This window comes from Schistocerca piceifrons, chromosome 5 (genome assembly GCF_021461385.2).
Source record: "Schistocerca piceifrons isolate TAMUIC-IGC-003096 chromosome 5, iqSchPice1.1, whole genome shotgun sequence".
Classification (NCBI taxonomy): domain Eukaryota; kingdom Metazoa; phylum Arthropoda; class Insecta; order Orthoptera; family Acrididae; genus Schistocerca; species Schistocerca piceifrons.
In genome coordinates, this window is record NC_060142.1 from 358,517,370 (window position 1) to 358,661,548 (window position 144,179).

Consider the following 144,179-nt stretch of genomic DNA (forward strand, 5'->3'; position numbering starts at 1 on the left):
ACCTGCGACCGTAGCAGCCCCGCGGTTCCGGACTGCAGCGCCAGAACCGCACGGCCACCGCGGCCGGCAGCTGTATAAATTTTGCTATCTTTATGATTTACATGTAGCGTAATGTGGTTTGCACCTTTTAAAAGAACAGTTACCATGTGTTTCTCTCCTTCTTCCGTATTGACTCGCCTGGGAAAGAGTCTGATCGACTGATGGCGTACCTTTGCTCATGTTTATGGTTTCAAATAAACCGGATTTATTTTCTTCTACTCCAGGTAGATCAATAGTATTTCTAATTTCAAAAGCTGCTGCTAAGTCGGAATTACTTTCACAAATTTCTGGAATTTTTTGTTTTCTAGAATGACGATTTTTTCGTCATTCGGCTGTGCTGATCTTTCTCTTCAGTGTGTTTTTTCCTGTTGAACGTCTTTCCTTATTGCTTCATCTGTTGCTTGCTAACAGCAAGCTATTGAGCTCAAATTCTAATACTACAATTTTATTCCTAGAAGTGTTCTGACTGGACGTTGATTTAGGTATTGTCTGAATTAATTAACTGCATATTAATATCCTTAGTTTCTTCTGATACTTCCTGTTTAGTTTCTTCCTGTAATTAAAAGTAAATATGTAAAACGTTGAATATGGGCATTTCTCACAATATGTATATTAAATTACCTTGAAGAATCCAGCTACAAGATAGTGAGAACTGTATTGAAATCGAGAATACCTCGAACAGACAGACAGAATGATGAAGTTGCCAACTTTGCTTTGTAAGTAGTGAACAACAAGTTAACTGACTGGGTTGTTCCGTTTTTCAATTTGTTACGGAACACTTAATATATTTTTAGCGATGGAGAAAGTTATCTATCAAAATAATATAAAACTTGAACCTACTTTTGCGCCCACGGGCTCTAGTTGTTCTTGTGGTTTTGACAAAGAAGGAATTTTTGAAAAAAAAATCTGTAGCTGTCATTTCCTTTCTCGTCAGTTTTATTTACAATTATTTCATTTTCTAATCTACTTGACCTTCAGCGTCGTTACTACTTTTCAAATTTCGCCATAAAGTGTTAACTTCATCTTGTATATTTTCTTTATTTTCATCAGCATAAGCTCCACTGTACACTTAATATAGTTTGTGGTGAAAATGGCTAAATCTTTTTTTCCTCATTTTTAATTTCTTAGATAAATTGAAAATCACAAAACTGTACAACTAAGGAAAACACGTCCATCATTCAGCGGTAGTGAAGCGTCGACTGAACGACAGGAACAATGAAACATAGACGAAAAAGGGGCAGCAGCGGTATTTGTCAAAGCCTCAAAGACGGTATTGGCCTCTAGGCTTATCTCAAAGGTGGCCGACATGCGACAGCATAGGTACAGCGAGCGTATACTCGCACGACCGCCACGTGCCAAAAAGTGATACAAACAATTCCAACACTAGAACCGCGGCTGGGTCACACGTGATCTCTTCCGTAATTCTTTCGTTGTTCATTATTTTGTGTTATTGTCGCGTCTGCTGAATTTCTATGAGTTTGTTTCAAATATGTTACTTAACGATCGGCCGGCCGGAATGGTCGTGCGGTTCTAGGCACTACAGTCTGGAACCGAGCGACCGCTACGGTCGCAGGTTCGAATCCTGCCTCGGGCATGGATGTGTGTGATGTCCTTAGGTTAGTTAGGTTTAATTAGTTCTATGTTCTAGGCGACTAATGACCTCAGAAGTTAAGTCGCATAGTGCTCAGAGCCATTTGAACCAACTTAACGATCAGACCTAATTTTACGTTTTACGGGGAAACCGTAAAAGAGAAAAATCCAAATTCACCTAGAGCCACGGGCAGGTCAGTTCTGATCCCACTGCTGCAGCCATTATAGTAACTTCATAACATGTCGCTTCATGGTTTTTTTTTTTCATTCTGTTTGCTCAACACTCTCAAAACTCATTTTATGTCATTTTCTGATGACGCTGCAGTTCTCCAGTCGTGGAGGCGAAGGAAATCCGATTGAAACACGTCTGGGAGTGTACACACATGCCGCACATTCAGTGCTTTGGTGCATGAATCACAGAGTTATTAGTGGATTCTAACTGTACAAATAATGCTTGCAGCAAACACATTTATTATGGCCAAACGTCTAAGAACAGAAGAGGGCATTGTAAATGCCATAAATGAGATTTTGGCTCGTGAATATGAGGGTCAGCCTCTGGAGTTTTCATCTGAGGAAGAGTTAACATGACATGTAGTTTCACATTTCTCATCAGAAGATGACTTTGAACCATATGATGAAGAAGGTAGCATTTTTATTTGTTTGCTATGTAATTGTTTGTCCGTGTGCTGCATAGACACAATTTTGAATTACAACAATTTTGTCTAAACGTTGGTGCAGTCTTACTTGAATAGGGGAAGAGATGTCACACGTGACAATTTTTCCACCTCCTTGGCTGTCTCTGAAATCTTGAAAGCAAATGCTATAAGTACTATGGATGTGGGCACTGTGAATCGATCTCGCAGGGAAAGACCAGCCTCAGTCAAGAAAGCAAAAGAAGCGTTGTGTAGCACAGTGTTGTTGTAAACAACGATACGACATTGACTGTTTATCATGGAAAGAGCAGCAAGAATGACCCGATTCTCAGCATTATGCATCCTTATGTGAAAATTGGGACTGGACGTAAAAAGAAGCCAGATACACTTACATTTTATAACTGGTGTAAATATGAAGTGGCTCGCAAATACTCAATCAAAGCCTCACCACCCAGAGTTTGCCTTTTTCTCACATTTTACAACTCGCTGGATTTGGCTGGGATAAATGCCTGGGTATTGTACAATGCTCTAATCGAGGGAAAGTTGAAACGCAAGGACTTCATACTGCAGCTGAGAGAGAAGCTTGATGAGAATTATATAGCAGCCAGGAAGACCAGTAGCCGCACAACTCCCCAAGATATTCCTGAGAGACAAGAAAAGTGAACACGTTGCCTTGTGAAATCTGACTGCGTTGGAAACAAATAATTTGTTAAGTGCCATACGTGTAAGAAAACTGTCTGTAATAAATGCACGTTATTTGTGCTCGTTATGTGATGTTGGCCAGTAGAGACACCCAGTTTTCTAAACAATAATTGATAATTTCTGAAAAATTACTTTATTTTTGTTGATTTTATAATAAAATATCCAACAATTCAAAGAACAGGTTCGTTAGTAGCCACAATAGCCCAGTGCTACAGGATACTAAAAGGGGAAGATATCTGGGTCATAAGTGACCCACCATCTGTTCTAGGTATGGCCAAATATCAGCGGTTTTACTGTAAACCCCTATTTAATAATGTTGATGGAATTGGTAACATTTTAAAGTTTTTCGACAGTCACACTATCGGTGTAGTCAAATGAATTTTGTCCTGTATACTCTGATAACAGATCAACGCATTTCATTGCCTCGATCTGCATGATAACGAATTCCTCAATCGCATCACCTTCGTTCTCTTCGTCTACCTAATACACTTTGTCCACTACATACATCAGTTATCTGCTGAAATCCCAGTTCACAAGCATCCTATCCACTAGCAATCACAACTGAAAATTTGTTTCACAAGATCGTAACAATATTATGCAAAGGAAAGTTGCTATTCATCATATAGCAGAGATGCAGACTAGCAGATAGGCACAACAAAAAGACGCCACAAATAAAGCTTTCGGCCAGTAAGGCCTTAGTCAAAAACTATTTTTTCGCTTTTCTTAAGTGAAATGTCCCTTTCAGCACGAACACAAAGTTTCCCTGTCGAGAACACAGAAATAACACATGCTGTTGCTACACATACGAGTACTCACCTGAACTCCGCGTGAACCCCGATACTCGAGGGCTGGCTGTGTTTTGCAGTGGAGTGAGCACGTGTTGTGGGCGCAGGTACCGGCCGGAGAAGCACGGCGGCGGCCGCTACGTGGACGACCCCCGGCGCTGGGAGCTGCGCGAGTCCGTGCCCGGCGAGCCCGGCACCGACTACCCCGTCTACAGCGCCATCCCGAGCACCGCCTTCTCCTGCCAGGGGCGCTCCGAAGGTGAGTCACGTCGCCTCTTCTGCGTGCAGATTCAACTCGGAGAGCGACGGGGATGAAATCCGATCTTTAACGAAACTCGGTGTATCGGAGATTTTATTTTCGCGGGCAAAGCGCCTGATTCATGAGGTACTCTGCACGCACGTCTCAATTTCCAACACACAGGTCACTCTGGCAGCAGCATCTCCCATACTTCCTGAATTCCAAACAGACTTCCAACATTCATCACCGGAGTAGCACCCCTAGGGTTCTACAGCTACATCTACATTGCGTAAATAGTATTGTGGTGCGTGGCTTTGGGTACATCGGATACCACTACTGTTTGCTAGTTTTCCTGTTCTGGTCGCGAATGATGCCCAGGAACAAATACTGTCGATGAGCCTCAAATTTTCCGTCTACGTCATTTCGCGAGATACACGAAAGATCAAGTTACTCGACTCTTTTGGAATTTAAATAGTAAAATATAAGATAACGCTTAGAACAAAGAGAAAGCACTCGATGGTATATGACTACCACACTGGTCACGAACATTTGTTGGAAGAGTTCCAGGAAAATGCAGTCCGTTTGTCAAGGAAATCACATACTCTAACTTCTCACTGTTGGGCAACACTCTAGAATGGATCACATGTGTGTTTTATAAGCAATATTCTTTATTGACTGGCTGGATTTTCCCTGTATACTACCAATGAACTCAAGTCTGCCACATGCTTTACCTACGTTTGAACTTACGTGATCATTCCACGACACAGTCCTACAAACTGGTACACCCAGGTATTTTATGAGTTGAAATTGTGATTCATTGTTATAGTAGTCATAGCATACAATCATTTCGATATTCGAAGGAAAAATATACACATGTGCAGACGTTCAAATCATAACTCAGTAGTAACGAACAGTCAACTGAAATTCTAAAGATAAAAAATAAGGAAAACAGAATGTTTGAGAAAGTCAGATGCTAAACATGTCAAACAAAATGAGCCATGCTGGTAGTCCTCCCAAATTCCAAGTCAAATCGGCGACTGTACTCTAATAGAACAGGAATGCAACCTAACCAAGAGGACAATATTTACACCAAAATAGGCTAGAGTTAACACAGCGAAAGCACTGACGGAAAACACTCCTAAATGGTTCAAATGGCTCTGAGCACTATGGGACTTAACATCTATGGTCATCAGTCCCCTAGAACTTAGAACTACTTAAACCTAACTAACCTAAGGACATCACACAACACCCAGTCATCACGAGGCAGAGAAAATCCCTGACCCCGCCGGGAATCGAACCCGAGAACCCGGGTGTGGGAAGCGAAAACACTCCTACAAGAGTGGAATTATTACACTGTTGAGGAAAATTCGACTAGATAGATGTTGAGATTGTCGAATACTTCGTTTCACATGTCGCATTTGCCTGTTGCTGACTTAGATCAATATACAGAAGCAGAGAAACGAAAACAGGAAATGAGTATGGTTTAATGAAACTAAACCTACCTGCCAAACCACCTGATCTTGCATCTGCTCTCAGGTGGATTCTGCAGTTTTTGCGGACCTATAGGACGTATTCAACAGTGTAAGATAAACAGAATGATCTAAACTTAAAGGTGATTTTGATATAGTGGCGAAATAGAGGAATACTGTACAGATATCAAGTGGGAGGAATGAAAGTACAAAATACGACGGAAAACTGTTGTCAACGCAGGACAGCTGCATACGCCACTGTTGCTTTACTCGCGTATATTTGAAACAAAGAAGGTGAAAGTAAATAAGCACAAGGGAAAACATGTGTGTTCTAAGATGAGCTGACGATATAGTCACTTAGACTGCGTTCACAATGACACGGAAGCCGCAGCCAGAGGTCGCCCGACACCATCGGCCGACGGCTCGGTCACGGTGATTCCGATCACCTTCGTCAGTGTTTGGCGGAGTCAAAAAAATGGTTCAAATGGCTCTGAGCACAAAGGGACTTAACTGCTGTGGTCATCAGTCCACTAGAACTTAGAACTACTTAAACCTAACTAACCTAAGGACATCAAACACTTCCATGCCCGAGGCAGGATTCGAACCTTCGACCGTAGCGGTCGCTTGATTCCAGACTGAAGCGCCTAGAACCGCGTGGCCACCCCGGCCGGCGTTTGACTCTAAAAAGATGCAGAATGCATATAAATGAGCCATATCTGTCTCGAGAAGAACGTGGTGAGTACTGCACGCTGTGTAAGCAGTTATTGAAATTACCAGACAACTCTTACGGATATATGAGATGAAAAGGAAAACATCATGTCACGAAAGTTAAAAACTCTTTAAATCTTTGGAGCTAAAATGCCGTACTTGATGTTTTTTGTATTTATACGTCTGTATTACGTAAATACGTAGTTTCATTGATACATTACATTACCTCTCAAAAACGCTCTGTTCAGAGTGTGGTTTATGTTTTAGGATGTACAAAGGTTTTGGCAATGAGGTTACAAGAACATAATAGTTAAGTTATGTCGTGACAGTAGATGATGTTTCTGTTATATGATGCATGGATAAAATTTGTATGTCAGTAATTATTATTTAATTAATGAAAGGTAGGTTTGTGGTTTCACAGCAGCTCACTTTGTTCTAAAAATGGTGAAAAGTAAAGCAGTATTCAGATATTCAGCTTCTGGAACTGGAAACTTCAATGGTCTTTAGACATTTGCATAGCAGATTTGAGAAAGGAAGTAACAAGATTTCTAGTGGCAGTATTATTTCAGATAACGTGCAGCTTTTAATAAAGGAAATCAACTATTCTACACTGTCTTTTAGTGCATTTGCAGAAAGCGTAACTCTAAAATTCGTTATAGAGCAAATTCAATATTTCGTTGTATTTCGGGTGCAAAAGTGAAGATATTAGTTTTTAAATTAGTCTTTAGGAATGGCCACCATATCTTTAGGAATGACCACCCTGCTGACATAAAAATGACAGTAAGCGTAATAATAATTTGTAGACATTTAATGTCCACCTACCACAGCGCAAACAAGAGCCACTGCAATAACTTTAAGAGTAAGATCCTTCTCACTTTAACAAATTATTTTTTGAAATTATAATTTACACTAAAAATCGCGGTTTCCAATAAACCTGCTATATCAGTCCTGCTATATCCCAATTCTATTTTATCCTCTGAATGCCACAAATTTGCCCTTTCTTGGAGTAAACTTATCATTTGCTCACAGGCCGTATTTCGTGTATGAGAATGTCGGTCGACGTGACAGAAGAAAACAAAATGAGTTGAATTTCACCTATTGTCATCCCAAGTCTATACGATCGAACGATGAGATCGGCTGTAGCGTGACCGCGCTCATATTGGCGTACTGATCTGAAAAGATATGCCGTCTTCGGCCAATGTCGATCGCCGGCAGAATCCACCGATATAGGTGCCACTGCGACCGCAGCCTTAGCCGAAAGTAACGGTGCTCTTTAGTCCCTGTTAAGTGAAATGGGCAGCATACGTAGCACAAAATATAACTTAAGGATAGATAAGGCCAAGGCGAAAGTAGTGAACAGTAGTGCGAATAGCAAAATTCTTAAAATCGAAGTCAGGGGAAATGTAGCAGTAGAAGTGTTTCTTAAGTATGCAACTGTTTGTGTTGCCTGACAAGACTACACACTAAAGAAGATCTACGGTATTTCTGGAAGGTTGTATAGGGATTGAGAGCCCAGGTTAGCCACTGCTACACATTGTACTGTACGACTGATGACTTAAGAGTCATCCTGAAAACAGATACTGGTGTGATGTTAATAGATAAATAAAACTACAATCACACAGTACGTGTTTGTTGAGCTTATAAGGAGATTTGTGTGTGTGTGTGTGTGTGTGTGTGTGTGTGTGTGTGTGTGTGAATTCCTAAGGGACCAAACTTTTGAGGTTAGCGGTCCCTAAACTTACACAACTATGCTAACTATGCTAAGAACAACACACACACACACACACACACACACACACACACACACACATGCCCGAGGGAGGACTCGAACCTCCACCGGGACCAGCCGCACAGTCCCTGACTGCAGCGCCTAAGACCGCTCGGCCGATCCCGCGCTGCGGATTTTGGAATATATATTGTGTTCGAACATTATGAATTACCTCGAAGAAAACTGTCTATTGACACACAGTCAACATGGGTTTAGAAAACATCGTTCCTGTGAAACACAACCAGCTCTTTATTCACATGAAGTGTTGAGTGCTATTGACATGGGATTTCAGATCGATTCCGTATTTCTGGATTTCCGTAACGCTTTTGACACTGTACCACACAAGCGGCTCGTAGTGAAATTGCGTGCTTATGGAATATCGTCTCAGTTATGCGACTGGATTTGTGATTTCCTGTCAGAGAGGTCACAGTTTGTAGTAATTGACGGAAAGTCATCGAGTAAAACAGAAGTAATTTCTGGCGTTCCACAAGGTAGTGTTATAGGCCCTATGCTGTTCCTTATCTATATAAACGGTTTGGGAGACAATCTGAGCAGACCTCCTCGGTTGTTTGCAGATGACGCTGTCGTTTATCGACTAATAAAGTCATCAGAAGATCAAAACAATTTGCAAAACGATTTAGAAAAAATATCTGAATGGTGCGAAAAGTGGCAGTTGACCCTATGTAACGAAAAGTGCTAAAAGGAACTCGTTAAACTTCGGTTACACGATAAATCAGTCTAATCTAAAAGCCGTAAATTCAACTAAATACCTAGGTATTACAGTTACGAATAACTTAAATTCAAAGGAACACATAGAATATTTTGTGGGGAAGGCTAACCAAAGACTGCGTTTTATTGGTAGGACATTTAGAAAATGCAACAGACCTACTAAGGAGACTGCCCACACTACGCTTGTCTGTCCTCTTTTAGAATACTGCTGCGTGGCGTGGGATCCTTAGCAAATAGGACTGACGAAGTACATCGGAAAAGTTCAAAGAAAGGCAGCACGTTTTGTACTATCGCGAAATATGGGAGAGAGTGTCACAGAAATGATATAAGATTTGGGCTGGACATCATTAAAAGAAAGGCGTTTTTCGTTGCGACGGAATCTTCTCACGAAATTCCAGTCACCTACTTTCTCCTCCGAATGCGAAAATATTTTTTTGACACCGAGCTACATACGGAGGAACGATCACCACGATAAAATAAGGGAAATCAGAGGTCGTATGGAAAGATAAAGATGTTCATTATTTCCGTACGCTGTACTAGATTGGAATAATAGAGAACAGTGAACGTGGTTCGTTGAACTCTCTGCCAGGCACTTAAATGTGATTTGCAGAGTATCCACGTAGATGAAGATAATCCTGATGCTGAAGGGCCTACAGAAGAAAACGCAGAGGACGGGGCAGATCTAATAGATTTGACAGAATTAAAACAGGTATTCAGGGAAAAGAAGGAGAAGCCCCTTGTGCTGGTTGCACGCACATTTCAAATTCGCCGCGTTGCCGATCGTCCGTTGGAAGCGCACGTCCGCAAAAGGCCAGCTTGTTGGGTCGTGAGATCGGAGCCGCGCTGGCGGAAACAGAGCCGGTGGGCGGTAGACCGGTTTGGTATCGCTCTAAGACGGTAACGAACGCTGTCGCCGTGGAGAGGAGGAACTGCACTCAAAACTAATAACCGGTGCCGTGGGACGGCTGGTGGAGCTTTGTTGCCGCACTGGATACACGGCGGAGCGAACCAGAATGTGAGGGACACGTGATTACTGTTTCTTAAAGAGTCGTGTGCGATGTGGAGTGTTTGGTGCAGTAAGAAGTGAGGTATTGTAGTGTGTCTACACCCTTAATTTGGGGAGAACTGTGAACTCATCTATACTATGGATACGGATGCCGGCTCCAGCGGTATTTATGTTACGGTAGTCAAATGTTGGAATCGGTTATCGTGCGCTCGGTACCTCGAAGTACCGCACCGCCCCTTTACATAAATCGCAGAATGCAAGAGATGTGGCCGCGTGGTTAGAGGCGCCATGTCACTGACTGCGCGGCCCCTCCAGCCGGAGGTTTGAGTCCTCCCTCGGGCATGAGTGTGCGTGTTGTTCTTAGCATAAGTTAGTTTAAGTAGTGTGTAAGTCCAGGGACCGATGACCTCAGCAGTTTGGTACTTTAAGAACTCACACACATTTTTGAAAGAGCTGTGACTGCACGGCAGAAATTCCACGTTAAAGTTTTCTAAATCTGGGTAGCCCACCAATGGTATTTATTATATGGATGCCTCCAGTTGGTGATGCGTAATGAATTTGTTTGCTGGATCGAGTTTGGCTGTTTGTAACCTTACTGGTTCGTCACACGTGGTCAAGTCCTCGGGTCAATGGGAAAACAAGTAACTTATCGGTGCGTTAACTTGTAAATTACGTTTTGGGGGAACCTGACAAAGCGCTGTTGTTTGAGAATTGTCTGTTGCAAGCATCACAGGCGATTCCTTTGGGGAGTCTCTGTTATTCAAAAATGGCTCTGAGCACTATGGGACTTAACATCTGAGGTCATTAGTCCCCTAGAACTTAGAACTACTTAAACCTAACTAATCTACGAACATCACACACATCCATGACTGACGCAGGATTCGAACCTACGACCGTAGCAGTCGCGGGGTTCCGGACTGAAGCGCCTAGAACCGCTCGGCCACCACGCCCTGCTGGAGTCCCTGTTATTGCATGATATTTATTCATGTCTCATCTTTTGATAAAATCTTAATTAAAAGTTTTCATTTGGATTAAGAAGAAATTGAGAATAAATCAACTGGTTCCTTTGAGAAAGATCTTAAGATTCAATTTAATGTGTTACCTTTTGGATAAGAGAGATATTAAGATCAAATGAACTTCCCTGCTTTGATAAGAGAAAGATCAAGATCTGATGGATTTCTTGTTTTCTTGCTTAGCTAATAGTAATATTTTATTAATTGTTTACGTTTAAACTTCAACTTGTCCTTTTAAACGATTTAAGAAATTTTAATGTAAGACTGTATTTCCTTATCTGAAGCAAATTCTCGGTATTGCTCTCATTAAGGTATTTCATTTACCGTTGTTGTGTTACGAAGAATTTTGCCTTCTAAGATGAGAATTCAATATGAAGTATACATAATATTTGTCGACTATGAACAGGATTTTGACCACATTCACAGAAAAAAACTCTGGTCAATAATGAAAAAAGAGGTTTCCCCATGCACCTGATAAAAGTGTGATAACGTTTATATGAAAAAACCGACATAAGAATGGATACTAGCAAGGAGCTGACACCAAAAATAGAAATAAATCAAAGAATAAAGCAAGGCTATAATATTTCACCAACAACGTTTATCAACTACGACCTGGTCAGGGGATGTGTGAAGGACAGAATACCTCCACATACAAGAACGGAACCAGGAAAATTTCTAAATACGATGGTTTTTGCCGACGGCCAGGTAATCATACAGGACAGTGAAGTCAAACAACAAATTGCGGAACGTAGATTAAAAAATGTTAGCCTGAATTATAGTCTGAAGATACAGACAACAAAAAAAGAAAACAATGGCCTTTTTGGGAAAATGCCCCATAAGGAATAAGATAATCATCAGCAATACAATAGTAGAACAGGTATCCAGTTTCCAGTATCTAGGATGTGGCATAACTTCTGAAGAAGAGAAAGACATAAATAAGAAAATTAACACCCGTCAACTTATGTGGCACGATAAGAACAACGTTAAAGGGTAAAGCGTTGAGAAACCCAAATGAAATTTTATAACGTCATGGCACTACCACAGTACTACATAGAGCGGAAAGTTGAACAATAAGAACAAAAGACCTAAGGCAGCTTGAAACATTAGAAATGACTGAAACGCTTCACAGGAGAAGGCACAATAAGAATTTAAGGAAAAAAGTAAAGAACTGGGGGTACACCCGTTGAGTGAAACCGTAATCCATCTAAAGTAGAATTAGATAGAGCATGTATTGCGCCTGTCCCCTAAGAGAATCCCGCGACAAGCTATGGAATACAATCCTATCGGAAGGAGTTTGGGAGGGTCAAGGAAGAGATGATAGGGCCGGAAAAGACCATAACACCTTATCCTGGTTTTTCAGAAGAAGAAGAAAAAATATGTTGAAGGAGAAGAATATACAAGCGATGACCGTTTCTTCGTCAGGTTTGTATACATATATCGCTACTCATGACAACACATTTCAAATTATAGATGACGTATTTTTAGCAGATCGTCACACTGTTTGGCAAACCATTTCATTAATTGCTTCTTCATAATGCGGTACACGGCTTTCACCCACAAAGCTAGTTTGGATTGTTTGAGGGAAGAGACCAAACAGCAAGGTCATCGGTCTCATCGGATTAGGGAAGGATGGGGAAGGAAGAGTCGACCGTGCCCTTTCAAAGGAACCATCCTGGCATTTGCCTGGAGCGGTTTAGGGAAATCACGGAAAACCTAAATCAGGATGGCTGGACGCAGTATTGAACCGTCGTCCTCCCGAATGCGAGTCCAGTGTGCTAACCACTGCGCCACCTCGCTCGGTCACAAAGCTGATGCCAAAGCTTAATACAAATGAAGCACGTCAATCAAAAGTACCGTATAAGGAAAGAAAATCTGTAAACAGTTAATGACTTTAGTTGCTTGAGTTGTGATATTTAAAACAAGTGGAAAAATGATATACTGAAGAACCTGTCAGGGCTGCGGAATACACGCAAAACAAGTATTCATAAGACAAAACAAAGCAACGGAATATTTCATACCATAATGCCTATGTATTTGTGTGACAAATGAGCAAATACTTAATACCACTCAGTTTTTAGTTTTGTTAGAATGGTGCAGGAGGTACAGCGATGAAATAAGAGTCAGAAACATCGACATTACAGGCGTGATGTTAATTCTGTAAATTTGGAAATAAAACAAAAATTCTAGACAACAGAAGAAATTGGAATAAGCACAATATAAAAATGAATAGCGATAGACTTATCCAGTGAATACCTATGTTCATTAGTGAGTGTGGTGACAGAGGGGATATTCCATACTCCATTGATGAGGCTCTAGTGAAGGTGATTCTGTCTTGGTTCCGCCCACCCAGTGCATTTGTGGCAATTGTGTAAGACTGCCGTATGAAAGAATGCGTTGACTTCAGAGCAGTGTTCTGCTAGTGTTTTCATAGATGATTATGTAAATGAAAAGAAAGAACACAGGACAACTTGTTGCTGACATAAAACTCATTCCTCTCGACTTACACCAATGGCCACAGACCTAAGTGTATTCCTACAGGCAGCTCACAGTCAACATTGTGGCATATCCTCGCTCCATGACACTGTGGGGACAGCTTTGTGATTTAATCCTCATCATTGGCACAGTCCGTCTCCTTAGCGCTGCAGTAGCGTTACCGCCTACCACGCAAGGAGGCCCGAGTTCGATACCTGGCAGGGAACTGTGTGTTGTGTGTCTCTCAACATCATTGACACGCAAATCGCCGAAGTGGCGTCAGCTAAAAAGACTTGCAATATAGCGGCCGAACCCAGAAGGGGATATCCAGCCCAATAAATGCAATACGATCATTTCATTTCATTGGCACACGCTATTGTAATTCGTAATTTTACATCTTTCTAGCATAATGTTCTCGAAATTTTCTTCCGCAAGCGGGATTCGAACAGGCTATCTCCTTGACGAAATTTACTGCACTAGTACGTAATTTGCGCCCACAGCAACAAAGGGATGTAAATATAGACAATTTCTGAAAACTAAAAGCTGTAGACCAAGGAGATGGAGAAGTGAGGACAGATCAAGAAAGTGAAGAAAGAGAAAGTGAGTTGAAGACATTAAAAATACTACAACAGGTTTTATAACTATAAGCCTGATTGAAAAAATTGATTATGATGATCTTGATGACGATGGATGGATAGATTGTGATGATGAAAATATCACGCTGTAGGTCTAAACCTGAAGCCTTCTATGGAACTCAATGTGCAGATCAGTAAATGCTTGTAAATAAGCAGATTTTCGTTACATACGATATCGGTCCAGTATGTTCCAAAAAGCCTGCACGAAAATGCGATTTTTAGAGGGTCGTATCTCGAGTTCTATTGATCACAGAGATAAGCCCTTGACTTAGCAACCATTTACATACTTATCGCAAGAACAGGCATGCTGTAGCTATCCTAGTGTCAAAATATAAACACTATATACTTCCTCCAGCCCAGGCAAATAGAAAAAAATCGCTTACTTCTTTTGTATCTGGTGACGTCCAGAGTGGACATTAGGCGGCTTATAAAAGCAGCTTTTTCTTATTTATTTTATTTATTTATTTAACCTGATCAGATTAGGGCCATCAGGCCTTCTCTTACATCGGTCCAGTGTTCCACATATGCAGCATTTCACACATCAGAGTTACCTCATGACAATAGTTTAAATGAGAAAATTAGATTACTCTAGTGACAATATGAATAAAGAGTAGTGACTAAGACCTAATAAAGTAAATGCGGCAGTATTTTTACAACAGGTGCTATACATACAGATCATGATAAAAGCAATAATAATAACAGTAAAAAAAGTCAAATAATAATGATAAACATGACTAAGACCTAATAAAGTAAATGCTGGCAGTATTTTACAACAGGTGCTATACATACAGATCATGATAAAAGTAATAATAATAACAGCAAAAAATCAAATAATAATGATAAACATGAGAAAAATTGGCAATAGTAATGAAGATTTGTGCAGATGTACATTAATATCTTGGTGTGTAAAGTAGATGTTTACTAGTGTAGCGAGTTTTGGGGAAGGGAGATTTAAGGAGGGGGAAAGAGGGAAGTAATGAGGTGAAGTGCATTCACGTACAGAGGAAAGCATTACTGTTGCTTATGTAGATGCGTCATTAACTGTTTTTTGAAGCTGGACATGTTTTTAAGTTCTCTAACATAACGAGGGAGGTTATTCCATAGTCGGGTTCCTGCCACTGTAAAGGACTTGGAGAAGGTGACTGAGCGATGCAGTGGAACAGAGAGGATTTTATTATAATGGGAACGTGTGTTTCTGTCATGTTGTTTCGACATGAGCGTTAGAAACGAGGAGAGATATGAGGGACAGTGTACGTTTATAAGGCAGTAGATGACACAGAGTGTATGGTAATTTCTGCGTTTGTCTGCACGCAGCCAGGACAATTTTGCTTATGCTGGTGAAATGTGATCAAAAAGTCGAACGTCACAGATATATCGGACGCAGGCATTCATGACCAGTTCTAGACGTCGCGAATTTTCCTGAGAGAGGCCTTGTAGGATAATATCACTGTAGTCAATGATTGGGAGTATAAGCGTTTGTACTAATTTCTTTTTCAGATCGAAAGGGAAGAGTTTTTTTATATTTTTGTAGGACATGAAGGGATGCTGATACTTTTTTGCACACTGCAGTTACGTGCTCTGTCCAATTTAGATTTTCATCTATTATAACTCCCAAACTCTTTGCTGAGGGAGAGAAGTTAATATTTGTTCCATTTAGGATAAGAGATGGTACGGATTCCCGATGTTTTGGGCTAATGAGCTTAGAGTGATCAACAAGTACCGCTTGGGTTTTAGATGGGTTTAGTTTTAGACCTATGTCCTGTGCCCATTTTGACAGTGCATCGAGGTCAGTATTGAAATTTTCAATAGCTTTCTTGAGGTTGCTTGGTTTCGCACTTAGACACAACTGAAGGTCATCAGCATACATATGATATTTGCAATAGGTCAGAACCGATGACACATCATTGACATACAGAGAGAAGAGTATAGGACCTAATACTGAGCCTTGGGGAACGCCTGACACTACCTGCCGCCATTGTGATTTTGTATTCCCAGACGGGACGCGTTGCTGACGAGACGTCATGTATGACCGAAACCATTGCACTGCACTTGGTGAGAAGTTTAGACCGCTAAGTTTGGCTAGTAAGATGTCGAAGTCGACAGTATCAAATGCTTTGCTGAAATCTAAGAAGCAAATGATAGTCGCTTCTTGTCTGTCCATGGCAAGTTGCAGGTCATCTGTCACCTTTATCAGTGCGGATGTTGTGCTTCGATGTTTACGGAAACCAGATTGGTATTCGTCTAGTAGGTTGTTAGTAGTTAGGTAGTTGGTGAGCTGGTCATGAACTATATATTCTAAGGCCTTTGATAGTGCAGGAAGAAGGCAGATGGGGCGGTAGTCAGAGGGTGCTGTGGCGATGTCTTTTTGGGCAGTGGCTTAATTTGTCCCAGTTTCCAGGCCTCAGGGAAAACACTTGTGATTAATAAATCGTTGAAAATGTCTGTCATAGAGGGCAGTAGTTGGTCAATAATAAGTTTTACCATCTGGATAGTGATGCCATCATGTCCAGTAGATGCTGATCTAATCCACATTATGGCTTTCTTGACAGTACTGCAAGTGACGTGCTGTAGATAGAATTTTTCTTTGCTACAGTCATTCATCCCCATGAAGTAATCAATGATTCTCTGTTTTTTTTGCGGTTCAATTGAAGTTGTAGGTAATGTGAAGAAACTGTTTAGTTCTTTAGCTGGGACCATGGGATTTTCTGTAACTTTTATTTTGCCTAAACCGAGACTGTGGAGATTTTTCCACAGGATAGCTGGTCTACATCTATTGTCAGCTAATGTACGGGCATGCCTGAGCTTAGCGTTTCTCACCGCTTGACTGAATTTGTTTCGTTTCTGCTTGTAAACAGTATGATTTTCAGGTGTAGGGTGTATCTTGTATGCTCGATGTACAGCGTCTCTGAGATTCATGAGCTCTTTTAGCTCTTCAGTCAGCCAAGGTGCAGGTTGCCTTTTTACTTTTCTGGTCTTTATTGGAGCATATTTGTCATATAGTTGAGTAATTTTTTTAGTGAAATCCTGGAGTTTGTCGTTTATGTCCGTGAGGGGAGTAGAGGTCATCGCCCAAACTATTTCTTGTGCCTCACTTTCGAGTTCAGGCAAATTTATGCGTTTGAGGTCTCGGTATGTAGACAGTTTTTGTTTCTTTCTAGGACATTCTAGTGAATACGTCATGAAAATGATGTCATGGGCAGACATGCCGGGCGCAGATATTTGAGAGGTGCGGATTATTCTGTTTGGAGATTTCGTTGCGAATATATCTATGAAAGTGTGGCTGGTAGTCGTGTGATGAGTAGGTGCCAGCTGAAGCAGCGTCATATTTGAGGAAGAAAGCATTCTCTTGAATTTCCCAGTGGAAGGACTATTGCGCAGAAAATTAATGTTAGTGTCACCTGCTATAATTACATGTTCATATGACGATTCGAGACTAGAGAGGGCAGTCTCGAAGCAGGCGAACCCGCCCACTTTAGGAGGTTTGTAAAGGACACATATTAAGCACTTTCTGTTAAGGGATTTGATCTCAATGAACATATATTCCTCTTGTTTATCTACATTGTTGTCGGATGTGTGTAGTACTGTAGGTGACAAATCAGAGCGTATGTACGCCCCTACTCCGCCCCCTCGTCTGTTGCATCTGTCGTGCCTGAGAAAGATATAGCCATCTAGGTTTACGGAAGTTGTAGGAATACTTGGTTTGAGCCAAGTCTCTGACAAAAGTATTACGTGTATATCAGCAGTTTGAAATATATATTTGAACTCGTCGAAGTGAGCTGGCAGAGACTGGACATTTGCATGTGCAATATGCAGCTTGGTGCGTTCGGGTGTTGATTGCCCGAGGAGGCTGCCGACCGATGTTTGCGGGTCGTGGTTAGCGGTGACAAGAGGGCATGAGAAATGCGGAATGCGTGTGAAGGGAGGGGGGGGGGGGGGGGGTGAGGGAGTGTCCTCCCAGTTTTGTGCAATGAAAGCGGCCGGGAGGGGGAGGGGGTGGGTCCCCAGGAAGGCAACGGGATCTGCGGCCAAGGTCAGTGAGGTCTGCAACGGTTCTGGAAGTAGCCGTGGGTTGGCAGGGGAAGGAATTACGCTAAACACAACGGGAGTAATCTGCACGGAACGGCAGAGCGTGATATTAATTACACTTATGAGGATAACAACCAAAGTATGATGGTGGGTTGCCAATTAAGGATGGAAATGAGACCACCTTATGTAGTAATTAACAAAACTACATGAGAAAAATAATTAAAGATGAAAACAGTTATGTGGAGAAACGAAAAGTTGATAATACAAATAATAACAAAACTACACGAGAAAAAATAATTAGAGACAAAAAAAAATAGTTATGTAGAGAAACGAACAATTTGATAATACAATCGTTAAGCTATAGTTGACAGTGTAAACAATATAAACATACAGATTAGTGGCAGCAAGATTAGACGTGATTTAGCTTCTAAAGCACAGGCTTTCGAGTTCATTTACACTGCAAATTGTTTTCTTTCCGTTTTCGGTCTTAACCATTATCCTGCCGTCATTTGTCCATTCGTTCTGCAACCCAAATTTCGAAATCGCGCTCTTCAGAATGTTTAGTCTTTCAGAGGCCAGATCCTCGCGTACTGTCAGACCCGACTTCGCGAGATTCTTCTTTGCTCTGAAGACTTCAGATCTTTTCCTATACGACATAAATTTCACTATTATAGGTCTTGGTTTTGTAGAACCTGGCGACTTACGACCCACTCTATGACTTCTGTCAATGTCACTCAGAGTCACCTGCACGCCTAGCTTTTCTTGGACAAGGTTTATCACAAGTTCATCTGTGTTCTCTCTGCTGCTCTCTGGAATGCCGAACAGTCTGAGATTATTGCGTCTCTGATATTGTTCGAGCTCGTCCGTCTTCTCGATCAATTTCTGTTCGAGCAGTCGTGCTTTCTGCTCACTTGCTTTTAACGATGTCTCCAGTGCACGGATCTCGCTCGCATTCGCCTCCAGAGTTTTCTGTATTTTGTCCGTCACAGCTGCAGTGACAGCATCAGTCATGGTTTAGACAACAAGCCCGAGCGTCTCCTTAGCCTGCAGCGCGGCACTCACCTCACCTCAGCCTTCACGAGTGCGGCGACGCCAGCGATGCCGGGCGGAGCGGCCGCAGCTCCCGGGGTAGACTCCACGCCTGCGCTGTCGCCGGCCTGGCGGTTGGCCGCACTGCGCGATGTTCGGCGATTTTCCATTTTTAGTGCGATTCCGTGTAATTGGTGCTCAGTATGTGATGTAAAATACGACACTCGGCATTAGATATACGGCTTTAGTATATGTAGACTAGCCTAACTGCTTAAAACACCTCCAGATTTCACGTAAACTTGCGAGCCAAGCTAACGTACGTCAGTCACTCGCCGCCATGTTAGTCTTATATGGGCGGTTCTTGAGAAAATCCCGAAAAACCATGCTTTTTGGGTACCAACAGTATCAATTGTCGGGATGGCCACATCTATAACGTCTGTTCATGGCAAAGTTTTACCTTATACTCCCATGACGATGTTGTTGGGTGACCTTGAAACTCTTTCCGATGTCATTATCCGTTACAGATATCCAGAGGTTCAAAGTTACAGTACGTATGCGCTTAATATCCAACCTGAGGTATAAATGTAATTTTAACTGACGTGGTGAACATATGGAAAGGCTCTGAGGTAGCCAAATTAGTTTTTAGTCAGCATTTTTTCATCAGCAAAACTTTATAATGCTCTATCTCTGTAGAAAGGGCACTTCACACCTACACAAATATGCCAAAGTGGTACTGCAGCGACAAAAAAATGGGCTAAAATAGATCTTAACAAGCCTGAAAAGAAATTGGAAATGACTGCCAAAAATTATGTAAAACTGGAAAAACTGCAAATTCTCTAAAATATTTCTAATAACATTTTTACTTTTTAAAGATACAAATCATAAGCCGTCAGTTTTCGATAAATGGCGATCGATGAGCGAAGCATCCAGAAAAAATATAAAGAAAATGATTTAATCTTATGTTATGCGTACTTACTTGTTGTTCTTATGTGTCAAAGTATATTACTGTACCTGAGTACATAAATAATCTGTCAAAAATTTACTACGTATGGAATCCGTTTTCTACAAATAGCGCTATCGGCTGTAGCAGGAAAACAGCGAAAAAATGCTCCTGGCGGAGCAAAAAAAGGCGAATACGTTCGTCTTTTAAAAACTGTAAAGGAAATTGGAGGACAAGCTGCATCAATCTTCTTTCCGCCTTCCTCACCAAAAATTTCGGCATGCAAACATATTTGCGCTTTTTGTCCTGAACTAGAGTAACAAAGAGACACTGGAGATGGAAAAGAGAGGAGACAGTTGCAGTGGGAGAGATAGAGAGAGGAGACAGTGATGCAGGGAGAGAGAGAGTTGCAGTGAAAGAGAGATAAATGAAGACAACGGCAGTGGGAGCCAAAGAGAGAAGAGATATTGATGGTCAATGAGAGACTGTGGCCATAAAAGAGAAAGAGGGATTGAGGGAGAGTGAAGACGGAGATGAAGACATTATACATTATGGGGAATATTGTCAATGATTCAGAGCTGCAGTATGCGCTCTCCATTGTCTGCCTTCGACATCAACAACACAAACAGTTATACTTCACGTGCTCCCATCAGTCACACACACACACACACACACACACACACACACACACACACATACACACACACACACTGACCCACACACGTACTTTGAAGACAGAACATACACAGTCACATATAAACGAATACAGTACAATCATTGTAAATTCAAATGCAATAGAACACTTCTGTACAGTCTATTATCTGTGATAGGTAGACATGATCTATTATGACCTTCCATGTGCCAGACTCTAACAGAAGATCGGGATGCCATATCCCGAGAGGAATAATAGACTTCCATTACGCTGATTAATGCAACGATAAAACTAAAATGTAAAGGCAGTGCCACAATTTTATCAAAATACGATCTGGTTCCATTAGAATTAACGTATGCTCTGCACTTACCCAGAACTGTGAATACGGCTCACAGTAACAACGTTAACAGATGTTTACTGCATGCTGCATCCACGGACAATAACAGAGAAATGTGCCCTCATTTGTTTCCCACATTCTGTAGATCTTTCGTAACAGCAAATAGCTTGCAGTAGAAGAGATGTGTTTCACAGCAGGAAGATAAACAAGTGATCATACTTTTTAAGGTACGCATCTTAGAACGCAACCTCTCAAAATACAGAATTCTTTTTTTTTCAACACCCTGTATAGGTTTACTGGGCGCTTATTCGTAGGCTGGGCGTTGTTGCTCCTACTCATACTGTCTACCACTGCAGGATGACTGCCACTAGGATCTGTCATTGTATCCGCCTGTCGTGTATCCCTCATAGGATGAATGATGGCACCGATATACCTACAAGTTTAGTGGCCTTGATGAGAGCAGCTGTTGGTCCTCCACCCCCCCTTCTCCCCCCCCCCCCCAACCATACTAGCCACTGTCCATCCCGTACCTGTGGCAAGTTGAAAAGATCACTTTGTTAGATGTGCACTATGCAGACGCAGAGCCACATGTGAAAATGGCTCACACTTTATTCACTCTTTGTAATGTGCAATTCTGTCACCAGAAAAACATACACTATCAAGCAGGAACAAATGCGCTAGCGGACGGTGCTCGTCAACGATGCTTATCCGAGCACTGAGATGGGATGTTGTTACATGCTGCAGGGTACCACGCCGACCCGGAGACGCGCTGCCAGGTGTTCCACGTGTGTGCGGGTCCGTCGCCGGTGCCCAAGTCGTCAGCGCTGTGCCCCAACGGGTCGGTGTTCAACCAGGACATCGGCACCTGCGACTGGTGGAACAACGTCGACTGCCCAGGCTCCGCCGTCTTCCGCGCTGGCAGCCCGCACCTGCCCATACCGGAGTACTCGGGCAACCTCGTCCTGCCGCAGGTACGACACCGCGCTCTCATCTCACCTGCAACGTTTGAGCAAGCTGTCTCTTGACAGAACGCAGCTATCAAGATGGAGTCTCACTTGCAGGTCCTTTCCGTTAGACATCGTTTACACTAGCTCAAATATCAAAATCATTTGCTTGTAAGTCTCTATCAGCAGTTTATTACGTAAGGGAACAAAAGTACACATTCGTGACCAATTCCAGCAGAGGCAGTTGCTAAGTAGTAGAGGACGACACAGAAATTGTAACAGTTCGGAGTGTAATGTGATTGGATAAGGTAGTCGAGGTCAGGATGGGCAATAAGCGTGTTATCAGGGCATTTCATCGCTTCCAGATCGTTGATGCCCGTCACACGCGATACACTACCTCTAAAGTTGTCCTATGGAGTACAGAAGTAACTGTCCAACAGATGTAAGGATGTACTAAGCGTTGGAAAAGGCCGTCTGGACTACTAAGCCGCGGTACGCGATGGTAGCCGCCAATGACTTGAGCGATTGGGTAAAAAACACCAAATGAAGCGATAGGTCCCACGTACGTTCATGCGCATGTGTTTGCTCGTGGGCGACCTATACCTTCAGCAACATAGTGTATCAGCCATCCCTTCGAAATAGTGTAACTGGATCAGAAAGCTCTGAGAGATTTTCTTCGGACATGGAATGTTTGTAAGTCCCCCTCCCCTCCCCCACTTTCACCTGAAAGTCACCAGAACTCTGTCCTACTTAGCACATCTAGGATGTCAGCAAGAAAGACATACCAAACTGTCATCCAAACAGTAGTGGTAAGATTATTGAACAAGGAAACAAACACATTTATCTAGGAACTAACGTTAAAAACCAATGAGATAACTAGAGCTGCGTTTCGTAAAATAAGTGTGTTCAGCAACCACAAGCTTCCAATCGAAGATGTTTACGTTGTTACATGTTTCCCATCCTTTTCTATGGAGCTGAGAGCTGGATTTTGACCTAGAGGGGAGAGGCGGGGGAGGACGAATTGAAGCATTTCAGGAAGTATCATGGGCAGATAAAATTATTAAAACGACATGCTCCGAAAAAACAAGCAAAAAGGAATCCTCGGCGCAGTAAAATGCAACATCTCTGCCACCTAATGAGGAATGGAAACAGCGATAAATTGCTGTAGAAGATTCTTCAATGAAATATACCTGATAAAAGAAACCAAGCAGAAGAAGAACGTCTTTGCTAGGAAGCTTAAGAACAACAGTTCACAAACCAGCGAGAAACTTTTTCGAACAACGAAAAGTGATGTAGCTATGATGGTCACAGCATCCGAAATGGATAGCTATTAGAACAAAAAGAAGAAGGGACGTCATCGAGCTTACCTTGAATTCTGCTCCAGCCAACGTTCCTGAGTTATGGGCATTGGCTGAGCTGTCATCGATTACGATTGCTCCCCAATGTTTCGGTGTCAACAGGAGTGTATATGCTGCGTCACTGCTGTCATCAGGGTGGCATGCAGTCCTACACACTCATAGGTACCAGTAGACGCAGCACCACATTCCTGCAGTAAAAGTATTAGTTGAGTGGTAAACAGTAAATGGAATGGACAAAAGTCACTCGAAGAGTTCATTTATTTAAAGAAGTTTAGTGCATCAAGCCCGAACATCAGAACTAGATGAAGTGTACCTGTGAGAGTAGGCACGAAATCTGAGCAGGCTGTTGCAGGTAGATGTGCACTGAATATGGCAGTACGTCACAAGTTAACTGACTTTGAAAGTGGGACGATAATCGATGGAAGACGCACGGGAGAGTCCATAACAATTCGGGTTTCCGAGGTAATTTGTGTTTAGGAGGATTTTTCGTGTCGTAGAGACAATGTTTCCACGCTTAAACTGCTCCACAGGACGACCACAAGTGCTTGACAGACAGAATGTTTCATCTGCAAATCCATACGGGGTCATCCGCGGTGAGTACCATTGCGCCGATTGAATGTGGCGCATCACGAAACTGTTTCTACCGAGACTGTAGGGAGACAGATTCACTGCATTGGTTTCAGTGGCGGAGGAGCTACTTGCTGTTAACGTCACAGCTAGTGCCTTCCTGTAATTTTGGCTGCCCAGTGAAATTTCGGCGTGGCTGTGTAGAGCTCTGTACTGCATGCGGATTGTATTTGTCGGGGTGACTGGAAAGTAATGTAGTTTATGCGCATATTGATATTGGCTTTTCATTTATCACCACACATTGTAGTTCAAAGACATACCAGAGACATTCTAACGTCATATTGAAACTGTCGGCCAAATGCCAGAAGAGGTACATATCCGGCATCGTATGCTTTTTGGGTTTTGCAAGGATAATAACGCAACAGTTGCTACCAAAAGCATTTGCGATGTTTATACACGTGCATTAGACATTCGTAAATGGCTCTTCTAAGTCCAAATCCGGTAATTCTGATCTTTCCGACTCTTATCCGTCACGATGACCGACAGCTTTAGACAATGGCATGTTAAAGGCCGGAAGTGGAAACAATTACGTACCAAACAATCGAGGAACTGTCAAACACTCTTAACCAATCTTGGCTGAACATCCAAGAATATTTGCAACAGATTAGTAAAGACAAACAAAGCTAACCAATCTACCACATGCGACTTATTGCTTCAGGACACAACACAGAAGCTTTTTGTGATCTCTTGATCGCTGGCGGTGACAAATGTGTCCTGTGATAATCCAAAACGCAAAAGGTAGTGGCTCTCTCCGAATCAATTTCCACGAAGTACCGATAGGTCGGGTTTACACCACAAAACTGCGTTTTTGTGTGTTTGGTGGAGTACTAACGGGGTCGTTCATTTTCAAATGCCGTAACCTAGACAAACTGTGAACGTAGACTTTTACTGCGAACAGTTGAATCGAGTAAATCAGTCTTTGACTGAAAAACACCCAACGATTGTCAACAGGCGTTATTCTACTACAAGATAAAGCAAAACAGCACAGTAGAAGACGAATTTTGGAAAAAATTAATGTGTTGGGGTGGGAGGTATTGCCTCACCCATCATACTCGCCCTATATTGCGCCATAGGATTGCCATTTATATCGATCACTACAACATTTTGTAATGGCAAGAAATGCGAAAATGTGAAAATTTGGACTACACTGTATGCTCAAAAGTATCCGGACGTCGCCAAAAACATACGTTTTTCATATTAGGTGCATTTTGCTGCCACCTACTGCCAGGTACTCCATATCAACGACCTCAGTAGTCAGTGAGAGAGCAGAATGGGGCGCTCCGCGTAACTCACGGACTTCGAAATTGGTCAGGTGATTGGGTGTCACTTGTGTCGTACGTCTGTACGCGAGATTTCCACACTCCTCAAAGTCCCTAGGTCCATTGTTTCCATTGTGATAGTGAAGTGGACATGTGAAGGGACACTTACGGCACAAAAGCATACAGGCCGACCTCGTCTGTTGACTGACAAGAGACCGACGACAGTTGAAGATGGTCTTAATATCTAGACCATCACACAGGAGCTCCAAACTGCATCAGGATCCACTGAAACTACTGTGACAGTTAGGCGGGAGGTGAGAAAACTTGGATTTCATGATCGAGCGGCTGCTCACAAGCCACACATCAAGCCGGTAAATGCCAAACGACGCCTGGCTTGATGTAAGGAGCGTAAACATCGGACGATTGAACAGTGGAAAAACGTTGTGTGGAGTGACGAATCACGTTACAGAATGTGTCGATTCGATGGCAGGGTGTGGGTATGGCGAATGCCCGGTGAACGTCATCTGCCAGCGTGTGTAGTGCCAACAGTAAAATTCGGAGGCGGTGGTGTTATGGCGTGGTCGTGTTTTTCATGGAGAGGCTTGCACCCCCTGGTGTTTTGCGTGGCACTATCATAGCACAGGCCTACACTGATGTTTTAAGCACCTTCTTGCTTCCCTTTGTTGAAGAGCAATTCGGGGATGGCGACTGGATCTTTCAACACGATCGAGCACCTGTTCATAATGCAAAGCCTGTGGCGGAATAGTTACACGACATTAACATCCCTGTAATGGACTGGTCTGCACAGAGTCCTGACCTGAATCCTGAAGAACAGCTTTGGGATGTGTTGGAATTCCGACTTCGTGCCAGGCCTCACTGAAGGACATCGATACCTCTCCTCAGTGCAGCACCCTGTGAAGAATGGGCTACCGTTCCCCAAGAAACCTTCCAGCACCTGATTGAACGTATGCCTACGAGAGTGAAAGCTGTCATCAAGGCTAAGGGTGGGCCAACACGATAATGAATTCCAGCATTGCCGATGGAGGGCGCGCCACGAACTTGTAAGTCATTTTCAGCCAGGTGTCCTGATACTTTTGATCACATAGTGTATATCCAAACTGCTGTCTCCTGATATTTTCTCAAAAACCAATTGATTTTTAGCATCCGGGATTGAAAATGTAGACGGATAAAGGTTGTTGATAACTAGGGTAATTACATCACTAATTAAACATAGAGACTTATTAACAGTTTATCTATTTGATAAAAACTTTCTAAAGCCAAGATCGCATAATTATTTCTTTATTTAAAACAATCTGTTTCGACAGGCTTTGCTGTCGTCTTCAGGTCTTAAAAAATCTTTTTAGGACCTCACGCCAAGTTGTCGTGTGGATAAAAACAGCACATTATAAAAGGTTCGACATAACTGAACTATAAAAATGTTTCATAACAAAAAGATTTTTTAAGACCTGAAGATGACAGCGAAGTTTGTCGTAATTGTTTGTTTTAAATAAAGAAATATCTATGCAACCTTGACTTTAGAAAGTTTGTAGCAAGTAAAAGAGATCGCTTCTTTTGTTTTCTCCAAATGAGAAAATTCAAATTATCTGTATGACTCTAACGTAAAAGAGAACACTAATTTCCGGTCTCCCTAATACATCCGTCCACGCACAACTGCAACCCCTTCGTCCTCCTGCCCTTCCCAGATGACGACGTTTGTTTCTGTATGTTTAGTTCCAGACTTACAGCGACAGGTTAAAAATATTTACTGAAAGTGTTTCGTAAAAAGAATATTCCAGTCTTGACAGCGAACCAGTATTACGTCATTCAGCAAAGAGTTCTCTTGGTAGGTCGCAGATCAACTTACTCTACTTCACGCTGTTACCGTTCCTGACATTTGGCGAAGTTTATCTTTACGTTCCCAGAATTAATTTTCACTTCGCAATTGAGTGGGCGATGATTTGAAACTTCCTGGTAGATTAAAACTGTGTGACGGACTGAGACTCAAACCTGAGACCCTTGCCTTTCGTCATCAACTGCCCTACCGACTGAGCTATTCAGAGACGACTCACAACCCTCGGGACAGGTTTACTTCCGCCAGTGGCTCATCTGTTGCCTTCCAGACCTCACAGTTCTCCTGCACACCTTGCAGGACTAGCATTCCTGGAAGAAAGCATATTGCGGGGATGTAGCTTAGCCGCATACTGGAGGACTGTTTCCAAATGACTTTCCACTCTGCAGTCGACTGTGTGCTGATTTGAAACTTCCTTACGTTCGTTTCTTAGCGTTTAGGTGTTGAAGCGTGAACTTCAGTTCAGCCAATGAAGAAAGAGCGGCAGTGAAAGAAGTATCTGATTTATTTTTCTCCATCAGCAGCACCTGGCACAGCATACTATTCTCACATAGAGGACAGTCTCGCTTTACCGGCGCAATGGAATTTGCACACACTCATCTCAGAATGAGATTTCCACTCTGCAGCGGAGTGTGCGTTGACATGAAACTTCCTGGCAGATTAAAACTGTGTGCCCGACCGAGACTCGAACTCGGGACCTTTGCCTTTCGCAGGCAAGTGCTCTACCATCTGAGCTACCCAAGCACGACTCACGCCCCGTCCTCACAACTTTACTTCTGCCAGTATCTCGTCTCCTTCCTTGCAAACTTTACAGAAGCTCTACTGCGAACCTTGCAGAACTAGCACTCCTGAAAGAACAGATATTGCGGGGAAAAAATGGCTCTGAGCACTATGGGACTTAACTTCTGAGGTCATCAATCCCCTAGATCTGAGAACTACGTAAACCTAACTAACGCCGGCCAGTGTGGCCGAGCGGTTCTAGGCGCTTCAGTCTGGAACCACGCGACCGCTATGTGTGTGATGTCCTTAGGTTAGTTAGGTTTAAGTAGTTCTAAGTTCTAGGGGACTGATGACCTCAGATGTTGAGTCCCATAGTACTCAGAGCCATTTGAACCATTTAAACCTAACTAACCTAAGGACATCACACACACCCATGCCCGAGGCAGGATTCGAACCTGCGACCGTAGCGGTCGCGCGGTTCCAGACTATAGCGCCTAGAACCGCTCGGCCACTCCGGCCGGCGATATTGCGGAGACATGGCTAAGCCGCAGCCTTGGGGATGTTTCCAGAATGAGATTTTCACTCTGCAGCGGAGTGTGCGCTGATATGAAACTTCCTGGCAGATAAAAACTGTGTGCCGGACCGAGACTGATCTCAGTTTGAATCTTGACGGAGAGCTGATGCGCCGAATAGCATCACACTTTAAGCATTCAATATAACGAACAGTTTCAGGTGGTAGAGTGTGGGAAGCCTTACTATAAATATTAAGCAGAGCCTATATAAAAACTTCTAATTAAAAAAAAAGTGAAACGAAAGGGCCCATTGGAGTCAGTGAAGATAAGTTAGGCGGAGACTGCCGATTGTATTAGTGGTCTTTAATAATCGGCTAATAATTAGTTAGCCCTTTTCTGTCCGTCATATGATAGCAATGGTTTTATCTTTATAACTGGTTTGTGGTATTGAATCCAGAAAATGCGTTGCGTTTCCACCACATATTTAGTGACAAAATAATCAGTTAGAAGCAAGCTTAAATATGGTAGTTACTTATTGACTTCGGATTAAATTAAATGACAAGTAAATCATTTACTGGGATGACCGACATCGTCCATAAAAATTTATCTTACTGAGTATATGAGACATATTTCACAAGAATTAAAATAGAGAGGAGCAGTATGTAATAAATAATAACAAAGATGTAGAATAGTTACAAACATTTATACAGGTTTGCCTGTACGAGGGTGAAGCACACTGAGAGGTGCTTCCAGTATAGGAACAGTATGATGTAGTCTGGAAATTCAGCTCAGCTGTGCCAGTGCGCACATAGTTCTTTTCACCAAAGTCGGTCTGGCATACTTTGTGTCGACTAAAACCGAGCAGTTTACTGATGGAGTTGGGCAGCAAGACTTGTGGCGTGGAGCGCTGGCGAGAATTTGGCGGCCGTTCTACGTAGCGACTTCACACATGCCGTCCCATGCTAAGATCACGGCGCAACAAGAGTGGCGCGTGGAGTAGAGAGTTGTGGCTATAGAATAACTGGACCGACGTTGTCACAGAGTAAGTACGCATGCCCCAAAAACGACCAATAGCTGTGACGCGGGCAGCCTTCTCAGTCGAGTGCGGCATCTCTGGTGTCTGTTCACAAATGACTGAGGCCGCGGCCTTCGTTTGCGTACGAGCTGTTTTTTGTTTTGTTGGAAAAATTATAAGAGTAATAATAGAACAACGAATTGTCGTGAAGTGTCACATGAAACTTGAAAAACTTCTACTGAAACCTGTATTTTACAAAAGAAGTGTATGGCGAAGACTGTTTATCAAGTACGCGAGTTTTTGAGTGATGTTACAAGCGTTTCAAAGATGGCCGAGAAGACGCTGAGGATGACTCACGTCTGGGACACCATTCAATATCAAAAATGGATGGAAATATCGAAAAAGTAGACAATCTGACCGTCCGTTAAGTATGCGATCGATTGCTGAAACTGTAGGAATTAACAAATTTTACATAACCAAGTTAACATGAGAAAAGTGTGTGCGAAAGTGGTGCCGAAAATTGTCACTCTCGAACAAAAAGAAGCTCGTGAAAATGTTTGTATTGACAATTTGGATACCACTGAAAATTATCTTTATATTGTTGAAAGAGTGATAACATCTTACGATCCAGAAACGAAGCGCTGTTTGATACGTTGGATAGGCCCAACTTCACCGAGAGCTAAAAAAAGCTCGAATGAGGAAATAAAGACTGAAAACGATGATAATTTTTTTCGGTATTCATGGAATTGTGGACCTTCACTAGGTTCCTGGAGGTCAAATTATTGAGCAACACTACTATCCTGAGGTTCTTGCTTAACTCCGTGAGTAAATTGAAAAAAAAAAAAGGAAATCGATCCGAAATGAGGAAGAACAAGTCAAGAGTTATGCTCATACCGTGTGGTTATCTTAAGAACTTTCTAGCGAAGCGCAGCATCCCAGAGTTAGACCACCCACATTATTCACCTGACCTGGCATTATGTGACTTTTATCTATTTCTCAAGGTCAAATCTGCATTCAAAGGAACAAAGCTTCATTCCGCTGAAACAGCGAAAGAAAAAGCGGCACGTCTCTTCAAGGAGCTCACAGAGGCTGTTTCCATCAATGGAAAATTCGCGTGGAGAGTTGTAGAAATAGAAGAGGGTATTATACTGAGGACGACAGTAAGTAAATATGTATGTTTTTGAAATAAAATGTTTTACAGCAATAATCCCGTTATTTTATAGCCACATCTCTTATAACAGTACATCGCAGTGTGGGAGTGAGAAGACGCGACAGCTGAAAACGTACTCCAAAGTACGTGGCACAGAACAATTCTTATGGGCAAAACGTTTTAATTGCACAAATATTTATTCTGAATTCTGGCGGTATGCAGTGTCGCGTCTAGCGGTAGCGAAATGGTGCCGCACAGAGGTGGATAATACTGATTGGGAAGTGCATATCATAAACCATGTGATTTTCATCTTTTTGGCAAGCTAAAAGCGCGTCCACGGTAAAGAGATTTTCCAACGATGAGAACGTTCACACAGCGGCTTTCGAGCGAATCCATAACCAACGAGCGGATTTCTGTCGTTGGGGACTGGTTGGACTGGTAGGACGTTCTGACCGTTCTTTACAGATACTTGGTTACTATGCTAAACAATAGTCTCATGTAACCGTGCCACTTTGAAGCCTAGTGAGGTATACTTTAAAAATGTTTTAATACTCGTGTTATTGCGAAGTCACACGGCAAAATATGCAAAGATGAGCAATTGAGAAACGTTGAATGAAAATATCTCAAGACTAAAATAGAAATAATTGAAGCTCAAGGTACACGATGTGAAATCCAGAGTAAACGGACGACCGAACAATACGACTGCGAGACTGTATTCAATAAATTTTACGCACGCTATCTGACTGTGACAAAATGACTTTGTGTTACATGTTGGCCTTGAAAGTTACGAATCTTTGTTAGTTTAGAAAACAATTTCTGTACTAGAATTATTATTGTAATTACAGAACAAATGATCACAGAATATAGCGCATCTGACTTTATTTGTTAAACCTGTCTGAAATCACAATGTAGCACTTTCTTAAGGTATTTTACTCTCATTAAACTCTGAACTTATATTATCCTCGTAAATGCACTCTGACAATAAATGTGCCTGACTCTGAATATGAACTACAATGATCATGAAATTTATGGGTTATGTGGGCTCAGTGGTCCGCTCATCTGCTCTGTGGCCTTGTCGTTTTATAAAATAGTGATCTGACTGTCAAAATTAAGTTTCACTCACCGAACCTGCGATGTGCAGTGATAGGTGGGATTTCCTCAGTATCCAAAAATGTGACTCAGCACACAACTCGCTTTGTGCAGTGCGAGTTTGCGGTCAAATAAAACCATGAATGCAAATGAATAATCGGTTCTCGCATGTCGAGGCACAAACTAGGACTACATTGTTGACGTTTCGAAATGACATTTGCGGTACGCGCATGAGCGTGCTTTCCGCTTGAAGAAAGCGTGTATCCTGCACATTATGTGTCTCGCTTGCTTCTGAAGAGTGTATTACTCACCACCACTATCAGCGATGACAACTCGCAACAAATGGAACACAAATTCACTAAAGTACTCGCTACAATCAAGTTTAATGCTCACATAACCCTGCGGCGGGCGCATGGCGGCATACAGTGCCGCCAATCCAGTTTTCTTTCCGTAATTAAGTTAGCGCGCAAAGCACACAACAACGGTGCTAGATATGCTTCGATGACATTGCAAGGCGACAAGCTGCACTGCTGTCACATTGTTAAGACCCTTCATAACAGCTGCGACTTCTCTGTGAAATGGACAACTACACTGAGACGGCACTGCGTAAGTAAATGTGGCATAAAATCTACTGAACGTTTTGAAGATCAGAAACTATCTTTTACACTTCGAGTGAATGATTATTTAGTTACTGAATATTAGTATTGCACTGTTCCTATTGTCTTCAAGGTTTGCACACGGAAAATGATTGACGACAGACTAAATTGAGCGCCGTCGTTTGGAATCATCTGACGAAGAAGATTATGCTGATTTCTTTGACAGCGGTGATGAAGCAGAAACAGTCGAGGCTGCTGATTATTCTAGTGAATTAACAATCGTATGATGGCGGGAATGAAGTGAATGAATTACCAAGTGATGAGTGCCATTTTTGTATTGGAAGGACCAGGAAACTTTATGGATAAATAATCCGTTAGTGGTGCCGGGTAAAGCAAAACGAAAGAATATAATCAAGGTCTTACTTAGTCCGAAACGCAATGCTACAGAAACTAAAACAGAAATCGAAAGTTTTTTTTCAAATTTAATGACTGTGTTGCTGCGAACATCAACAGATAAGTAAATGACTGTTATAACCAGGAATAATACAATAACTATATCGACGTTCCATAGTTCATTGACACATCACTGATTCAAAATAATTCTGTTACCAAGGGCCAAGTTGTAAATTAACACCTTATGGAAATGATGGTGGTTATACCATTGCCCAGGAAGTGCAAGTGAAATCCAGAATTCCGGCGGAAATCACAAGTCCGTTGACGTGAACGATGAAGTCCAAGTTCCAATACAGCAATCGGATTCTAAGTCCAGAGCGCAGCCAAATCAACATCGGACAACAGGTCCACCGCAGCGTAGCACTTCCTAGTTCTGGAGTATAACATAGCACGATGAGAACTGGCTTGTAAATGTCAGTAGCGGCGTTAAATAAGGCGCCATAGTTAAAGGCGTTAAAGGCGCCGGCGGCTGGCGTCGCTGCATACTCCGAGCAGACAATCGCTGAATGTTAATGGGTGGTCAGTCGTTGTGGTTTGAAGCACGCGCGAGCGCGAAGGCTGCCTGCGATTTTAGCAACGGGCCGCGCACGGCGAAATGCGGCCAACAATGCGTTTCTCGGCCGCGTGTAATGGAGCGAGCCGCTGCTCTGTGCGGAACTTTAATAGTCGTAGATACCACACCTCTTCCCTCTTGGGGAAGCGAGCAAGTTGATTGGCATGTCGCAGAACATCTCGGTGCGGAAGCTGCACCTGGAAAACCTTCAGACCCCAGTGCTGGACGATTGTTCCTCGAATCCAGCTGGTTGCCAGCCAAATCCTTCCGCCCACAGGTACCAGGGCAGAACTTGGAGCAAGCAAAGGTAGGCCTTGGTGTCTGCATGAGCGGGATCAAGAGGGTCCGAGGCTGCCGTCCGTGGAGAAGTCCCGCTGGTCTTTTGTCTCCAATGGGTGTGGACCTGTTAACTGCTAAAAAAAGTTAGTGATTCATCGGTGGAGTAGTGTTCGAGGTATTTCTTCATCTGAGTTTTGTAGGTGCGGAACATCCTCTTGGCTTCTCTATTAGATTATGGATGGAAGGAAGACACAGGAATGTGGTGAATCCCTTGCTGGGCACACAACGTACAAAACTCATAGTCACGGACTTGTGGACCATTGTACGTTACGAGCACTTCCGGCAGACCTTCAATCGCAAAATTTTTTTTCTAACGCTGAGATGGTGTTGGTGGTTGACGTGGCATCGCATCGGACAATGTACTGAAATCTGGAGTAAGCATCAGCCACTGTCAAGAAAATGGCGTTAAACACTGGCCCAGCAAAATCAATGTGTACCTGCTCCCAAGGGCGAGCAACATGGTGGCCAAGAAGCAAATGAATATCGCGGGGCTGCCTGCTCGTTATGGCAGGATGGACACGTTTGGGTGAGCTGTTCAGTCTCTTGGTTCATGGCTAGCCAGTAAGTGAACCTACAAGTCAGGAGTTTAGTTCAGGATACCCTCCACTGATCTTGGTGCAGTAGTTGCAGGATGTGCTGACGTAAAGAATAAGGGATGACTACTTTGGGGGTGTCTCTCGTCGGAAACGAGTAGAATTACTCCGTCAGTCAGTATGAGCTGATGGCGGGCATTAAAGAACTGACGGGATGCCGTGGAAGCCTTGGGAGGTTGTCGTTCAGGCCATCCGTGAAGTATGTCACTTCGGACTTATTGGATTACCTCATCGTTACCGATTGCGTCTGCGACCCGTGAGCTGGTAATGGTAAAAGAATTTATGGCGGTTTCTGCTTCTTCATCGACGTGAAAACACAGAATTTCTTCTTTCTCGAACTCTGGATCTGGTCCCCATGGAAGGCGGGAGAGGGCATCCGCGTTGGCATGCTCATTCGTGTTGCAGAAGTGAATCTCACACTGGCAGCGCGCCAAAAATAAAGCCTAGCGCTGTAGTCGGTGAGCAGTCGGGTCTGGAATCTTTGCTGTTGGATTGAATAAGGAGATCAGCAGTTTATGGTCTGTGACGAGATGAAACTTCGTGCCATAAACAAAAACGTCGAATTTCTTTAGTGTGAAGATGATGGTCAGCGCTTCTCTTTCTATTTGGGAGTACCTGAGTTGCGTGTCAGTCAATGTTTTCGATGCATAGGCTACAGAGCGCTCAGAGCCATCCCCCTCTCTGTGTTCCAGGACCACTCCAACGCCTGTATCAGATGCGTCCGGTGTAGTAACTATCTGCTTTATTGGATCAAAAGGTGTGAGGCATGGGGCTATCAACAACTTGGATTTCAAAGTTTGAAAGGCGCGCTCGCAATCTGGGGTCTACTGGAAATGCACCCCTTTTGCATTGCTGGGACAAGTAGATGGTTTCTGTATCTGCTGCGCGTAAGCTGAAGAAATGAACGAAGTTACTTAAGTGTCGTTGGCCTGGGAAGTATGATTATGGCTTTGACATGTTTATTGAGTGGACGAATGACTTAGCTGGAAATGATGTGACCGAGGTACTCAATCCCTGGCTGGAAAAAACAACATTTTTCTTTTGTGCATTTTAGGCCAAGACACTGAATAAATTCAGATTGCGAAGGTGTCCCTCCGTAGTTCTCCCTGTTACAATGATGTCGTCTAAATAGTTAATGCTCCCATCCTAAAGCCTTTGCGGAGTTTTAAGTATAAGAAACTGTTGGGATCTGCATCAAGGGGAAGTTGGAGGTATGCATGCGTTAGGTCTATTGTAGAGGAGAAGAGTCCACCTTTTAATTTTGATGACAGTAATTTTTCCGGCTTAGGAATAGGCTGTGTCTCAATTTCTGACAGAGCATTGACAGTTGCTTTAAAATCACCTCACAGACGGATCTCCTCCAATGGCTTTCGCACTGTGACTAATAGGTTAGCCTATTGATTAGAATAAAAAGGTTCCAGAACTCCAATTGCAGTTATCCAATTCTTGTTTTACGTGTACTCTGAGAGCTAACGGAATGGTGCGGGCTCATAAGTACCGAGGCCGTGCATTATGTTTCAGTGTGATGTGTGCCTCAAAATCCTCTGCGGTGCCGAGTTCGGGGGAACATGTCCTCATAATCCTCTAGGTCAGAGTACGGAACATCTTCGGATATCAAATTCACAGAATCGTCTATGGAAAATCCAAATTTCTGAAAAGAATCCAGTCCAAACAAGTTCTCAGCGGAATCACTGCTAATGACTAAGAAGGTAATGTGGCGGGTAACATTATGATATGTCATTGACAGTTCGACTTGACTGCATACTGGGATGGTACGTTTATTATATGCCATTAGATGTCTCTTTGCTTCTTGCAAGGGAGGAGCTCCAAGTTTCAAATAGGTACTGTAATTCGGAATGCTCACGGTTGCGCCGGTGACTACTTGTAACTGAACTGGTTTCTCTGCAATCTGCACTCCAACGAAAATGTTATTGGCAGTCTCTTGATGGCCGATAGTGGCTACCAGATTAACGTCCATCTGTTGAGCAGGAGCCTGTCTTGCCTGACGAGACTTACGACGGACAGAAGCTACATGGCTGTTGGAAGAACAGTGTTGGGACAGGTCTATCTTTGAGGACAGTCTTCACGTCGATGTTTTTTAAAACAATCCGGACAAGACAGCAATCGTTTCGGTACCCAAGACCGGATCGATCGGCTTGAGTGGGGTAGAGGACGCTGTTAGCTAAAGCTACGGCGTCCCGCCTGCACTGTTGCTACGTCCAAATCGCCACTATTGTGGTCACTGGCTGCTGGCTCGGATATGTTTACGTTAACGACTGATATGTCAATCCATGACTCTAATTTATTGCCTGCTGCTCGGGTGACTTCGAAGCTTTGTGCTAAGTCCAAAACTTCGTCTGATGACGGGTCTTCGAGTTGGAGCGCCTCATGCTGGAAATCCTTGTTGAGAGTACTTGTAAATCGTTGCTGGCCCGTCGCCATTTTTATCGTGTTATGACCAGGAATAACACAATAAATATATCATCGTTCTATTGTTTATTGACACAAAATTGATACAAAATAATTCTGTTACCAAGCGCCAAGCTGTAGACGAACACTTTATGGAAATAATATAAATTGATGGTAGTTATACCACTGTCCAAGAAGTGCAAGTGAAATGCAGAATTCCGGCGGAAATAAAAAAAAAATGGTTCAAATGGCTCTGAGCACTATGTGACTTAACTTCTGAGGTCATCAGTCCCCTAGAGCTTAGAACTACTTAAAGCTAACTAACCTAAGGACATCACACACATCCATGCCCGAGGCAGGATTCGAATCTGCGACCGTAGCAGTCGCGCGGTTCAGACTGTAGCGCCTAAAACCGCTCAGCCACCCCGGCCGGCGGAAATCAAAAGTCCGTTGACGTACTAAGCCTAGTGAACGTTGAAGCCCAAGTTCCAGTATAGCAATCGGATTGTAAGTCCAGAAAGCAGCCAGATCGGAATCGAACAGCAGGTCCACCGTAGCGTGGCCGTTCCTAATTGTGGAGTAAAACATAGCACGATGATAATTGGCTTGTAGACATCAGTAGCGGCTTTAACTAAGGTTCCATAATTAATGTAGCCGGCAGCAGGGACGCTGTATATTCTGGGCGGCCAGTCGCTGAGTGTGGGTGGCCAGTCGCTGTAGTTTGAAGAGAGCACTCGCAAAGGCGGCCTGCGGTGTTAGCAGCGGGCCGCGAACGGAGAATGCGCCCAACGATGCGTTTCTCGTCCGCGCCTAATGGAGGGCGCCGCTGCTCGGTGCGGAGCTTCAATAGTAGTGGATACCCCAATACCAAGAGATCATCTGTGAATTAAGCGAGGGACAGAGACTGTGGAAATACTTCTGCTTCCAAAATATTACTCTCTTAGGAGTACTGTTTCTCATTGCTGTGCAAAAAGGACACACAAACGTATGAGCTGTGGGCATCGAATGGCAGAGGAATGAATACTCTCAGGGCAGCATTTAGCTACAAGCGCTTTCTGTTCTCGCTCTGGTTACTGAGGTTTGAAGATACTTCAACGGGAAAAGAGCGACTTGTAATCGACAAACTTGCTGTTATCCGTGATCTCCACTCCGCAGTTTGTAACAACTGCAGAAATAACTACAACCCAGGGGAGTTCACAACCACAGACTAAATGCTTGTTCGTTTTAATGGATGTTGCGGTTTTGTGCAGTACGTCCCCAATAAACCTGCGAAGTATGGTTTGAAGTTGTACGCATTGTCCGATAACAAGACATTGTGCACATGTAACTTTGTACTATACTGCGGCAGAGAGAATCTTGGACCATATCTTGTATCGAACCAGCCTATGGATATTGTGAAAAGATTAGTTGAGCCAATCAATGGTACTCACAGCAATGTAACTATGCATAACTATTATAGTAGTTATCCTTTAGCACAGTATCTTGCAGAAAACTGGGTAACCTTTATAGGGACACTGAAAAAGGACAAGAAGGGAATTCCTCCGGGATTTTTTGCCAAACAGGTCCCGAGAAACTCGAAACTGTTTTTTCGGATTTCAAGATGACTTCTGTCTTGTTCCGTGCCAAACGAAAAGAATGAGCTTTTTCTTTCGCCAATGCATGAAACTGATGAAATAGGCACATCTACAGGGAAGTCTGTTGTAAATCTGGACTACAATGCAACCAAAGATGACGTAGGTACTGCTGGTTACATGTGTACATCCTACTCCAGTTAGAGGACATCAAGAAGATGGCCCTTGGCCTTGTTTTTCCTGTACCTGGATATTGTAGGAATTAACTCCCAAATTCTGTTATTCGCAAATAATCCAGACAAAAGTTTCAGAAGAAGAACGCACCTCACAAACCTGACCTTGGATCTAATGGAGAGGCAGGACTCAATTCTTTACTTTACCAAGGGTCATCTAAGGATTCCTGTCATCTATCGATCTATCCCCGCAAGTAACGAAGAAGTTGTTGGAATGTATGGGAGGAGCTATCTTTGTGGTGGTAAAAAAAAATTACAAACGTACTGTGACTTGCAACAGTTGCAAAGATTTGTTTGCAAGGAACAAAAAATGTGTGTGAATTCCTAAGGGTCCAAACTGCTGAGGTCATCGATCCCTAGGCTTACACACTACTTAAACTAACTTACACTAACTTATGCTATAGCAACACACACATCCATGCCCGAGGGAGGACTCGAACTTCCGTCGGGAGGGGCCGCGCAATCCGTGACATGGCGCCTCAAGCCGCGCGGCAGCTCGCGCGGCTTCGCAAGGAACACAGCCACATTATTATGATTTGTAATGACTGTAAAACTTCTCCAGAGGAACAAAGTGTGTGATTCTTGATAAGTGTTCACGACATTTTTTTTTCTTAATTGGACGAATTGTTCTTTGTTATGAGTTTATGACTATACACTATTTCCGTTTTTCCTCACTACACATTTTTGTTAACACTGGCTGTAATAAAGGCCTATAATAGCACTGAAATCTGTGGCTATAACTATCTTATTTGTAGCTCAAAACCACTTTTATAAATTCTACCAGGAAACTAAAAAAATTGTTAGTTAAATGGTATCCGATGTTAGGCGGCACAGTGTGCCGCACGCGCCCGCTGGCCTAATTATCGTCAGCACGCTTGCCGCAAGTCTAACCACGGCATTTACAGAAGAGCGCTCACAATGCTACTGAACGCTCGGTGGCTTTCGTAGAATGCATGACGTCGGTGTGCAGAACGAGCCTAAACTCGACAGCCTTCTTCGTGACTTCGAGTATGATCTCACCGATTAAGAAATAACTGAATCGACAGATACTTCTTACACATGAAGACAGAACCACATAACCTCATTACACAAAGCTTATAGAGAATCTAAACCATAAGCACAGTTAAATAATCAGTGTCCTAAGTAATTACAAATTTAACAAACCACGTTACCTTTAATTGTTACGTTTTCTGATCCAAACAACGTTATAATCATTCAGCTTAATATTTCTCTTTAAAAATCATATTACACAAATTTCTCCAAATATGCTGCTTGCACTCCAGAGCACGCCACCTTCCGTCCATTTCAAACTAAGTCTACTACCACGTAGTTGCTACCAGCACACATTGACTCTATTCTGACAAGGTAAAGCTAACCTCTCTGTCAACATCTCTCGTCTCGAACATAGTTCCAAAACGTATAATCATAGTGGCAATGATAGGGCGATATCACATGGCTTGAGAACATTTATCAGATTTACGAATCAACTAATCTTTATGGCCCATGACATACTAAGAATTATCACAGTACATGGGACATCCACCTTTCACATTCAACAAAAATTGTTCGGCCTGCCGTAATAATGTGTAGCTTTCTGTCTGATGAGCCGTCGTACCTCTACATGTAGAAAGAGTAGCATTCCAGCCCGAGACGTTGGAATTGGCGATCGTGTGCGCATTTCTACATCTACATATACATTTATACTCCGCAAGCCACCCAACGGTATGTGGCGGAGTTCACTTTACGTGCCACTGTCATTACCTCCCTTTCCTGTTCCAGTCGCGTATGGTTCGCGGCAAGACGACTGCCGGAAAGCCTCCGTGCGCGCTCGAAACTCTCTAATTTTACACTCGTGATCTCCTCGGGAGGTATAAGTAGGGGGAAGCTATATATTCGACACCTCATCCAGAAACGTACCCTCTCGAAACCTGGACAGCAAGCTACACCACGATGCAGAGCGCCTCTCTTTCAGAGTCTGCCACTTGAGTTTGCTAAACATCTCCGTAACGCTATCACGCTTGCCAAATAACCCTGTGACGAAACGCGCCGCTCGTCTTTGGATCTTCTCTGTCTCCCCCGTCAACCCGACCTGATACGGATCCCACACTGATGAGCAATACTCAAGTATATGTCGAACGAGTGTTTTGTAAGCCACCTCCTTTGTTGATGGACTACATTTTCTAAGGACTCTCCCAATGAATCTCAACCTGGTACCCGCCTTACCAACAATTAATTTTATATGATCATTCCACTTCAAATCGTTCAGAAGCAACTGCTACCAGTTTTTGTTCCGCTATTATATAATCATACAATAAACGATCCTTCTTTCTATGTATTTGCAATACATTATATTTGTCTATGTTAAGGGTCAGTTGCCACTCCCTGCACCAAGTGCCTATCCGCTGCAGATCTTCCTGCATTTCGCTGCAATTTTCTAATGCTGCAACTTCTCTGTATACTACAGCATCATCCGCGAAAAGCCGCATGGAACTTCGGACACTATCTACTAGGTCATTTATATATAGGGTGTTAACAAAAAGGTACGGCCAAACTTTCAGGAAACATTCCTCACACACAAAGAAAGAAAATATGTTATGTGGACATGTGTCCGGAAACGCTTACTTTCCATGTCAGAGCTCATTTTATTACTTCTCTTTAAATCACATTAATCATGGAATGGAAACACATAGCAGCAGAACGTACCAGCGTGACTTCAAACACTTTGCTACAGGAAATGTTCAAAATGTCCTCCGTTAGCGAGGATACATGCATCCACCCTCCGTCGCATGGAATCCCTGATGCGCTGATGCAGCCCTGGAGAATGGCGTATTGTATCACAGCCGTCCACAATACGAGTACGAACAATCTCTACATTTGGTACCGGGGTTGCGTAGACAAGAGCTTTCAAATGCCCCCATAAATGAAAGTCAAGAGGGTTGAGGTCAGGAGAGCGTGGAGGCCATGAAATTGGTCCGCCTCTACCAATCCACCGGTCACCGAATCTGTTGTTGAGAAGCGTACGAACACTTCGACTGAAATGTGCAGGAGCTCCATCGTGCATGAACCACATGTGTCATACTTGTAAAGGCACATGTTCTAGCACCACAGGTAGAGTATCCCGTATGAAATCATGATAACGTGCTCCATTGAGCGTAGGTGGAAGAACATGGGGCCCAATCAAGACATCACCAACAATGCCTGCCCAAACGTTCACAGAAAATCTGTGTTGATGACGTGATTGTACAATTGCGTGCGGATTCTCGTCAGCCCACACATGTTGATTGTGAAAATTTACAATTTGATCACGTTGGAATGAAGCCTCATCCGTAAAGAGAACATTTGCACTGAAATGAAGATTGACACATTGTTGGATGAATCATTCGCAGAAGTGTACCCGTGGAGGCCAGTCAGCTGCTGATAGTGCCTGCACGCGCTGTACATGGTACGGAAACAACTGGCTCTCCCGTAGCACTCTCCAACGTTAACTTGTACAACAGCAACTTCTCTGACGCTGACATTAGGGTTATCGTCAACTGCACGAAGAATTGCCTCGTCAATTGCAGGTGTCCTCATCGTTCTAGGTCTTCCCCAGTCGCGAGTCATAGGCTCGAATGTTCCGTGCTCCCTAAGACGCCGATCAATTGTTTCGAACGTCTTCCTGTCGGGACACCTTCGTTCTGGAAATCTGTCTCGATACAAACGTACCGCGCCACGGCTATTGCCCCGTGCTAATCCATACATCAAATGGGCATCTGCCAACTCCGCATTTGTAAACATTGCACTGACTGCAAAACCACGTTTGTGATGAACACCAACCAGTTGATGCTACGTACTGATGTGCTTGATGCTAGTACTGTAGAGCAATGAGTCGCATGTCAACGCAAGCACCGAAGTCAACATTACCTTCCTGCAATTGGGCCAACTGGCGGTGAATCGAAGTACAGTACATACTGACGAAACTAAAATGAGCTCTAACATGGAAATGAAGCGTTTCCGGACACATGTCCGCACAACATCTTTTCTTTATTTGTGTGTGAGGTATGTTTCCTGAAAGTTTGGCCGTACCTTTTTGGAACACCCTGTATATTGTGAAAAGCAATGGTCTCATAACACTCCCCTGTGGCACGCCAGAGGTTATTTTAACGTCTGTAGACGTCTCTCCATTGAGAACAACATGCTGTGTTCTGTTTGCTAAAAACTCTTCAATCCAGCCACACAGCTGGTCTGATATTCCGTAGGCTCTTACTTTGTTTATCAGGCGACAATGCGGAACTGTATCGAACGCCTTCCGGAAGTCAAGGAAAATAGCATCTACCTGGGAGCCTGTATCTAATATTTTCTGGGTCTCATGAACAAATAAAGCGAGTTGGGTCTCACACGATCGCTGTTTCTGGAATCCATGTTGATTCCTACAGAGTAGATTCTGGGTTTCCAGAAACGGCATGATACGCGAGCAAAAAACATGTTCTAAAATTCTACAACAGATCGACGTCAGAGATATAGGTCTATAGTTTTGCTTGTATGTATATGTGAACGGTGTGTGTGTGTGTGTGTGTGTGTGTGTGTGTGTGTGTGTGTGTGTGTTTGCCTGGCGAAGGCTGTGGCCGAAAGCTATATTCAATTGTCTTTTAATTGTGCCTATCTGAAATTTGACGTGTCTCTTTTATCGTAAGTAGCAATCTGTCTTTTCTTGCATTGTTGATATTCCTACCTGGAGTTTCCATTGTTTAATTGTAGACAGATATATACAGGGTGTATGAAAAAGTCATCCGATGTGGCACATCTATATTTCTGAAACTAATAAACATATACAATGAATTTTGTTTTTTTATGAACGGGATACTCAAAGTTTTTTTCAGACCTTTTCATAGATGTTTAATATGCCCCCTTTAGATGCACGGCAGATGTCAATGCGGTCTTACAGCTTCCACAGCCGCTGTTATGCGATGACTCAGTTTATTCATTGATGTTGGTAACGGAGGCACATAAACAGAGTCTTTTATAAACCCCCAAAAGAGGTAATCACGTACAGTCAGGTCCGGTGACCATGGAGGCCAGTAATATAAGGCTTAATCATTTCGTCCAGTGCTACCGATCCATCTTTCGGTAATCCTTTGATTTAATAATTCCCGCGTTTCCAGATGCAGTGTGGCGGTGCCCCATCTTGTTGGTAAACGAAGTCGTTCGATTCTGTCTCCACCAGTGGGGAAAGAAAATTCTGAAGCATATCGAGATATGTGCTTCCTGTAACAGTGTTCTCGGCAAAGAAAAATGGACCATACACCTTTTCCCGTGAAACTGCACTAAACACATTACATTTTGGACAGTCCCTCTCATGTTGTACAACCTCATGTAGTTGTTCCGTACCCCATATTCTCACGTTATGACGGTTAACCTTTCCTTTTAAATGGAATGTTGCATCCTCACCAAACACTATGCGTGGAAGAAAACTGTCATCCTCAATCTTGCTAAGAACGAAATTAGAGAACACACGTTATTCTTTGTCACCTTCACGAAGAGCTTGCAGCAGCTGAATTTTATACGGTTTCGAGTGTAAACGTCGACGCATCACACGCCAGACTGACATCGGCGGCACGTTGGGCCGTCGAGCTGCACAGCGAACGGATTTCTGCGGACTCCTTCTGAAACTATGGCGGATGCGTCCACCGTCTGTGCCAGACACTCGAGGACGGGCAGGCGATTTGGCTTTATGCAAACAATCTGTTCCCCGGAATTGTTCATGCCATCGTCTAATGCTCTGTGCTGTAGGAGGATCCACGCCGTACCTAGTACGAAAGTCACGCTGAACAGTTATTACTGACCCGCACTGCGTAAAACGTAGCACACAAATCACTTTCGTTATCCCGACACCATTTTTAAAAGAACTGAACCGGGCCTATACTGATGCTACCTAGCGGGAACCAAGAAAAACTCGAGAGTTTGCTCTTCCCAACAGTGCGTTGTTCACGCACATATTTCAAATAACATAATACACTACTGGCCATTAAAATTGCTACACCACTAAGATTACGTGCTACAGTCGCGAAATTTAACCGACAGGAAGAAGATGCTGTGATATGCAAATGATTAGCTTTTCAGAGCATTCACACAAGGTTGGCGCCGGTGGCGACACCTACAACGTGCTGACATGAGGAAAGTTTCCAACCGATTTCTCATACACAAACATCAGTTGCCTGGTGAAACGTTGTTGTGATGCCTCGTGTAAGGAGGAGAAATGCGTACCATCACGTTTCCGACTTTGATAAAGGTCGGATTGTAGCCTATCGCGATTGCGGTTGATCGTATCGCGACATTGCTGCTCGCGTTGGTCGAGATCAATGACTGTTAGCAGAATATGGAATCGGTGGGTTCAGGAGGGTAATACGGAACGTCGTGCTGGATCCCAACGACCTCGTATCACTAGCAGTCGAGATGACAGGCATCTTATCCGCATGGCTGTAACGGATCGTGCAGCCAGTCTCGATCCCTGAGTCAACAGATAGGGACGTTTGCAAGACAACAACCATCTGCACGAACAGTTCGACGACGTTTGCAGCAACATGGACTATGAGCTCGGAGACCTTGGCTGCGATTACCCTTGACGCTGCATCACAGACAGGAGCGCCTGCGATGGTGTACTCAACGACGAACCTCGGTGCACGAATGGCAAAACGTCATTTTTTCGGATGAATCCAGGTTCTGTTTACAGCATCCTGATGGTCGCATCCGTGTTTGGTGACATCGCGGTGAACGCACATTGGAAGCGTGTATTCGTCATCGCAACACTGGCGTATCACCCGGCGTGATGGTATGAGGTGCCATTGGTTACACGTCTAGTTCACCTCTTGTTCGCAATGACGGCACTTTGAACAGTGGACGTTACGTTTCGGATGTGTTCTGACCCGTGGCTCTACCCTTCAAAATGGGTATGAGCACTATGCGACTTAACTTCTGAGGTCATCAGTCGCCTAGAACTTAGAACTAATTAAACCTAACTAACCTAAGGACATCACACATATCCATGCCCAAGGCAGGATTCGAACCTGCGACCGTAGTGGTCGCTCGGTTCCAGACTGTAGCGCCTAGAACCGCACGCCCACTCCGGCCTGCGCTCTACCCTTCATTCGATCCCTGCGAAACCCTACATTTCAGCAGGATAATGGACGACCGCATGTTGCAGGTGCTGTACGGGCCTTTCGGGATACAGAAAATGTTCGACTGCTGCCCGGCCAGCACATTCTCCAGATCTACCACGAATTGAAAACGTCTGGTCAATAGCGGCCGTGCAACTGGCTCGTCAAAATACGCCAGTCACTACTCTTGATGAACTGTGGTATAGTGTTAAAGCTGCATGGGCAGCTGTACCTGTACACGCCATCAAAGCTCTGTTTGACTTAATGCCCAGGGGTATCAAGGCCGTTATTAAGGTCAGAGGTGGTTGTTCTGGGTATTGATTTCTCAGGATCTATGCACCCAAATTGCGTGCAAATGTAATCACATGTCCGTTCTAGTATAATATATTTGTCCAATGAATACACGTTTATCATCTGCATTTCTTCTTGGTGTAGCAATTTTAATGACGAGTAGAGTAGTTACGATTTTTTGAAATCGGATGATTCTTTTTGATACACCCTGTATTTTGTCCCAGAGACGTTTTGTGCTTGAAACTACGTGTTACGTAAGTACAAACTCAACTTCAGACGTTTTACCTTCATTAGTCATTCTCAAGCTAGAAACATAGCTCGCTTAGACTAGTGTTTCTGTAACCACTGGAAGGCTGCTAGATCTTCGAGTTGACAAGCTACACAGGCTGTTGCGATGTTAATTCCTTAGAGTTACAGAATGTTTCTTTACGCAGGCCGAGCTGCTGGTCGGCCGCCCCCTGGCCAAGCTGAGCACATCCGCGGCGTCGTCGAGTCGCGCCACCACAGAGGCCGCAGCCTCCGACTTCCCTCCTCCAGCACAGGACACTTCCGCAGCTGAGGTAACGCTTCTCGGTTCCGCCGTGTGTTCGTTTTCGCTTCTTGGCAGGCATCTTTTCGTCATTTTCGAAACTAATCTCGTTAAGGATGGGGCCAACGTCATCTCTGATGTTTTGCATTACCGCTTCAAAGTTCTGGTTGTCTTGCTTTGCTGTGGTCGGTTTGCTTTCTTCTTCTGAAGCTGATTAAAAATTAAGTATGCATGAGGCATTATCTTATAGAAAAATGACAGCCAGAAAATGAATTCGTTATCTTGCAGTCTTTGTTTGTATGACCCAGCTCTTTCAACTGTAGAAGTTAGTTTTATGTTCTCACTTGTTTCAGTGAATTCCATATCAGTAACAAGATTTTTCCCTGTTTTCAAAAACACATTTTACTACTAGCGAATGGTAATTCCATCTCGTCACACACACGGGGCAAGCTTTTTTGAATAATGCTATGCAACACTTTTGATCTCAATGGTGACTTATAAAAAGAGGGAAGAATTACCTGAAAGATGTGCAAAAAAGATGTGGGCTTTGCGATTAACAGAGGCTGCCGTAGACATAATGTCGAACTGAAGCGCCTACCAACGGATGTAGTTTGCATTTGGATATTTGTCTTTAATTAATTTCTGAACCCTGTTCGACTTGCCACCATCGTAACTCTGAGCTATTAGTTTTGCTCGATCACTGCCAATTAATGGTTCAATTTCTCTCAGAATACTCTCGGTTATAGTATGAGCATTCTGACTTTTTGGATAAACAAAGTTCCAAAATTTTTCAACACGTTTACTCTCAACAATATAACCAATAGAAATTTGCAAGACGAACCTGTGCTGTCATCCGCGATTATTGCAACATAATCAGTACATTTTATTTTTTTTATGAACTTCATCATGGTACACTTCCAACATGCATTGCAGTAGTTCGTCCTGAACAGTCTTGGAAATGCCTTTGAACACTGATGCTTGAATGAGACGAACTTGAAGATCTTTATCCAGTTCCGCGCTGAACTGAATTAGCTTGCGAAAAACCCTCTTATTTTGAGAGGCATCAGATTCAAAGTGGCCCCGGAGAGCCAGTTCTAAAGCATCACAGAACCGAATGCAGTTTGCAGTTAAATTCCGTATATATCTATTCTTTTCTACACGTTTGTTGTGGCTGTCAATTTTTTGTCTATATTGCGAATCTAATTTCTGCTGAATGTTGGTTTTGCCTAGAAATGAAAGACTAAGCACATTATTCATGTGTCGCTTTTACATGTCATGTACTTTCATTTTAGACCATGTATGTCAAATATCAGTTACTCCGGTCTTAGACCAATGAACATCTCCCCCAAATGAAACAAAAGGAAAGCAAAAAACAGCGTTGCTTTCTTCACACCCACAAATCCATTTCATCTTTTGGTAAATTTCTGGGCTGAAGTTACGGCATCGATTTTTTGTTTTCTGCTACAGAGTCAGATTTGAGAGTGGTCTACCTAGTGTTTTTTATCTGTGACTCCTGTCGCTAAATGGCGTTTTTAATAACTCATTTACCCTGTTCATGTTTGCTATTTCCACACTCAACTGAATTTTCCCTTGCAGAGAACACTGTGCAGACAGCTATATAGGTCAATTACCTGACCTCGCAATAACTACAATGTGTTTGTACAGAACTGTATTACACGAACATAACGAGTATAAACAGAAATATTACAACTTTGTTTGGATAACAGATGCTCAGCAGGTGGTGAATACGTTACCATTTTAGTTCCGTTGCAGTAGTCCTCCTGTTGTGAAACATACCAATATTGAAATAATGCCTCTTAGCTACAAAATGTAAGGGCATAATTATATTCAAATTACATAAAGCTATTTATAACAATATTTAAGTGTATTATTCCTGTATTTGATTTAAATTAAGCATTAATTAGCGTTTATGGATTGTAAATCTGGATTGCAGGAAATCTGAGCACCGATGTATTCTAACGTGATCGCTAGATGGCAGATCGAGCTTCAATAGGTCCTGCACTGTACTACTCTCTGGCGGCCATAAGAAACGTGTAGAAACCAACGGCCGAGCCTTTCACACAGTGTTTAGAACAGATGGTGCCAATCTGCAGTTGGCTCAAAGCTTCAGAAAACTACCGCGAGAACGAGCGCGACAAAACGCGCCTCTTCAAATCAAAAATACATACTCCGAACAATATCTTAAGCGCAGTTCGCATAGATTTCTCTTCCTTTCTTTTTTATAAAAGTGGTGTCACGGCACAGTGGCACTACCTCAGAAGCCGCCCCTGTTCATATTTCAAAGTTAAGTAGCAAGTTATTACACATGGGTGTCGGTGTTGGTAGTGAAAAGGTGAAAAAAATGATGTCGTTGGAAAAGACGTCTCGTTAACCATAATAGGCACCATTTCATCTTCTACCTTCCTATAGAGAAGGTACCAGTACACTAATTTTATTTTTGTAGAAATCTGCTTTTACCGCGTAAGACTTTTCTCAGAAACAACCGATACAACAGCGAAATTTTTCCCACAATAATAATCTTGTAAACTACACAATAAAACGTAATGCTGATTGTTGAGAGAAGTTATACGGCGAACCATGAAAAAACAAGTTTCCCGTAGAGCGCCTTGAATTACTTCTAAACTGTTTATATTGTCACAAGGCGCTCTCGATTGCCGACAAATAGTGAAACTGAGTTTATGTTATTAGTAAAGGTCACTTTAGCGTACTTGTTGATGCAATTTATTAAGAATGGTTGATTATTTCTCAAATTCATTGATTTACCTGTTTTAAAGATGAATTGCTGATAGGAAACCAATACAAAATCAATTACCATTTTGTGTCTATAACGAGTAATCTGTTTCGGCACCTAACCACAATGCACACTGGTGTCGTAAACATCTTATTGACAGGTCATTACTTTGTGAAAACATGCGATGGTTTGTTTATGAGTTAACAGAGAAAGAAACACTTCTAAGCAACATAACGCTATAAATATGTTTCCAGAATGAAATTTTCACTCTGCAGGAGAGTGTGCGCCGATATGAAACTTCCTGGCGTATTTAAACTATGTGCTGGACTGAGACTCGAAGTTAGGACCTTTACCTTTTGTAGATAAGTGCTGTATCAACTGAGCTAACCCAGCACGTCTCCTGACGCTTCCTCACACCTTAGCCGGCCGCTGTGGCCGACCTATTCTAGGCGTTTCAGTCCGGAACAGCGCTGCTGCTACGGTCGCAGGTTCGAATCCTGCCTCGGGCATGGATGTATGTGATCATGGATGTGTATGATGTCCTTAGGTTAGTTAGGTTTCAGTAGTTCTAAGTCTAGGGGACTGATGTAAGTCCCATAGAGCTTAGAGCCATTTGAACCATTTGAGCCTCACAGCTTAACTTCAGTGAGTACCTCACCTCCTACTCTCCAAACTTTACAGAAGCCCTCCTGCGAAACTTGCAAGACTAGCACTACTGGAAGGAAGTATATCTCAGAAACATGGCTTAGCCACGGCCTGGGGGATGTTTCCAGAAAGAATTTTCACTCTACAGCAGGGTGTGCGCTGATATGAAACTTCCTGGCAGATTAAAACTCTGTGCCGGACCGAGACTCGAACTCGGGACACTTTCGCGGGCAACTGATCTACCAAATGAGGTGCTCAAGAAAATAGGACTGAGGTGTTGGTGGAAGTAAATCTGTCAGGATGGATCGTAAGTCATGCTTGAGTAGCTCAGTTATAATATTTGCAAAGACAGATGGTGACTGCCGGCCGCGGTGACCGAGCGGTTGTAGGCGCTTCAGTCTGGAACAGCGCGACTGCTACGGTCGCAGGTTCGAATCCTGCCTCGGGCTTGGATGTCTGTGATGTCCTTAGGTTGGTTAGGTTTAAGTAGTTCTAAGTTCTACGGGACTAATGACCTAAGATGTTAAGTCCCATAGTGCTCAGAGCCATTTGAACCATTTTTGAACAGATCGTGACTGCTTAGCACGATCTGGATACTCTTTAGCATAAAACCGCACCGAGCTCTAATAGTTTGGTGATATTCGCCATAAACAATATCCACTTTTTCGGCTACCGTATACATTGTGAATGTCTCAGTATGTTTACGAGGAAGTTGTGTGATTGCTATAACAGCAGAACAGAGACTGATGGGCTTCAAGCGTACAGTTAAACCCAAGAATCATACTTGAGTTACGTATTTCCTTACATTTGGTATAATGGGGCACACGTTTGTCGAACTTCTTCTCCTGACGGTGGGACAGTGGTTTGCGACGCTGTTGTATTGATATTATTTGATAAAGTCTCACACATATTATGTCGTTGAAGTTCTCATAGAAGCTTCGTTCAAATGCCAAAGAAAAAATGTATAGTTCAGTTAGAAAAAAAAAAAACAAAGTCGTTATCGTAATGCGGCGACTACAAACGATAAAAATTACTTGCGAATATTAGACAATTCGCCATGTTCTTCGCTACAACTTTTGGCGAAAACCGCACCTAGATATACTTATTCATTCCAGTTGTATTTCGGGTTGGCCTGTTTTTTCTGCCTCACCCTTTACATACAGGATGGTGGAAACGACCTGATAAAAAGGTCAGAGCAGAGTGATGACCTTGAATTGTGCACAATTTTCCAAATAACCATCGACCGGAATCTCACCCCCGTAACACGACAGCCAATCAGCTGACAGCGGGCGCACTTTGAGGCTGCGACAGTCTTTCGCAACAGCCCAATATTTTTGCGGCGATGTTGGAGGCAAGAATTTCAACAATATGCTTTAAAAACGTGATTTGAAAAAAGTGTTTAACATCTATTTTTTTCCACCACTGTGTTGCTTCACTTATTGGTCTACTGTACTTCTTACAATAAAAGTCATTTCATGCTCTCCGTACATTAGCAAAATTTAGAATCTGTTGCCTTAATATTTCATTATTAATACCATTGCGCCTTATAGTACGACATTTCGACTATCTTGCTGCACAGCTATTTTTGACGCACAGCTTGTTATCTCAGCAAATTAAAGGCATTACGGATCTTTTAGCGTAGTAAGCGCCACAGAAAATTCGCGTCTAACGCAGCCAGCCATGGATAGTAATTTAAAGTTTACATAACTCTGACTGTTCAGTTAATTCAATTAATAAGTGTGCTCTATAGCGTAAGAAATTTTAGCTGGGTAAATTAGTTTCAATGCACGCACTTCTGCGCGTTTGTCGCTAATTGGCTATCGTTTTATGGGCGTATCTCCTCAACAGTGCTTTTCCGACGTAAGATTATTTGGTAAATTTCGCTCGATTTGATGTACTGTAGAACTGACTGGCCTGAAACTATGGAGTCATTTTTCTCCATCATCTATTCCAATACGAGGTTTGTCCGGAAAATATGTATAAAAGTTGAATAACAACTTTATCTTACAATTATTCAGGTATTACAATATGGTCTCCTTCAAAGTACTCGCCCTGAGACGCGATACACTTCTGCCAACGCCGTTGCCACTGTTAATAACAATGCTGAAAGTCTTCAGTTGTGATGTTGTTCAGTTGCCGTGTCGTTTCCACCTTGATGGCTTCCACATCTCCCAAGTGCCGCCCCCGAAGCACCATTTTGCATTTCGGGAACATGAAGAAGTCACACGGGGCTAAATCGGGTAAATAAGGCGGGTGGTCTGTCACGCTGATTGAGCTTCGGGCAAAAACTCGCGCACAACGAGCGACGTGTGAGCGGACGCATTGTCGTGATGAAGGATCCACCTGCCCCCTTTTGCCAACTCCGGTCGAACTCGGGCCACACGAGCTCTGAGACGTGTCAGAACTTCAACGTAAAAATTTCCGTTCACACTTTGGCCGGGAGGGAAAAATTTCTTGTGAACAATGCCCCTAGAATCAAAGAAAACAATCAACATTGTCTTCACATTGGACCTTGATTTTCGCGACTTTTTTGTTCTCGGTTCTCCTGCTAGTTTCCATTCCTTGCTTTGAGATTTGAGCTCCACATCGAATTATTAAAACTAGGACTCGTCTCCAGTGATGACTCGGTTGAGAAAGCTCCTCGTTCCTCTGCTTCCAACCAATCCTCACAGCACTCAACCCTCTTTGCTTTCTGTTCTGGCGTCAAGAGCTTCGGTACGATTTTCGCACACAATTTCTTCATTTCAAGTTTTTGTGTCAGGATTTCGTGAACGATTGTTTTGGGGATTGACAGCTCGTCAGCAATCATTGTGACTGTCAATTTACGGTCTTTAAGAACACAAGCCCGAATTCATTCAACATTTGCATCGGAACTCGATGTCGACGGGCGTCCTGGGCGAGGGTCATCGTTCACTTCTTCTCGGCCATCCCGGAACCTTTTTAACCACTTGTTCACGGTTGGTTCCTTCAAAGAATTGTCTCCGGAAAACCTGTTTCAAACACTCAAAAATCTCACGGCCATTCTTTCCTAGCTTTGCAAGAAACTTGATGTTGACGCGTTGTTCCTCAATCACAGAGAGTTCCATGCCGACGGCAGGTGAAAAAGGGTAACTGTGAACAAGCTGCCACATACTCCCACCTTCACGAAGAGTGCTCTGACTCGAACTGAGCGTTGCTGGGATTGATTACAGCAGTAGTCCCACCTGCCGGTGACTGCAACTTGTAACATAAAGACATTATTCAACTTTTATACGTATTTTCCGGACAAACCTCGTATACAAACTTATTTCTAAAAGTTCATCCCCCTGCATAAGACGTCAGAGTGAATAAAATTCTTAATTTAATACAGTGTTTGTTATATCGTCTGATCACTATTTCGACAGTTGTAACGGTTTTCGATTTCTTGTATATCCTTTTGTTGAAGCAGATTTTCGTTTCAGTGGTGCAGTGACCGATGTTGATTGGTATTGTTTGCGTAAGAAAAAACTTTCTTTGCAGCAGGACAAAGAAGGAAGCCTGGCGCTGTCGACGGGTCTGGAGCCGCCGCTGGAAAGTGACCCGAGCCTCCAGAAGCTGGATGCGCCGCCTCCGGCGATCAAGTTGAAGGCCTTCTCCAGTAGCTTCAGCCACGCTGACGGATATTTGCCTCCAGGTAATCTGCCTTACCACGTACACTGCTGCCAACACCATGAAGACGGCATTCAGCTACGTCAATTTGGCACTAGTTTAGAAATGCAGATGATCAGCATTTCAGTGCAACCTTCGAAGTAGGTAACAGTAACGCCATCTACATTATTTATATAATGAAAAATTACGCAGTACGTTAATCATTCTGATATCACATTTGAATGTTGGTTGTTGTTTGCGAAGCGCGTGTTATGCTTCGTGTAAGAAGGAGTAAAGTCTACCAGCATGAGTGTGATTACTTAAGTTAATAAATACGTCAAGAAGGCCAGGAGAGTGTTCATGCTAGAAAAAGCAGACAAGTAGTTCTTAGAATCCCACGTAGACAATAAATTGACGTCGCCTAGCTCTGGAGACGTATGTGCCGAATAAGTGGATTAAGGATGGAAAAGACCATCTGTGTTTTAATAATCAGATTCGTAAAATGTTGAGGAAACAGAGACTGTTCATTTTCGGTTCATAAAAGAGCGCGCAAATGTTGCCATACAGAAGTCTGTAAGGAGATCAATGCGCTAAGCTTGCAACAACTCCTACGGTCACGCATTAGCGAAAGATCTTGCCGAGAACGCGAGAAAATTCTTGTCATACGTAAAATCACTAAGCGGGTAGAAAGGCTTCTACCCAGCCACTCGTCGACCAGTCTGGGGTGGCAAAAGGAAAGCTGAAGTTTCAAATTTCACGTTTAAGAAATCATTCACGCAGGAGGATCGTACAAACATACTGTCGTTTGCCTATCGTAGAGACTACCGCAAGGATGACATGAAAATCGGCATATGTGGCGTACAGAAGCAACTGAAAGAGTTAAAAACAAGTAAGTCGCCAGGTCCGGCTGCAATCCCGTTTCTGCTTTACTGAAAACTGTGTAGCTCTGGCCCCTTACTTAGTTTGCATTTATCGCGAATTTCTTGCCCAGTGGAAAGTCCCAAGCGACTGGAAAAAAGTGCAGTTCACTTCTGCATTTAAGAACGGTAAAAGAACTGACCCGCATAATTACAAAGAAATATCCTTAACATCGACATCGTGCAGAATTCTTGAACACATTCTGAGTTCGAATATAATAAATTTCCTTGAGACAGAAAAGTTTCTGACAACAAATCAGCACGGAATTAGGAAACATCACTCGTGCGAAACTCAGCTTGCCCTTTTCTCACACGATGGAAAGCAATTGGCAGATTCCATATTCATCGATTTCCAGAAATCATTTTACATGGTACCCCACTGCAGACTGTTGACGAATGTCCGAGCATACGGTTTAGGTTCCCAAATGAGTGAGTGGCTCGAAGACTTAGTAACAGAACCCACTACGTGGTCCTCGACGGCGAGCGTCCATCAAAGACAAGGACTTCGTGAGAAATCATGGAGGTGGGTTTCACTCTAAATAAAATCGTTTCTTGAGAAATCAGTCTTTGATTATTGACAAAAAGACTGCACAACACAGGAATACTCTAACAATTACAAAATTCTTTCATTACAAAGAAACTAAAAACATAACTGTAAAATTCCTCCAAAATCTTGTCCAGGAATAAAAAGAACAAACAAGTATTACTGGACTCGCATTCGGGAGGACGACGGTTCAATCCCGCGTCCGGCCATCCTGATTTAGGTTTTCCGTGATTTCCCTAAATCACTCCAGGCAAATGCCGGGATGGTTCCTCTGAAAGGGCACGGCCGACTTCCTTCCCCATCCTTCCCTAATCCGATGAGACCGATGACCACGCTGTCTGGTCTCCTTCCCCAAAAACCAACCAACCAAACAAGTATTATAAATGAGTTTTCATCTCTACAATAAAGTATTCCAAATAGCTTCTCCCAGATTCACAGAAAACCCATCTCATTCTCTGAAGAACGCCACTGCTCGCTACTATGTCTCAAATTGGAATTCGCCAACGCTGCACAACTGACTGACTAGCAAGTCAGCCACAGAGTCAAGAATTTTATTCACAACTCATGCAGTACGCTCATTCATCTTTGTCCCAGTACAGTAAACGTGAATTATTTACAGTAGCAGAAAATATATGAGAACCTTAAAACGTGGGGCGAAGAGGAGATAGAGAGGGTAGGAAGGAGGAGGTGCCCAGAGGCAGGAGGGATGGATAGGGAGAGGGGGAGGAGGAGAGAGGTAGAAAGAGGAGGAGGAGAGATGGACAGAGATAGAGGGAGGAGGAAAAGGACTAATAGAATGTTGGAACGAAGAAATACCCGAGCAATACATGAATAAATTATTCCTTCCTCGCCGAAATGAGGCGTTTAAAAAGACCAGGGGCAATGTTACACGTCATTAGCGAGCTGTGTCCTGGGGTTGGCAACATCTTTACGAACCGCTTTTGTTTCCAGGTGCGGCTCGTGGCACCGAAGTGATCATCCCGACACCCGGAAGCAGTGCGGGCAGTACTGTGAGACTGAGCGCAACCGTTCCGCAGAAGGTTGGCGCCCCTGCCCTTTCGTTTGGACCTGTATCGACGTCCACCACGCCGCGCCCTGTGACTCTGACAGAGGGGCCATCACCGCTGTTGGAATCAGGCTCTAGTACCGCCTCTCCACAGCCAGACAACTCCGTCTCTTCGACACCGAGCCCAGTTTCGTCGGAATCACCACGCCCCACGCAGGACTACACTGCTTACCCGCCGTCTACAGCGTTCTCAGTGAGCTCATCTGGGGACGTGGCACTCGTTTCGTCCACACCAAGCCCACTGCCAGTTACGAACGCCATCACTGTGGAAACATTTGTACCATCATCCACCCCAGCACCGGGCTTCTACACAGCAACGGTTCCTCCTCTGGCGCTGACCACAGTTTCTGGCGGGGCACCAGGATTCACACAGACTGTCGTCTCTTCTACACCATACCCCTTATCTAATGAATCTCCAGAATCCCCACAAGAATTACGCATTTCCTCTCCCGCGCAGAGACTCGGTGATATACTGCTGTCTTCAACTCCAGCTCCCCCTGCAGCAATATACTACACAGAGACTGGAACAGCTGGTGGCGAAACCGTAGACGGTGGACGTGTAGTACTCTCGGCAAAGCCGACGACAGCCAGTGATATTATCTTGGGTGATTTGCAGCTGTCTTCAACTCCGGCTCCACCTTTATCAAAATACTTCTCAAGGGCTGGTACAACTGGGACTGGAATCCTAGACAGCACTCCTACAGTTGGCGATGCAGCATTCAATGTGGCGCCTATCACACACGGGGAGCCATCTACTGTTCTGACTGATTTACTAGCGATCAACGGCGCGACACAGTCGACGGCAGCTCCGAAACAGTACTCGAGCCCCTTGCCGCCACCACTCGCTATACTAGGCCGTGACAGAGTATCTCCACTAAACCGCTTCGTGTCATTCCGGCCATCGCCATCCGTCAGTGACCTCCTTCTACCTGCTAATTTCGTCTCCTCATCGCCGTCTCCATTTTCGCTAGAAGCGACATCTGCAGCTTTCTCTGGGAGCAACGAGCAGCCCGTGACGACCCCCGCTACATTGATCTACACCGAACACTCGGTGCCTATACCCTCGCCTAGCTCGTCGCCACAAACGGACCGGCTTCCACCTTTGCCTGTAGCGTCAGAGCTCAAATTCTCACCCTCCCTGCCGGATACATCTGGACCGAATAGTTTACCCTCAGCACTGTCTAGATTCAGGTACGGAGAGAAACTTTCTAGCAAGTACTCATCCTCCATACCAGTACAAAGTCTCTCTCGTAGTCCCTCCGTGGTCTCTATGTCTAAACCGCTGACTGATAGCAGCAGTACCACAATTTCTCCATACTCATCCCTTTCTGCTTACAACCAACACTCCAACCAGCAGGGCGACGCGTTACCGGAGCTGTCACTGTCACCAGTACAATCAACGAGTCTTACAATTCAGGACGGAAGCCGTACCCAGTCGCCTGCTACGTCTGTATATTTTGCCCTCTCAGAGCAGTCGCCGATTTCGAAACAGCAAGGAAAAGTGTCTGTACAAGTACTGTCATCCCCAGTCAGTGCGTCCCAGTCACCTGTCGGCGCCTCTTACGCGCCTACTGAAAGTCTGACAGGCGAATTATTTGCCGGAGGTGTGGTGTCCGGTGGCTCGCAGGCCGGTGCCGCCGTGCAGCAGGGAAGCTACGGCCTGGCAGGTCCCTCGCAACAGCTGGATCTGGCGCAGCGAGCACAGGTGTCGGTGGAGGTGGTGCCGTCGTTGTCCACGGACCTGGGTCGACCCGGGGTGGGAGCGGCCAGCAGCGAGGAACCGCGGCCGTCGACGCCGTCGCCTTTCCGGCAGGCGGGCGGTCTGCGCGTCATCGTGCCGGAGCCGGAAACGCTGTACGGCGAACCCGTGGCCGGTCGTCCGGCCCAGCCGTCGCCCGACGTCGACCAGCCTCCCCTGCTGGTGCCGTCCATCTCCTTCAGCTTCGACACTCCCGAAGGACGCCAGGAGTTCGAGGCTGCCGTCGCCGCTGGCCTGCTGGATTCGTCGAGGCGATAACGGCTGCTTCCTTTCGATTCGCTTTTATTCGTGCGCTTTTCTATATTTCTTTCATCCGCTTATTTCCTTCACCTCCAACTCTCCCTCGTTTGAGGCACTCTCTGTCTTGTCTTAAAGCGCACCCAGTGACCTTTTCTAGTAAAGTTGCTGTTATCCGCCCAGATAACAGATTCTTGCCGTCGGCAATCTTTTCAGTTTTTATCTTCCTTCCTTATGCTTTTTGCCAAGCAAATTTGAAGAAAGATTCCCAAGACTGTCACTATACAATGATAATAGCAGTCGGAAATTGGAAATTTGTGGTAAGGTTCTAAGGGACCAAACTGCTGAGGTCATCGGTCTGTAGACTTACACACTACTGAATCTAGCTTAAATTAACTTACGATAAAGACAACACACACCCCCATGCCCGAGGGAGGACTCGAACCACGAACCTGAGGAGCCGCGTGAACCGTGACAAAGCGCCTAGACCGCGCGGCTACAACGCGCGGCTAATAGCAATTACTACGAGGCTCATTCCAAAACTAATGCCTTCCATTTATTTTCATGGAAACTACGGCAGCTATCCGAAGAACAATAAAACAGTGTAACAGAGAAGGATGTAAGAGATATAAGGTCGTCTTCGGGTTCCGTATATCAATCGTTAAAAACGAAGCCGTTATAAGATCACCTTCTGTCCGTCAGAAACGGGTGGAGGTATCATTTTGAAATGTATGTCAAATGCTAAGGTCTACGATCCCTTGGCGGTGTGAAAAATTTAAGCTACTAAGTCAATGCAGTCATAAGGTACAGCCATTTACGACACATATTTTGACACTTGCAAACTAACTAATCAAGACCTATAGTGTACTTTCATTTGACATAGAATCACGAAATTTCGTAAGAGGCAAAGTTTCATATTATAAGTTGAAAAAATCCTAACATTGTTAATTCATAATTATAGCATACAAAATTTTTTTATTTGTTTTCCGTCTTCATCTTGGGTATTAATAAACCGCTTCAGCTGTATTTACTCGTTTATTTTTATATCACTGCCGGTTTCATGGCACTAAAAGCCACATCTTCAGGTGAACATAAAACAAAAACTAAAACTATTCACCTGAAGATGTGGCCTTTAGTGCCATGAAACCTCTAGTGATCTAAAAATAAAGGAGTAAATACAACTGAAGCGTTTTATTAATATCCATGATGACTACTGATAGCTGTGGTTGCCTTATTTGCATGGTTGTTGTTGATCTGTCTGCCTGTCTGTTAAGACCCATTTTTCAGAAGAGCCAGTGGAGGTAACAAGTTGAAATTTATGTCAAATACCGAGGTCCATGTTGCCTTCGTGGTGTAAAAGATTTAAGCTTCTGAGTCAATGCAGTCGAAAGATAAGAACATTTCTGTCACGTATTTTAATCATAGCGCAAATCCCACTCGCACTTGTCCCGTTTTCCACATAGTCGCCACTTCTGCTAGCAATTGAGAGAAGCCTCTACCCCGTACTCGTAAAGACCTAAACCATTTGAGTCTTACAGCTTTAACGGCAGTCTCTCAGCCTGGAAAACGTTCTCTCCACTTTCTCACGCTCAAAGAGATGAGAGATTGAAGGTAATAAATCAGAACCCTAAGGTGGATGTCGTAGGACATTACAGCAAAATTTGGCACTGCGTTCCAGGGTCGCTAAACAGTGTGGTGCCTGACGTCATCGTGTTGTAAGCGGAATTTTTTGTCTTATTCCCAGAGTTCATTCTTGAAATTCGTGCTCTCAGCTAGTCGGTATCGTCTTATGGGGTTCTGAATTGAAAATGGCTTTAAACTTGAAAAGATGAAAAAGAACTGCACTGTGCGTACCCCAGTAGACTGCGAACATCAATTTTCCTGTAGGTGGTTGGAAGAAGAACATGATAAGTGTGGACCGAAAGTAAATTTTGAAATGACTGAATACCTGTGCAGTGGAGAAATTGTAGGCAGCATAATACTAGAAGGCCAGCACATCAACGCAGATTAAAGAAAATAATAAATATCTGGGAAGAACAGGAATCCAGGAGCTAAACCCTCTGTTATGGTCCTCTAAGATAAGATGGAAAGTAAAGAAGGTGCTCTATAGAAATACCGTAGAGCTCATAAAAACTTATGGATGTGAGTCCTGAGAGTTCACTGGAAAAAATGAAAACAAATTGAGAGTTCTAGAACTGCGTTATATTAGAAGATCGTCTAGAATATCTCGGCAAGACCACGTAAGAAACACAACGATTAGGGAAATGACCAAGACTCAAGAAAGCATCAGAGACAGAATAGAAGAACGGAAGCTCTTAGGGTATGGATATGTAATGCGAATGACAGATGACGTGTGGCCAAAGAAGACCTTGATATACCATCCTCACCGTAGAAAGAGAAGTGGAGGACTGAAGGATGGCAGGTTAAATGGGGTAAAGATGGCCATGAAAGAAAAAAGAGAAATAGAAGAAGACAAAGAAATACAGGAAGACAGAAACCGATGGCGACAGATTTGAGGGATGTGGCGACAGCTGTAGAAACCCCACAGGAACTACTTCCTTGTTGGAAATTTTGTATATCGTCACTCCAAGGACAACCTTTGGGATTTTGGCTTTTATTGCTGATACCACTTTTCATCTCTGATGCTGATGGTGTTCAGAAAACTCTCACCTCCAGCCTCTTATTGATCCACCAACAAGTCGTGGCAAATTTCGATTCGATGGTTCTTTTTTCTTTTTTAAAAAAGAATCTGCAAGGTCCAGCTCATACAAACTTAGCGACAGTTGATGTTGTGAGATATTGTCTCAGGTATTATAGTCGACATTCATCTGTATACACAATTCCTTGGTCTTAATTCGCCGCTTATCACCGATGAGTTAATCGAAACGCTGCTTGTGACGAAGTATGGCAACTGAACAGAGTCGACCAGAGCACACCCTTTCCACCGCTATAGAAACGCAGTAGCCACCGCCGCACGTTACTAAAGTCTACTGTATCGTATCCACACACCTTTAGCAAGCGCCTGCAGATTTAAATTGGCACAATTTTCTCGGCGCGAGTAATTCAACGACACATCTGTTTTATATGCACCTCGATGGCAGCTACCACTCTGGAACGCTTCTCTGCTTCCCCCAATTGTCGCAGAACAACGATATGAAAAGAACGTTAGCAGGGAGATAAAAAAATTATAACTGTCGTACTCATAACATGGCTCGGCCACTCAAGTCAACATAAAAAGCAGGATACGTTAGTTTCGGAATGATCCTCGTTATTTGTTCCTTATGGGAAATCTATCTTTCATTTACAAAAGTTGCTCTCATCTATTGCACTACATTATATGTTCTTGCCAAGATAAGACGACGAAACGTTTTGACAATTGTTCGTCTTCGTGAGACCTTAAGCATGGCACAGAGTTATCCTTTATCACTTCTCTTCAGAAGTTACGTTAGTGAGTATTCATATACATCACCTTTGTTTACAAACAGTGTCACTAATCTTCATATTCATTTCCCAACATTACATGTTAGTTTGTACAACGACCCACTTTATCATCCCATTATCACGTTCGATTAACTGTAATGAGCCAGTGTACAGCCTTCCTTTCAGGCTGGTCCATATCATCTTCCCTTCAACCAGGACCATAATAATGTAATTAGTTTTTACGTACTTGTAGCGTTTAACGTAGGCTAGGTATAGCAACTGTTGACATGTACAGTTTACTTTTACCTCTCACAGTAAGAAAGTGAAGATGACTAATATTCTGTATCATTTATATGCTTAGAAAACTCAGTTCACATCTTAACGAATTAATAAGATTACCTTACGTTTGTTTTGTACTATTCCTACAGTGATTTGTTATGAATTCATACGCTTTTCGTTGCTCATTTATTTCTAAAAATGTTTGCTTATATTCCTCAGCAACAATGTGGCGAATATTTCTCACATGCCATTTCATTTCAGCAACGTTTAATTGGACATATTAACAATCGGTGTTGAGAATACAATTACATTTGATACCATCAGTATCAATTGTTTTTTGTAGCCTTATTTTTACAGTCAAAATATATTTTATGCTCTTGGTAGAAACTGAAAATAAACCATCTTGAGCCCGTAATTTAAACGTAAGAAATTCATTTCGAAATAACAAATACAGAATCTCTGTCACGACTTAAATTGTGAAATTCGTTCAGAAATTACATATAAATGATCTCTGTTCCCTCTTAACCCCCAAAAATTACCACTAATTAAATGCCATCTTGGAGTCTTTTTCTGGCGTGAAACAGCTTTCAAGTAGGAGATTTCGGACGAGTCATCAAGTCTGATTTCACTTCCTAAATGATGTAATGTCTGAGTGTACAGCTACATCCGCGTATGATGCCCCAGTTTGCAGCGGCAACAGTATTTTGCCACACCAACCACGTTTCTCTTTTGGTCATCTTTCTCAGTGTTTTAAATATTCTCTGTGTTATTGGAAGCAGAAACCATATGTTCGACATATCAGTTAAGTAATTCATCTGCCAGTATCAGGTCGAAGTGAGACCTTAATGTACTTCGAAAACTATAGCATATACACAGTGTGCTTCAAATGAACCAACAAACTCTGATGTGTGATTAGCTGCTAGGTAGTACCGTCATGTCTGTGACTAGTGTAGCAATATTTTTAAAATATTGCTTCTCTTACATATAGAAAAAAGTATTGGTTCCTCGATTGCCAAAAATTTGAATATTGTACAGAATGCATTTAATAAAACTGATTTTTTATACTATGAGTGTTTTATTTTCCCTACTTCTATCGACTACAGGTTAATGAATTTTCGCAACCACCATAATACACCATTAACGACAGAAAAATCGATTCGTATTGCAACGTATGTGGTGCGAAGATCTATAGATTCAGTAGAGTTTGTTCTTCGAGAGAAACCTTCGCAAGAGCATTTTGTGTGATTCCAAATATACTAAACAATTTAAAGGAAAGAGCTGTAATGTGTGGTTAAATTCCTTGAAAATAAATGTTAACTGCATACTCAATTGTTGGTGGAGCAATAATACAATAAACAGTACCAGTAATCATTGTAGATTATGGTGGAGAATGTGTAACGTTCGATTGATTATTTTATCTAATATGGACTTCCACTTTCTGATACGCACACTACCAAAAAACTGCCGCCCAGCAGGGTCACTTTCTGACAGAACAGAATAGGTGCTCTGAGAGAACCTTTATACTCCTTAGAAAACCAGTTCGAGTGTGAAAATTTCAAATGAAGTTCACCGATTCGCCCTGGAAAAGAGACAGGTAAGCTGTTACAGGTTATAGGCTATTTCTCAAATTGAGCACTGCACAACTCCTAAATATCTAATAGAGACTGCAGACTGAGTGGGTGTAAGGACACAGATGTAAGAATTCAGTGGAGATTCGAGACCAAATGTGCACCAAAATTACCTTGAAAAGTTCAAGAGTTTTAGCAGGTTGTCTACATATGGGGGCAATCTTGTCAGTGACATTATCATCCTTATTAGAGACAAGCTACACACCCTTTCGCCTTCCCTCCGTCCCCCCCCCCCCCCCACTCACCCCTCTCTTCCCCCATTATCCAGTCATAGTGCAGTATAACAAATGAAAGAAATAAAAAAAAAAATTTACGTGTATACAAGGAAAAGGGTGAGGGTGACATATATGATGATTTGCCAAAGTCTTTATTTGCATTTTCACAAACGTGGAATGTGCGGTAGGCTATGACGTCACGGTCGACGAAGCTTTCCAGTCCTGATACATTGGGTACGCCTGTACCACCTCGTACAACAGCAACAGTTAGCCAGCCATTACCATGCGAAAATGTATCATTCAGATCAATACTGAAGTTCAGCCTACATCCACAGAAGACAGCGGGTCCATCTAGTAGTGAATGTGCAGCGACAGATTTTATAGTATTCTTCTTCTTGTCAGCAGCAGATGTTGTCATTTCAACGTCTTCAATTGTTTTATATATTGTCTGGTGCTGGTGAGAAGTTAACAACCGACTCCCCCTTATCTCCCCTCCCAATATCTTCCACAATCACAGCAAAGTATGAAAACTGAAAGACCCAATCAAAAAATTCAGGAGGCAGAAATATACCAGTTGCGATAGTGAGAAATTAAAAACACCCTTCCTATCTCCTTGCCCCCCCTGATCACCAGTCATCACAGTGAAGTATTAAAAATAAGTTAATCGCTGTCAAATTATAGCTGCCTCTATATTTAGATCAACCTTGTTTTATTTAGTGTGAGTTCTGATTAAGAAATGACTTCAGACACTTTGAGACTAAGGTGCTGTTTACAGTTTTAGGGAAGTTGTCGAATATTTCATCGATATTTTCCTCATTTTCAAGACCATCATCCTAAGACACACAAAAGTACGAGAGTTGTTAAACAATTAGCACCGATATCCCACATTAAACAATTAGCATAGTGTGATGGTTTTAGGAAATACGCCAATATCACATCTTAAACAACTAGAACGCTACAACAAATACGTACCAAGTCTAGAAGGAATTCACTCCTGCGCTATTAGTGTGTCAAAAGACAATGACATCATTATAAGGTCCTCTTACAGGGAAACGTCACTATCTAGACCTCATATTTTAAGGAGAAAAAAACACATGTGAAAAACGTCAGCGCTAGCAAGCGATGCCGCTAGAAAATTTGGAACATTATTCTCACAGCACGCAGTTTTGACCCTGTGAAAGAACAGCTTTCATATTTTTGTGCAGCCTGGTTGTTTGCCACTCAGTCCATCCCACTGCCACTGCCTAATGCCTGGGTGCGAAGTCCTGTACAGCGGAGTAACAAGAAGCGCCTTCCTATTTGCGAGATGTTGGAGGTGAGGGAATAGGACAAATCCAACCAATGTTATGTCGTCACATCAACTTCACTATCATGAGCATCGAAGGTAGTCTCTCCCATCGAAGCTTTGCGATAATCCAGTAGGTCTTCGGTTTCCTTGAAACCGATCTTTGCCGAGGATTGTAGTAGGGCTTCATATGGAGGAAATGGACGACGTCTGCAGTTTTTTTCTTTATGAAGGGTCATTATCCTCGACTTCATATGTCACACCCGACGAAATATGAAAGACACGACACAGCCAAAAGTAGAACTTTAGTAACAAAAGTAGAACTTTAGTGCTGCTTTTCCCACAGGTGTAAAAATCCATACCAAATCTCCCAAGCTATATCTCACTGAGAGGTGCCTGGCCTTGTAGGGCTTCTGTCGTTATATTTCTTACAGCAGCTCACAGAATGTCCAACGAATCGGTAGAAACCTACGTCTAATTATATCTAGAGTCTTCACGATTCCCAGATGACCAGATGTTGGAGCGTCGTGGAAATACACCATAGTAGCTCGCTCATTTCTGCCCCATTGGGCCACGGTTCCTCTAATGCAGTGTTCCATTTATTGGCTGGGATTCTCCTTTGTCCTTACTTCCTTCTTCAAGGCTTCTACGGTTTTCAGCAGTGTCAGATGTATCGTCCGTTCAGCAGCAATGTCATTTAATACAGCAGTAACTGAGATTTCATTCGTGCTGCTGTTTTCTGCCAAAGAATTGCTTGAAAGGCAGTCGGCGTCCTTGAGTTTGTGTCCACTTTGGTATTGCTGAAGCCTCAGTGCCCATCTCTCCAGTCAGCCCGGCAGATCCGTCATGCTACTCAGTCAGCATAGAGAATGGTGGTCTATCACAATGGTGAATTGCCAAATAAATACGATTGGAACTTGTTGCTCGCCCAAACCACTGCAAGTCACTCTTACCTGGTTGCAGAGTAGTTCGTATTGGACTTGGAGAGTAATGTGAAAGTATAAGCTATCATATTTTAAGCACCTTCCTGAATCTGCACTAGAACTGTTACAGTCCCGTAACAGCTAGTGTCGGTGCGAAGTTCTGTCTCAGCGTTCTCGTCATATGTCGCTAGGAATGGAAAAGATGTTAGCACATCCTTAAGATGCACCAGGAAAATTTGGCGTCTCCCTCTAGTATTTCTTGCAAGGCATGTGCCTTGCTACGGAAGTCTTTGATGAGACGCTGGTAGATATGACCAGTTTCAGACAAAACCTCTCACATCACAAATGTGCTCCATAGCTGGAAAATCTATGACCGCTCTTATTTCTCTGCATCTGGACAAACTCCACCGCTACTGACTAGGTGCCCCAAAATTTCTGTTTCTTTTGTGTGACGAAGACGCACTTTTCTGGATTCAGGTGGAGGCCTGCACTCTAAATACACTTCAACGCAGTTGTCAGTTCCATACCTGCCAGTGGAGTTCTCTCTGCATTCTCGTCATATGACACTAACAGGGGAAAGGCCTCAGACACGGCCAACCGATTCGCCTCAAATTTGGCAGGTCGCTTGTGTACAACCTAAAACGAAGGAATCTAAGATATTTTGGGTCAACACCCCCGCGGTTTTGAGAAAATCAGCCCTATATCTTATGACGAGCAATCGACTCAAAATTGGCGGGATCGATAGATAATTGTAAATAGAGCATTTTTCATCATCAGGTATGAAGTCCGAAAACGCATACTTTTCCAGAAATCGAAGTAAGAAACTTTTACACCTAAGCTTCTGTATCCACATGGCAAACGCTTCTCGCCGACGGCACCGATAGCGCTACGGCCAAGGTAACTGGCTGGGAATCGGAGAACCCGGGTTCGAATTTCGAAGAAACCTAGTATATGTTCTTCTTTTCGTTTTTATTTTCCCATATCTCAATTGCTAGGGATAGGAGGGTTAATAAGGTAAGTAAATCACTAAGGAATGATAATAATAAGGTAGGCAAATAACCCTTCCATCCCTATCAATTGAGATATGGAAAAATACAAATGAAGAGAATAACATCCGCTAGGTTTCTTCGAGATTCGAACCCGGGTTTTCCGATTCCCAGACAGTTACGTATTTCTTTTTCTTTTTTCTTCATTTTGTTCGTTGTTGATCGTTGGATTTGGTCGTTGCAGAAGTCACATGACACCCGTTCAGGTTCGTTTATTGATCCTTCCACTCAGTTTTTTTTTTTTTGTTACAGAGGCCAACCAGCTCTCTGAGCGAGCACACTGAGCTACCGTGCCGGCTTTACCTTGGCCGTAGCGCTATCGGTGCTGTCGGCGATAAGCGTTTGCCATGTGGGTACAGAAGCGGCAGTTGTAAAAGTTTCTTTCCTCGATTTCTGGAAAAGTTTGCGTTTGCGGACCCCATACCTGATGATGAAAAACGCTCTATTTACAATTATCTATCGATCCCTCCAATTTTAAGTCGATTGATCGTCATAACCTTCAGGGGTGATTTTCTCAAAACCGTGGGGGTTTTGACCCAAAATATCTTAGAGTCTTTCGTTTTAGGTTTTACAGAAGCGACCTGCCAAATTAGAGCCGAATCGGTTGGCCGTGTCTGAGGCCTTCCCCTTGTAAGACTGGAAAAGATGTTACCACATCCTTAAAATGTACCAGAAAAATGTCTTCGACAAAACGATCCACATAGCAATGGCACCTCATCAGCTTAAGGCGTCAATGCAGGTTGTCCATCATATGTTCAAAAATGGCTGGGGCGGTAAACAGTCCAAAGGGCGAAACTTTAAACTTACAGGAGCCATCAGCCGTTATGGACGCAGTCTTTTCCAGTCGGTCTCACTGACTTTCATTTTCCTGCATGTCCACAGCTGAGGAATACTTTACTTCTTCCGAGTAGTCTACAGTGTCATCAACGAGTGGCAAATGGTTAGACATCTTTCTTCGAGGTTTTGTTCCGTGGTTGGTAGCTGAAGAAGAAATGCCATGTGCTGTCCCTCACAAGGATCGCAGGGGAGTATCATGTACTTTCTGAAAGTTCAGTCGTGTAATCTTGGAGCACCTTCTCAAATTCCTCCTGGGTTTTCTGTCACTCAGGAGGTGACACTATATGAGCAGTCGTTTGTTCATGGCTGGTCTCCACTGTTGATATGGTGTTATACCATGGGCCAAATGGTCTGTCTTCTCTCCACTCCTGATTTGAAATCACTCAAAAGTTGACGCAGAATGGGTATCACTCGCCGAAATGGTTCCTTGATCATGCCAGATCCTATTGGCAGTTAGATAGTAGCTTCCTCCCCTATTTTGCATGTAGTGGTAGCGGAGTTCGTTGCTGACACGAAGCTGCCCTACCCGAAGTGGTTCAGTTATCACTGAGCAAATACCTTTAAGGATGAGTTGTGGTTGCTCATGACAGTTACTGATTTAAAGTTCTTTTTGACCACCTACAATGCTTATGAACGCCGCTGGCGTGTAGATTTCTTTTGTGAACCTGAGTAGCCTTCTACAATCGATAAAAGCTTCACAGTTTAACAAAGCTTCTCATCTGCGCCAACGTGATTACTCTTCTATTCACAATAAAGTGCTTGGTAGAGGGTTCAATGAACACCTTCAAGCTGTCTCTCTACCGTTCCACTCTCGAACGGCGCGCATGAAAAAAGAACACTAACATTTTTGTGTGCGAGCCCTGATTTCTCTTATTTTATCGTGATGATCATTTCTCCCTATGTAAGTGGGTGCCAACAGAATGTTTTCGCAATTGGAAGAGAAAACTGGTGATTGAAATTTCATGAGAAGATTCCGTCGCAACGAAAAACGGCATTGTTTTAATGACTGCCACTCCAATTCACATATCATGTCTGTGGCACTATCTCCCCTATTTCGCGATAATACACAAAGAGCCGTCTTCTTTGTACTTTTTCGATGTCATCCGTCAGTCCCACCTGATGCGGATCCCACACCGCACAGCAATACTCCAGAATAGGGCGGACAAGCGTTGTGTTAGCAGTCTCTGTAGTACAACTGTTGCATCTTCTTAGTGTTCTGCCAATGAATCGCAGTCTTTGGTTTGCTGTACCCACAGCATTATCTACGTGATCGTTCCAATTTAGGTTATTTGTAATTATAATCCCTAAGCACTGAGCTGAATTTAGAGGCTTCAGATTTGTGTGACTTAACGCGTAATCGAAATTTAGTGGATTTCTTTTACTACTCATATGAATAACTTCACACTTTTCTTTATTCATGGTCAATTGCCACTTTTCGCATCATCTCGACTGATAACTGGAACTAGTCTTCCTGCTGATGGCGAGATAACAACGTCTTCATTGGCAAAAACAGCCCATAGCAATCTTTGTTACGCCTGGTTATTGGAATAGCTTCATCAGTCTGGGGCTCTGATCTTCTACAGTCTATGACTGCTTGTGATGCCTGCAAGAAGTCGTATCCGAGAATAACATTTTGACTACATTCTGTTAACATGACAAATTAGAAGGGTTGTGTTCCGTTACTGACCTTTATCTTGCAATACATATCCCTATCAGCTGGACGTACTTCCGATAAGCGACTTTCAGCACAATCGCTGTCATATCACAGACCATAGTCTTCTTTAACTGACGATATAAGCATCCGAAATTACAGAAGAGGAATCCCATGAGTCGACCAACACCTTGACAGGTTTAGCCACTGATGATGATATTCATGAGGTTTCCTCACATCTTGGAGACCATCATTAATGGAGAATACTCATCTGTGGCGGCCTCACCTTGCTTAGTTTTCTACATCTACATCTACATCTACATTTATACTCCGCAAGCCACCCAACGGTGTGTGGTGGAGGGCACTTTACGTGCCACTGTCATTACCTTCCTTTCCCGTTCCAGTCGCGTAGGGTTCGCGGGAAGAACGACTGCGGGAAAGCCTCCGTGCGCGCTCGAATCTCTCTAATTTTACATTCGTGATCTCCTCGGGATGTATAAGTAGGGGGAAGCAATATATTCCTGATCCAGAAACGCACCCTCTCGAAATCTGGACAGCAAGCTACACCGCGATGCAGAGCGCCTCTCTTGTAGAGTGTGCCACTTGAGTTTACTAAACATCTCCGTAACGCTATCACACTTACCAAATAACCCTGTGACGAAACGCGCCGCTCTTCTTTGGATCTTCTCTATCTCCTCTGTCAACCCGATCTGGTATGGATCCCACACTGATGAGCAATACTCAAGTATAGGTCGAACGAGTGTTTTGTAAGCCACCTCCTTTCTTGATGGACTGAAGTCGACGGCAGACGAGAAATTCTTCCGGTGTAATAGTCATCGAACATTCATCTTCTCTCTCAGCAGTAGAGTACAGCATTTCCAGATCATCCACAGTGAAAACATACCACTGTTATGCTCTCCATCCACCAAATGTCCCTTTTTCTGTGTGCATTGTACTTGGCATAGAAGTTGGTTGCACGTGATGTTGCTCAAATGCTGGGTTGTTGTTTGGTGGTTATGACATAAGTCTGACTTGACTGAGTCCATTCTTCATGATTCCTTTGACTAGTGGCAGAGATTGGTGCAAAAGATCGTACATTTCATTCTCAACATTCTGTATTACCTCCTGGCATATGATGTAGACTTCCAGAGTATGTAGGCGAGGAAGGCTCTGGGACAGAGTGCATTATTGCCAGATTTCTGATGTTATCATCAATGATGGCACTGATTATATCATGCACTGTTGCCAAGTTTTTGACAAATTCTAATTTCTCTACGTATAAAATGCCAGGAAATTCAAATTTTTGTGCGAAATTCAAAAAGAGCCTCGTTGTGCTAGTGTGTTATCCCCAGTCCCGTGACGTCGCTGTGGAAATTTTAATTGGTGGATAGTTCAAAAGTCCAAGCTGGCACATTCTCATTCTGGAATACAATATGGCTGATCTAAAATATGCAGATAAAGTACATTGTTGCCACATTTATGGCCTGAGATACAGGATGTTGGTTTCGTTAGTATTAATTGGCAGGAAATTAAAAAAATACAAGATGGTGCACTGTCATACTGGGATTCAAGTTGGCTGACCCGGATCATTTCTGCAGGGTCTATGATGTCAGATTCCAAGATGCTGATCTTAGATGTCTGATCTGTAATTGTGGCACAGGCTGTATGACATTAGATTTCCTGGGTTTTATCCACTGAGACAAAGGATGTTTGTGTTCCCTTACAGGTCCAAGCCTGTGGTTCTAGAACAAACGGGAAGTTTAACCCCTTCATCCTTGTACTGGTTCTAGGACAAAAGGTGCTTCTTCCTCCTTCAGGTCCAGATCTGACAGTTAGACAAAGGATGTCAGTTAGCCGACCTGTTTAACATGTTTACCCTAGCTACTGTTCACTCAGAGATGTATTGGTACTAATAGAATTCCAGCATATCGCTACTCCTAAGGCCTGTTCCTCTATGTTTGGATCTTTCGACTTGTGCTGTGTTCATATCTTTTGCACCACACCAGGAGGAAAAGGGCACACAGGACTGCCACCCGCAAAACCCCCACCATCTCGCACTACCCCTCCTATCTGAAGGGCTTACTTGCCAGGGAGGCTATCGTACCATCACCCAACATAGCTGACCCAGGGCAGGCAGCAGCTTCTCTGGCTGCTGCCAGCTTGGACACAGAACTGTCACTAAGTGCATCTGATGATTAAGTGTAAGTGTTCTTACTTCAACACTATTTTAAGGAAGTGTAAATGCATCCCTGTTTATAGAAAGGGCGCATGCAATGCAGATGTTCTGCCTATTGTAAGACGTTAAATACTTTATGAAGATGTGTGCATGTGCCTACAGTAAAAAAAATTAAATGTAAATGAGTCTATTCTTATAAATGAAGATGTAAATACACAATTTAAACAATTATATATACATATGACAGGGTAGAATGGAAGAAAAATTACTACAGCTTAATAAACTAGATTTATTTGTTCATCAAAATAGACATGTAATAATATGTTTCTTCCTTACAAAAACTATGTCCCACATGTTGTACTACTTCACTTTTCACAAAACAATTAATTGCATGGGACTTTGCCTGTCATGCTGTGTGTAGTTGTCCACTACTTGTTCATAGTCACTTCCATGCTCATATTGAAGACATGCAAAATTATGTCACCTGTACTGGCCGAGTGCCATAGAAGTCATATACAGAGCAAATTTTATGAAAAGGATTTTTCAGAGATGCTATATCCCAGAACAAAGATGTTTTAATTACAGCAAGAAACGTAACTAATATTAAACTTCAGCAATCTGTAATGGCTGTTAGTTCTAAAGCACTAGGTGCATTGTCTGAACATCTTGTGACTGTGAAGGCTATAAATGTACCAAGTCTCTTTGATGTAGCAACAACAGAACAGTAAAGTCTCTCTGACACAACAAATGCATGAACTACTACAGCTATCAGCCCAAAATCTTAACTGTTAAGTCTCATGGTATAAGCATATGATGGAATAAAACAGATTACAACTCGTCAAACAAAAATATTATTTATTATCATGAATTTTGATACAATGTTTATATATTCTTAATACACATTTTGTGCTTCATGAACTGTGGAAAATAAATTACTGTCATTAGAAAAAAAAGTCTTTCTCTTTTTTTCTGTACCAATCCTATTCATCACATTCCAATGATATCCAAAAACCTATTTCTAATATGCTTTAAATTCAGCGCATATTTAATGTGAGGAGGAGGCCGCGGACACAGTAAAACGGCGAAAACGGAAGACGTTACAACTCGAGGCCACCAGTGAGGAGGAAGTTCGGGTCGGTTACACCAAATAACACTCCCATTTTACAGTAGTTCATTTATTCACCTCTTTACACAAGCAAGGCTTACACAGAACTAACATGGCGATTTCGCCCAAAGATAATCTTAGTTTAGTTCGAAGACGATACTCAATTCGATGCTGGTGTTGACCTCATCGGCGCCACAAATGCAAAACAAATGGAGCACTAATAGATTGAAGATCTGCTTGTATGGAATTTCTGTTCATAGGAGGAATACTAGCAGATTGAAGTATAGCACACACACACACACACACACACACACACACACACACACACACACACACCTATTAACACATTTAATTTCCCACCCCACTTTGAACATCATGTTCCAATAGATACTTGATAATATTGAAGAGGGTTTCAACAAGAACCCGGCCGTTACAGCTTTCACTATGACGTTCTGCAAGCTCTCTTTCCTGGCTAAGGATGGTGTGTCAGAGAATTTGTTCATACATAATCAAAACGATAATAGCGAGATATCACAGGGCACCTCAAATGCTGAGTGGTTTGATGATTTTATACTGAATTCAATACAGACCTGGCTCTCTGGATTCCATCAAAGAGATTTGAGTAAAGCTCCCTGTAGAGTTCTGTATTCAGACTTTCACATTCTTGTGTATGATCCAGTATATCGAGGGTCCTTACATATACATTTTCCAAAGGGTATAGCTGATAAAAAAGCGATTGTTAACGTGCAAAATAAAGGCCAGTACTGCTTTATGTGTACACTTCTGGCTTGCAAAGGAATTGTAAGAAAAAAGCATATTTACACATACCATGTGAGTATTAGTGGACATTATATGCATGATCGTATTAGGAGATCGGTAAACCTGAAAGGCAGAACCCACATACATCTAATCACAAATATAGTGCGAGGGAAGGCAAGTCAGATAACGGTGTTGTTACACACACGATCATTGGACCCCTTTAGTTTTCCAAAGTCGCTGGTCGGCCTGCGAAAAATGCGGTTTTGTTGTCAGTCTTCATGTGTGAGAAACAGTACACTGCTGGATCAAACGCATATCCTGCTTTCTCTCCTCCCATAATGGTAAATAGCTTTTTTTGTCCTAGGTACGTGAACTCTTTTCAAATGAGTGAGCTGTTGGCGAAGCATCAGATGGATTGCTCTACCAAGGACCTGGTATGTGTCATAAAGCCTACTGAGGAGAGTAACTTCGAGAACCAATTTCATATACTGTAGCGATTTGTGATGCTACCAATGTGGCGCAGGGGTTAGCGCTGCCGTTTGGAATACTGTAGCTCGCATTTTCAAACTCGACAAACAGCAACTATTTATTGTTTAGTAATTATCGTTTCTGGAAGGTTCTGTAAATATGTTTGTAATGTTTGTATATATTGGTATGTTCTATGTTTGTATAAACTGCAACAGTCTGGGATACTCGATATTTGTTTTCAATTATCAGCAATCTCTGCCCAGGAATTCAGTCTGTTTTGGCTGTACTTCGGTATTGGTAATAAACAAGCTTTCAGTGTGAAGTGCTACACTTTGCTGTTGACAGATGAGGACTTGATTGTGGTTTCGACTTGTGGAGACGCTGGATACTTGAATACATCTACATCACCGTGATTCCAAATACACACCATAAGAGCCATCACCTACACAGACAGGAACCAGAATACCAACAGTATATGGTTCCTAAAATGAGTATATTTAGACGACAGATGGATTCCAATACAGCAGTAAGTCAACTGCATGTCAAATCTCCGTCAGTGTTTTCTGAACACACTGGTCAGGACCCAATGAAACGGATGGAAGGATTAGAACGAGTTGCCAAATACAACAGGTGGGGCGCCATGATGTGTTTGGCAAATACGTAGTTTTACCTGGTGGGCGCTGAAAATGTTCCAAACTTGGTAAAACTTAATATTTGCTATATGGTTTTCAGAGGTTAACAAGTATTTTAATAATGGGATGTGAGTTATCTGAGAGAATGCATACTTTCTGCATCTGCGTTCCGTTGTTGTAGGAAGTAGGCAGCGTAGTAAGACATAACTTATGCGTTTAATGCAGTTTTTGTATCTCATTAAGTTCGTAGTAAAGTGATAACATAAAAAAGTAAGAACGCAACAAAGGGCACAGCCCAGTAGTGGTCTGAGAATAACAAAGAGAAGCTCAATAGCTGGGACAGATTCTAGGTCGAACTGAAGAAAATGTCTGGTGACAATTAACAGCAAGTCCATTTACGAGAACACGATAGGTGCCACAGCCCGATTCCCCAGAAACTATGCTCAGTGGAAAAGGGGTGGAAATAAAGGAACGCCTGTCTCGGTTTATCCGTAGATTACTGTTTCTGAGACGTATTTTCCAGGCACTTCATGTGCCTTTCAGCGCGCTATCTCTTCTTACAAAGTTGTGGCACAGTGTTTAGCGTAGTGGTTTCTTGATTTTGCACCTCATGTTCTAAATCCGATTATTGTTTTTGTTTTGGTTTTTCATTTATGTAGCCATACCTGTAAATGATTACTACTCGAATGTTTTTCACTGTATATTAATATAACGTTGTCATTATTCGAATACTAATTGTATGTCAGATGAATGAATTTAAAAAAAGGAATGAGACAATTATTTGAAATTATTTTCGGTGAGATTCCTGCGCCTTTGTGCAATGCTCGTGATGTTCGGAATATCTGTGTTTCAATTGTCTCTAAGATCTGTATCACCAAATCTTCCTCAAGAGTAAACATATGAATAAAAAATCAGAATTAATGTAAGAGGTCGGATGGGACTGAAATACCAGAACATGAGAATTTAAACCATACACACATAGATTATATAGTAAATGTTTGACACTTATTCTGAAATCCAGCTGTCATTTTGCAATTAATATAACGTCCTCGTATCCCATAATTTGATAAGAAGCATTCACGTAGTAACCTCCTATTGAAATTGGTAAATAAATAAAAAATAAAAAAATAAAGGAAATACAAAAAGTAATCGGATTTAGAACACTGATTGCAAAATTAAGAAGCTGCAACGCTAACCACTAAACCACGATTTCGTCTGGGAAGTCTATGCGATAAAAGGCAGATAAAGTACCTCAAAAATACCTCAAGATATTGACCATCCTTTTTTCAGAAACTGACAACTATCTATGGATAAGCTGAGAAACGTGATCGCTTATTTTGACTGTTTTTTCACTGAGCGACGCTACTAGGAAATCGGGTACTGGCGCTTGCCGTGTTCTCCTCGTTAGTGGAAGAACAACTGTAGAACAGGGTTCAACGTCATGTGGAAGCGACACAGTTCTGTATAGAGAATGTTGTAGCCCTTGCTACATCATGAATTCGAATGACAGAAGCCGACATAATTTCACATCTCATGGGAGGAATCACAGAAGACATGTACCAAGTTCTTCTGGTAACAGATGTCACAAGGGTAGAGGAATTCATCAGGCAGTGCCAGCGAACCAAAGAAATGCAACAGAAAAAGAGTTAGAGGAAAGAGATGTGACCGACTGCCTAATGTGGTCCCTATTTCAGCTGTGGAAGGCAACCATGGGTTTGCCTCTCTCATACATCACACAATCAGAGAAGAGACAGAGCAAAGTATGCCAGTCGGAAAGTTTGGACTGCATACAAAAGACACAGCAGCCATGAGTAGTAGGTAAGTAGGGCGAGTTCTGGGACAGAGAACAGTGTTGCCAGATCTCCAATTACATCATAGATGATGGATGCCATGTGGTGTTACCAGATATCCAACAAACGCCAATCGCCCTATGTATAAAATGATGAGAAATTAAAAAAAAAAAAATAGTTCGAAAATCAAAAAGAATCAATTGAGCTCGTGGGTTTTCCCCTAGCCCTATTGCATCACTGAAGAAGTAGGACTGTTGTCCTAAGTATAATTTGTTGGGGAATTCAGAGATCCAAGATGGCGCCTTGTTGCGCTGGAATAGCTCCATATTTAGCAGTTATATACAACCGCTCGCTCACAGAAAGATCCATAACTAAAGACTGGAAAATTGCTCAAGTGACACCAGTACCCACAAAGTGGAGTAGGAATAATCCGTTGCATTACAGGCCCATATCACTAACATCGATTTGCAGTAGGGGTTTGGAACATATACTGTATTCGAACATTATGAAGTACCTCGAAGAAAACGATTTATTGACACATATCAGCATAGATGCAGAATATATCGTTCTTGCGAAACACAACTAGCTCTTTACACTCATGAAGTAATGAGTGCTATCGACAGGGAATGTCAAATTGATTCCATAATTTTAGATTTCTAGAAGGCTTTCGACACTGTTCCTCACAAGCGTCTTCTAATCAAACTGCGTTCTATGGAATATCGCCTCAGTTGTGCAACTGGATTCGTGATTTCCTGTCAGAAAGATCACAGTTCGCAGTAATAGATATAAAGTCATCGAGTAAAACAGAAGCAGTACCCAGAGTTCCCTAAGCAATTATTGTAGATCAATATTAACGATATAGGAGACAATCTTAGTAGCCGTCTTAGATTGTTTGCAGATGAGGCTGTCATTTACCGTCTTGTAAAGACATCAGATGATCAAACCGAATTGCAAAATGATTTAGATAAGATACCTGCATGGTGCAAAAAGTGGCAACTGCCCTTGAATGAAGAAAAGTGTGAAGCTATTCGCGTGAGTACTAAAGGAAATCCACTAAGTTTCGATTACATGATAAGTCACACAAATCTGAAGGCTCTAAATTCAACTAAATGTTTAGGGATTACAATTACAAATAACCTAAATTGGAACGATCACATATATAATGTTGTGGTTAGAGCAAACCAAAGACTGTGATTCATTGGCAGTACACTTAGAAGGTGCAACAGTTGTACTAAAGAGACAGCTTACACCATGCTTGTCCGCCCTATTCTGGAGTATTGCTGTGCGGTGTGGGATCCGCATCAGGTGGGACTGACAGATGACATCGAAAAAATACAAAGAAGGATGGCTAGTTTTGTACTATTGCGAAATAGGGAAGATAGTGCCACACACATGATATGTAAATTGGAGTGGGAATCATTAAAACAAGGCGTTTTTCGTTGCGATGGGATCTTCTCATGAAATTTCAGTCACCAGTTTTCTCCTCTGGTTGCGAAAACATTCTGTTGACACCCACCTATATAGGGAGAAATGATCATCACGATAAAATAAAAGGAATGGGGGCTCGCACAGAAAAATTTAAGTCCTCATTTTTCCCTCACGCCATTCGAGAGTGGAACAGTAGAGAGACAGCTTGAAGGTGGTTCATTGAACCCTCTGCCAGGCGCTTTATTGTGAATAGCAGAGTAGTCACGCAGATGTAGATGTAGATGAATCCAATATGGCTGACCTATAATACGAGGACAGAGTGAATGGTTGCCAGATTTCCCCCCGAGACAAAGAATGTTTGTTTTCTTAGTATAAATTAGAATTTGCAGGAAATTGAAACATTCGAGATGGCACATTGTCATACTGGAATCCAAGATGGCTGACCTGGAATACTAGTGCAGGCACTATAACATAAGAATCCAAGATGCGAGATGGCGATCCGAAATGTCTGACCTGTAATATTGGCACAGGTTCTATGATGTCAGAAACCAAGATGGTTATCTGAGATGTTCGACCTGGAATACTGGTACAGTTTCTATGGCGTCAAATTTCTTGGGTTTTCTGCCCCTGAGACAAAGAACGTTTGTTTTCCTCTACAGGCCAAGTCTGTGGTTCTGGAACAAAGAGCAAGGTCTACCCCCTCCCCCTTGTACCAGTTCTAGGACAAAATGTGTTTGTTCCCTCTGCAAGCCCAGGCCTGTCTGTTACACAAAGGATGCCAATCTGCTAACCGTAATGAGCATGTTTCCCCAAGCTACTATCCATTTCAGAGGCACTGGCTACTTCAATTTCCCTAAGCTTGGATCTTTCCACTTGTACTATGTTCATATCTTTAACACCACACCGAAAGGGATAAGACCCTCCATGCTGCCGCCCCCATAACTCCCCCACATCACAAACTCCATCCATCCCACACTTCAGCCCATGAGCTTAAGCACTGGGAAGCAGGGCCAGGCCACTGTACCATCAGACGTCGTGGCTGTCCCAGGCCAGGCAGCAGCTGCTCTGGCCACCACCAACTCAAAGGAATAGTTGCTGCTAAGTGCGCCTTATGTTTGGGTGTAGGTGTTACATGCTTTTAATGAAATGTAAATCTGTCTCTGCTTATAGAAAGTGTGTGTGCACTGCAGGTGTCTCTACCTATTGTAAAAAATTGAATACTATATGCAGATGTGTGTGTCTGCCTGCAGTAAAAAAATAAGTGTAAATTTATCCAAGCTTATAGAAACACATATGCAGTTCAGATAAAACTGCACATTGTAAACAATTATGCATACATATGACAGGACAGAATGAAAGAAAACAAATGACTAGCATTTATTAAAGTAGATTTATTTGTTCATTAGAATAGATTCCTGATAATGTTTGTTTCTTGTTGCACTCTTTAACAGCTTGAAATACTCACAGCACAGTTGACACACTTATACGTTTTAATTACGTATGACATGAAATAATTACTTACAACTTCCCTGTCCAACAGCTTGGAATAGTCGTAGCACAGCTGAAAGACTTACACATTCTAGCTGCAGCTGATATGAGATATGTATTTACAGTTCACCTGTGGGAAACAGCACTAAATTCATTCAAACATTCATGTACTGGTTTCCTATTCTCTCATTAAACATAGCCGGACTAATGTAATGTTGGCACAGTTGTATGTAAGCCAGAAGCAGAGCGTCACTTCTCCTTATCTCATTAACAACAAAAGCACAAATATAACCTCACATAGTTCCATAAAAAATCTTCAAGCACAACTGGCTACTTCTAAACAAATACACTCCATAAAGTATACCCAATAAATATCAACACTTCAACACATCTCAACCAATACATCATAGTTTCTCTGTTCTGTTCACACACAGGTAGACAATATGAAGACATCACTGCCAATATCATAGCTGTTCATTCACTGTACACCCTTTGCCATACTCTACAAAACTAACTATTCCCCAGGATTTTATCGTTTCACACTACATTCCACACTTACCTTAATATATTTTCGATATAGGTCATAAAATGTTTCGCACACAGACTGAATTGCAGGAATATTTATCATATCTCACAAATGTACGAAAATCTCACAAAGTTAGCCCAGAAATAGAAAGGTGTATGTCTCATGTTCTCAGTTCAATATAATCAGACAAGTGTAATATGTGTTATGACATAAATAAACAATAACTGTTCAAGTAAATGCTTAACATGTGAAAGGTTATGCAAGCCTTCCGATTTTTAAGTGCATAACGTTTCTACCTCTATTGCATTTTCATGTGGGATTCGTTTGATCCTATATGGTCCTCTGTACAACAGGAAGAATTTTTTGGTTTATGAATTACCCTAGCTAGAGATGTGATGTGCTCTGATTAGTACCTTGTATCCTACTTCAATCTTTTTTATTCTAGCTTTAGCATTGTGGAATTGTTGACGTTTTTCTGCTGTGTCCTTAATGTGACAGCCATTTCAGTAACATCCTTGTGTCTTAATTTTCTCACATGAGGAAACTGCACTAGTTCCCTTATTTTATCAGGGCGTTCCTTGTTTTTAAGACCAAATTGGGTGAGAAAGACGCAAAGTCATGAGCTAAATCATTTAATATTGTTCGAAATAGGAAATGTACGGGTCCCAGTTCTTATGTTGTTTATGGCTGTACAATCGACAGAGCTTATTAATCTCTCTGACAACGCTCTCAGATGGATTTGAGTGAGGCGAAAGTAAAGATATAAACACTGGTGGGATTCTGTGAGCCTTTATTGCGTTTACCATATTTTGGAACGGAATTGTACTCCATTATCTGAGATCACTTTAAGGAAATCCTTGTGAAAACTTGTGACACTGTCCTCGCCATGGCTTTATGTAAAAGTGTTAAAGTTACGAATTTTGAAGAAAACTTCACTGCTACAAAGATGCATGTATATCCATTTCTTGATCTGACTGGGGGTCAACTGCTGCAAAATCTTTAAGCTTGGACGGTATACTCGGAAATAAGGTTCAGAGTAAGATAAGGTGGAAAGTTTGGATTTTTGACATAGCTTGAAAGCCGCTAAAACTTTGCGTATTCTCTTCTCCATATTGTTGAAATAGCGCGACATCTTTAATTTCTTAAAGCATTTTTGTTGTCCACAATAAGCGTGACAGTGGTGGATGTGCCAGATCAACTCGTTGATAAAATCCTCAGGAATACAGACTACCCAGTTTGTACCATTTACAGTGCTATATATAGATAGAATGCCATTTCTGACTAAATAATAATGACGAATTGCAATATTTTCCGTATTGTGCCATTTTTTGATTATGTCACTCCAAATAATGTCTTTCAGTTGTTCTGTACTAAGTGATGCAATGATCCTGTGATGAAATTTTCAAATGCTTCCTTTCTCAAATATAAGAGACTGAAGTTGGTATCTAAAGTGTTCTCCAAATTTTCTTTAAGGCCAATAAGTGATCGAGAAAGTATTTCAGCAATAAAGTTTCCTTTTCCTGGAATGCAAATAATGCTAAAGTTATACTCTGGAAGCGTCAACGCCCAATGACACAAACGCTCGTCATGCTTAGAATTCGAAGTAAATGCCATCAACTTTTTAGGTGTACGTATCGACGAAAATTTAGAGTGGAAACCCCAGATCCTCTATCTCACACACAACCTGGGCTCTGTTTAATCTATTGTAAGTGTAATTAGTATCATGTACAGTAGACAGTGTAGCATAATTGTCTATTTTGTTCACAACCACATTACTGTTATCTACAGCATCACCTTCTGAGGCTACAATAAAACAAACTTGGAAACTATATTCAGTACACAAAAATGTGCTGTTAGAATATTTTCCAATTCAAGGTTAATACCACCAAAACATTTATTTCAACTGCTCGATATTCCACGCCTGCCATGTCTCTATACACCAAAAAGCGTAAATAGTATAAAAAAGGACGTTTACATTTCCAAAATTAATTCACTTTTTATATTCTTAGAATGCAAAATGTGTGATGGCGGCCAATACCTTAGAACAGAAACAAAGAAACATTCAGGGAACTAGATTGTACTACAAACTCTCAAAACATATAACAGGAATAAAATTTGTCATCATTTAAGGAACCAATACTCAATTTCTTTTAACAAACAACTGCTGTTATAGAGTAAACGAAAACTTGCAATAAACGTGTTGCATAAAATAATTACACTGCTCCTCCTCCTCCTCCTCCTCCTCCTACTACTACAATACTACTATTACTAATTGGTAATCTTTATTTCATACTGAAGCACTTTTTAACCAGTAACTACTCAGAATGAAAAATGTTCCTGTCATAACACAAAAAAGCAAATATGTCCTGGGCAAAGTTACAGATGTAAAAGAAGGGAACTGGCTTTTTGACTCATGAGGGCATCTTCAAAGGCACTTTAGTCGAAACATCTTGACATATTCACGCTCTTTTACTTGTTGGTATTGGTATCCATGTCATCTAACATAAAGCATCATGTCAAGTAAAGCAATATGATACATGATGTCATGTTGTTTAGCATGACACAGGCCATTATGTCATCCAACATGGTATTTCTCATGTTGTGTAAGTTGACACAAAATGTCATTAAAGTTTAGCATACACACACACACACACACACACACACACACACACACACACACACACACACACACATATATATATATATATATATATATATATATATATATATATATATATATATACCTACTCTGGGATACCTGTTACAGATGCACACCCACTCTTGGATACTTCCTACCATAGATGCATTGAACTCTCTAAAAACACATAAATTTGTGTCTGTTTGCTCTTACACCTCTCACCATACATGTAACAGAGGGTGGGCTTAGGGGAGAAATGGTCCCCTAGGGGGAAAAATCAACCACCTCTCCCAACCAAGAAATCAAAACATCGTTTCAGTGTCCCCCTAGGAACAAACCCACCCCAGAAAAACTTTTTTAGCTTTTACATGCATGCTATTCAGTCATATGATATTATATATTGTTTACTGTGAATGACATATTTTCAGGATTTTGGGCACAGGATCAGGAACTTTAGCCTATTAATTGCTAGGTACAGAGGTGCCAACGCCTAGCAGATAAAGAGAGCTTACTGCACTGCAGTATTAGAATTAACTCATAAAAAAGTGCGAATATGTCAAGATGTTCTGACTTAGACGTCCTATGAGCTGTCACATAAATCAAAAAGCTAGTTCCTTTCTTTCGCATCCTTAAGGACCTGTCAATTAGGTTCTTCAATTTTATACTATCACAAAGAGAATTAAGTTTAAATCTCTTGATAGGTTATTGGTTTGAATTTATTAAAATTAACCATTATGTTTCTGATTAAATCTTTATACCATCACAAAGAGAATATTCAATATTTAGAATTAAGTTTAAAGGTCTTCACAGTTGTTGGACTGATTTAGCTACAAATTGACTATTCTCTTTCTGAATTAATTTGTGTACTATCCCAAAGAGAATCTGTATAAAGTTTTTAATTTAAATCTCTTGATGAGTTATTGATTTGAATTAACTGCACATTAAGTATTCTGTCTCTGAGTAATTAAAGGTTAATAAATATTTTCACAAGTGTAAGGAAACAGATAACTTGATACTATTAGTTAGCAGAAGTAAGAACATCTTGTCAAGATTTATTTCGATGGAAATGACAGAATGAATAACAACATGACTGTAGTTCCAGCAGAGCAAAAAATTTGTCGAGTCGATGTTCTGAATGTTGGAGAATCTGATGTAAGTCTCTCGATTGAAATAAAATATCATCTGATTTTGATGATGTTTCCAAAAGAGTGTTAAAGATTTGTTCCCATTTAATAAGCCCAGTCTTATCTCAAATATGCCAAGCCTCACTAACTCAAGGCATTTTTCCAGAGAGATTGAAATAAGCTGTTGTTAAATCCCTCTTTAAGAAGTGTGAAAAGAAAGATGTAAATAAGTGCCGACCTGTTTCACTGCTGACTACATTCTCCAAAACTTTTGAGAAGGTGATGTATTATACAAGCATTTGTAGACTTAGAGAAAGCTTTTGACAATGTTGACTGGAATACTCTCTTTCAAATTCTGAAGGTGGCAGGGGTAAAATACAGGGAGTGAAAGGCTATTTACAATTTTTTCAGAAACCAGATGGCAGTTATAAGAGTCGAGAGGCACGAAAGGGAAGCAGTGGTTGGGAAGGGAGTGAGACAGGGTTGTAGCCTATCGCCGATGTTATTCAATCTGTATATTGAGCAAGCAGTAAAGGAAATAAAAGAAAAGTTCAGTGTTGGAATTAAAATCCACGGAGAAGAAATAAAAACTTTGAGGTTCGCTGATGACATTGTAATTCTGTCAGAGACAGCAAAGGACCTGGAAGAGCAGCTGAATGGAATGGGCAGTGTCTTGAAAGGAGGATATAGGTTGAACATCAACAAAAGCAAAACGAGAATAATGGATGGCTTGGGTTGTTTGGGGAAGGAGACCAGACAACGAGGTCATCGGTCTCATCGGATTAGGGAAGGTCGGGGAAGGAAGTCGGCTGTGCCCTTTCAAAGGAACCATCCCGGCATTTGCCTGGAGTGATTTAGGGAAATCACGGAAAACCTAAATCAGGATGGCCGGAGGCGGAATTGAACCGTCGTCCCCCCGAATGTGAGTCCAGTGTGCACTCCATACAAATACTTTCAGAAACGACTTCGTGACACTTAAATCTATACTCGATGTTAACAAATTTCTCTTCTTCAGAAACACTTTCCTTGCCATTGCCAATCTACATTTTATACCCTCTCTACTTTGACCATCATCAGTTATTTTGTTCCCCAAATAGCAAAACTCCTTTACTACTTTAAGTGTTTCATTTCCTAATCTAATTCCCGCAGCATCACCCAACTTAATTCGACTACATTCCATTATCCTCGTTTTGCTTTTGTTGATGTTCATCTAATATCCTCCTTTCAAGACACTGTCCATTCCGTTCAGCTGCTCTTCCAGGTCCTTTGCTGTCTGTGACAGAATTACAATGTCATCGGCGAACCTCAAAGTTTTTATTTCTTCTCCATGGATTTTGATTCCTACTCCGGATTTTTCTATTGTTTCCTATCTTATTAAATTTTGACTCTAAACTTAACGGATCCACTCCTAGACTTAACTTTTTACTTCTGTAGGTAAGGTTTTGCACACGTCTTGCAGCTCGGTGAATGCGTTCGTCACATTGTCTACCGACGCTTCCACTTGGGATTACCTCTCCTGTATTTGAGAATACGCTTCACTAAGGTTTTGTAACTCACCTGCAAGTTGTTCCTGTTTATCGTCTACAGATGATACTATTTCCGTTAACGTATCTATATTGCCTGATATGTTAGTAATTATATCTTGTTTTAGTTGTTTACCTAGCCCTGTCAACTTCCCGGATAGTACGTCAGGTAATTCAGTTCGTTTAGTTTTGCTCACCTCTCTGAACTGTTGCCTAATACTGTTCTTGAAATCGTTAAATGCCTGATTTTGCTGTGTGAACTGTCGTCCTGTATTTTCCTGAAGTTTTGTGAACTGCTGTGCCATACCATTAAGTTGTGTTATTTTTGCGTGAGTTGTGTCAAATTGTGTCTCACTAGTATTTATATTTTTTAAGAACTGTTTCCTGATGTTGCTTTCGCTATGTCGTGAGTATGTAACCAAAGGGATTTTCGCTGTCGCTCGCTTCAATTTCACTATTTGAAAAATGTTTCCTGGTGAGAACTGAGAAATTATCTCATTGAGCGTCATAAAAGTGACATCATGATTGGTTACATTACCAATGTCATCATTTACTGATAGTGTATATGTATGTATGTATGGGACGGCCACCTCGTTGTTTAGGTTACCATCGGCCAGTTCGCGAGTTGGCGCATTACCTTCAACTGTTACCAAGCTTGGATTTACGACATATTGGCGTTTTGCATTTTGTAATGAATTGTCAACAATGGCCGTTTCTTTTGATTCCATTGTAAATAGTTTTTGTCAAAATTATGAATAATTTTTTTTTCAAAAACGAAATTTTGCCTGTATCGGTACTTTTCAATTATAGTAGATTTAGCTGCGTATTTACTAATGAATCTGAGTATTATCTGACACTGTTCTATAGAATCTGAATGGCTTATCTTGCACTTAAATGATGACTTTGTACAAATATTCATCTTTTCTGTGGAAATGCTTTTTCCGAAACCCTGGACAACTACCTTCCACATGCTCCCCCAATATCCACAAACCCAGCAGTCCTCAGCATCCCATTGCAGCTTGTTACTTTTCCCCACTGAAATAACTTCGGCCCTCGTTGACCAATTGCAACCAACTGCACAAAATCTAAGCTCTCACATCAAAGATACCAACCACTTTCCTCACCGTCTTCCTACCAACCCCACCCCTTTACCTCCTGCATCCTTACTCATCACTGTTGACACCACTTCCCCATACAACAAAATCTCTCATGCCTATGGTCTTTCTACAACTGAACACAACATCTCCCAAAAGCCTTCAGACTCCAAACCCACAACCTCATCCTTCATACACCTTAATAGCTTTTTCCTAACTCACAACTACTTCCCCTTTGAAGGGCAGTTATGCAAAGAAATCTGTGGAGGCATGGACGCCTCCTATGCCAATCTGTTTGTGGGGAATCTAGAGGAAACATTCTTTGCCCCCAAAACCTCAGCTTTTCAAACTATTCACTCAAGGTTGGCGCCGGTGGCGACGCCTATAACGTGCTGACATGAGGAACGTTTCCAACCGATTTCTCATACACAAACAGCAGTTGACCGGCATTGCCTGGTGAAACGTTGTTGTGATGCCTCGTGTAAGGAGGAGAAATGCGCTCCATCACGTTTCCGACTCTGATAAAGGCCGGATTGTAGCCTATCGCGATTGCGGTTTGTCGTATTGCGACATTGCTGCTTGTGTTGGTCAAGATCCAATGACTGTTAGCAGAATATGGAATCGGGGGTTCAGGAGGGTAATACGGAACGCCGTGCTGGATCCCAACGGCCTCGTATCACTAGCAGTCGAGATGACAGGCATCTTATCCGCATGGCTGTAACGGATCGTGCAGCCACGTCTCAATCCCTGAGTCAACAGATGGGGACGTTGGCAAGACAACAACCATCTGCACGAGCAGTTCGACGACGTTTGCAGTAGCATGGACTATCAGCTCGGAGACCATGGCTGCGATTACCCTTGACGCTGCATCACAGACAGGAGCGCCTGCGATTGTGTACTCGACGACGAACCTGGGTGCACGAATGGAAAAACGTCATTTTTTCGGATGAATCCAGTTTCTGTTTACAGCATCATGATGGCCGCATCCATGTTTGGCGACATCGCGGTGAACGCACATTGGAAGCGTGTATTCTTCATCGCCATACTGGCGTATCACTCGGCGTGATGGTATGGGGTGCCATTGGTTACACGTCTCGGTCACCTCTTGTTCGCATTGACGGCTCTTTGAACAATGAACGTTACATTTCAGATATGTTACGACCCGTGGTTCTACCTGTGGTGTCACCGTCAGACACCACACTTGCTAGGTGGTAGCCTTTAAATCGGCCGCGGTCCGTTAGTATACGTCGGACCCGCGTGTCGCCACTATCAGTGATTGCAGACCGAGCGCCGCCACACGGCAGGTCTAGAGAGACTTCCTAGCACTCGCCCCAGTTGTACAACTGACTTTGCTAGCGATGGCTCACTGACAAAATACGCTCTCATTTGCCGAGACGATAGTTAGCATAGCCTTCAGCTACGTCATTTGCTACGACCTAGCAAGGCGCCATTACCAGTTGCTGTTGATACTGTGAATAATGTACCGTCAAGAGCGACGTTCACCATTAATGGATTAAAGTTAAGTATTCCACCAGCTACGTCCGTTTTTTTCTAAATTCTAATTTCCTTGTCCTGTTCCAGACCTCACGCCAGCCTGCGTGAGCTAAAACGCGTGCCTTTCGGCTTCCTCTAGTAACACAGTGTTGGCTCTCCTGCCAACCACAACACTACCCTTCATTCGATCCGTGCGAAACCCTACATTTCAGCAAGATAATGTACGCCCCCATGTTGCAGGTCCTGTACGGGCCTTTCTGGATGCAGAAAATGTTCGACTGCTGCCCTGGTCAACACGTTCTCCAGATTTCTCACCAATTGAAAACGTCTGGTCAATGGTGGCCGAGCAACTGGCCTGTCACAATACGCCAATCCCTACTCTTGATGAACTGTGGTATTGTGTTGAAGCTGGTTGGGCAGCTGTACCTGTACACGCCATCCAAGCTCTGTTTGACTCAATGCCCAGGCGTATCAAGGCCGTTATTGCGGCCAGAGGTGGTTGTTCTGGGTACTGATTTATCAGGATCTATGCTCGCAAATTGCGTGAAAATGCAATCACATATCAGTTCTAGTATAATATGTTTGTCCAATGAATACCCGTTTATCATCTGCATTTCTTCTTGGTGTAGCAATTTTAATGGCCAGTATTGTAAATTTGTATGTCTTTGTCTTACCTGTACTTCCCTGTTTTATTCTTACGTAACTTACAATGAGTGTTGTCTTTATTACATATGGTATTTATTGTTACAGTTGTCTAATTTATAGTGTTTGCCTTAATAACAGGTACTATTTACTTAGTACAAACTACGACCACGTCGATATGACGAGTGAATAAAACGAAATTAAAGTTCAATCATCGCATTCTGTTGATATCATAATGAAGTAAACCGCTTTCGTGATACAATAGTTAGCGTCGCTGGCTACTAATGGGGATAGCCAGGGTTCAGTTTCCAGTGACAAACTTAATGCAGAGGTTCGGGACGGATTTCTCTCAGTCCTTTGAGACCAGAGGGGAACTGCTTGACAAAATAAACAGTAAAACAGACATACAAGCCGCAGAAATGGCGTAAAACCAAAAGTCTGGGTACCACACGATTTTCATCATTAAGAATAAGTTTCAGTAATGTGTAAGAGTCAAAAGTAATCGTCTGTTGAGAAGTGCGTTAAAAATTAACAACATTGAACTGCACAAATCATTTGTGTTGGCTAAGGTAATTTAAAACAGTTAAATTAAGAAGAATACCACTACTGGTAATTTGGAAAAAGAATCGCTGTTGCTTCAGCTCTCTCGGTAATGACATTTGTTTAGGCCTACCTTTCAAGAGTCTACACTTCCTAGGTCAATAAGGGGGACATCTTTTTTGCTTCGTTGTTGCAATATTTACTGAGTTCATAATTTGGAGTCACTGGTGCTGAATGAAAACTATGAATGCGTGGTGTCTGCCCGAAAGAACAGACACCACGTTGTATCAGCAGATGTGATTCATGTTGTGCAAATTGAAAGTGGAGGGGGAGAATGGAAAGGAAAGAGAAGACTTTTGATATCAGCAGCATAGGGACTAAATAAAAACAGTTAAGTACTTTGGTGCTGTTATCCCAATCAGTTCACAATACATTCATATAGTTTGCATAAGAAGCAGTTTCATTAATCACACTCATATTTTCTCAGTGTTTATGTTTTCGCTTCTTATATGATTCTGTATCATTTTTACAGCTTAAATCACCGTATATGAAACTTTGTTTAACGGAATTTAGAGTTGCCAATTCATCTAATACGTAACTTTATCTGAAGTAGGAATATGGAAGTACGGTACCAGTTCCGGTATGTTGAACTGACGTCATCTTTTGCGTTTGACTGCATGACATTTGTTGTTCGTTTGGTAGGAATTCAAACTGTTGCTTTTCATCTCGTTTATCAGTCACATACAAATTGAAATTTAACAAAAGAGCAGTCAAGCGCGTGCTACTCTGTGGTAACCAATTGTTGACTTGGAGACGCTTAATCAATTCGTGGCTCAGTTGCCGTTACTGGTCCCTTCACAAATAAACTCAGTATGTCGCACAACACGGAAGTGCTTTTTGATGTTATTTGTTGATATGTAAGTATGATTACTGTATTATTGTGTGTAAAATGAATTTTACAACAGAAACGCAATGTTTTAAATGCAGTGTCTGTATTCAAATGTTCCATTCGTTACGAAAGTGAAAGAGAAGTCAGTCACATTTGCTTTGTAATTGGACAAAAGTCACAAATATGTGGTATTAATGATGTAGTAGATCAAAAGATTATTTTTTTTTACGTATTGAGTAAAAGAAATAAAATTTGCCCTTACGAAAAATGCGAAGACACTGATTATGATAGCAGTAACTATTGAATTATGATGCAAATGAAATAAATATTTACTTATTTCTTTACCACTAAATTAATCGATATTTGTGAAAGAATACTAGTTCCGTTTTTACCAGATCTGAACTAGAGGAAGTACGGTAGCCATTCTAGTAATTTGAAATACGCAACTCGTATAATTAAAGAAAGGAAAAATAATTTCTTACAATTATTATAGTGTTTGTTCGAATAACAGAATAAATTCTATGAATAATCTTAGTTTATAGTTTATCATCATATTTTGAATCACATGATACCGGAAATTGTTTATAATGCCGTACAGCACATGCACAGCATAATTCTTATATTAAATATAAAACTAACTTTATGGTGTCTTAAAAATAATCCAATGAACTATACGTTGGTCTTATGCATCAGAACAAGAAATAATTTGACTTAAATGGAGTACATTTTGAGAAACACATGCATCACATTATTTAGATCTAAAAATGTACACAAACAGTATGTAAAATTTACAGTAAGAACAGAATGATTCCAATGACAGTGAAAAAATACAAATATTTATTAGTAATTTAGGAAGTCTTGTGCATGTAGTGGGGGGCTCTCTCACTTCTAATGCTGCTAAATTGTTGATTTTTAGTCGGCAAGTAACACCAATACAGTTATTAAAGTACATTCAGTACAGCAAAGTGGAATGGCTCCTTCTAGTTGTGCCTGTCATTCCACCTCGAATCATTAGTTACACAAAACAAATACATTTCCCTGTTAGCGTAGGGTCCTACACGCTTTGAAGATCACGAGCCTTGATTTGGGCCTAAGCGCCTATAAGCTGTAAGGTATTAAAATCATTCCCAGTTTGTGTACCCCAGTTATCATGTCGTGGAGTTGGAATTTCGATATGTTGCCAACTAGAAAAATGTTCATATATATACTGACACGACAGCCTACACATTTTGGCTGTCAGGTTCTGTTCGTCTTTAAGTGTAGTACATTTCATATCTTGAACTGACAAGTGTTGCTGGTTATCTTGTAACGGTAACAGTTGTTTGTAGGAAACATTGGGTTTTGCCGCTTAATGCGGTTTTTCGTAATGTCAACAAACGTCTTTTTCTAAACAATTATTAAAAAAAGCCGTGGGAACTACAATCATGTCTAGGAGTAGGGCCTATGCAAATTATTTTCTGCTTAAAGAACAGCGATGGTATAATCATCTTCCATGCCCAGAAATAACATGTTTAAATTAGTTATAAAACGGAAGCGAGAATCGCTATTAAAATGCTAATATGTAGTGCAGAGAAATAAAATGATTTTCGTCAAACAACACTACCTCAATTACATGTCTAGTTGCTGTGTGGCACATGAGATTCCAGCCAAACTGCTTCGGAAACTGTCAGCGAAGCGAATGTGCAGTCCTGTGGGCGTTCAGGCAACGGTATAACCCACAGGAGAGACTTTTATTTCTTTATTTATTTTGCAATGTGATATATGAAATTTATGGATTGGGGCCAAGTATGTATTTTCTCTATCAATTTTACCAGTAGGCGCAACATTTTGAAGACCTGATAGATTTTAATTGTAATTTCTCTTTACAAGAATCAACGTGTTTAAATTCAACGCCATAAACAAATAGATATTTTAAAATCTATTACATAGGTACGTTATATACTTTTGAAATGTGTTGCACCTGTCAGTGGTTGAATAGAAAGTATATTCTAGTCTGGTGGGGGGGATTTATTATTTGTTTGAACCTGCTTTTAATATGGATTATTGTGGAGCGGGGGGGATGGAGACGCCTACCTAAATTATATGCGGTTGAATGGTATCATACTCATTGCCCTCATGGAGTGATTCAGAAGTCTCTGGATGAAGCATTTTGTTGAATGTGTAAATGCAGTGCTGGGGAGTTATTCAACAGAGTGGGGTGATCACATATGGATCAATGTGTTGTCCTCTCACATGCTCCCACAACACACTACTTGGTGTACATCTTAAAGTTTATGGTAAAAGGCTACTATGCATGTCTTATTTCCAGAAACGCTCATTGTAAGCAGAGTGCTTCAGTCCAGCTCTGTGATATTCAATATTTTCAATAGGTGTTTTGCAGGGTAAATCTTTCCAAAAGACAGAGCAGTTGAATATCTGTAGATAAAATTCTAATAGTGAACAGAGAAACAAAAAAATGGTAGCTTGAGGAACACAAAGGACTAAACTCATAATACATTTCTGGTTTTTCAGGAAAACATAGCAGTCCATCAAATAAGACAGATGGGCTTCTTGTGTCACTACAGGAAGTAGAAAATTGTAAACATATTTCCACATTTCGTATTGTTTCACTTGACTTATCGTGCATTACTAGTAAGTACATCCTTTGTACAACATGTAATCAACAGACCAAATGAAAATTCAAATCAGATCTACTACGTGTGACTGAACATCATTTGGAACCTGCAGAAATTGAACTGATGCACACCGATGGATACACGCAATGTTAGGATAAGGGAGTGGTTACATACACAGAAAGTGGAATGAAGTCCCAGACTACGAGCTAAACAAGTACCACACAATAAATCTCATTAAATGCTGTACTTCAATAATAAACTTGAAAATATATAGGATTGCAGTTCTGACAGTGGACAGGCTATGAACAGGGTGTTTTTTAACTCTGCTTAATCAGAGGATTCTGATTGGACTTAAAGATGCCCCACAGGCAGTACCAGTGTTGCAAAATTGTGTGAGATAAAAACCGTGTGCTTTGGTTACAGAATCCCAAGCACAAATCAAAAGTATTTTTTTAGCAACATTATTAGACATGAAAAAATAGACACTGTAACACAAGGTTTGAATGAAAAGTAATGCCTCCAGCTTCGTTAATTGGGTTTGGATATGAATACTTAATAAATCAAATACAAAATAATCCTTAGAATGTGATCTTTAATTCACTTTTCTACATAATCACCAGCCAGTTGGATACATTTCCGCCAATGATGAACAAGTTTTCTGAAGCCATCACGGAAGAAGTCGACACTCTGCTTCCACACCCATAGTCTCACAGTTCTCTCAACATCTTCATCAGAAGCATAATGATGTCCCCGCAGATCATCTTTCATTATCGTGAGCAGATGGAAGTCAGATGGTGCTAAATTTGGATTGTATGGAGGAGGATGCTGTACGGTGGTGAGATCCAGATTCTGAAGTTCTGCTGTGGTGGCATGTGAAGTGTGTGGTTTGGCATTGTCATGCTGCAGGAAAACATTTCCCTTTTCCTTTCAGACCCTTGTTAGCCATTGTTTCAGAGTTCGCAGCTATGTGGTGTAACGCTCTGAATTTATTGTTGTTCCACAATTGAGGAAATCAACATAGATAACACCATTTGTGTCCCAGAACACTGTGGCCATGATTCTTCCAGCTGAGGGCTGCATCTTAAATATCTTTTTCTGGGGTGAGTCTTTGTGTCGATATTCCATAGACTGAAGTTTTGTCCCCGGGTCGTAATGATGTACCCACGTCTCAACTCCTGTTACAATTCTGCTCCTTCTGCTGTCAAGAATTCAATGACTGCACATTGCTTAAATTGCATTGACTGACTTTCTGTGCAGGGTTCCATGTGTTACACTGTAACAACACAACCATTCAATGCTAACGCTTCCTGCCAATTGGAGCTGTAGAGAAGGGGGTACAGAATAAGCCAGTAACCGCCACATACCAATGCTGGCAACTGTTGAAGAGTTACAAAGGTGTGGGCATTACTTTTCAGTCAGCCGTCATACAAACTCCCTAATGTATGCAGCTGTGAGACAGATGTGTTAAATTCAAACCATTGGCCACTAGATTCAGCAAATTTTACTTGGGCTTAGTAGTTGAAAACACATGGAGAAAAAGATGTACCATTCAAACCAGGTTCATAAGATTTATTTAAACAGACATTGCATCTTTCACCAACGGACATCAGTTTTTCCAAATCAACTGCTGAAGACACCATACAAATCATTAGATCACTAAAATCAGAGAATTTTGTGATTACAGAGATGTTTCAACCGGAGTACTAAAATCTTTTGTTGATTGGTAGCATCCACCTTTGCAGTCAGGTGATATGTTAAACCAAGACCCTAGAACAGTCGGCTAAAAAATAGGTTCGAGAATGATTGGGTTGGGTCTGTGGGACCCAATGAATAAGACACTTCTAATATGCGACAAACAGTATATTTACATCAAATCGTGAATTTTTATTCTTTTCGGGTAATACTGAATGCTATAGTGACGTATTTTAACTTCCCACATTACACAATAACTGCAAAAAAATACCTGAAAAACATACTTCTTTGATGTACTAAATGTAAGTTCTGTGCTGTTGGATGCTGGGGAGGTTAGAGGCAAGCCTGCGAATTTTGCGATGGTGGTTTGGCTGGGTTGCACACATTGTTAAATATGGTATTATGAGAGACTTTCCTAAGGTTTGAGGTATCGTCTTCTAACTGAAACATTACTATTTCCTTTGAATACACTGTAGCCATTGAGAGCTACAATGTTCAACAACTGAAAAATAGACAAAGAGGCCACCATCTTGTCTCTCTAGAAACAGTATATCCACCATATACAGCACTGACATTTATGCTGCCCTTTGTTTTGTTGCAGTATGTTATTATCCTTGGTTTTTTCTCCTTTTTTCTGCTGTCACTGTCAATTTCATCATGATGATGCATTGACGATATAAGTAGCACTGATTTGTTTTGTTTTGGTATATATAAAAGTAATGTGACATCTTCCTGAAATCCAAACATACTTGAGCACGTTTTTTTAGATTTTTTGGGGAAAACTCAGCTGGAATTCAGGCTTATTTTTTTAATGTACCTGAGTCACTTACAGGAGCTGTACTTGAATCAACAACAGTGCTAGCAGAAGGCTGAACATCTTTCTCTTCACCACCACTTATTTCACTGTTACTGTCATGATCACTGTTTATTTTGAAGTCTGGATCCACATTATAATCATATACTTCACTCTCATCTTCATATAAAATTCTATAAATTTCATTGTATGAAAGATTTTCTCTTGCCATTTTATGTTGTAAACTATGGCATCCCAAATTGTTTAAAAAGTGCCAGGATGATAGGCCTATAAGAAAATAAAAATGGGACTGCACTGACAGAAAATAGAAACGTAAATGCTTGGGCTGGGTCTGACCGACTCATGCCCTTTTTGAAAGAGTGCCAAACAATGACTAAACAAAGTGAAACCTTATTCACGATGTGAATGCTTTCTCTTGGATGTTTCAGGAAGCTAGCAGAGCACTTGAGTCAAATCAGCAACTATAAGAATATAAATTCAATGAAAGAAGAACTTTCCTGAGTCTCACAGGCCTATCCTGACCGTTCTAGGGTTAAGAATAGTTTACAAGATGACAATAGTTTACAAGATGATGGGATGAAATTTATAATGGAGCAAATGCTGACATAAAATTTAATCTGTTCCATGATAAATTCATGCTTATATTTGAAAATAGTTTTCCACACAGAAAGGACATTAAATGGGCATGTAAAAACCGACGGGTTACTAGAGCAATTAAAGTATTGTGTGAAAGGAAAAGGGAAGTCTATGTATTGGCAAGAACAAGTAGAGATCCCGCATTAGTTGCACACTACAAAAACTACCCAAAACTACTAAGAAATGGTACAAAAAAATCAAGAAACATACACATTGTCAAAAATAAATTATACCCTATGACTGACTTAAGGCTGTATGGAATGTAGTGAAACAACAGAAAGGACTGGCCAAAGAACAGGATAACTTCACTGTTGACCTAAGTGGATAAGCTATAAATGATAAGTCACAGGTAGCAATTGTGTTTGATAATAATTTTGTAAATGTAGTAGAAAATATAGGGACAAACAGTTAAAGAGAAAAAAAGTGCAGCAGTATGTTCAAAAAGCAGCTCATAAAGTTCACTCATATGGATATATTACCAACTTCTCCCTCTGAAATTAAGAAAATTATTTATTACCTTGAAAATAAAAGCTCATAAGGAACTCCTGATGTTTCCAACAGAGTACTAAAGATTTGTTCCCATATAATAGTTCCTGTCTTGTCTGAACTATGTACTGCATCTCTTACTCAAGGCGTGTTCCATAGAGATTGAAATATGCCATTGTTAAAACTCTCTATAAGAAAGATGATAGGAGAGATTTCAATAACTGCTGACCTGTTTCACTTCTGACATCATTTTCCAAAATTTTTGGGGAGGTGATGTATTCTAGAATAGTATCCTGCCTGAGCAACAATATCCTTTTCATTAAATCACAGTTTGGATTTCAGAAGGGTTGCTCTACGGAAAATGCCATTTACATGTTCACTCAACAGATTATACAAGCATGAAGTAACAAAATAGTACTGGTTGGTATTTTCTGTGACCTACATTTACACTTGACTGTGTGAACCACAATATCCTCCTAGATGAACTGTGTCTTTTGTGGAACTGATTGTGTAGCCAACCAACAAATAATGTCATATTCAACCAAAAGAATTAGTAATTCAACCAACGTAATCAGGAGAATTCATCCTCACTGGTGAGAAATCACATATGGGGTTCCAGGAGTCTTCATCTGAGGTCCTCCACTGCTCCTGATATACAGAAATGATATTCTGTCTAATATACAATAAACAGAATTAATTCCTTTTGTAAATGACCCTAGTATCATAATCAATCCAATTGTTCATATAGCAATAGAAGAAACATTAAACAATGTTCCTAACGTTGTCACTGACTGGTCTTCTGTCAGTGATCTCATTCTAAATTTTAAAAAGGTGCAACAATTCACTTCTGCACATCTAGTGGTACTACACCAATAATCAGTGTAAGACACAGTGAGAAAATAATGAATGTAGTGGAAACCTAAAAAATTTTAGGTGTTCATATTGATGAGAATTTGAACTGGAAAAAAGCACAGCTTAGAACTCCTTAAACAACATTTTATTTATTTATTTATTTATTGAGCCATTAGTCTTCTGACCTCTAATTCTTCTCCTGTGCCAACATCTTCATATCAAAGCAGCACTTGCAACCTCCTGGTACTCCTCAGTTATTTGCTGAATGTGTTCCAGTATATGCTCTTACAGGAATGTCATTTTTGTCTGTGCTAGTCTGCTTTTTATCCTCTCATTGTTCTGTCTGTCAAGAGTTATTTTGCTGCCTAGGTAGCAGTATTCCTTAATTTCATCTACTTCGTGATTATCAATCCTGATGTTAAGTTTCTTGCTATTCTCATTTCTGCTACTTCTCATTACTTTCATCTTCCTGTGATTTACTCTTCATCCATATTTTGTACTGATCAGACTCTTTATTCCATTCAATTGATCCTGTAATTCTTCCTCACATTCACTGAAGACAGCAATGTCATCAGTGAATCTTATCTTTTCACCTTGAATTTTAATTCCACTCTTGAACTTTTCATTTATTTCCATCAGTGCTTCTTCGATGTAGAGACTGAACAGTAGGACTGAAAGACTATATCCCTGCCTTCACTCTCTTCAATCCAAGCATTTCATTCTTGGTCTTCCACTCATTATTGTTTCTTCTTGGCTCTTGTACATATTGTATACCCATCTTTCCCTAAAGCTTACCCCTATTTTTCTCAGAATTTTGAACATCTTACACCATTTGACAATGTCAGACGTATCTTCCGTGTTGACAGATCATATGAGTGTCTTGACTTTACTTTAGTTTTGCTTACATTATCAACGGCAACATCAGAATTGCTTCTCTAGTGCCTTTACCTTTCCTAAAGCCAAACTTATCCTCTTCTAACACATCCTACGTTTTCTTTTCCATTCTTCTGTGTATTATTCTTTCAGAAACTTAGATGCATGAGCCATTTAACTGATTTGTGATAATTCTCACACTTGTCAGCTCTTGCAATCTTAAGAATTGTGTGGATGATGTTTTTTCTGAAAGTCAGATGATGTTTCACCAGACTCATATATTCTACACACGTGTGAATAGTCATTTTGTTGCCATTTCCATCAATGATTTAGAAATTCTGATGGAACAATATCTACCTCTTCTGCTTTATTTGATCTTAAAGTCTTCCAAAGCTCTTTTAAATTCTGATTATAATACTCTCCTATATCAACTTCTGTTTCTTCTTCTGTTATGTCACCAGACAAGTCTCAACAGTCACAGAGGCCTTCAGTGTACTCCTTCCACCTATCTGCTCTCTCCTCTGCATTTAACAGTGGAATTCCCATTGCACTCTTAATGTTACATTTTTGCTTTCAATTTCACTGAAGATTGTTTTGACTTTTTTATATGCTGAATTAGTCCTTCTGACTTCTTCGATTTCTTCACTTTTTTATGCAATCATTTTACCTTAGCTTCCCTGCATTTCCTAGTTGCTTCATTCTTAAGTGACTAGTACCTCTGAATTCTGAATTTCCCTGAACATTTTTGTACTTCTTTTATCGATCACCTGAGCTATTTCTTCTATTACCCATGGTTTCTTTGCTGTTACCTTTTTTGCACCTATGTTTTTCTTTCTATCTTCTGTGATCGCCTTTTTTAGGGATGTCCACTCTTCTTCAACTGAACTGCCTACTGATCTCTTCCTTGCCACTGTATTTTTAGCCTCAAAGAACTTCAAACTTGTCTAGTCATTCCTTAATACTTCTGTATCCCACTTCATCGGACATTGGTTTTTCGTGACTGGTCTCTTAAACAACTTAGTTCAGCCATATTTTCACTTAGAATCATTGCAAGTCTTTGGGAAGACATTCAGTAAACTGATGTATTTTGCATGTATTCATTCAGTAATATGATATGGAATAATGTTCTGGGGTAACTCATTTTTAAGAAAGAAAGTCGTCATTGTATGAAAATGCATTATATGAAGAGTATGTGGTAATCTGACTATTCCTTCACAGTATGTTTATTCCCTCATGAAGTTTGTCGTAAATAAGCCACTGCGGTTAAAAAGGAACCATGGTATTCATAAATATTACAATACCAGAAAAAATTATGTTCCTTACTCCACATCAGGCTTGTCTAGCACAGAAAGGGGTGTGTAATGCTGCAACTAAAATTTTTGATCACTTGCCCCACTGGGTAAAATTTGAAAACAAACTGAAAAGATTTCCCCTTGACAGCTCCTTCTGTTCTGTAGAAGAATTTTTGTTATTGTAATGTGTCAAAGGTGGTGAGTAAGAATTAAGTGCTGTGTAGGAATTACTAACTCACAGCTTTATGTTTGATAATAATAATTAAAAAAAAAAACGTATAACGTATAGCCATACTTACAAATCAATTTGTGATGTGAGTGTAAAATGACTCATTCCACACCCTTACAACTTATTGAGCAAATGATCCATGGAAAGTGAAACTAACTGACCATTTACACTAGCTGAAATAAGCAATTGGGCTCTTAATTGTAGACCCACCTCCCTCCATCCTGTGTTCTCAAAACTGTTTGAGAAACTTTTTGAGTATTGAACCACATTTCTGACAATAGCCTTTGAACATGAATTGATTTTGACCCATAGATGTTAACAGTGAAATTCAAATTAAACATTTTACAATACACTACATATATATATATATAGTCCTGTAGGGAACTGAAGCATGTTCTAATAAGGTACTGTTCTAGATATTTTTAAAACGTATTACAGTCAGTAGCACAGGATTCGATATTGACAAAAATAATCAATTTTCAGTTTTCAAAATATAATGTAACTGGATAGATAAAAAGTCTGCTCACTAAGCGGTGCTAGGAGGACAGACACAAACAAAGGTTAAGGAAACCCGCAAGATCTTCGGGCGGAAGGGTGCAGGGCAAGGTAGAGAAATGAAGAAAAGCGACTGGCAAAGTTTAGGAAGGGGGGGGGGGGGGAGTTTGGAAAAGTCACCCAGAGCCCCAGGGATGAGGAGGAAAGACTAGTCACATTATTTTAATAGTTTTTTCTTTGTAATGACTATAAAATTTACTTTTAACAGAGTTAAAATGAAATGACTGCACGGCATTATTGACTATGAGATCCCTTCTATGTTGTTCAACTACCTAATGCATGTTGTCGTATTTGGCACCATTTGATTTGATTTGATTTTTTATTTTTTTATTGGTCCAGTTTTATCATTAGCATAAATTGTACAATTGATATTGGACAAGTCAAGCCGGCGAGCGACCATCTCGGGGCTGAGAGCGATACGAGGACAAAAAGAGTAATAACGTGTCCTCCCGAGAATGTGACTCTTTCAACTTCAACATCTGTGACTAGAAAGTCCTGACCAATCGTTCAGTGGCACCGTTTGACTGTGGCGAAAACGGCGCAGACGTCAGATGTTGAATACCATTGGCCTTGCAGAATGACTGAAATTCTGCGGACATGAATTGTGGGCCATTGTCGGAAACAATAGTCTGTGGAAGACCTTCAATGCAAAAGATAGCAGATAACGCTTGGAAGGTGGCAGATGACGTCGTGGAAGACATCCAGACAACAAAAGGAAAATTACTGAATGAATCTACCACAACCAACCATCGAGCATTCCAGAATGGACCAGCAAAATCAATGTGTAAGCGTTGCCAAGGGGAAGTGGCTTTTGGCCATGCAAAGAATGTCCACGGTGGTGCTGATTGTTGTTCGGCACACACTATGCAAGAAGAGCACATATTCGTTATCGTGTCATCGATTCCGAACCAAGTACAGTGCTGACGAGCAAGTTGTTTCGTTCTCACTATACCCCAATGTCCTTGGTGGAGAAGCTGTAAGACAGAGGACTGTAACGAACGTGGGACCACGACCCTGGACTGATCATTATCCGAACGCAACAGCAAAACACCACGTCGTACAAAAAGTCTCTCCTTGTGAGCAAAAAATCGGCGAACCAACGGATCCCCGATCCGTGACTTTAGCAAGGGCCATCGCGTAGCAACAAAATGCAGAACGGTAGCAAGGACAGGGTCGGCAGCTGTGGATGTAGCTACACGACGAAAATCAATTGGAAACGATTCGACCACGTCATCGGTTTCCGAATCAATGAACATGCAAGCAGGTTCGGAGGAATCGAATACCCTATCCTCAGCAACAGGCAAATGGGACAACGCATCGGCGTTTCCGTGCTTAGCAGTGGACTGATACAAGATATCGTAGCGGTACTGCGAGAGGAAAATAGACCAGCGAATGAATTTCTGCGCTGTATGTGGAGGTACAGCCTTGGTCGGATGAAAAAGTGACGTCAAAGGTTTGTGGTCTGTGATGATGGTAAAGTGATGACCATACAAGAAATCATGAAACTTTGTAACACCAAATACGAGAGCCAATGCTTCTTTCTCGATCTGTGAATAATTTCTTTCTGCAGACGAGAGCAATTTGGACTCAAAGGCAATAGGGCGATCATGCGATCCATCTTTGTGTCCAAGCACAGCATCGATCCCGAAATCCGATGCATCCACCATCAAGAAAAGGGGCTTCTGGGGATTGAATGGTGTAAGGCAAGTATTGAAAAGCAACGCCAATTTCAACTGGCGAAAGGCGTGTTCGCATGCCGTCGTCCAGACGAACGGAACACCTTTACAGTGTAAGCGATGAAGCAGAGCGGAAATGGAAGAGGCATGCAGCACATATCTGTGATAATAGTTAATTTTTCCCAGCACACTCTGTAGCTGCTCCAAATTCTGTGGCGAAGGCAAGTCTTGTATGGCACGGAGGTGCTCGGGACTGGGATGTATGCCTTGGGCAGTGAGTACATGCCCCAGGTAGGGCAAGTCACGAGCAAAAAACACACGTTTGTCCTTCCGCAAGCGAAGACCATTTTGTCGCAAGACCTGAAATAATGTTCTAAGATTGGCTAAATGTTCTTCTTCCGTCTTGCCGGAGATCACAATATCGTCCAGATAGTTTGCTGCAGTAGGGACCGACGCACAAACAGTTTGTAGATATTGCTGAAACAATGCAGGGGCGGATGCACACCCGAATGGCAGTCGTGTGAATCGATACAAACCAAGATGCGTGTTAACCATCAACACGCGCTGGGATTCTTTGTCCACCGGTATTTGCAAGTACATGTGTGCTAGGTCCAACTTCGAAAAATATTTACCCGGGCACAGTTTGTCAAAAAGATCTTCTGGGCGGGGTAAAGGAAAAGTTGCAGTCACTAGTGTGGATTCACTGTTGCCTTGAAGTCCACACAAAGTCTCAATTGTCCCGAAGGTTTTGGCAAAATTACTAAGGGTGATGCCCAGAGAGAAGACTGCACACATTCAATTACACCTTGTGATTCCAAATCGTGTAATGTTTTTGCAACCGCATCATGCAATGCGTGGGGAACATTGCGCGCTCTGAAAAATTTCGGTTGCACGTTTACTTTCAGTTCCAAATGTGCTTTATAGTTCTTAGCGCAACCGAGGTCTGGTGCAAAAATGTCTGCAAATTCTTCACATAGATGAGAAACACTGTCTGACGGCACAGTCTGGTTCACTGTTAGGACCTGATTTATTATATACAAGTTAAACAACTGAAGTAAATCAAAACCAAACAAGTTCACTGCAGAAGAAGACCGAAGGACGTAAAATGACACAAGTTTTGTTTGTCCCTTGTATGTTGCAAGAAGGCTGCACTGTCCTAACACAGGGATCTCTTGACCAGAATAGCTAGTTAACTTAACAGTTGCAGCACGCAACGGAGGTGTGCCCAGCAGTTTGTAAGTGTCTTGATTGATCAGTGAAACTGCAGCTCTGGTATCGAGCTGGAATGGTATCACTTTGCCGTTAGTGCTGACGACAAGAGCGAATGTCTCGTGCAACATGAACTGACACTGATACAAAATCACTTGCAACTTGATGGGAGTTCCGGCGATGTCGACGCACTCTATTTGTGGGACAAACACAGTCACTGCTAGAGAGAGTGGCACTGGGCGGAGTGGAATGGACTATATGAATTTCCATGGGCGAAGTTTTGCGAGCCTGAGTATCCTTGGTTCGATTCTGATTCCGGCGCGAAGCAAAGGGCCTGGAATGATTTTGAGTTTCCGATCTGAACTTTTTCTAGCAAACACTTTGAACATGTCCTTTTTGATTACAGTAAAAGCAAATAGCTTGGCGTGACGGGTAATTCTCACGCGAATGTCTAGTTGCACATCGCGGGCATTATTTTAGCACTGCATTTGCTTGCCGGCGCGTTACACGTTTCTGAGAGCCTGGCGACAGCGGCGCGGCCGGGTGCAAGGGCTGTTAACTGTTCCGTGCAGCTCGCCCGGCGGGCCAGTTAACCTGACACACGGGTGGCGAAGTTGCAAATGATTCCTGAGCAAAGTCAGGTGCGTCCTGCCGATCCAATATGTCCATCACTTGTTGAAGGGAGGGATTGACTAGTTTCAAAATCTGTTCCCTTATACGAACATTAGAAACATTCTGTGCAATTGCATCACGTACCATAGTATCTGAATAAGGGAGTCCACATTGACACTCAAAAGCACAATCCCTAGTAAGGCCTTGCAAAGTTGCAACCCACTCCCGATTAGTCTGACCTGCCGTACGTTTTGTACGAAAGAAGGTATACTGTTTGGCAACTACATTGACTGATTCTTTGAAATATACATCTAATGCAGACAAGATTTCGTCGTAGGACAGAGTTGCTACGTCGCGTCGGGGAAACAATTTGACTATCACACGGTACGTTTGTACGCCGACCGAAGACAACAAAAATGGCTGCCGCTCGTTACCTTGAATTCTGTAGGCGGCGAGATGGAATCCAAATTGGCGTGACCACTCCGTCTAGCTTTCCACGGCAGCATCAAAAGAATGAAAAGTTGGTGCAACTGTGTGTTGTGGCTGCGTTAGCGGTGGAGCGGCGGCTGACGCATCGTTTTGCATCGCACGTTGACCCTGGACGAGCTGTCCAAGGGTATCCAGTAAGGCCTGCCTCTGCTGATTCTGTAAGCGATAAAATTTGGACAGTACATCTGGAGATGGTGGCGAAGCCATTACACAAGTAAATCAGGGCAGTATAGTTAAGAATGGAGTGTTGCCTCATTGCCAATGATGTGGTTGGCAGGAGAGCCATCACCGTGTTACTAGAGGAAGCCGAAAGGCACACGTTTTAGCTCACGCAGGCTGGCGTGAGGTCTCGAACAGGACAAGGAAATTAGAATTTAGAAAAAAATGGACGTAGCTGGTGGAATACTTAACTTTAATCCATTAATGGTGAACGTCGCTCTTGACGTTACATTATTCACAGTATCAATAGTAACTGGTAATGGCGCCTTGCTAGGTTGTAGCAAATGACGTAGCTGAAGGCTATGCTAACTATCGTCTCGGCAAATGAGAGCGTATTTTGTCAGTCAACCATCGCTAGCAAAGTCAGTTGTACAACTGGGGCAAGTGCTAAGAAGTCTCTCTAGACCTGCCGTGTGGCGGCGCTCGGTCTGCAATCACTGATAGTGGCGACACGCGGGTCCGACGTATACTAACGGACCACGGCTGATTTAAAGGCTACCACCTAGCAAGTGTGGTGTCTGGCGGTGACACCACAACTTTCTGCTGTGGACCGCAAAGTTTCTGGACTGGATCCAGTGAGCAATATGCTGGTGTCATCGGCAAACAGGATAGTTTTTGTGGGACTCATATTCAACTAAGTCACCCACATAAATCAAGAAAGTAGTGGACCTAAGATTGAGCCCTGTGTTACACCATATTTTATTGGTAATTCCCTAGAAAGAAAGGAGTTGTTTCTTGTTTTATTCATTTTGTTGAATTCATACTGAAGTGATACTTTCTGCCTGCGGTTTTTTAGGTATGAACACAACCAGCTATGTGCGACACCTCTTACTCCTCGTCTTTCTAATTTTTCGAGCAAAATGTTATGGTCCAGGACGTCGAAGGCTTTTGATAGATCTAGAAAAATACCTGCAGCTAATTTATGTTGATCAAGGAATTTTAAAATGCAGTCTAAGAATTCGAAAATTGCTGTCTGTGTAGATTTAGACTTTCTAAAACCATGTTGTTGTACTGTAAGAGGTGCATATTTATTTATGAAACTTAAAGGCCTGTCATAGAGTTTTTCTAGACTTTTGGAGAAGGAACTTAACTGTGACATGGGTTGGTAGTTTGATATTGTTTCAGAAGAACCTTCTTTTAGCAGTGGTGAAACTTTTGCTATTTTAAAAATATCTGGAAATACACCAGTTTTTAAAGAGAGGTTGAAAATTTTTGCCAAGGGGTTTGCTATATGGTGAGCTCATGCTTTTAATATGAAATCAGGTACTTCATCAAGAGCACTTGACATTTTATTGCTTCGGTGCTCAGAGCATTAATGGTGATGAGGACAACACAATGCCCAGTCCCTGGGTGGATAACATCTCCAACCCAGCTAATAAATGACCCCTGCTCCACCCCCCCCCTCGCCTCCCCACCATGGCAGTCAGCAGCACTAATGAGTCAGCTATGGAGGCAATGGAGGCAGACTTAACCAGTTAATAATAATATACACAGAGTTGATAATACTATACTTTTCTGTTTTCCACACTAGTTGTTGTATAATGACTATCATTTCGCTCACAATAAACTGATTTTGGTTCATTGCCTGTTTCAAGGGTGTACTCATATAGCCGCAGATTTACACTGCCAGCCTTTGTGGATGTTTTTACCAATTTAATACGTAAGTGCTGTTGAAATAAACATGAACGAGAACAGTATTCCATATTTGTTAGCACTTCAAAATAACATTACTACCACTGACGAATACGGAACAATTTTCTGACTTGTGCTTACAATAGTAGCCTTTACATATTAAAAAGACAGATGTACATTTGTATACACCCACATAGGGGAGCAGTGTAAATTTGTGAGTGTAGGAGTATGTACATGAAAATAGAAAACAGCTTAAGTGAGTTCATCATGGTATAAATGACAGTGATTATATAACAGCCAGTGTGAAAAATGGAATCATTTTCCAGAGTTTATTAAATAGCTACTGCTTTTCTCGTATTGATAGACTTAATATCTAGATGACCGTATTCATGGTTTGTCATAGAACAACAGTTATCTATATGATCTATATAAGAGATCTGTTTTCGACGAGTGGTATAGTTTTAATCAAAGGTAACAGGAATTTTCAGTTATTGAATGTAGATCATGTGTGTTGCTGTGCACAGAAAACCTGCAGAATAGTATATTCTGGTTTCATCTCTGGTAAGCCGTTGTGAATGTTTGATGGTACTTTTACCAGCTGAGGATTTCTATGTATAGCATGTGAGATAGTACATGAAGCGATGGAGAATCACGAGAATCATTCTTTTGCTTACTGGAGATTGTTTAGCATAAAGCAGATAATATTTTTCTTATTCATTGCAGAGTCTAGGCTAACAGCGTTGTCCAACAGCAATGTACATTTTCATGATGCAACACTACCTTATTGTAGTGTATTCAAGTCATTCTGTGTGAAGTAATGCAATCTGGGTGATACTCATGGCTCAGTCATCATCAGTTTTGATGAAATTTATGCAGATTGTGTCCAAAGGATCTGCAAGAACTTCTGAAAATTTTTGTTGCATCTGTAACTTGGTTAGGTCCTAGAGCCGTTCTAAGAAAGGTCACTTTCTTCTGAACTGGGAGCATCCAGTTTAATCCTCAAGTTTGATAAACCATCTTTCTGACCTAATGTTTGATATTTTTTCAGAAGAACCTTTTTTTAGCAGTGGTGAAACTTTTGCTATTTTAAAAATATCTGGAAATACACCAGTTTTTAAAGAGAGGTTGAAAATTTTTGCCAAGGGTGAAACTTCCCATTCTGACAACTTTTGAGCAGAAAACAGAAATAACATAAATGAAGATCAGAAAACTTGTCCTTTAAACAGTCTATCTTCAACTTTGTTGAAACAAAATTGTTGCAACTTTCCAAATTGTAGCAAGGAATAGGTAGTGAATAAAAGCAGTCAGACCACTATTAACTGTCAGTGCATTGTTTGTCTGTCTATCAGAAAATTGATGAATTGTTAACTTTCCCTCAAATGAATTCACCGTGTCATCAGCCTGTAAAGTTACCAAAAATACTAAATATAGATTACCCTGGGGAGGTCTTCACACAAAAATGTAACTTTTGGTATAATTCTGATATAACTTATGGTACAATTCTGATACCTTGTGGTTTTCAATACTTTCTGTGTGATATCCTCACATGGATAACCATTATCTGGGTTATTTAAAGAACTGTTGTGAGAGCCAGTTGTGTTAATTGCAGGGTAAATTGAATATTGCCGAAACACTATATTGGAGCATTTATTAGACACAATGAAACAATGGGCATTAGACGATATGTAAGTGTAGATGTAATTTATTTGTTGCAAAACATACAGTGTTTGAATGGTCTGATTTGCTGCACAGGAGAGCAGAAATAGTATTTGAGAACCACAATTTAATGTTTTTAAACTTTAATGTGCTCTTTGTAATACTTTTGATCACTAGGCCTAATGGCTTTAACATTAAGTGCTCAATTGACTATCGTGATTTACCCAAAAAACGAGAAGGATTTTTAGACAACTTACACTTGTTATGTGAATGGCCTCCAATGTCTTCCCTCACCTAACAACTTTAAAAACCTCCTTTCCAGTTCCATGTCATTTTTCTGTTGTTGTACATTCATCTAGCAAGAAACTGGTATAGCCAAGATTGTAATCACATTGTGGATCATCTTTTACATCAAGTCACTCCGTTTCATCTTTCACCAAATCTTAAAACTCTAAATTATAAATAGATCATTTATAACATGCTGTAAGGGCTCTGGTTTATTCACGCTCAAATCATTTCATTTCTCAAAATTTTTGGAATCAATCTTCTCCTGGTCTGTTATTGTTAAAAAGAGTATGGATTTTGTGCTCTGTAACAATCATTTTTATAGTACTTTTCACTTCTCCTTTTCTTAGCCCAAATCCCCATTTGGCCATACATTTATGGAGAACAGGTGTTATACAATCACGGTTTAAGAACCTGAACACCACTTTGTACATAATATCTATATTTGTAGAGAACACTGCATACAACACAATATCACAACTCTGGTTGCCGAATAAAGACTGAAGTGATGGCGGCACTAGTTTGAATAGTCAAAGCTTTTGGTAGTTCAAGGGTAGTACGTTGCGTCGACGCTCAATTCTGGTGGTCGGTTACCACCACAGAGGCCCCCCTCCCTAGTGCGGAGGACGGGGAGAGGTGGTGATGTAAGTTGGTGCGGCGCTCAGTCTGTGGCTGTCTACGATGTTCCGCGGCGGTAAGAGGTCCCATGGACTTACTTCCCGTTAATGATGAAGTCACATTGCCACGTTGGTCAGCGGAGCGGACTGCTGGAATGGGAAACTGGGATCGGGCAGCCCAGCAATGTGGGGACGTGGATCACTCTGAATCGCAAGCGAATAGAAAGGTGGCTGTCGTCGTCAGTTGAGACACTGATGGCTGGCTGCTCTGCATCTGGAGGGATCGAAAACAAAGAGTATTATATGGGCAAGCGAATTGTCCAGTATGCATAGAGGGGTGTGCAGGACGAACAGTGAACAGTGTGCTGTCACGTAGCTGCAAAGAGAGGTCCCCAATGGAAAAAGATGACACGTCGACATGGAAGACGGAAATGCAGGTGTCACTGGATGCGTCGGCTGCTCAGTGGGATCACTGGGGTGGGGGGAAGGTAAGGGAAATCCTTCACACAAACATCACACATCACACGTAACCTCCAAGCTTGGTGGTGGACAAGAAGCACTGGGAGTGAGGAGCCATGCAGTAGCCAAGCAGGGGGAGGGGGGGAGGGTCCTTGAAGTTTGAAGTTTGCATTGTTACTGAGCCGTCACAAGTTTTGTTTGAGACCCAAGGCAGACATTGTTTGTCTTTTGCAATGGTGTAGAATGTCAAAGGTCTGCAGCGATCATTGTAGTACAGTATGTCAGTCGGAGTACTGGGGGGGGGGGGGGGGAGTACAGTGCTGGTTGCACCATATCACATCACATATCATCACGCAACATCACGTAGTCACAAATGTGTAGGTCTCTGTGTACGAAGACATGAGGGCCCATGTGTGCCCTTGGCAGCGGGGGTGTACCTGCACGGAAGAGTGTCAGACCCATTCTACTAACGTCAGAAGTTCGGACTGTGTGGGTAGGTTGGTTGGAGGCTTTGACAAATTAAGTTGGAAGGGTGGCAGGTTCCCCGTACAATAAGTCCACTATGGAGGCTTTAAATCCTGTTTGTAGGCCTTATGGATGCCAAGTAGTACCCAGGAGAGAGCCTCTGACCAAGATGTGTTGTAGCACATCAGTGCAGCTTTTAAAGTGCGGTGCCAGCACTCGACTAACCCACTGATCTGCAGGTGGTAGGCTGTTGTACATATTTTGTTTGCACTTCACAGGTCACGCAGGTTGGATAAAAGAGCAGCCTCAAATTGTTGTCCCTGGTCCATTGTGACCTAAGACGGACAGCCAAACTGTGTAATCCAGGAGGTATTAATAGGCCATACGACTGAGTTGGCTGTTACACCCATGATCAGAATGGCCTCGACCTACTGACTAACATGGTCGATGATAGATAGGATGTATTGAAAACCCTCTGAAGGGGGGAGCGGGCTAACCAGGTTGAGATGTACATGACAGAATCTGCCTTTAGGAATGTCAATTGGGCCCAACAGTGGGTATGCATGGCGACCAACTTTGGAGCATTGGCAGGGAATGCTTGCACAGGACCAGTTTTTGCAGTCTGCCCTAACCCCTGTCCATATGAAACGTTCGGTTATTAGGTGCATAGTGGCCCGAATACTAGGATGTGCAAGGTCATGGATAGCAAGCCGCAAATATCTTACGGCACAAGACAGCTGGAACTAGGGGGTGGGTGGTACCTGTGGGAATGTCCCAGAAGACTGGTAGAGAAGAACCCAGAATTCCATGCAGCTCAATTGAGAATGAGACAGACTTACTGTGTAGTAACTGCTATATGTTACCATCTCTCTGTTGCTGGGCCGCTAGTTCATCGAAGTCCCAAGAGAATGAGATCGTACCAGCTTGTGACATTTAGTCATTAATGAGATTGTCTGTGCTCTTGATGTAATGGACATAGGTGGTGAATTGACATATTAGGTCCACATGTCAGAAACGTCAGGGCCGAGGTCGGCTGTCGGGTTATGGACTGCATCGGCCAGCGGCTTATGGTCCATATATATAGCCACTGACCTACTCCCAATGGCCTTGTGGAAATGAGTAACTGCTTTGTGAATGGCAAAAGGTTCTTGGTCAAAAGTGGACCATTTATGCTGGGAGGCGGACAACTTATGAGAGAGTAAATGAAGTGGTTGCACGGAACCTTTGACCTGATGAAGAAGCACGGTGCCAGTGGCTGTATCACTCACATCCACCGTGATCGATATCAGAGTGTCAGAGACTGGGTGTGCAAGAATGACAGTGTTCGCAAGTGCAATTTTTAACACATTCAATGCCACATGTTGTTGCACTGCAGAACCTCGCAAAGACGGAAGTGTTCTTTCCTGTAAGTTTGTCAAACAACAGTGCTTGCAAGGATGCAGTATGCATGATGTGTCGTCAAAAAAGTTTATCATACCTATGAAATGGTGTAGATCGTGCTAAGTCTCAGGGAGGAGAAGGTCATGGATAAAAGTGACTCATTCCGATGTGGGGCAGATTCCTGCCACAGAGGCAGTATTGTCTGGGAATGCCACACTAGCAGCTTGCAGATGCGGTTTATCTTAGTTGATCGTGTCCTCATGCTTGGCAAGTATATTAAGTACTCTCGACAGATGATGTTTGTGCTCATCGGAGGTAGTTGATGAAATAAGAATATCGTCTTGGTATGTGTAACATTACAGGAGCAAGCATACTATGAAATCAATAAAATTTTGCCATGACTGTGCAGTGTTTTTTAGGCCATACAGTATGTAGGGACCGAGTCTGATTGGGATAATTATAGCGGTCTTGAGGATGTCGTCCTTATGCATTGGGATCTGGTGGTTTGCTTTCCGGGAGTCTACCACACTGAAAACTTGAGCACCATAGAGCTGTTGGGCAAAATCCTGTATGTGTGGTATTGGATAGTTATGTAAGATTTTCTGGGTGTTCAGTTGCCAGTAATCACCACACAAATTAAATGAACCATCCTTCTTAGGGACTAAGTGGATTGGTGAGGACCAATTACAGTTGGATGGGTGGCTAATACCAGAATCTAGCTGCTCTTGTATCACGATTTTTGCATGCTCCAATTTTTAGGTGTTCAGGCATCGAGCCTATGGTATACGGTGGGCCTTTTATGGTGTTCGATCAGAGACAAATACCATTAGTAATCATGCCTACCACCAGTGGGATTCCCTGATTGACAACAGTGGTGGCAGATGTAGGAACACTTGCAGCACTAGTGGCTACAATGTCATTGACCTATGGGAGTAGGCGTTGCAGCGAGGGTGTCTGTGGCATTTGTGTCACAGTGGTATCGGCCTCATTGTGTCCCTGCGGTGTGGCTGTGCCCTCTGCTGCCTTGAGTGCATATGTCTGGTCAGTTGATGCGGCAGCAGTCAGCTGTTGTGGGTGCGTGTTCTTGGTGCAGAGGTCATTGGTCCTGTGACACTGAGTTGTTAGGCTGGCCAGGGTGGCAGTGAGTTCTGCAGTGAGGCAATCACATTCAGCTGTAGCAGCAGACAGGGTGTCACAGTGTGTGGTGGGAGGCAGTGGGGCGTAGCGAAGATCCCTGGTATCTGGTTACCAGGAGCGTAGTGCAGGAGGGCTCCTGCTCTGAGGTCTGGTGAGAATCCAAAGTAGCGTAGGAAATCAATGCCGAAAATGGGGCAGTCGACATCGGCAAACGCAGGCTGTCCAAGTGCAGTGTAAGGCAGATGAGAGATGAAGTTTAAGTTCGGCTGAACCATGGACTTGAATTGCGCAGCTGTTGGCTGCCTGGAGTGTCATAAAAGATGGCAAGAGTGCAGGCGGAGCATTCAAATGACGCTAGCATCGGCTTCCGTGTCTATGATGAAATAGAGCATCCTGTTGTAGATGTATAATCTGCTGACATGATGGGCAGCAGGAGTGGTCAGCCGGGGATGTGATCGGCACCCTGAAGTGTCGGTGTGAGCCAGACTCGTGCACCGCAGTTGGGTGGTTGCAGGCCACATGACAAGAATGCGAGTCATACTCAAATGTAACATGGTACCAACATAGTGAGTATGCTTTGCGCAGCACCTGGACCAGTGAGCTGGCAGTGTGGGGTGAAGCGGTCTGCTGCGGCGTGGGGGTGAGCTGCCCCACTGAGCTGGGAGAGAAGCGGCAGCAGGTACAGTGGTCAGGCTGCCAGGTGGCACCATTGGCTGCTGGTGCATGCTGTGCACCTGATCTCTCCCAGCCAGCCGATGAAACACAAGAGTCAGGACGACGCAGTGCTACCAACTTCTGGCTTACCCAAAAAAACCAGCGGGCATGAGCTGGTAGTGTTTAATGATGCTATATGCCTGGTCCACCAGGTGCAGCTTTTCTTCCTGGGCAGCGTTTTTGTGAGCTAACAGATGTAGCCGAAAATATGATGGCAATTTTATGAACCACAACGACCAGAGTACGAGGTCGGGGAGTTGGTCAATGCCGACCGAAGCTCTTAAGTGGCGCCAAAGTGGAGGCGGCTTATGGTCCTGTAAAGACACTTTGTGGATAATAGAGTGGATGGCTTCTGCATGGGGCCATGTTATGCACTTGATGATGCAGGGTTCTGCAGTTGCGTATTTGTGCTGACTCTGTGGTGTGGGCAATAGATTGCTGACGAGATCCACTGGTCGTGTAGATGGCTCATCAGACAGATGAAGTGTGCGTTGTCTTCCAACGTGCCATGGATGTCCAGGATATTATCCACCAGAGTGAACCATGTTCTAGGGTTGTCCTTTTGAAGTTGTGGAAGCTTTGGAAATTGCCCGACAGGTGGCTGCTGTAGTGTCGTTGGAAGATGGTGGTGGAGGGGTGGTTGGTACCCAGAAAGTGGGATACAATCTGTCTGTAATGCAGTGGAAGTAAACATCTGTCCACATGACACACAAGGTGCAGGAGAAAGCGTGGTAGGCACAGGTGTCGTGGTGGCTGCAAATGTGGTTGCAGTTTGTTGACACAGGAACGTAACAACATGCAAGTCAGGTGGAAGTACATGCCCATGTGTTGGGCTGGTGGGAAATGTGTTTTCTTCAAATGCTGTGGGGCACTGCGGTGATGGCAGTTCTTGTTTCAACTGCATTATGAAGTCTGGTAACTGCTGCACATGTAGACATGGTGCAGTCTGTGTGTGCCATGGTTCATGAACAGTACTGATAGTTAGGTTCTGTTGTGCCTGCATGGGAACACACTGACATGAAAATGCACTCGGAACCATTGATATCTGAACTACTGGCAACTTGTCAATGAAAGAGACTGTAGGCAAATTCATGGCCACTTCCAGATCACACGCCACGTGGTGGTTCATTAGTACTATGGTATATAAGTGGCACATGAATAACGCGAAGCGAGAGTAGCAGAAACGTGTGTGGTCATATTGAAGAAGTCCGGGGTCACCATTATGAGAAACAGGTCATACAATTGTCGTTTAAGAGCCTGAACACCACTTTGTATATAATATCTATATTTGTTGAGAATACTGTACACAATACACCTTCACAATTCAAGTGCCGAATAAAGACTGTATGCCCATCACTGTTGGTGGCACTAGTTTGAGTAATCAAAGATTTTGGTAGTTCATTGCGTCAACACTCAGTTCTGGTGGTCGATTACCGCCATACATTCAAGTGAGTTTTCTAATTCCATTTCTTTGTCTTTTGTAATACATGGCTTCCTTTCAACTCTGCCACCTTCTTGTCCTTTGAAATGAGAAAATAACGTGTACTTTTATAGTTCTTGTTTCCTAACAACCATTCTGATGCCTACATTCAGATTTTCATTCATTTCTGTAATCGCTCTTAATAGCTAGTCTCCTGAGTACGAGTTCTCTCTCTTGATGTACACATGGGGGTAGAACAGAAATGGTGTAAAATAGAGAAATGCATTTTAAACTCAGCTGAAGTGATATTGGGAAAAAAGAAACAGGAGAATAGGAAAGAATGGGTTGGTCGGAAGCCACGAATATGATAAAGGAAAGAAGACAGTGAAAAAACTTGAAGGATAAGAAAGAATGCAAAAATACAAGAGCTTGAGGAACAGGATTAATAAGAAGGCAAGACAAGATAAAGAACAATATTTAAAAGAAATTTGTGAACACATAAGTAATAGAAAGAAGGCAGGACAAATTGACATGGCATGCTGAGATGTAGGGAAGTACTTTGAAACAAGAAAGGCAAGAACAATGAGTGTTAAGGACAAAGATGGAATGTTAACATATCACTCATTTGCTGCAACCATGTCATAACTCAAAAATAATGATTTTTCGTGTAGATACAAAGTGAGGGTTGCCTTGGCTTCTCTAGTTTCAACTACTTTTCAAAGTCACACAGCTACACACTTCTCATTGGAGTTTGGTGACCTTCAAAGTAATTAAAACGTAATACCTGAAGGCAAGGCAACCCTCGTTTCATACCTATATAAAAAATCATAATTTTTAAGTCATGGCATTGTTGCAGCCAATGAGAAAGTATAGTGGAATGATGGAAGGAATTCCTAGATCAGTTATACGAAGTGTAACAATGGAAGGAATACCTGGATCAGTTATACAAAGGAGACAACATCAGTCTGACTACTGAAAAGGAAGGAGTAGAGCTGGATGATGTAGGGGTTCCTATTTTGTAACAAGAGTAAGAGAAAGACCTACAAGACTTTAGAGAAAGGAAGGCTGCAGATGCTGATGACATAAAAGGAGAACAAGTTAAAAAGTTGGATAGTAAAGTCAATATGGCACTTTAGGATTTATTGTGAGATATTTACAGGTTTGGAGAGTTACCAGAAGACTTTGTTAAATGAATAACAGTACCATTATCTAACAAACCAGACACAACATGTGAACAACACCAAACATTGAGCTTGGTGTGCCATGTATCGAAAATAGTCACCAAAATTTATTCTCAGAAGAATGGAAAGAGGAATAGAGGGACAATCATCTGAAGACCAGTACGGTCTTAGAAAAGATGTTGGAACAAGAGAAGTAATACTACGAGTGACAGAGAAACTGCTGAAGAAGAGCAAGAGTACATTCACAGCATTTGTAGATCTTGAGAAAGCATTTGACAAAGTCAACTGGGATGTATTATTCAGTATTGTTCGCCAATCGCAAATCAGATTTAGAGAGAGAAGACATATATATATATAACACCTAAATATGTGAAATTGGAGTACTTCACTGTGGCAAAAAAGAAGAATCAGCTAGCACTCAGAAGGGGGTATGGCAAGATTGCTACCTAGCCCCATACCCATACTTATTTAATCTGTTAATATAGAAGGCAATTGACAGTGTGAGAGAAGAAGTAAACAAAAGAGTAACAATTCATGGAGATAAGGTAGATATGCTGAGATTTGCCAATGAGATAGCACTAATTGCAGAAAGTGAAGGAGACCTGTAGAAAGTCCTTAATACAATGGATATAATGGAGGAGGAATTCCATATGGCAATAAATACACACACAACAAAAGTTCTAGTCTTGAGTAGAAACAAAGAAGGCAAGACAGTGATAAAGTTGAAAACTGAAGTAGTTGAGGGAGTGAATGAGTCCGGTTACCTGGCAAGTAAAATCACAAGTGATGGAAGAAGCTACAGGGAGATGTGTGCAGAATTCCCCGGGATACAAATGCTTTTAATAAGAAGACAAACATATTCATTGCAAAGAATATTGGCCTTAACATAAGAAAACAAATAATGAAGGTCTACTTGTGGAGCAATGTGGAGCGATGTGGACATACCTTAGCAAAGCTTGGACAATAGAAGTGGGGCAGGAGAGGAGACTCAGCTGCATTCGAAGCATAGTGCTACAGAAGAATGATGAAAATCACCTAGAGGGAAAAGATCATGAATGAGGAAGTTTCCACTAGAGCAAGAGAGAAAAGCTACTTCACAAAACACCTAAAAATCAGAAGCGCTCAGCTGATAGGCCATATACTCTGGTTTGATGGTCTATTGCAAATAACAATTGAGGAAGCAATAGAAAGCAGAAGTTTCAGAGGAAGACCCAGACTGAAGTACATTAAACAAATAATGGAGGAGAACTGAAATAAATAAAAGTTTATCTTCTAAGACCACTCACAGTATGCTGCCTGAAAATTAATTCCAAGTTTTTCCAAACGTCCCTTCCCTGCCACACAGATGTCTAGAAATTTTATTTTCTAAATGAATGCTGCTGTAAGTATGACAAGTAATTTGATTCCATAAGCAAACTGTCTCTAAAAAAAAAAAACAAAAATGATCTGACAAGAATTTAGGTTCCTGTGGGAGTGGTGAGGCTGTATATTAATAAACCCAGATTTACGTGTCTGAAAATTACCCGAGGCTGCCCTACCACATTTTCTCTATATTTGACACTATGTATCTTAAAATTGACACCTCTGATTTTACAGTTGTTTATGTCACCTGTGTCATATCACTTAAAGTGCAAAAATTTAGGTTACATTTGTAAATGAATATTCTCAAGCAACATACTGGCCAGTTAGAATTTAGTATTAGCAATATGATGGTGTGTTGCTTGACCATGTTATTCAATGTTGTTGACAAAGTGTTGCAAGTCTGCTTCTTCAACAACACTTGTTTTATTGAACTCCAGTTAAGTACACGTTAATAATAGAAAGTAATAGATCCTCACCCTTCTTGAACTAAATAGGCCTAGAAACAAAGATTAATAGAGGCAGGTATCTGTTGGCAGTTATAGCACTCTGTATATTTACTGGTCTAATTCAAACATTAGCGCTTTGCCAAGCTGCGAAGCATTCAAATATGAAACACTCTCTCAGTGCACAGACACTCGGTTGGTATGCTCACGACAAGCCAAATAGAGAATGAGATGGAGACTGCATAACCATGTTCAAGCCAAATATTGATGACTGAGAATAACAAAGTCCAAATCAGTGTCCAGAAAATAGGCAAGTATTGCAGGATTGTAAATAAGTCCAGCAGAGAACAGGTAGTGCACACCAGAGAGCTGAGACAAGTGAGACCAAGACACTGTGTGGCAGTCATTAATCTACCCTGGTTTGCTGATGTGACCAGACACTGGCGGATGTATCAACTTGTGCCATGCCTAGCGACCTCTCTGGACATATGCCTAATTATATCGATTGATCTTTCAACCCAACCAGCAGGATCACAGAACTGGCATACTTTAGCATTTGATCACTCCATTAATCACGTCTTGTTTCATCAAGTGATATAAAGTGGCAGTGATCCCTTTTACCCAAAAATGTACATCCATTTTCAAAGCACTCTTTCCTAATCCACATTTGCTTCCTATATTGTTTCATTTATGAGAAAAATAAATTCTGTGCTGTGTATATTTTCTTTGCCGTGTTCGAATAAATAACTTTCTACTGGACGGTGAAGGCTCGCTGATGCTGCTAAACTGTATCTCTACATCCATCCTATGATGATTTGTTAAAAAATGACTTGTTAAAAAATCAGTTCTGCTCTAATGTTAAAACCCTTTTGATTATAGCAAAGATTGAGAATGTTCTTAAAATTTTGGTGTCACACAACAGAACCATCACTAAAATTGTGAGTATGTATCAGTTCTGTAATGATACGTTTCAGTAAGTCGATCAGTTCAACAAAAATGATGTATGTTGCAATTGTATCATGTTGCAGGCAATCACTGATTATGTAGTAGGTGATACTTTTTACTCCTTTTTTATCTTTGTAGTAAATCACAAATGGTTGCATTGTTGCTGTGTTGTTATCCTAATGAAATCATTGAATTGCATCCTGAACAGTGATGAGTTCTTTTGTGAAATTACGCAATAGCACTGTCGTTTGGCTAGAAAGAGCTAAAAGTTTTGTTGCTGGTTCTTGATTAATTGTGTGGTTCCATGTGTGTCCTGCTAATTTCAATCCATTGCTTAAACTGAATTATGTCTTCCAGATCAAATCCATATTCCAGTTTTTTTAATGAGCCGCTTTTCCTTACTTTCTTCACAGTGATGGGCATACAGTATTTTGAATAAATTATGAGAGGGCTTCAAAAAGTAAGTTGCTAAAGTTGTCACACACTAAGACAATTGTCAACAAGAGTGGCACATTGTCTTCTGTACATGTTCTGGGTTATCTGCAGACACAGTTCTGCAGTGATACATGTGACAGGTGCATCCCTATGTGGGAGTGAAATTGCTTGGCACCTGACAACATGCTTAGATTTGAAGTATGCGGAACAGCGTGATTCTTATGGGTGAAACATTCAAATTGCTCACAAATTCACCATGAAATTCTGACAGTATGTGAACGAAACAGGCTTCGAGCTGCTGTCCTGGGATGCAGTGGTGTTGGAGCATCAAAGATGAATGGTTTGGAACCCCAGGAGAATAGAATGCCACTTGGGATCCCTGTTACCACAGCACCTTCCAATTCATATTTACCTTCCAGTTCACATATACCTAACAGTGGTTGGCAAACAGTGGCAGAATTGTGAATCTTGGGGTGGGAGCTGAAAGTGGGTACTAGCTGCATGACTGCCCCCCCCCCCCCCCCCCCTTACACCTTCAAAACAGGTACAAGACATTGCCCACTGGTGAAAGTACATCTGAGCCAGCATGGGATGCCTCAACTGTTGGGACTATGGCTGATCTTCCTTAAAGGTCCAGAGGAGCACAGAGGGTGGAATTGCTTATGGTTGACAGCTCCAGTGTTAGGCAGGTGATGGAGCTCCTTAGGGAAATAGTGGACAAGTCTGGAAAGAAGGCCAGAGTCCACTCTTATTTGCTTGCTAGAGAGGGAGGCGGGATTTTGTCTGAGATGTAGAGGAGGCACTACCAGCAGCGACTGAGCTTCCCACATCATGTATACACACTCAGATGCAACCGCATGCACTTCGCGCGTGCGCACACACAGACACACACACACACACACACACACACACACACACACACACACACACACACACACACACACACACACAAGCGCGCGCGCGCGCGCGCACGCGCGCACACCTTTCATTGTCCTTTATTATCCACTCAGTATAAACAGGGCATGTGATACATATGATTGAAGAAAGAGGGCTTTTACTACTATTTTAGGTATACGTAACTGACTATTATGTGACTTTTCATACTTTCTTCCAAAATAATGTATCTCCCTTAAATAAACATTACTTTTTATCCTCCTCTGCTAAGTTATCTTGTGTGCATAAAATTCTTTTATCTTTACAAAATATTCAACAGTTGTCACACATTTTATGTTTTTAGTCAGCTTTTTCACCTCACTGCTTGTTTAACTTATAATTATAAAACTGACTCTAAATACAACTCCAGATCCTTCTGTTTATACTAACTCAACTCAAGTTTCTGTAATTCACCCTCCAGTCTGTCAGTTTCTCCATTAGAATGAGGCATGCTGATGAATGATTTGGTCTTTTCTTGTACTTTACGATCAATTATATTGGCTAGATGTTCCTCCAAATTAGCTAAAGTAGAGACTGAAATAGCAACTACGTCAGAATCTTTGCTTTATACCAATATTTTAACCTTAATTGGGCATCTGAGATTTGTTCATGTCCTACTTCAAATTCCTGTTCAGGTATGTCTTTTAATTGTTTTTAAGTTCATATCTACATCTTTAAATTGCTCATTCACTCCATTATGGACTAAATCACTCTGTTTAATTGCCTCAGCATTTAACTCCTCTGTTAAGGTGGAAAGTGTCATTTGTAATTGAGATATTTTATCATTAATCTCTTGCTTTTTCCTGTTTGACTCTAATCTTAAGTTAGAGGTACCCATTACTTTAACTGCCAGTTTGTCTCCTTTAGCTTTTATGCAAGCATTTGTATTGTCTCATCAAACACTTAGCTCCTTTTTAAACTCTGTATTTGATTTTTCAGTAGACTGAGTAGTGTACTGAAAGTTTTAAACCACTTGGGTACATGTTCCTGCATACTTCTCAGCACGACAGGTATATAGTAACAACAACAATATGTTTATAAAGAAACTTAGCATAATACTGAAACAATTCCAGTCATGATGCTGTAGTATGCCTACAAATTTTGGTTGTCAGATCTCTTACAGTTTACCCCACACCACCACCAAAAGTTGTTTGAAACTAGTCAACTTGGATTCTATAAAGCTCACCAAGGTTTCTTCTTGTGTAGTCTGCTACATCGAATGCTAACAGGAAGCTGGATCGATGTCATAGTTGGACTGCACTGTCAAACTGAGTGCACAGCTGTAGCCACTGCTTTTGTAGGCTGATGAGCCACAGATGCAGTCCATGATGGCTGCTGTAAAATTGTTGTGGGTCTGAGGAAACCTGATGAAACAATTGGAGCCCACAGAAGTCTGTTTTGTGGACTACTTAATTTCTTCTTCATTGTAATTGTAGTAGAAGGATTTAATAGTTGTTTATTGACTACTCAAATTTTTCTAGAGATTCAGATTCTTTATTCACCATTGACCACCTGAGGTGGAATAGGCAATTTACATGGATATCATATAACATTTTCCTTGAATAGTACCTTAAAGCTAAATGAGCATTGTAAATAGTTCCCACAGGTGGTAACATACACCATAACATAAGATTAATACATTTACTGACATCATATAATGAAATCCTTAAAAATTAATGTCAATTGATTTTATGTTCATAAATTCTGTTATGTTGTAAAAAGGTTCTTAAGTTGCAACACTCTCAATTACTTTTACACTGTAGCATAATCTTGGCTTTTGACCGCCATTGCCCAGGGCAACAGCTATTTGTTTAATAAAGAAGCCTCTGGGAAAAACTGTTAATTTCTTCATCTTACCAAATTCTTGTTATCCTTCCAGCACAGAGATTTTCTGGTACTCTCACAGTCACCACAAAGAGGTATTCTCTCAGTATTGTGCGTTACGTTGTGTGCTGTGCTAATGAATAAATTTTCTGTTATCGTTGATTACTAATTGTGACTTTATGTGTTTAAACTGCAAAGTCATTCTTTGGCAAGATAATGCTTATGATTGAAATGTACTTACATTGTAAACAATCATTTCACTATGGGTTTTTATGTTTTTAGGTAGACTTGGACTTGAGGAACATGACTGATCACAGAAAAGAATGGATAAAAGAAAAAGTTCGTATCTTTTTTGGCGAGTCGGATGACACTCTTTTTAATGACCTGCTCAAGCGAAGTGGAGTAAGCATTTTAGAGAAATTTAGAGCCTTCCTGGATGATGATGTTCTAGACCCAAATATTTTGGAACAAAGATTGTTGCTTATTTATAAGACTTACTATGACAAAAAAATTGAAGAAGAAGTGTTAGTTCCAGAAGTTGGTAAGAGATACTATTAAATGTGTCCTTCTGTAAACAACAAATAAGACTTCTCTTTATGAATAGATTTTTCGTAACTACATTTCTAAATAATAGTTTGTTATCAAGGAAAAAAATGTATGTTTTCCTCCAAAGAAGTAGACTCTTTGATATCTATAGTTAATAGTTAGTTGGCTTTATTAATATAAACTGTAGTATTTGTTGGTTTTTTTGACAACAATAACCAAATCTAGTAAGTGAAGTTTGAAGCTTTGTGAATTTTGTTTCTTTGTGAAATGAAAAGGAGATGGATGAAGAGAAAATCATTTCTATTTGTAGGTAGTGCATTTCTTGAGTTTTTCCAAGCAAGTACAGGCAGTGATCACTGTATTGAAGTCCAGATTAAAGTAAAGGCTTCATCACTGATAAGAGGTACCAGAGGTAGAGATCAATCGGCATACACTGAATGAGGCTCCATGCAAAGTTCCTGAATGCCCAGATGTGTGATTAACTGAGACAGCATCATTGTGGGGTGAAGTTAATGAGAAAACACAGTTAGCTGCCTACTTTGTATTCAGAAATCTCTCTCACTGTGTTCACCTGCAGGCAGGGTTGTTAGCGTATTCAATTCTGTTCCATGTGATAATCTTTCAGGGCATTGCAAATGAGGTGAAAAAAATGTTTATTCTACAAAAGCGAGCAATAAGAATATTTTTATTAAAGTTGGTAACCTAACATGTTACAGAAGCCTCTTCAGGAGCTATACTTACAAGACAACACATATACTCCCTAATAGTATTTGTGGTTAATTTTACACTACTGGCCATTAAAATTGCTACACCATGAAGATGATGTGCTACAGACATGAAATTTATGATATGCAAATGATATCATTTCAGAGCATTCACACAAGGTTGGCACCAGTGGCGACACCTACAACGTGCTGACATGAGGAAAGTTTCCAACCAATATCTCATACACACAACAGCAGTTAGACCGGCGTTGCCTGGTGAAACATTTTTGTGATGCCTTGTGTAAGGAGGAGAAATGCGTACCATCACGTTTCCAACTTTGATAAAGGTGGGATTGTAGCCTATCGCGATTGCGGTTTATCGTATCACGACATTGCTGCTTGCATTGGTCGAGATCCAATGACTGTTAGCAGAATATGAAATTGGTGGATTCAGGAGGGTAATACAGAATGCTGTGCTGGATCCCAACGGCAGTCGAGATGGCAGGCATCTTATCTGCATGGCTGTAACAGATTGTGCAGCCACGTCTCGATCCCTGAGTCAACAGATGGGGACGTTTGCAAGACAACAACCATCTGCATGAACAGTTCGATGATGTTTGCAGCAGCACGCACTGTCAGCTCAGAGACCATGGCTGCAGTTACCCTTGACACCACATCACAGACAGGAGTGCCTGCGATGGTGTACTCAACGACGAACCTGGGTGCACAAATGACAAAACGTCATTTTTTCGGATGAATCCAGTTTCTGTTTACAGCATCATGATGGCCGCATCTGTGTTTGGCAACATCGCGGTGAACGCACATTGGAAGCGTGTATCCGTCATCGCCATACTGGCTTATCACCCAGTGTGATGGTATGGGGTGCCATTGGTTACATGTCTCGCTCACCTCTTGTCCGCATTGACGGCACTTTGAACAGTGGACGTTACATTTCGTATGTGTTATGACCCATAGCTCTACCCTTCATTCGATCCCTGCGAAACCCTACATTTCACCAGGATAATGCATGACCGCATGTTGCAGGTCCTGTACGGGCCTTTCTGGATACAGAAAATGTTCGGCTGCTGCCCTGGCCAGCACATCCTCCAGATCTCTCACCAATTGAAAATGTGTGGTCAATGGTGGCCGAGCAACTGGCTCGTCACAATACGCTAGTCACTACTCTTGATGAACTGTGGTATTGTGTTGAAGCTGCATGGGCAGCTGTACCTGTATACGCCATCCAAGCTCTGTTTCACTCAATGCCCAGGCATATCAAGGTCATTATTACGGTCAGAGGTGGTTGTTTTGGGTACTGATTTCTCAGGATCTATGCCCCCAAATTGCATGAAAATGTAATCACATATCAGTTCTAGTATAATATATTTGTCAAATGAATACCCATTTATCATCTGCATTTCTTCTTGGTGTAGCAATTTTAATGGCCAGTAGTGTAGTATGAAGTCAGCAATGCACGACCACGATATTAAAAGTAGAAATAATTTCCATGTAGATCATAGGTGGTGCATTCCTCTCTACCATTCAGAATGCAGTTATATATTATGTTATTCCATAACAGGTTGCCAGTAGACATCAGTCAGGAAATTTAAAATACCCAAATATTTAAAAACATAGTTAATGACTACCTCTTTTTCTGCAAAATGTCTGAATACTTGGGTTTAGTAGTGTAAATTCTGCCTAACTCTAATACTGGTATCAGAGAGATCCTGATTTTGCTGCTATGTAGACAACATTTAGCGATCTGTGTAAAGTTAAAATACTTTGAAATATTGGATAATGACAGCATGTGAGTTTTATAGAAGAGAATCAGTGTTGTTTTTCAAAGCAGCTGTCTTTCTTCTAATGTACATGTATAAAGTAACCCTGATTATCATAATTCTCATTTTTGGTAAATTAACACAAGTTATAATTTGTTGTTAATTCACTTTACAGAAGTAATTAGGAGTGGTCATTTCTCCCTTTTATTGTTTAACATAGCTCATTGCACATTTCTGAAGGCTCTCCTTTGTGTCGGGAATGATAGGACATGATATGTGAATGAATGAGTGAATGAGTTAGTAGTGTAAATAAACAGTGAAATTACCAGCAGAGTCTGAAATTCAAATTCAAATGAAGGATCTAAGTCACAATGATGTCAGCTACTGCATATAATACAGAAATTAGATGAGGTTTGGCAAGAATCAATCATGGAATGTCTTACGCTGCTTTCGACCATGCTTAAACATGTATCACTGTGGACAAGTGATGCCACTCTGATCATGCAGTGTGATGGATGTGGCCTGGAGATGACAGTGTTGCAGCCTCTCTCTTTTGGTTGTATAGTTATACTGCTTCGTTTGTCGTCATGTCAGTCAGTAGTCCTGCCAGTTGTGAAGTGTGCTTGATTATTCCATTCTTAAATGCAAAACACATTCATCTTGCTGAAATTCACTGGAGCTTGTTGAATTTTATGGTGCAGATGTAATGAATGATGGAAATGTGTGCAATATGATATAGGCTGTTTAATGGAGGTAGGACAAATGTTCGTGATGAAGAATGATCTGGATGGCCTGCTGTCACGAATGAGGACTTGAGACAGACAGTTGATGAGGCAATTCACCAAAACAGGTGCTTCACTATTGATGAGCTGCATCAGAAGTTTCCACAAGTTTCAAGATCAGTAGTTTTTCACATTGTTACCGACAAACTTAAATAAAAATAAAAAAAAAATTGTGCGAGATGGGTGCCAAAAATGTTGTCAGAAGAACACAAAAAAAAAGCAAATATCACATTCTATATTCATGTTGGAGGGCTATCACAAGGCTGGTGACGAGTTCTTGTGTCATATTGTGCATGGATTTGTGAAATTATTATTAACATTCTTATAATTATGTAAGGTGTACTCATCCAACTGCTTTTTATCTGCTGCTGCCACAAGCATTGTGTTCCTTCATGCCCACTGTAACTTAGTTTTTACACCAAGAATGACCAATACAAACATTATGTTTCAGAACCTTTATTCTATATCATGTCATAATTATTATGTTACTTTGACAAAACTCAAAAATACTGACATGCTTACAACACTGAAGTACATCTTACTTAAGCAATTACATGCCTCTTGCACAACATGGCTGCCCCTTTATATATAAATCTGAACAATCCTCGGTATTGTTATAAAGGGTTTTTTAATAAAATTACAAATAAAACGGTTGCCTCAAAATTAATGCCATATTTCAACAGTTGTACTGGCTCTTATAGAGCAAATACATATATCAATGTTCAAGCATTTAACATTTTGGGAGTGTGTACACACTCAAAATGAAATATTAACAGTACTTTTACTATTTTTATAAAGTGCAAAAGATACATGTTTTGGAAAATGTTCCTACCAATGTATATGCTTCCAAGTCTCCCACTGAGTGTGGCAAAACAGGTATTTTATTTATTATTGATAAAACGCCTAAAGAACTGCCTATGTTTACTCGCCACTTATAACATTTTTGCTAATTACATTTTAATTTTCTAATCAATTTTGATTCTCTCAGTTGGTTTTTCATTTAAATACCACAGTCTTTAATTTAGATACTGTTTTAACACAAATCCATCTCAATTTCAAAAAAATGACTTTGACCAATGTACTCGATCATTTGTTCCAGATTTCACCTAATTACGTTAATCCTAAATATTCCTACCAATTACAGGACTTATATACTTCAGTACAATTATAATTTAGTAAACAGTTTCATTGTAACAATTTTATAAGTATAGGTTTACCTGTACCACTACCTTTTGCTTACATCAGTGATTTATGTTTATTTCAAATTGGCTCAAAAAGTACGTTTTTTAAATGGGTTTTAATGGACTGTTACATCTCAGATTGCACAGTACACTCCAGAGAATAAATGTCAATCCAGTGAGTGGCAGCATTCAAACTCCGTGATGAAACCATGGAAATTCAAGAAGAAATTTTAACATGGAAAATCATGGCCACAATTTTTGGGACCAGAAGGGCATTCTTCTGTTAGACTTTTTGCCAAGAGGAATGACAATAAATGCTGAGAGGTACTGTGAAACAATATTGAAGCTTAGGCACACTATTCATAATTACTGGCTGGGACTGCCCTCTAGTGGCATTGCTCTGCTACACGACAATGCTTGGCCTCACATTGTGGCAAGAACAGACACAACTGGACAAGTTTCATTGGGAATTACTGGATCATCCACCATACAGCCCTGACTTAGCACCATCAAACTTTCATCTGTTTCCAGAACTGAAGGACTTCCTTGGTGGAAAGTGCTTGGAAAATGGTGACATATTGAAAGAAACTATTACTAACTGATTTAACAGGGAAATGATTTTAACTTCAAGAACTTTATTTGTATAGAATTTCTATATGATGGAAATTACATAACAGCTCCAATTACAAAAGCAGAGCTACATAAGATGTACTTTGACCTGTCCAATATCTGATGTGCTGTACTGTACATGTAAGATTTACTGGACCAATAAATACAATACAATACATACAATTCTGGGACATCATTTAGTGATTCCCCATTTCCTCCCCACTCTGGCGTTCACCCAGAGATAGGACCAGACATGGTGAAGTATCTTCCATTGTCAGTTACAAGGATGGCTGCGTATAGGACTCCATTGCTGCTGCCTTTCAGTTCCTGCATTCTTGTCTTCTTCCACATGTGCAATAGGAGAACTTCTTCTTGCAGAAGGATAATGTCACTGACTCAGATTCTCTCCAAACTTCCATTTGGCCTTTGACATGCTGTCAGTTTTGCAAGAACGTGAGATACTCCTTATTCCTGCAGTTCCAGAAATCTGCTGTTTTCTGATTGTGTCTGAAATCTCTCATGAAGTCTGTTTCAATTGGTGGCGCAGGTCCTGTTGGCAGTGTTGTAAATCTCTCCCTTGTGAGAAAGGATGCCAGAGTGAGCACGTCATATTCAATTTGAGGGACTGGCCTTGAGTTGATAGCAACTTCATTATTCACGAGCGCAATCTGTGGTCTCTCTTTGTCAATACTGGACATCCTTTGGTTGGACCTACCATTCTGTCCCTTTATCCTCCCCACCAAGCTGTACATGGAGGTAGAAACTTCCAAATTCTGCCTTGTTAAGCATGGTATTCATGGTTTTATCAGCAGAGGTGGCTGTCAACAGTTTCATTATCTCTGTTTTAGCTATGTGTAAAGTTTGGGCATTGTCTCTGTAAATGGCATATGGAGTTCCACATCTGCCAATAAATCAATCCATTGCACATTGTGAACTAGCTGTAGGTGAATGGCTCTTATCACAGAGCAGGTGAACAATACACTGTGGCATGTAATTGTGATACTCCTTACTGTGGTGCACAGCAGCCCCACAGTATCAGTGCTAGTAGCTTGGAAGATTATGTTCTATAGTGCTACCTGGTCAGCTGGTAGTGGACTTGTATTACTTGACTGATAATGCCCTGCACTATTTTGCATGGAAGACAGTGATGAATAATCTTCTTTATGGCACAATTGGCACATAGTATGTAGTAGGAGGAGTGAAGCTCTTTCCAAGAGACCTCATCCCCAAGAGAATGTAAAAGAATGTGAATATGTAAGATTGTGAAGCGATGGTTTCCGTCTGGGATAAATGGATATTGTTCTTCAATGGTTAATTTGACATGATGTAGAGATGACAACCTAGATGCAACATGTCCTAATCCAAAAGAGGGTTGATACTCTTTCATTTTTTATCCATTGATAGTGGCATGTTTTCTTTCAGATTTCTTGAGAAAAGTGTTGTTCTTTTGTAGCCTTGATCCAACAATGTCGATCTGCTGCCATTTTGTCTGCTGTAAATTCACTGTGCGAAGTCACCTTGTCAGGAAGTTTTCTGTTCTGTCAGAGAATGTGGGCCATGACGAGCAGTAGTTTCCAATAGGAACTAAGTTTTTCAATACCTGCCAATGTCTGGGGTGTATCCGCAAGGAGGATCTGTGGATCCAAGTGTGAGTTATTAGTTAACAACAAAGAAGGAGAGGCATGATATTCATTGGGCCAAAGATGGGACTGTTGTGAAAGCTAATGCAGACCGTGTGTCCACTGTGTGTAAAGTTGGAGGCATTCTTTCTTCTGACAGATGATCTGCAGGATTGTCTCTACCTGGGCAATGCCTCCACTGGGATGGCTAGGTGTACTTGTGAATTTCCTTGGCACTGTGCTGCATGCAAATGTTTCCCAAGTATTGGGATTACCCTTTAAGCAAGTTAGTGTCACCATGGAGTTAGTCCAAAGAGTTGCTATACTTATGTCTTGTTGGTAGCCTTACATTAGTAATGTACGAGGGTTGTTCAATAAGTAATGCTCCACTTTTTTTTTTTTAAAAAAAAAAAAAAAGAAAAAAGCCTTAATATAAATAGACAAACAGACTTGGTGTTTCACATTTGATGTTTGTTCTGTGTGCTGGTGAAGTTTGGAACGGTTTCTGGCAGCTGGCAGAGCTGTAGTACTGCGTCAAAATGATGTCTACATACGACTCACATTACAAACTGTGTGCTGTTATTGAATTCTTGTGTGCAGAAAATGAAACCATGGTGAACATCCAGAAACGTTTGTGTGCAGTGTATGGTGATGCTGCAGTTAATAGGAGTACCGTTGGGTAATGGGTAAAGAAAGTTACAGCCTCAGGAAATGCAGAAACAGAGCTCCATGATCAGCCATGCTTGGGATGTCCTCTCACAGCCACTGCTTCAGACATGATGAATCGTGCGGATGCTATTATTCATGCTGACTGGCGCATCACAACTCGATAATTGGCTCTACAGTTGTCGGTCAGCATTGGAAGTGTGTCTGCAATGCTCAAGACTCTTGGATATTCAAAGAGGTGCTGACAAAGGTTTCCACAATGCTCACAGTGGACCACAAGATTCAAAGAAAGGCCATTTCATCTGAATTGCTGGAGCATTTTGCGGCTGAGGGGGAGGCCTTCTTGTCACGTATCATTACAGGGGATGAAAGATGGTTGCACCACTTTGCGCCAGTAACAAAAGGGCAGTCCATGGAGTGGCATCATCCTCATTCACTACAAAAGAATAAATTCAAGACGGTGCTCTCTGCCAGAAAAATCATGGTGACAGCCTTCTGGGATTGTGATGGCATCATTCTCGTGGATGTGATGCCATGAGGGTCAATCATCAATTCATAGGCATGCATGAAGACTCTGAATAAACTCAAGAACTGTTTCCGACATGTTAAATTGGACAAGAATCCAGCAGAAATCTTGCTCCATCACAGTAATGCACGCCTACACACAAGTCTGAGAACCTGGGAACACATCGCCAAATTGCGTTGGACATCATTGCATCATCCGCCGTACAGTCCTGACCTGGCACCCTTGGAGTTCTGTCTCTTTGGGCCACTTAAAGATTCTCTATGGGGAACACGCTTTGAAGATGATAAGAGTGTCAGTCGTGGAGTGGAAATGTGGCTACACCTACAGGGCAAGAGCTTTTACCAGCAGGGAATACATGCTCTTCCACAATGTTGGCGTTTGGTCATAGAACATAATGGAGACTATGTAGAAAAACAGGACATGGACAAGACTCTTTACAATAAATATGTTCTGTGAAAAAAAAGAGTGGGGAGTTACTTATTGAACTATCGTTGTAGAAGTCTCATCCCCATTAAAGTTGCTAGCAGTTCCAGTCATGACATTGTAACTCTACTGATGGTTACTAGTCTGCTTTTTCTATGATCAGTTGGATGTGAGACTTACTGTTTACAGTTCACTTGACATATGAGACTGCACCATATGCAAGCTCTGAAGCACCATGGAAAACATGGATGCAAGTGCTTCCTTCTTCAGAGTTTCTGATCCACTTTAGTACATAAACATGTGATAGGCTTGGGAGGACTGACATTCAAGTACTCCACCAAGTGGCAAGATACTGAGGCAGAAGTTCATCCCACCCTACTCCAAGCAATCAAGTATCTTGAAACAAAATTTTTTCTATGGTGGGCAAGGCAGTTATTAAGCCCAGTGTTTTATAAAGACTAGCAGTTTCTTGTAATAAGCTTCTTTTGGTGGCCACTGTCTGTGGTATTTTATCAATGAATGAGCCCAACAAAATGTATCATCTAATATATTCCACTGACCTCCCAACATATGCAAAGTTTTTGTGATCTCTCATCCTTCTGATTTCCATTTTCCAATCCGTTGCTGTGAGTTCGTCACCCATTTTGACATATGCAGCTTTGATTTTATTCATGAGTGTGATCAGATCATAGTAAAGAATTATCACTCCATTTTTGTCTGCAGCATCCACTGCAAACTCATCCATGCAAGTGTTACAGTCTAATAATGTACTTTTGGTGGAAAACTGATCAGTACATGCCTGCAAATTATCTCACTGCAGCTTAAAATAAGAACAAACTATATTTAAGTCCAAAGGGAAATCGTATGAATTGGTAAGCAGTTCTTCTTCACATGCTGATTGCTTCATTTGCTTTACGATTATGGCCTCTGTACCAGAAAAGCATCAGGTCTCTTGTCATCTGAATGGAGAACCAACTAAAAAAAGCCTCAATAATAACTGTGATGACAGCAAAATTTTGCATTCAAAAATGCGTGAATAATGCAGTTTCTTTTGGAAGAAGTTTACGCACTGTTTCCAAGACATCGTTAAGTGAGTGAAAGTCCTTTTCGTTTAAAGATGTGTCAGATACGTTTCTCCACTCGGTGCTTTCGTGTTTCCATGTCATTGCTAGTTGATGAGGCAAATAAAAGTTGTTGGCTGAATTTTGGGGTGGAGATTGTCCAACATGTCAAATTTGTATGTAATTTGTCATATGTATCTCATATATAACACTAAGGACATCATTCTTCTCTAGATGTCTCTGCAAAGTGAGGAAACATTTTTCAGCATTAAAGAGGTTGTTTTGAAGAATGGCTGCCAATTTTCATGTGAGGCAGACTATTCTTCAATGATCATTGATGGAGTAGGCAGCATGAAATTCCTCACAAAGTGCTGAATCTTTTGCACTCATTGATAATTTCCGATTGTCACAAATTCTTATTGTTTCAAACTGTGTTTTCAAATGCTTGATTGAATAGCTGGTTGATCAGGTAAAAAATGCCTTGTACGGAAATCCTTGGGTGGCTTCTGTTAAAGATCCATCTGCATTTCAAAGGCCGTAAGTCAGTGAGGGGTATACGCATATCATCACAGTGTCCTTACAATTTCCCAATAGTGATCCACTCCATTTAGCTCAATGAGAAGATTATTGTATCCTTCTGCAGGATCAGCTAGTTGTACATTACCGATGTGTTGCCTTTTGACATCTTGATGTACCAACGGATGTCTGAAAAATGAATGAAACCTCATGAATACAGTATCTGTTATGTGAGCATTGTTACATGTGCTTCTCAGTGTCAGGCGAATCAGACGAAAGTGTGGCATAGTGAATGAAGACTCAAAGGTATTGATTACCAGTGGGTTATTCGCAACAACTTCCAGTTTTACATTGTTGATCAATGATCTGCTGATGAAGCTAGATTGGCTGCGACCATCTGAAACGCAGTATGTAAGTCTACTAACACCTGTGGTTCCTGTGACAGATATGCGGACAGTCTGGAGATAAAATGTATCCTAAACATCCAGTATTCTCATTGCCTACTGAACTGTGTTTGGCAGAAATAACTGATGAAGTAAAATGTTATGAAATGCTGAAGACTGACTTTTGATGATTTTTCTTGCAAAAGAGACAAAATGCTATTCCTTTCTTTCTACAGTCTTTTGCTATGTGACTTTGGCAGAAGCAAAGAAAGCACCTATTGTTGCAACTCAAGTTCTTGAGACAGTCTGACAGCCTTCACCTTCTAGCAGTCTTGTGCCCAGTGGCCACGCTGTTTGTCTGCAGAACACACAGTAGGCTTCTGCCTTCCTTATGGACTTGCCTGCTGATAGTCCTTACTTGAAAGCTCAAAGTATGTGTTTGAAACTAAAAGTCAACCATAAGCCTCCATTTTCTCCCCAAGTGCCTACAGTACTTTAACACACTTATTACATTCAGTACGTGTTGAGAGGTTCTGGGGATTTAGATGTTTCAAGTGTGATTTCTTCCAGATAGTCAAGATATGTCTCGATTTGTTCATAAGCGGGTGCAGTTAAAGCAGTACCTTGTACCATACTCTTGGGATTTCCAACCCCCTCCCCATAGATAGCCTCAAAGAAATACTGGAAAATGGCTCTAACTTGGTTGGTGGTAGTCGAAAATTGTGACTGCATGTCTGTTCAGAAACCGTGAAGGTCATCCTAGCAGCCATGGCTTCTGGAAATCTTCCCTCAATACTGTATTTTACCTCCAGGATTGCCTGCTTCTCAGAGTTTGTATTGTCTTAAGATGCTAAGATGATGGCTACATAAACTAGTCATCAATTATGTCTTGAATAGCATCTTCAAAGGTTATTAAATTAGTCAAAGTTTTCTGCAGTCAGCTGCTATAATGTAGTCTGTGTCAGTTTTGGGTGTGAAATCGTCAAACAAATTTATTTGTTTAATAAAGTGTGTATCACTGGAATGTTGCTTCCCTCATTTGCATTTCAGCTTAGAAAGGTAGTCACTGTTTCAATATTTTTGTTCGTGTTTAGTCGTAATTGTGGCATTGCTAACAAGTGGCAACACTTAACAAGCAATAATGTTAAATTTTCGCACTAGAGGTCAGCTATATGCTTATTACGTAATCAAATTAGTTTTCTATCCTATACTAAAATATTACTTCAAGAGCTAGTATATGTGCTGGAAGTTGATACATTGCAGTAAGAAATGCATGTAAGCTGAAGATCTCAATGCATAGGTGAGTTAGCTTAGAGTATGCATTGCATGTTACACGTAAAGTATTGTAGATGTCCCATAGGTTCCACAAATTCTCATTTGCATCATTTTTTCCCAGGCTTTGGCACTATAGAATTAGTGGGAACAATTTAACAGTTATTTTACTGTCAAGTAACATACCACATTACACCCAGGTACTTGTACAACAGTGCAGATTCCAGCAGTTGAGATTATATTATAGTCATAAGATACTATGTTTTTTTCATTTTGTGGCTGTGGCTAGAGAGTTGTTGGTGAAGTTGTCAGAGGGTCAGTATTTCCACACATTGATTTGCACGATGCATACCTGCTGTTGTTGTTGGACAGGGCTGCTCAGAACTTTTTAATGTCCCCATTCTAACACATTACTGAGGAGCTCTGCCACTGTGTTATAGAACCTATGATTACTGAGTGGTGTTGGCAAAAATTTCTTGCTTTCACTTCTCGAGCAGTAAATAACACGTTGTATTTTAACTGATGCATTAAAGCGTTTTGAACATTTAATATTTGGTGTCAAGTTTTATATCCCTTTAAATATAAGTATGCTTAAGACCGACCCCCCCCCCCCTCTCTCTCTTTCTTTCTCTTTCTTCCTTCCTTTCTTTCTTTTTTAGCAATTCCACACCGATAAAGGCAGTTTCATTTGGGATCTGTGGAAGGTACAATTGCATATTTGTTCTTATTTTGTAAATATTTATTGTGTACCCTTGTTTTCTGATATGTTCCACATCCGAGAGGATCTCCTCACTATGGATCAATTGGAACGAAATGTACATCTAATCTCATCTTTGAAGCCATAAATGTAGCTTGGTAAAGCACACCTACTGCATAAAATAGTTGTGTCTTGCTCAGTTGTTTGGCAAAATTTTGAATCCGTTTTCATTGTAGGGTAATGCCTAAAACATTGTTTAAATACAAAAGCAGCATAATTTATTGCAAACAGTGTGCCAAGGAAGCAAGTATAATTATTTTATGATTGCAAAGACCACAGTATTTCCATTTACTTTCTACATCTACATCCATACTCCTCAAGCCACCTGACGGTGTGTGGTGGAGGGTACCTTGAGTACCTCTATCGGTTCTCCCTTCTATTCCAGTCTCGTGTTGTTCATGGAAAGAAGGATTGTCGGTATGCCTCTGTGTGGGCTCTAATCTCTCTGATTTTATCCTCACGGGCTCTTCGTGAGATATACGTAGGAGGGAGCAATATACTGCTTGACTCCTCGGTGAAGGTATGTTCTCGAAACTTCAACAAAAGCCCGTACTGAGCTACTAAGTGTCTCTCCTGCAGAGTCTTCCACTGGAGTTTATCTATCATCTCCGTAATGCTTTCGCGATTACTAAATGATCCTGTAACGAAACACGCTGCTCTCCGTTGGATCTTCTCTATCTCTTCTATCAACCCTATCTGGTACGGATCCCACACTGCTGAGCAGTATTCAAGCAGTGGGCGAACAAGCGTACTGTAACCTACTTCCTTTGTTTTCGGATTGCATTTCCTTAGGATTCTTCCAATGAATCTCAGTCTGGCACCTGCTTTACCGATGATCAACTTTATATGATCATTCCATTTTAAATCACTCCTAATGCGTACTCCCAGATAATTTATGGAATTAACTGCTTACAATTGCTGACCTGCTATATTGTAGCTAAATGATATGGGATCTTTCTTTCTATGTATTCACAGTACGTTACACTTATCTACATTGAGATTCAATTGCCAGAACTGTAATGTCAGCACATACTTCAGTTTAGTGAATCATAAGCAACAGTTTCTAGAAGTGCAAGAAAACTTCTACAATGAATAAAAACAGTTTGTTCCAGAACCCAGGAGTCAACTAGTGACTGTTCTTTCCATTCCAATCCTCTCTGTTGTAAATACCTATGTCTCTACCTCTTGCCCCATGTACCACTCACATGGAAGGCCCATGTGTAAGACCTGGCCCGTGCACCAGTACATCTTACTCCATTCCCATCACAGTCATATCCTACCTCATCAGAAGCAAGGCCATCTACAGAAGCCAACTAACCAACTGTCAACCCAAATCAAACTGTGGGAAAGGTCAGAGTTGACCATCCATTGTTGGTGCACACTGTTGAGCACATGCTTAATTTCAGTAGCTATTTTCCAGCCCATCCTATCTGAATCTCTCTCCTATTCCACCCCCTCCTCCCCACACCGTCTTGTTGTACATAGTTGGGAATTGTCCGTACAGCATGTCCTTTAACCCTGCAATCCTCCTGGCCTTAATCTGTAGAAGGTTATATTCCATAATCACCTCCATCATCTCCACCCCCGCCCCATGCCTCCCTCCCCCCCTCCCCCCACTTCTCTTATTCTGGACTCACACCCTCATCTCTACAGTCTTGCACTTCCTCCATTCTATCTCCTCTTCCTAAACCATTCCTTCATTTCAAACACAACTCCTTTGTGCTACTTTGCTGTTCTGTTTCCTTGCTGTCTCTCCCTCCCAGACATCTGTCACTCTTTTTTCAACCCCTCCCTCAGTGCCTCATTTCTCCTGCTATCATTCCACCCAATACAACCCCTCAGACTGCAGACATTTCATTGTCTTTTTAAACAACAGAAATGTCAAAGATAATTCAGTAACAAAAATGGAACAAATAAAGGAAATGCAATATACCTGTTTAAATTTAACTCACAACACTTCCCTTCTTGAAACGATATCGAAAAGTAAAACCTAATTTTGAGGACTTAGTTTCTTCACTGATTGGAACTATTCATTCAGCTGCCTCATCAGAATTAACTGCTTTCTGATATGATAATGGTTCTTGACTGTTCCTTCCTTGCACAATGTTCATTTGTGATTCTTCATTATAAGCTCTCCCTTTGAAACAAAGCGCCCATGGATGGCATTAGCTTAAACTCATTTTTTTCTTTCATTGTATTCTGTCCTCGACTCCATTGTTTTTGCCAAGTTTCAGCGTGTTGCATAAATTCCTGATTGCTTTCAATGGATAAAGGTATTTCTTCCAAATTTTTCTCCTGATCTGAGAAACGATGAAATTCTCCTTCAGTGCTCAAATCTTCTCTTTCATTTTGGGTTTAATTTTCAGTACTTGGAAATGGCAATGCTCCTTCATTGTACAGTTCAGTAAACTCTTTCTGTTGTTATATAATGAGTGAAAGCAGGCACAACACTGGTGTAATGTTCTGCAATGTTGATTATTTATTTCACAAAGCATTTGTCACTTCTGCTGTCTACTTTTAGTAGAGCATTGGACATTCAAAAATTCCTTGAAAGACAGCCCCTAAATTCCAAAAACTGTTTGGCTTCTGGCATCCAGACTCTGTACCCATGGCCATACAGAGTATCCAATAGGAATGCCTTTATTCGGTGCACTAAGGAAGGAGGATGGTGGGTAGACAAGGACAGAGCATGAGGCATGGGATGAGCTCCCAGAGACTTGCCTCCATCAATGCACAATGGCAGATGATGCAGACCAAGATTCAATCGTAGTGAGGTATTGGATCACAGGTGAACAATGGGAGATGCAGGAATCTGCCAAAGAATGTGTTAACTTCAAGAATATTCAGTGACCATTGGAAATATTTCAGTCATTAAAGTCGCATGGCACAGTTGGAATTATTACAGCTCTACTGCTACAAGTAGGTGAGAGATGACCTGACTCCTATGCAGACTGTTTTGATTCATCCTAGCAGCTGGAATCATTCCTAATCCTTGGAGAACAATGAAGGTAGTTTTTATTTCGAAGCTAGACAGAACTGATCATATGAAGGTTAAGAATATGAGACCACTCAGACTGTCCTCTTTTAAAGACATTAGAGAAACTGGTTAATGTGAACGTTAGAGAACGGAGGTTAACTGAGGTCCCTCTATATGAAAACCAACACGCATATCAACCAGGTAAATCATGTGAAGCAGCACTTCACCAACTTATTGGGAAGGTAGAAAAAGCTCTGCACTTTGAGGAAATTGCTCTCTGCATCTTGCTGAATATTGAGGAGCTTTTAACAATTTGATCCTTCAATCCAGGGTTACAGCTATAGAAGACCGTATGTCGATGGATTAAGACTGTGCTGGATAGAAGAAAGGCAGAAATCACCAGGATGAATGTGAGGTTGGTGATCAACACCACCAGATGCTGTCTACAAGGTAGGGTTTTGTCCCCAATAGTGCATAACCTTGTGGTGAATGAACTCATTAAAGTGTTAAATGCTAGAGGTTACTTTTGCCAAGGATACACAAACAGTTTAGTCATAATACTTGGCAGTTTGCAAGCACTGTTAGAATAGTGAATGCACTCTGAACATTGTGCAAAACTGGTGTAGGAACACTGCCTGAGGGTTAGTTCTATGAAAACTGTTGTAGCACTGTTCACAAGAAAGCATATCCTGGACACATAGTGGGACTTGGAAGCACTTCAATGAGATTCTCCAAGCAGTGTGGGTAATGAAGTACCTAAAGGTAACTTCGTATGCAAAACTAACATGAGCCCCTCACATAATATAAGTTCCAGGGCAAAAAGTGCTCATGTGCACTAGATGGGCCTTGTGGTAAAAACTTAGGCCAAAGTCGTAGGAGCATGTACTAGATATACACCTCTGTAATAAGACCTGTGATAATTTGTAGTATGGTAGAATAAAGTAGAGCAGGTGGCTGCTGAGGAGCTTGAGAAGGTGCAAAGATTGGTCTGTCTAGCCACAAGAGACAGTATTAGCAGTATTAACATCCAATGGGATGGAGACTACATTGGATTGGAACTTGTCCTCTTATCTTTCACTAAGGTGATGTTAAAATCGAACTAGGTGGAAGGATCAGAAGGCAACACTTTGGCTTACAACAGAGGCAGCAGTAGGGGCATACAGGTTAAATACTAGAAATCTTCAGGATACCTAGTGTCCTCCCTACACAAATATAATGGATATGGTAAATATAGGAATGGTTGGGGAAATGCCATTCGACTATAGCTTCAGGCTGTTTCAACAAACCTTTCAGTGTAACAGTTGGAAGTAGGGTATAGTGGAGGAATGAATGAAAATACCATTCATGTAACATAGTCTGCTTTATTGAACGGTCAGGAACAGATGAAGTTGTTGGGGCCAGAGTATATGGATACAGCCTAGACTAGCAGTGTAATCTCTCCAGGGAAGCTTGCTGTTGTATTCCAGGTGGAGATACTTTTAGGCCAAGTGAGAAACACATCCACAGGAGATGTATTAATGAGGACAACATTAGGATTTTTAATTCCTTGTTAAAAAATACAAGTTGGGATCTAGATAAACATGATAGTATAGACATTAAGTTTGAGTCATTTCTAGCTGATTACAAACATAACTTTGAAATTGCTTTTCCCCTTAAGAAAATGAAAGTAAAATGCAAAATTAACACATGGATAACACAGGGCATAAGAAAATCTGGAGAGCAACTCAGAATGTTAAATAAATCAGCAAGGCAAAATCCTGCTTTGAAACAACGTGTTAAGTGTTATAGGAAATTATACAAGAAAGTAATCACTGCAGCAAAAAAGTTAAATAATGATTCATATATCAGTAGAAATAATGGCAACAAAAAAATGAAATCAGTTTGGAAAGTGATCAATAGTAACTTAGGAAGAAGCAAAGTAAGAAACAACATTGTTATTAAAACTGAGGACAAAACTATAAATGATCCATTACAAATTGCCAATATATTCAACTGTCATTTTACAAGGGTAGTTCAAAACCTCATACAAACCCAAAGTAGTACAGACATCAGTCATAACATCACATTGAATTCCGAAACTATGTTTTTGTATCCTGTAACAGTACATGAGGTAGAGAATGCCATCAGCAAACTAAAAAATAAATTATCCTGTGGCACCGATGGCATTCCAGACAAAATCATTAAACACAGCAGATATATTTCTCCTCTTCTTGTAGATATAATTAATGCATCTTTCAGTACTGGCACTTTCCCTAGAAAGCTGAAACAATCAATTATAAAACCATTATACAAAAATGGGGATCATTATGATGTAAAAAACTACAGGCCTTTATCAATGTTATTTTGTTTTTCAAAAATTATAGAAAGAGTAATGTATGGAAGACTCTCTACTTTCCTAAAAAAAAGTGGAATATTGGTCGATGAACAAAATGGCTTTCGAAAGAATAGATCAACTGAAACAGCTATGTACAACTTTCTAAAACTTGTCCTAAATTCCATTGATAATAATGAAGTAAATTGTGGGGTCTTTTTAGATTTATCAAAGGCTTTTGACGTTATTGATCATAAACTACTGCTCGAAAAACTTAGTTGCTATGGACTCCGTGGTACTGCTCATGCATGGTTTAAGTCATATTTATCTGGCAGATCCCAGAAAGTAGAAATAGTTCATGATGGAAAGTCATACTTTTCTGGTTATAAGGAAGTTAGTTATGGGGTGCCCCAAGGATCGGTGTTGGGACCCCTGTTGTTCTTGATCTTTATAAATGACTTGCCAAACTATTTAACACAAGCTGATTGTGTACTTTTTGCTGATGATACAAGTCTCTTTATTAAAGCTCAGAATGAGACTGACCTTAACAGCAAAATTGAAACAACAGCAGTTGAAGCAAGTAAATGGTTCAGGGACAACAGTTTATTTGTGAATGAGGGGAAAACATTATGGATGAATTACAGACATGTTTCAAATAATATGAAGCCCAATATAACTGTGAAGCTAGGCCAACAGAATATACTACAAACGCCAAATACAAAATTCTTAGGAATTTGGTTAGATGAGCATCTAAAATGGGACAAGCATATAGATGTGCTCAATAAAAAGTTAAGTAAATGTTGCTATGTATTTAGAATGCTCAAAAATTGCTTCAGTGATCAAACAGTATTGTGTACATATTATGCATTTATGCATAGTCTTTTGCGATATGGTGTCATATTTTGGGGCAATTCAAGTCAGGCAAAACGCTCCTTTATTATTCAAAAACGAGCGATAAGAATCATAAAAGGAGCTGCACCTAGAGATCCATGTAGGGAAATTTTCAAGGAATATAAAATCATGACTCTTCCATCCATTTACATCTATGAAAGTATATGCTTTCTGAAGTCTCACCCCCAGTTTTCTTCTTTAAACAGTGAGTTCCATGACTATACAACAAGACAGAGTAATGAATTTCACAGAGAAGTGCATAAGAAAGCCCAATACAACAAGAGTGCAATATACCACCCAAAAATTCTCTATAGTGCTCTTCCCTTAAAAATAAAAAGGATTCAGCAGCTGAGCAGTTTTAAAAGTGAACTCAAAAGAATGTTAATCAGTAATAGTTTTTACAGTGTTAGTGAATATTTGAATTCTTCAGAAAGATAGCGTGCCTTCACCTATCTTATAAGCTACTCATATACAAACTTGTGTCGTGGGGTAGACTCTTTTATGTACACACAAAAATTAATTAATCTGTCAATATAGAGTGTTATAATCATTGTTTCTTGTTGCTGTCCATTATACACAGAATATATGTAACCTATTTGTGTCCTATATTGTTACAAATTTATATCATGTAAGCTATAATTGTTTTGCCCATATATTTAATTCAGATTATTCACTGATAGTTTTTACATAATATGTTGTTATTCATATTTTTTCTGTATGTAACATATGACAAATCCCATATCATTGTACATGATAAAACGGGTGCTCAATAAACTGAAACTGAAACTGATCAGAATTTTGCACAGAGGAGAATATACGTAGATACTACAAGTATTGTAGCATCTGCATTCATTCAAACAGCTAAGCAGCTCTGAAATCTCTGCCAGCATCTGAAACAAGGTGAAAGATTTGTCACAGAATGCCAGGTATCCATTGTGAGGCTTAGGGAATGCAACAGAGTAAACATGCTGAAGGCCCTGGTCACTCACGTATTACTGAAAATGAAGAAGCTGATATTCTAGATAGGACAGTGGCAGTGACCAGTTTGTTGGATTGGAACCAGTCCTAACTGTCGCTAAGGTGATGATAAAATTAAACTAGGTGACTGGATCACAAGGCAGCACATAGAACTTTTGACTAAGACCCAAAAACAGAAACATTGCAAGCTAATGATGTAAAAACCGTGTTTAAAGAGAAGTTCTGCAATTTTGGGCATGAACAGAAGATTTACCTCATGGTAAGCTTACTGACTTACCATGTGGATTTCAAGAAATATCTGTACGCAATGGGAACAGAGAAAGATACCACAAAGTGTAGACTAAATCATGAGGGATATGAAACCATACCACATTCATATACCAGTGTGGAGCAGAGGAGGCCAAAAAATACAAAATGTTTCAGTCATTAATTCCTGAAGAGATTGTATCTGACAGGGACCTAGTATATGGACTCCTACTACTGTGACTTTACTGGTATGGTTGGGAAACGTGTGAAATAGACTTGGTTTTGATGTGTAAAACAGGGATCTAAGTCAATTGTTGCATTTTGTCCCTTCTTCTCAAATCAGAGTGTTTTTCTGCCCTTGTGGGTAATTTAGAATGAATCTTTGTTTGGGTGTGTCAAGTAAAACTTTACATCCTATTTCATACAGCAGGCTTTCTATATGGCTCAATTCATAAGCTGTTTTTTTTTTTTTCATTTTTTGGCTATTTGTAACATAATTTCTTATGTGTTATGCAGTGTTTTATCAGCTCAGCCCCAGAATTCCTTTGGTAAATTGCTTCCTACCAACTTTGACCATGCCACTTTCATTAATTCATTCATCTATACAATTTGTTATGGTGTATATGACATAATTACTTCATGCTGAATTGCTTCAGATTCACAGAACTGTGACTGTGTGTGTGTGTGTGTGTGTGAGCAGAATTCTAGGCCTAGTACATTCTCTTACAATGCTTACTGGATCATTTTTCTGTTAGAATCTTCCATTTCTTAAATTCTTTAAATACTTCATCATTACTTGTTAAGGAATGCACAATATGTATAGGTTTGCACCATCCCCAGTACTCATTAAATATCTACTCCCTCCCAAACTTTGGACAATAAATAGGTTCCATGAGATCACTGTGAACATGATCTAAAGTGATCGTTCGTTCCATCAAATATTGTAATACACCTTCTGGAAATGGTCTTCATGGTGATTTACTCACCGAACACATATAACATGGTTTATTTCACCTTTTTTTATTGTCTAATCCCAGGATTGCTTCCTTTCATATTGTGTTGGTTGTACTCTTACTGATGTCCATTGTTTGATGAGCCACAAAGTCTAGTTATTTTGTGTTAAATTCATTATTTCTCAAAAACTTTAATGATCTTCTGGTGTCTGCATGTGGCTTCATATTTATGTGATGTAAACAATATTTCTGTTGAGTTTTAATGAGCAGTCTTCCAGATGCATCATAGATCTTGCAACCTTCTTTATTAAAAATCGCCTTTCTAATGTTTTCATTGAACTACCTCACAGATATGATTGCATGCTTGATCTAAGCCACAAATATTGCATTTTTAGTTGTAAATTCTTTAGCCAAATCTCCAAACCTTTACTATGCTTTTCTCCAAGGCTTCTGTTTTTCTGTCATCAGCTAAAGTTATGTTTTCAACTAAAATATTTTTATTAACAGCTGAAAAATAATTTTTTTTTGGATTCAGTGATGAGTTGCCTCAGAATCCACTATACAGTTGACACTATGCAATGTAACATATGTAACTATGCCTCTGGAAGCACTCGTTTCGACAGCACATCAATTCTTTTCATCTTTTAAATTTCCCATTTGCAGGGCAGTTTCTGGATATGTTGCTGTCTTTGTATCCATTGTGACAAAAAATGAGCTTTTTATGTTGCTTCTTTCTTTGTTTGTTACTGCTCTTTGTCACCTTTTTCCCTACATGGCATTTATCAGGTTCCTTTGATTACTGATATTAGTTTCAAAGATACTGCAGAAGGTCAGACAAATGTGTGGTTCCTGAAGAGGGGCAGCAGCCTTTTCAGTAGTTGCAGGGGCAACAGTCTGGATGATTGACTGATCTGGCCTTGTAACACTAACCAAAATGGCCTTGCTGTTCTGGTACTGCGAACGGCTGAAAGCAAGGGGAAACTACAGCCGTAATTTTTCCCGAGAGCATGCAGCTTTACTGTATGAATAAATGATGATGTAGTCCTCTTGGGTAAAATATTCCGGAGGTAAAATAGTCCCCCATTCGGATCTCCGGGCGGGGACTACTCAAGAGGTCGTCGTTATCAGGAGAAAGAATACTGGCGTTCTACGGATCGGAGCGTGGAACGTCAGATCCCTTAATTGGGCCGGTACGTTAGAAAATTTAAAAAGGGAAATGGATAGGTTAAAGCTAGATATAGTGGGAATTAGTGAAGTTCGGTGGCAGGAAGAACAAGACTTTTGGTCATGTGAATACAGGGTTATAAATACAAAATCAAATAGGGGTAATGCAGGAGTAGATTTAATAATGAATAAAAAAATAGGAGTGCGGGTAAGCTACTACAAACAACATAGTGAATGCATTATTGTGGCCAAGATAGACACGAAGCCCATGTCTACTACAGTAGTACAAGATTTTATGCCAACTAGCTCTGCAGATGACGAAGAAATTGATGAAATGTATGAGGAGATAAAAGAAATTATTCAGGTAGTGAAGGGAGACGAAAATTTAATAGTCATGGGTGACTGGAATTCGAGAGTAGGAAAAGGGAGAGAAGGAAACATAGTAGGTGAATATGGATTGGGGCTAAGAAATGAAAGAGGAAGCCGCTTGGTAGAATTTTGCGCAGAGCATAACTTAATCATAGCTAACACTTGGTTCAAGAATCATGAAAGAAGGTTGTATACATAGATGAACCCTGGAGATACTAAAAGGTATCAGATAGATTACATAATGGTAAGACAGAGATTTAGGAACCAGGTTTTAAATTGTAAGACATTTCCAGGGGCAGATGTCGACTCTGACCACAATCTATTGGTTATGAACTGTAGATTAAAACTGAAGAAACTGCAAAAAGGTGGGAATTTAATGAGATGGGACCTGGATAAACTGAAAGAACCAGATGTTGTACAGAGTTTCAGGGAGAGCATAAGGGAACAATTGACGAGAACGGGGGAAAGAAATACAGTAGAAGAAGAATGGGTAGCTTTGAGGGATGAAATAGTGAAGGCAGCAGAGAATCAAGTAGGTAAAAAGACGAGGGCTAGTAGAAATCCTTGGGTAACAGAAGAAATATTGAATTTAATTGATGAAAGGAGAAAATATAAAAAATCCAGTAAATGAAACAGGCAAAAAGGAATACAAACGTCTCAAAAATGATATCGACAGGAAGTGCAAAATGGCTAAGCTGGGATTGCTAGAGGACAAATGTAAGGATGTAGAGGCCTATCTCACTAGGGGTGAGATAGATACTGCCTACAGGAAAATTAAAGAGACCTTTGGAGATAAGAGAACCACTTGTATGAACACCAAGAGCTCAGATGGAAACCCAGTGCTAAGCAAAGAAGGGAAAGCAGAAAGGTGGAAGGAGTATATAGAGGGTCTATACAAGGGCAATGTACTTGAGGACAATATTATGGAAATGGAAGAGGATGTAGATGAAGATGAAATGGGAGATATGATACTGCGTAAAGAGTTTGACAGAGCACTGAAACCCATGAGTCGAAACAACGCCCCAGGAGTAGACAACATTCCATTAGAACTACTGACAGCCTTGGGAGAGCCAGTCCTGACAAAACTCTACCATCTGGTGAGCAAGTTGTATGAGACAGGCGAAATATCCTCAGACTTCAAGAAGAATATAATTATTCCAATCCCAAAGAAAGCAGGTGTTGACAGATGT

General features: G+C 41.3%; 1 protein-coding gene across 1 annotated transcript; it reads left to right on the forward strand.

Annotated features, from left to right (window-relative positions):
* Positions 1-1,345: 1,345 nt before the first annotated feature.
* Positions 1,346-57,561, forward strand: LOC124798987 (flocculation protein FLO11-like). The gene is made up of 6 exons (XM_047262524.1): positions 1,346-1,359; positions 3,877-4,028; positions 21,536-21,762; positions 45,920-46,045; positions 52,910-53,063; positions 55,430-57,561. The coding sequence occupies exons 1-6, from the start codon at positions 1,346-1,348 to the stop codon at positions 57,559-57,561; spliced, it is 2,805 nt and encodes a 934-aa protein (XP_047118480.1).
* Positions 57,562-144,179: the final 86,618 nt, after the last annotated feature.

What these genes read in the sequence shown, in the direction of transcription:
- LOC124798987 (XM_047262524.1), top strand. An exon ending in CTGCCAGGGGCGCTCCGAAG is followed by an intron (nt 4,029 to 21,535) that starts GTGAGTCACGTC and finishes TACATGCTGCAG; the next exon opens with GGTACCACGCCGACCCGGAG. An exon ending in GCAACCTCGTCCTGCCGCAG is followed by an intron (nt 21,763 to 45,919) that starts GTACGACACCGC and finishes TTCTTTACGCAG; the next exon opens with GCCGAGCTGCTGGTCGGCCG.